A 114432-nucleotide genomic window follows, 5' to 3' on the forward strand; every position below is an offset into this window, starting at 1 on the left:
AGACAAGGCAGAGACACGAAAAAGAAAGGGAAAGCAGATGAAACCTGTGCCAAATGACAAACAAAGGGTTTGCTTTGCAATCCCGTGGATCCAGCAAGGGGTCAAGGGGTGAAAACCCAGAGATATTTGAAATGGCACCGGATTAGGGTACCCCAGCACCTACAAGTTTTCTTTTGCCATCAGCAGTTGGGATTCCAGTTCCCTCCTGGCTCTTCCTCTCCTGCTGGAGTTTACCCAGGGATGCTGAGTGGGATTTACCAAGTGTTCAGTGGGACTGAGTTACCTGATCCCAGAAAATAAGAGGGTTTTGTGCCTACCAGCCCCTTTTTTTTTGGAGTCCCCAGTTCACAGGAGTGACCAGCAAGAGAGGGAAGCAGGAGCTGTGCCTGGAGGAGTTGTTATTCCTCATCCTACCCCGGGAGATTTATGGGATCACAACATCAGCCCAGCTCAGCGTGTGCCAATAAAAACAGCTCCTACATTTCCAAAGGATCCGGGGAAAATTCTCCCTGCCTCAGTTTCCCCACAGAAGAAACTGCAGCTGATGCCTTGACCTTAATTTATTGTTGTACTCCCTAAGTGCTCCTGCTAAAGTTGACCATTATTAACAAGCTATTTTTTTAAAAAGAAACCTCCAGACTTTTGGGGCTATCACAAAATCAGTGGTAGAATCCACACTAGAAAAATAGGGATTGGGGAACACATAAGGAAGATGCCATGAGTCAGGCACTGATATAAATTCCAGCAGAGAGACTTATTTATATTTAGCTACTCAAAGAAGGGACCCCTCCAAACCCATAGAAAAATCTACACTTGAAGAAAAAACATTTAAAGCAAAAAGTCATCTAAAGAAAAAACATTTAAAGCAAAAAATCATTTAAAGAAAATATTCATGTAAAGAAAAAAAATTAAAGAGAAATAAAACGTGTAAAGAAAAAAATGAAATGAAAAAATTAAATAAAAAATTGAAGGAAAAAATTTAAAGGAAAAATTTAAAGGAAAAAATTAAAGGAAAAATTTAAAGGAAAAAAATTATAGGGAAAAAAATGAAAGAAGAAAAGGTTTAAAGGGAAATCTCATTTGAAGTGACCAGATCACCCCCAGTACCTGCCAGTCAACCATCAAACACCCCCAGATCTCTGAGAACAAGAGTATTGATCTTTAACACTATCTGTCCTTTAAACAGACTGCCAGTTAAGTAAATTCATATCCAGTGGACAGTATTTAAGGAGCAGGGAAAATGCTTCCCCATTATATTCTGTCCCCAGGCAAGGGAGATGATCATTTTCTACCCTGCTAGGAAGGGCATCACACCGTTAAATTGTGACAAATTAGGTTTGGGTTAAGAGCTTTACTAGTCCCCCGTGGTAACTAAAAATCTGCATTATTTGACTGCAGAGCACACCAGGAAGGGCTCAGGGAACTCTGCTGGCTCCTGAGCCAGAGTGAAGCCTCAGAGTGGCTCTGACAGGACATCCTGACCCACATCAGAGCCCCAGTCTGCAAATATCCCGTCAGGATTTACCAAAGAGCATCACCCTGGGCTTTATTCCCCTCTCTTTGCTACCTGGCTGGAAAAGCCAAAGCAGGAGCCTCTGGAATTGGGTTCTTTTCTTGCCTTTGATGGATGATGTTGGTGGAGAGGGTGTGGAAAAATGGAATGCAACATCCATTGTGTTGCCTGTGCCCTTCCCAGCGTTTCCTGGGGTAGAGAAGTTTCTTGTCCTCACAGACCAACTTTTCTCCTTCAATCACGGACTCACCGTGGGGCAGTGAGGTACCCAGGGTGGAAAATGGAAAATGTGCTGCAGCTCAGCGTGCTCCTTGGAGAAATCTGAGCTGTGGGAACCTGGACAGCCCCTCCAAAAACCTTCATTTCTCTCGCAGCTTCTGCTGCTCGTGTGGCAGCCCAGGCTCTGCCCCTGGGGAAGGGCTCCTGGGCTTGGCTTTGGAGATCCCCAAAACATTCACAGAGCAGCTGCTTCCAGCTCACCCTGTTAGGACAAAGCAGCGCTGATTTTGGATTGCCCAAAAATCCCTGGGATGAGGCAGTTTGTAAAGGGAATTATCAGAGTTATTCCACTTTAACCTCAGCAGCCCCAGCCCTTGGTTTGCCAGAAGGGCCAGGATTCCTGCTCCGCCGATCTCCAAGGGATTCAAATGTCCAGGAACATTTTCAGCTGGTAAATCAGCAATGTTTTCCCCTTCCCCCCAGAGCCCAGGCAGTTCTGCTCCCCTCAGCCCAAGCTGACACAGGAGCAGCTGCAGGGATCCTCCAGGGAATGGGTCAGTAAAGGAGAGATTCCCGAGGGAAACGGTTTTTGGTGACCCCAGCGAGTTCCTCGTTGATGATGCATCGATATCTGTACGTGCAGGGCCAAATGCACAACTGGATCCATCAGCAGGAAATTAAATAGCCCTCTCTGAGCAGATATAAGGGGGTGTAAATCCATTTATACCCCCCCCCAAACACCCCTCCAGCGGTGGGTGGATGGTGGCCCTGAGTCCCACCAGCTGATTTCCCACATGCAAGAAGTCCAATAAAGGAACCCTTCAATCCCTCAATTCCTGCAGATGTCCTGACAAACATCCAAACACTCAGGCAGTTCTCCAGCCTCGTGCTGGAGCTCCAAACCTTCCCGTTTTAGCCTTCAAAATTCCATCCCGTTCGGACCGTCGAGCACTTGAGGTTTTTGTTGGGGTTTTTTTTTGAAGTGCAAAGTGAAAAGGAAAAGGGGGGAGCGGGGGAACAAAAAGTCACCAATGTGGACAGGCTGCCACATTTTATTCTGCTTTGCATCACTTCAAAAAATGAGCATGAAAAAAAGGGTTTTTAACGTACTGTAATTTCTCAGGAAAACACTTGGTGAAAAGCAAGCAATATATCCTGCTGGATCAAGCCTGGAACCACGGCTTTCCCCCCACCATGCAAAACATCTGTGCCCTTGCCCGGGGGTCAGGGCTGCAGTGGTGTTTCTCTTTTACTTTTAAAGAAATGTCAGGCCATTTTTTACACCAGACTTATGACAGGGGGCTGTTTATTGTATCACAAAGCCACTCGAACTCCAGCACAAGGAAACTGCTATTATTTGGAGGGTGTATATCTTCCTGACTAGCGGGGAAGATGGAAGGGAGAAAGGGCCTTTGCAGAGAAGGAGAAGTCAGGGTGTGCCTTCGTGAAGCTGGAATTGCTGGGCTGCTCAGGCTGATGGAGGCTCAGATTTTAGGCTGGGATCTTCCGTTAGGTCACACAGCTCATCTCCCACTTAAAACGGTGTCAGAGTCCCAATTTCTGAGGTCTCTCCCCTGACCATAAAATCCTTGAGCCACTAGACTTGGAATTTCAGCTCCCACACCATTTTACATGGAATCACTTTCTCTTTTTTTGTTTCACGGGGGAAAGCGTTGAGGAAAATGTCAAGGACAATTTGGGGCAGGATAAAACCCCGTTCCCAGTCACCTCTATTTCCATTTCCCCCCCTCCTCTGCCACAGAAAATTGCTTGTGGCTTTTGGTGGTGAGCTCTGCTGAGCCCTGGCTGGGGGCACTGAGGGGGCACCAGGCTGTGAGAGCTGCATCCTTCAAATCAGGGCTCTGGCTGAGCTCATAACTACTTTGTGTTCATCAGAGGTCCCTCGGTGCTCCTTGCAACACTAACCCCTGCATCCTGGCCAAATTCCAGCTCGAGTAATTGCAATCCACTTTCCCAAACACCTCTCTTCTCCTCTTCCCCCCGCAGCGCTTTCGATTGCATATGAAATTATTCTATTATCTAATTATAATCGTGCCAGGCCCGGGCACCCCCCCGGGAGGGAACCCGGAGCCCTCCGGATCTGGGAGCACCCTGAGGGAGCTGGCACTGGGACCACCTGCCCCCTGGAAGGCTGCAGGGAAGAGCAGGGCTCAGTCTGGAGTGCAAGAAACGGGGGTTGGAAGGAGAAAGGAAAGGAAGAAATAAGATCGAGGAAGAAAGTGGAAGGATGGGGTCGTGCTGGGGGTGTTGAGTTGTGGGTTTGATGATCCCTGGATGGGCCATTCCTTGTGTTTATGGAACAGCTCTGAAAACATTTCAGTTTGGGTTGTTGTTGCCTTCAAGCAGGGAGTTTGTGGAGTGTCTCCTTAGAATGCTAGAATTTACCTTGCCCCTTTTTGGAATGAAAATGGCAGCAGGATGCAGCCAGCAGATGCTGTGCAGTCCACAGAGGGCAATTATTAATTTCCCAGTGGACACCTTTCCTTGTGGTGACTGGCAGTGTGTGTGTGTGTGTGGGGGGGGAGAGTTGTTTGCTTTTTTTAAATATTATTATTGTTGTTATTATTATTAGCATTATTCTTCTTCCTCAGGCCCTTTGTTTAAAGCCTTGCTGGGTGTCCCCACACTCCTGCTGTGCCAGTGATTCTCTGTGTTTAATGGCCTGGCTGCCCTGGGAGAGCAGAGCTGAGGGAGCAGGGGCTGCAGAGGACCATGCTGAGTGGGTACATCCCAAAATTCCAAGTGAGGAGCTGCCACCAAGGCCTGGAAAGTGGTGGTGACACAAACTGTGGGTGCAGTGGTTTTGCTCCAAGTTGGAACTGCAGAATTGTGGAATCCCAGAATGGTTTGGGTTGGAAGGACCTCAAAGCCCATCCAGTGCCACCCCCTGCCATGGGCAGGGACACCTTCCACCAGCCCAGGCTGCTCCAACCTGACCTTGGGCACTTCCAGAGAAAACCCAAGAGGAGATCCAAGCTCATGTCAATACAGAGATAAATAAAAAACCAGGGAGGTTTCACAGATTGCTGAACGTGTGGCATCAGAGCTGGGAGAGAAGTTACAGATACCAGGCAAAGAATTGGTGGGAATAAAGATTTCATTCTCCTAATACTTGGACAACTCTTTACCAGTTAAAACCCTCCCAGAATTCATTAACTGCATCGTTTCTCTTGTCACACTTGAAGCTGAAGTAGTTACTGAAGAAAGATCAAGGGTTAAGCTGAACCCTCCATGATAGCACAAGGCTTTAAAAGAAATAATAATAATAATAATCATTAAAAAAAAAAAAACCTCCATCCAATTTTTTTTTCCCAAATTAAATCAAGAACACTCCTAATTAGTTTTTACACCGGAGACATCTAGTGGGAAATGAAAGAACTGAAAGAGCCACGAGCTGCCTTCGCCCTTTCATTAATATTTGCTCCCCAATGCAGGTCAAATAAATCTACCTCACAGTTTGAAATGAGCAGCTTTAAAACTGATGCATTACTTTCTGCCTGGATTTGTGCCACCCATTTTGGATAATTACTCCCAGTGCTTTTTTCCCAGTTGGATTCGAAGCTTCTCCGCAAGAATGACGAAGTTTGGGTTTTCCTTGAGATCTCTTCTGCCTTTTTAATAACTTGCCCTTGCCCCTCCTCCCCCTCCCCAGCCTCAAAGATTCCTTCCACCTCGGCACTTTGAGGAGCTGGCTTGGTGTGGGGTGCCTTGCACTGGGTTTTGGGGGGGTAAATGGCACCATCCAGGCCATCCTGCCCTGCATCCCTGCCCCCTGTGCTGGAGCTCCCACGCTGAGAATCTCAGCTGAGGCCCAAGTGGGAGCCCTGTTTGCACACTTAGCGCCCAGAGCAGAAAGCTGAAGTCATTTTGAGGCCAAGAATGAAAGATGGAAGTGGAAATGGATGGACAGGAGGGTGAGTTAACCTGTCCCCCCCACCCCGCCGTGGCAGTCACGTCCAACCTCATCCTGCTCTGCAGCTCCTTCAGGGTGGGCAGCTCAAATCTCTGCTCTGTGGGAGCAAACCCAAAACTTCTGGCTGTGAATAAAAGTGGGAGATGCTCCCCTTTGGTTCATTTTCTTGTCTTTCCCATCCAGGGGGTTTCAGCAGAACCCCTCCTTCCCATTGTGCCGATGCAGCAAAACAGCCCCCCAAAAATTAAAACACGAAGTAGAAGCACTGAAGTTACAGCTCTGAATTTCCCTGGGAGCTCTCCTGAAACCCAAAATGGTGTTCAGTGCTGTGTCTTTGATCTTCTCAAAGCTGCAGATCCTTGTAAAGGACAAGTTCAAGTTGCAAGCAAGGCCCTTTATTGTGCATTTCTGTATTTATTTCTGTATTTCTGCTCCTTGCCACGTCCCAGCTGAGCTCTGTTTCCCCAGCAGAGCTCTGTTCAACTGGAGCTGCTGGTGCTGCTCTTCCCAGCTGGGAGAAGAAATGTGGGTTCTACCAGAGAGTGTGAAGTGCAGCTTTCCAGGGCAGGGGAATTCCCACTGGGATGGGAAAAGCTACAGCTGATGAGGACACCCATAAAAATGATAAAAGATTGTGATTGTACCAAGATAATGACAGGAAATAAATGTCCTGCACGGGACATTCCATGGCCCAGGCCAGGTTGGAGCAACCTGGGTTAGTGGAAGGTGTCCCTGCCCGTGGCAGGGGGAGGAGATGAGAAGATATTTAAGGTCCCTTCCAACACAAACCACTCCATGGGACTGTCTCACAGCATCCAATTCCAAGTTTTACAGCCACCAGCAATAAAAAGAAAACCAACCAAAAAACTTCCAACCCTGCCCAGGCTGGAGCTGAACATTTCATCCAGCTGAACATGCTGGATGCACCTTTAAAGGGGTTAGATGGGAGCCCACAAAGGAATGATTCCCTCCCTCCATTCCAACATCCATTCTTTCCTAATAAAGCCCCCCAGGCATTGGATTTCAGGCAGTGTTTGCAGGGATCCACGGGTTATTTCCAAGCCCAGCCATTACCAGTGAACATGGTGACATTAATATGAGTAAATGCAGGAAAAAGGATGAAATAAAACATATCCTATTGAAGGAAATGAGAGCTCCTTAAGAAAGAAAAACACACATAGGAAAGACGTGGGCATATCAGGATACAAATGGGACACTGGGGAGCTCTGGATTCCACAGGCATGATGTTATTGGAGTGTTTGATACCAGAGCAAGCACCTGCAGATATGAATTACATCCTTGTTCAGGCCACGAGCATCGGAGCCCTGACATCTCAGGAAGTGCTTATGTTATATTTCAAACCCCGCTGCCAACTGCACAAATATCAGCTGAATCAATCACAGGTATAAAAGACATTATCTTGAGGACTTCCAAAAGCTGAACAAGCCACCTCTCTTCTTCTGAGAGCAGCCCCCCCCCAGCCCTTAAATCATCGGGGCTTTTTCGCCGTCGTTGCACCTGAACGAGCGAGGCATTAAAAGCTTCACCTCTGCAGCCACAAAGGGGGTAGGAGCAGTTAAAACCAGCAACAACCAGAAAGTTCTGCACGTTATAGAGGTGCTGGGCACTGCCCTAAAGAGGGGACATCTCGTTTGACACCCGTGGGCACTGAGGCGCCGGAGCAGGGAAGGGTCCGTGCAGCACCGGGAGAGCTCGGGAATGTCACGAGGAGAAGGAGCTCAGGGTGGGATGTGATGCCCATCCGTGCAGATTTGACTCCCAGAGGTGTTTGGAGAAGTTCTTCCCGACCAAGGCAGACCGTGAGACCCAGAAATCAAAAAGCTTCCGTGACAGAGAGTGGTTTTGTGGTGCACAGCAGGTAAAATGGTGTTAAAAACAGACCACAAAAACAGCTCAGGGAAATCTGATTGAGCTGAAACTACTCCTGTTGAAAGGTTCACATCTCCATTAAAAAAAAAAAATTATTCCAAACTACAGAATCAATAACAAAAATCTGGATTTTAATCATTTAAAAGCCCGAGATTTGAACAATTCTGCAAGCTGCAGTAAACCAAGATTTTCACCATTTTAAGTTTTCAGAGTGTTCAGAGTCTCCCCATAAGCTCTTCTTGGATTAATTTGTTATTTTTCCATGCTTGCCACGGGAGTCTTAATTACTACTCCTGCAAATACAGCTCCCATCCATCTTAATCAAGCAGGGACTATTTGGCCAATGCTGGTAAATCATCTGCTGGAACAGCTTTGCAAAAGTTTGTTCTGCAGGGAAAAAAAATGGCTGAGAAAGGGAGCAAAGGCAAATCTCCCCCTCTGCATTTTGTTACCAGCAGCAGGAGGACGAAGTGGCCACTCTACTCCATTATATTTATGGAGGGCAGAGGCTTCAAAAAGTGTATTTTGAGCCTCTTCTTCTGGGGAACATCAGAACAAAGGGGCCAGGTTTTGAATTGGAAGGAGCTTGTGCATTAAAATAAAAGCAGAGCCTCAGTCCATGGAATCCTGGAATTGGGTTGGGAGGGAACCTTAAAGCACATCCGGTTTCAGGACACCTTCCACCAGACCAGGCAGCTCCAAGTTGAACGTTTCCACCTCTGTTTTCCACTCTACACTCTGTTATGGGATGATTTCATGAGCTGGATGCAGCAATAACATGCACGGGGTAATTACTGGGTATTTGACACGGTTACATAATTTAAGCACGTTTTGGCAGAGGTCTTTTCCAGTCCTGTGCCAATTCCCATCCCCAATTTCAGTGCCAGTCCCTCAGCAGCTGGACCAGCCTAATGGTCCCTCTTGTTGGGAACAGTGAACTGCCTGCAAACCAAAATGCAGATCCTGGGGGAACTGCAACTTGCTGAGCTCCCAAGGAATCAATCTGCAGAGCAGAGGTGCCATATCAAAATAAAAATAATAATTAAAGCCCTGTTTAAGCTAAATTTAAGGAGATTTCTCCTCGTTCTAAGGGTTTCATTTGATACAGGAAAGCATCTGAAAGTGCCTCCATGGTTGATGGGGAGCTGTTCCCTCCTCAGCAGGAAACACAGTCCTGGTTCACCCAAATCCCTCCATCCTCTGCTCTTCTCAGAGGTTCCTCTCATTTTAATCTTCAAAAAAAAAACCAACACACCCTCTAAATCCAGAGTTTCCGAGGAAGTTCTCCTAATTAAGATTTCATTAACAGTTTGCACACACACAAACCCAGAGCACCCTCATTGCCAGAACTGAGACAACCTGGATCACGAGGAAATGGAAGGATAAAAACAAAGGAGGTTCAAATTTCCTTCCAAAAAAAAAAAAAAGTCCAGCTTCCCCCCCCTCCCCACACTCCTCCCTTTCCCTGGGTTCAGCTGCAGCAAGGTGAAAGGCTAAATGTGGACAGAAGGGGAATATGTAAGTGGTTTCTAAGCTTTCTGCTGGGAATACTTAACAGCATAAGCACGTTTCCCCTGGAGACCTTCCCCACCATTTGGTCCAATTTCTTCCTCCAAGAACTGAACCAAGCCATGATGTAATGCTCCAGGGAGAACATTCCTCTCGAAAAAGAGTATCTTCTGAGGGGAGAAGTTTGAAGAAAACATCTTAATATTGTTTAAACAGCTTTTGGCGCAGGCAAAACCACCGGTTGTGCTGCGCTCGGGGGGCCGAGAGGAGAAGAGAGGCTAAAAACGTGGAAAGGGAAAGTTTGGGGATTTAGGTTAAGGCTTCTCCTCGACTACCACCACCCCCAGTCCTCAGTGATCCTTGTGGAATGAGGGGGAAACAAAAAAAAACAAAGAAAAGCCGTTTTCAGAAGCAGGGATTTGCTTTGCTGATCAGAGAGGGGCTGTTCAAGGCTTGGGCTTGCAGAGAGAAAGCAGAGCTTTAGATCTGCCCAAAGCCTCTTCATTTTAACTCCCATCCAAAGGGAAACTTCCAGGGCACTTCCCACCACGGGGCTGGCTGGGACTGAGGCTTTTTGGGGGCTCTAGGAGGGGGCAACTCTGCCAAAAGTGTCCTGGCAGCAAAGCTTTGGTGTGTCCACACGTTCCCTGTGCTCCCACCCGCTCCCTGCAGCCTCTGCCTCCCCCAGCCTGGCATTTTCCCACCTGGAAGGGCTGGATTTTGGGGTGCTGGACAAGAGGGAGCTGCCCTGGGGAGACAGAAGCAAAATAAGCAAGAGCAGGGGGCAGAACATTCCAAATCCAAGATGATGGAGCAGAGGGATGCAGGGAATCCCAGCACGGTACAACCAAGCTGTGCCCCAAGCCCCAACCATCAAATGAACATTTAAGGATCATATTCCAGAGCTTGGATTATGTCATGCCCAGCACTGATACAAGCTCCATTTGCATTACCTATTCCTTATGTAAACTTTAAGCTTTCCTTGCAAAACACGCCCTAGCACTTAAGGGTTTTTTTTTTTAATATATATATTTTTCTTGAGAGTTAAATGACCTTTTTTTTTTTGTTTTTTTCATCATTAATATTTGTACCCACACAATTATTCCTTCCTCAACAGCACACACGAGGCCCCCTCAGCAGCTCCAATGCGAATTCCCTCCCAGCCTTAATAGATTTGCAGGAGTGGGGATGATTGTGAGGAACAAAAGCTTCGTTGGAGTTGCTTTTTTTTTTTTAATCCTTGGCTGCTGGAATTCCCAGAGGGGCTCTGGGCACGGGGGCTCCATTGGAAGTTGTTGTTCTTATTAATAACTAATATTATTACAAAGCTGCTATAAAACATGCTGCTCAACACGAAATATCTTGTCTGGAGAGCCCTTGGCCACGCTCAAACCTGCACCATAAAGAGGATATTTAAAGGCAGGAGGCTCCTGTCACAGCTTTTACTGCTCATTTCTTGGGCCTGGAGGTTTTTTCGATTTCTTGGTAGACCCTAAACTTTTAAAGCCTCGAATCACAACTATTTATCACCCATCAGGGAGCTCCATAAAACGTATTTTTCCTTCAGAATGACTGTTCTTATAAAAGAAAAAAAAAAAATTATAAAGGAAAAAAAAGACAATTAAGAACAATTTTTAAAAATCTCCCTTACAGCCCGACTTACAGGGATCCTTAAAACTTAAAAAGTGTGACCCCCAAAAAATTAATGCCACCTGCAAGCTGTAAATATATACATTATTCCATTTTTTTATTTATTTTTTTCCCTCCCCCCTCAAAGTATTTTCTTTGGCCCTTCCACTCAGTCGAAGGAGGCCTAAAAAAAAAATTGTCAAACCGAATTCTTGTTGAAGAGGGGGAGCTCTGAGCTCTCTGCCAGTTGGAGTGAAACACCCAGCCAGGTTTGGGGAATACTCTCTATTTATCTTGGCCCGAGGTGCAGGGTGGGTGGGGGGAGGGGGCAGAACATTTTCCAGCCCCCCTTTCCGAAGGCCAGTCAAAAAAAAAAAAAAAGAGGGGTTTGAAATATTGCACAATAAAAGCCATTCATTATATCTGTCTCCTCCGCCTTCCAAAAACAAGGAGGGCTGACCAGTTCCAAATCCGTGCAGGGGGCAGGAAGATGGGAGTCAAAGGGGTCACTGGAAAGGACCCAAGAGCAACACCAGGATTTTTCAGGTTGGAGGCAGGGAATGTGTTCCATGCCCTCATTCCCGCCTCACACAGGTTTTTCTTCTCCCCCCAGCACCCCTCCAAAGCCTGCTTCAAGTAGTTAATTGCTCTGTTCTGCACAATTTACGGGGTTTAATTACAAAACCAATACATTAGGCTGCTTGTCTGCAAGTCACAGCCCCAGCTCCAGCTTCTCTGCTGGGACACGGGGCAGTCAGAGCTTATTTCCAGCTCAGACCTCTGGATTTGCAGCTTTTCTCCTCCTTTTCAAGCCCTGCAGTTGGAAGGAATAACCCCTCCCACCCCTGCACAGCTTGGTTTGTATTTCCAGTGCTCACCTACCCTCTTCTCTTGAGCCTGGATTTGAGCTGCCCTTGGATTACTTGGATTTTTCCTCCTCATTTTAAATTTGCAGTTGGGTTTATATTTATTTCCAGTGCTCACCTACCTGTTGGAAAGGACATCTCTTTCCCTGCCCACTCTCTCCTGATCTTTGTGTTTAAACCATCCTTGAAATACTTGGATTTTTTTTCCATTTCCTTGTCCACTTTGGGGATTTTGTCCAGTTTGCTGCCTCCTGCATGGATCAGTCCACCATTCCCAGGAATAGCAGTGGGAGGATTCCCAGTGAGGAGGAGGAAGAGCAGAGCACAAACCTTGCAGTGCATTTCTAACCAACAACTGGACCAGATGAGCCCCCAATAACGAGATTTATGGGCAACACTCAGGTATTTCAGCATCTCCTTCTGCTGCTGGGTTAGAAGCAAGTAGAGAAAAATAATTTGGAATTCAGCAGCTTTTTTTTTAAACTGATTGTTTAAAGTGAAATAAATCAAAAGCCATCCACAGTCCTTGTTATTTTTTCCCCTGGTTACCACGTCGGGATGAGAAAACTTTCACTTCTGTTAACTCATGTGGGAGAAACTTCATCATCTCATCTCCATTTTCATAACCCAATGACAGCAAAATATTGGCACGAAGCAATTCCTGGGAAGCATTAACGCTTTCCCTGCAAAACTTCCTGGAGGATTCAAGGCTAAAAGTTTGTTCTTTGTACCTCCAGCTCGCTGAAATCGAGGGAAGTGAAGCAGAGACCACTTCAACAACGAGCAAAAGTGATGTGGGATTACTCCTACTGATTAACAACCCATAATTACAGTGTTTGTAGGACCCACCACTTGTCCTGCCTGTCAGAGCAGGTGATTAGTGGGATAAATGCAATTATACACCAATATCCACCCCAGTGCTGCTATGACTGGGCTCAAAGTCAGCACTTCAGTGTTAAAAAACACAAAGTCATCTTTCTAACAACCCTCTGAAGAGAGAAATCCTCCCTCTGGAAGAGTGAGGTGAAGAGATGGGCAGTGCCATGGGTTTTTATTCCCACCTCTGGGAAACAACTGCAACCTCACCAGTTGTTGCAGTTCTTACCTCACACTAAAGCATCCCTTTTGCAGGAGAAGAATCCAAGCTTTGTTTTCTCCTCCACAGAAAAGCCCTCTCTTATTTTAACACGTAATCATTCCACTTCTCCTGATGAATTCCACGGCTCAGCTGCTGCTTTGCTTTTTTGTTTGGTTTGGTTTTTTTTTTGGAAAGTCAGAAGTAGCAGCTCTTACTAATTGAGCCATTTCTTTTTTTTTTTAAGCTTCAGATTTTAATGGTTTGTTTGGCCACTCTGATATTATTTCCCAGCTCCCTCCCAGGCACAAAGCTCGTGTCAGCCTGCCCTCTCCTGGCAGCAGCAACAGCAGCCAGCCCAAAAACTGCTCCCAAAAATCTAAGCCCCCAAAGCAAATCCCAGCATAAAAACATCAAGCAAATTGCTCTGGGAGGGATTTAAGACCCGCAGATGTGGCACTTTGGGGACGTGGTTTATGGCCTGGACTTGATGATCTTAAAGCTCTTTTCCAACCTCAAGGATTCTACAACTTAAACAACGTTTTAAGTGGCAAAGTTTCTTTCAAGTTGCCTTAGGAGTTCTTGTCCTGGGAGGAACAGGCATAAAAATCCAACTGCTCTGTTTGCTTTTAAGCCCTATAAAAGCAGCCAAGTACATAAAGCATTTTGTTCCACAGAAAAGCCACTTCTTCCAGGCTGGCACAGGGATTCCTTCTTTCTCATTTGCAGGAAATGTCAAGAGGGCTCTGAAGTGTATTTTTGAAATCTAGAATAAGAATTCACCACAGATTTCAACAGCACTTTATAAGGAACGATCAAGCACATGGGAAGCAAACACTTCAAGCAGCTGTAGCTGCAAGGACACACAATTTACACTGTGATTTAACTACTAAACACAACTCCACGTTCATCATGAGTGAAGAATCTTTTATTCTCTTGATTACCTGCCACAGCTGCACCAGACCAACCCTCTGAGCCAAGCCAGCCTTCCCCACGGGTCTGACCTGCAAGCATTTGAGGCATCAAGACAAGGAAAATTAGCTCTAAGTTATGCAGAAAAAATTAATAAGGAACTAAAAGTGGAAGAGAGGAGAAAACAGCACTTGAGAGAGAACATAAAACTCTGATACTGATCTTCACTTCAGGAAACCAGAGAGAGATAAAACCTCGCTGAGTGCCACCTCAAGAGGAATTTCTGCTTCCTCAGAGTGTTTCGTGCTATTTCTGTCCCTCTTATTTACAGGATTTGTGATTCTCCTCTGCTGGCTTTGAGCTCAAGATGTTTCTTGGGGGTGTGGGTGCACTTTTCCTCCTCCCCCTTCTGCCAGAACCCTCAGCACGACGAGCAGAGTCCTCATTCTCCTTCCCCAGGGCCGACAGCAGGCTGGGCTCCCGCTCTGCGGGGTGACCATTCCCAAATCCCGCCTGGCTGGACGTGCTGAGTCTCCTCCTGGATCTGGGAGCAGCAGCTGCCAGGGGGGGCTCCTTTGGGATGTCTCTGGGGAGCTGAATCCACACCAGGCCCTCCCTCCCTGCCTCTCTGCTCAGCCTCGTGCTGCGCCTCACTCTGGTGTCGCCGCTGGTGCCGCTCCTGCTCCGGGAAGGCTGGAAGGGAACTCTGGGAACAGACAAAACTTCCTCCACGTTATAGGATGAGACTGGGAGGTCAGTCCCAGTTATTTCCAAGGATTCAACAGGAGGAAAGTAGATGGCACTGCTGCTTCTTCTTCGTCTTCTTCTGCCACTTAGAGAAGCTGGCTGAGGGCACTGAGTTCTGTGGGCACCCTCGTGGACATCGGTGGCCTGTTGTTCCAGAAATTCCAGGAGATTTCCCTGGAGCTGCTCATTTTCTCTCAAGGAACTACTCTCTTCTGCTTCATTTTCACATGCAGCCTCTTCACCTTGCTGGAAAGGTGTACCAAAACCACCCTCTGCATCTGGCACAACGTTTGGAACCTGGGGGGATACAAATAATAATTCTTCATTGATTTTTTTTTTTAGATCCAGGCAAAAGGTGATCCACAAAAACCTGTAAAAAAAAAAGCTGTAAATAGTCCTGACCTCTTCCAAGGCTGGAGATCCCATGGCCTCTCCAGGCAGGCTGTTCCAATCCCTCTTTTCCCCCCCCAAATATGACTTTCCTGATCCTTAAACAGCCCGGTTACCTCCTGAGCAGCGCCACAAGCAGCCTCCAGGGACACCTGGAAGGTGCCATCCCTGGATGGGGCCATGTCCAGGTCCCAGGAGCTTGGATTCACATCAGCTGCAGGGATGATGCTCTTCCCTCCCAGCCCTTCAACCACTGCCTGCTCCCGGCCAGCATTCCAGGATTTGGGATTAACTGCAACTGCACCACCTGAATTAGAACACACACGTGGTTAATTAAGTCTGGGGATGCACAAAATCTCTTTTAATTATGACAGCAAAAAGCTTCGTGGTGTTTTACTTACATAAAATTAACCTTCTAAACAACCATTCCAAAGAAAAAGTGGGGAAAAAACCCACAGAAAGTTCTGCACATCCCTTAATTTGTCATGCTCAACTCACCAGCTTTCAAGAGTGGGAAAATATCAGTGCCCAGACAAAGAAAAGAGGTGTTTTTTTGTCAGCTTTACACTGGAGTCCAACAGGAGTTAAATTTATCCAGTTGGGCATTATTAATTATTAGATCCTCCAGACTCTACTGTTACAGGAGCAATTAAATTAAGAAAATATAATCCTGGGCTCGTTACTGATACACAAAGATAACCAGGAACAGCTTTTTATGGAATAAAAGAACATGAGAAGGAACAGAAAGAGCAAAGCAAAACAAAACTAAAAACCAAATTACCTGAAAAAAGCCACTGTGCCTTTGGTGAGTCTGGGGATGAGGCAGAAGAGAAAACCTCTGGGATTTCAGGGATAGGGCTGAGGAGGGGTTTCTTAGAAGCCATCTCTCTTTCCCCATACAAAGGTTTTTTGGCTTTTCTCTTTCTTCTTTTGCCAGAGCTTGTCTGCCTTGTCCTCTGAAAAGATTGAGAAGCGACACCACTGCTGGATTTGGATGGGAGGACAATTGTTTCCCCTAAAAAAAAAGGAAGGTTCCCCTCCTCATTCTACCACCTGAGAACTCAAAGGATTTCTTTTCAAACACGAGACCTGGTTTTTGGTTCAAGCAAAGCTCTGAAAACTGCAGTTTCTTCACTAAGAGGCAGGAATCAGCAGGGCAGTGGCTGCCACTCACCTGGGTCTTTCTGGGAGCAGAGGTGGGTGGGTTCTTCTGTCTCTGGGTCTTGTTCCTCCTGGGAATTTCCATGTTTTCAGCATTCCTGGTGCTGGAGGCTCCTGAGGGGCTGCAATCAGCCTGCCCTGACTCTGCTCTCAGCTGTTGGGGACGGGGAGTTTGAGGGGGATTTTATAAAACAACATCATAATCAAACTGTAAATTCATTTATGGGGCCATAAAAGGTAGAGACAAGTGGAAATGAAACCTCACAGCTTGTCTTCATACAGTAAAGAGAGCCCTATTTGGGCAAAAAGGGCATTCTAATGAAAAACATAACATTTCTGCCTGAAGAAGTTCAAACAACTGCTAAAAAATCATCTTACCTTCCTTTTAGCAGAAGAACGAGTTTTTACCGTGTCAGGTTTGTCAGTTGGTGCTGTGATAGATGAGAAAAAAAAATGAATTTTGATTCAATTTCAATGCCAAAGTTGATTTTTTTTATCCCCATCATTTCTAATATTACTCACTTGAACCACCTTTGTCTTGAGGAGTAACTTATTGAGGAATATCAAACATGGCAAGATAAAAATATAACATCTTGCTTTATAAAATAAAGGAGAACTAAGCCTGAGTGTGGTAAGAAATAATTAGCACAGATTAATAATACACAGCTTCAATAAATGCATGTGCACAACCCACTTTCAGTTCTTTTAGTGTTGGTTTGATGTTAAAAATGCTCAAAATCACAATATCAGAATCAAGACTGTAAATCCAATTTAAGCCTGACTAGATCAGGCACTTCCAGAGAAAATGCAAGGTTAAATAACAACCTAAAACCACAGGAAAAACCTGCAGCTTTAGAAGAAAGTATTTAAGTTTTAGCACAACCCAAATATATCCTCTGCATAAAAAAAAAGCCAGCCAAAAAAAAAAAACAACCAAACCCAAAACAAACAAAAAAGAAACAAACAAAGAAAAAAACCCCCTCAACTCTCAATTTTCAGGTACAAAATCATTACCTACAGCCAAAAATAGAAGTTACCTTCTGCATTTTCAACAGGTGAAGGGTCTTCTACAGCACAAGAAGCCTCCAGGAAGTGTTGGGGAGGCTCAACACATTCCTTCAAACCAAAAGAAAAAAAAATTATATTTTTTAGCTATAAATATGCCAGATAATGACATTTTTAACCAATAAATTATAGCAGAGATGTACAAACTCACATCATCACAATCAAAATGCAGCCTGGGTGGAGGTTGTGCAGTTAAGCCTGGCCTTGGGGCAGGGCTGGAGCTCAGGCCTGGGGAGGCTCCTCTGCGCAGGGGGGTGTTTGCAGGCAACGTCTGGTCGAAGATTTCAGGGCTCAGAACTTCCCCAAAAGTGACTTTTTTCTTCTTTGGAGTCCTGAAGTCCAGACTGTCGGTGTTGTCTGTTGGGATAAAATAAAGGAGCAGCTCAGGGGATGTGCAGCTGTGCCAGAGTGGGCTTTTTCATGGGGCTGAATATTCAAAATACGCCTTGACACGTCCTGTGGGTTCATCCACAATTTTCAGTGGAGCTTTATTACTGAAGTTTTGGGGTGGGATTAATTGTAGCAGATTTGATTTAGTGCTACTTTATTTTATTTTATTTAGGAGGGTTGATTTTATTTTATTTGCCTTGGCAATCTGATTTTCCATGTCATGCAGTGGGAGGCCACACTAATTGTGTGCTAATTCAGTGGTGGTTTAGTGCCCATCATCATCCAGATGTAGCAAAGAGGCCAAACTCTGTGATCCCAGATGATACTTTGCCTATTTAAAAAACAAAATGGGATTATTTTTTGTTTAAAAAAGTGGGAACCTGACCTGTGTCTGATGCTTCAAAGGTTTTTTCACAGTAGGAGACTGGGACAGAATCACCTCCTCCTCTGCCAACTGCATCCTTCAAGTATTCCTGTCAAATATAAACGGTACAAGTCACTACTATTTAATTATCAAATATCAAATTCAATTAAAATATCCTTCTCAAAAATGAAGAGGAGTTTTCCTGTGAGCAGCATTTAATAACCAGTCCTTTGGATTAAAAACTTCCTTGTTTGTTGAACGAATCAAACTCAAAGACCTTCATATCATATCCAGAATCCTGGAATGGTTCGGGTTGGGAGGGACCTTAAAGATCATCTCATCCCACTCCCTGCCATGGGCAGGGACACCTCCCACTACCCCAGGATGCTCCAACCTGGCCTTGGACACTTCCAGGGATCCAGGGGCAGCCACAGCTCCTCTGGGAATTCCACCAGCACTGTGGTTACAGACTGTGCAGGAGTTGGTACCTCCTTGGCACCACCAAACCAACCTTGGGGCTGTCCAGGAGTTGCCTCGTTGGGTTTTTCTTCAGGATGGACCTCAGGGAGCCGCTCTGGGTGAGGTCACTGAAGGCAGCAGTCCCTGTTCCCTGGGGGGTGGCAGGTGGGGTGACAAGGGCTTTGCTCTCCTCAAACACCCCCAGGTCTTTTTGCCCATAGACCCATTCCTAGAGAAAAAGTTACAAGATTTTTTTTTATATATATTTATATATATGTATCAATATATATCATCAATTTATAGAGACACCAACACGTGGTAAAGAAATAAAAAACGACCTGAAAATGCTGCCTCTTAAAATAGCACAAATTATGGAGTTTTTTAATCCCACAGACAAAAGATTTCAGAGTCTTCTCAATCAGCCACCACTTTAGTTGGATTTATTTTCCCCAAAAACTAAATGCCTAAAAGGATTAGACAGCACAAATGAAAATACAAGGCATGAAAAAGCTCTTTTAATCACTAAATCAGAAGTTTCCTCCTCATTCTGAGTACCTTTGGAGCAGCAGGTTGAGTCACAGCTGGGTTTGGGGACAAGATGCTGCAGATCCAGGGGTCAGATTTACTGGTCATGGTCACATTTTCCCTGCAGTTCTCCTTCAAATCAGCTCCACTCTTGTCCAACATCAACTTTTCACTCCACTGCTCCAGGTTTGGCTCCTTTTTAAGAGGCACTTTGTTCTGAGCTGCATCAGTGAAGAACAAAACAAAGCCCACAAAGAAACCACAAGGACAAACATCAGGTTTTTTCAGTGAATTCTGGTTTTATGTTTCTTCACCAAGAGAGATGCAAATAGCCAGGTAATGTTTGAGGCAGGGAAAAGAAAACACAGGGATTTTTTTTAGATCTACTTTGAAAGTAACATTACCAACCCTCCAAAAACACCCATGCCAAGCCTTACAAAGGAAGATTATTTTGGTTTAGATGAAGTATCTTTAGTTTCTGACTTTTCAGCCTAAAGGAAGACCTGATGTTTAAGGCAAATCACTGACCAGAATATGAAATCAACTTACAAGAGCCTCCTTCCTGAGAATCCTCCCCATGGCACAGCCCAGTTTCCCCTTCAGCTTCTTGGAGGGATTCAAAAGATGTTTGAAAGGTTTCAATCTTGTCCTTCAACGACCTGACATTTGCATGTTTAAAAGGACTAATCTGCCAAGACAAAAATTACCCTCATCAGACTCTTTTTTCTTTTTTTTTTGCCCCTCCATATGGGTTTTATTACTTTGTATTTGTCCTTGGATATAAAAGAAATAGAGAGAAGAAGCAAGTCTTGTGTTTAATCTGCCTGCAGTTGTAGGTGTATGGTAAGAATAAGCAAAAAAAAAAGGAATTTTATGAAGAAATATTTTAAGTTTTACTGCATTTAATAATCTGTTCCTCTGGGCTATGTCCAGGATTTGCTTTCTGACAGCCTGGGACGGTTCAAGTTAACAAGAGGTCTGATTAAACTTGTGCTGATATTGACTTCACTTGCAACACTTTAACTACCCAAAAATCAAACCTGGCAAACACAGGAAAGTAAGACAAGTTCAAATCCATGAGCAGGCTCCACATGGAGAAGATTCCAGGCTGGAACATCATCCCCTCATCCTAAAGTCGTGTCCAAGGCAAGTCAGCAAACTCAGGTGGTGCCTTGGGATGGATTCCCCCCAGGAATTGCCCCATCCCTGGGGGTTCCTGGGGGCAACTGAACTGATATTTGGGCAGGACTCTCACCTGGGTAAAAACTTCTTTTTGCCTCCTGCTCCTCTGCTGGGCCAGGTACCGGATCAGGGTGTTGTTTTCCGGGGAGCCCCTCAGGCCAATGGTCGATCTGCGCCTCAGCTTTAACAAATTCGGAGAATCCCCTGCAAAGGGGGCAAGAAAAGAGCTTAAAAAACCCCAAAACAATAAGAACAAAACATGAGGAAGACAGGCTTTTTTTTATACCTACAGCTTCAAAATGTTTTTTTTTTTTTTTTAACTTTTTAAAGAGTGGTTTCTGCTATTTATGGAAAGACCCAAAGTTATCTTGCTCAGCTCAGGAAGTTTTCCTGAAGCAGATTAATATTTAACTGATTGATATCCCAAGTGAGGAGCTGGCTGGTTTTTGGTTTTCAGATTGCTGGTTAAGGAACTGTCCACAGGATTTGCAGAACTGGTCTTGACAACTCCCCTTGTGAAGCTGAGAGATAAATAGGGAACATTTAATTGTGTGGGATAGAGGAGAAATCTTAGTTAAATGTGGTAGTTATTTTACATATAAGATATCCTGTGTATGCATTGGATGTGTGTATGCATGTGTGATATATAAATATGTAAGTGTATCAATAAATGTGATATATATATATATATAAAATATAGGATGTTATAGCAACTTCCTCTCAGAGTCTGCTCCTTGGGCATATCCAAGCCTGGCCAGAGCAGCTGAATCTGCCCTAAATTGGAACTTTTGGGAAGAGCTTGGAGGAGATGACCTCTGGGAAGGACAGGAGTGCTTCCTCACTGCAGCCTCACCTTTACAGCGTTCAGTGAAGCTCTCGGGAGCAATCCCAAACTCAGCAATTGTCACAGCAGCAAAATCAACGGGTTTTCCCCTCTGCCCTTCAGACAGCCCCAAATCAGCTTTTCCTTCAGCATTGCCCCTCTCAGGAGTCGCGTGGGAATCGCTGCCCAAGGAACCAGCCCTGCTGCCTGGAAACTCCTCCTGCCTGTGCCCAGGCAAGGTGGGATCAGTGCCCACATCCCCACAGCAGCCCCCGGGAGGCGGCAGCTCCCGGGATCCCCCTCGGGGTGGGGCAACTCCTGCCCGAGGCCTCGGGGGGAGCTCAGGGCACGTTTTGGTGGCCACAGCGGGTTCCCATCGCTCAAATTCTCCTTCCTGGACGCTCTGACGACTCGGAATTTAGTCCTTTTGCAGCTCTTCTGGTCTTTTGGTGGAGGGAGAGAGGCCTCGTCTTTCTCCTCGAGACAACCACTCTCGTTTTCTTTGACTTTCAGGGGGCTCTTGGATTGTCTGTGCATTGTTTGGGATTTATTTTAAGAAACATTCACTCAGCCTTCGCTGCTGTAATCACAGATTCCTATTAAAAAAGAAAAAAAACCCCCAGATTATTATAGTTATTTTCCCTGCCGTGCTCAAGCTGCTCCCAAACCCACATTTTTCCCCCAGCAAGGTGTTTTTTTTTTCCACGGTGTGGTGGAAAGGGAAATTTATCTCCAGAAAGCTACAGGGAAAGGACACGAGGGGCTGGAAGTGGAAAGAGGAATGCACAGTAATGTAAGCAGTATAATAAACATAATATAAACAATAATTATAAGCAATAATTATAAACATACACAGGGAAGGGAACACAAGGCTACGACTTCAAGCTGTCAAACTTCATATGAGGATAAAATACGTGCATAAAGCACATTAATCACAACCACACCGTGACAACTGTTTTGCTCCAAGTGTTGCAACAAATATAAGCAGTTTAATAGTACTTTTTATAACACTCATTAGTACCAGCAGAGAGAGAGAGAGAGAGAGAGAGAAGACAAGTCTTAGGAAGAAACCAGCAGAAAGGACAACACCAATAATACTTAAAAACAAAAACAAAAAACAAAAAACTGAGTTTTAAACAGAAAGCTTAAGAGGCGAACTGGTTTGTTTTGGTTTTTCGTGGGTTTTTTTGCCGTTAGCTCGTTGGATTTGAAGTCGACGATGTAGAATCCCGCCCGTACCACCCCCCCCCAAGCCCCTCAGGGCTCGCCCTCGTACCCCCTCAGCGCATCCATCCCGCACCCCACCCCCGGCGCCGCTCGCAGCCCTCAGACACCCCGCGATTCCTCCGTGCCGCCTTCCTAGGCTCCCGACCGCAGGACGACCCCCAGCCCCTCAGGGACCATGACAGACCCCCACACACCCCCACCCAACCCCGCCATCCCCGCGCCCCTCACGAAGCCGCCTCACCCCGTCCCGCCTCGCGTTCAAACCGCGCCGCGCCACCGCGTATCCCTCCGCGCCCCCGCCCCCTGACTCCGCTCCCACCAAAAAGCCACCCCCGCTTCACGCAGCACCGCACGGATCGCGGCTGGCGGGAGGCGGCCCCCCCCTCCCGCGTCTCCCCCACGCACCGGGGCGGTCCGCAGGGCTCGGCGTGGAGCGGGGGGATCGGTGGGAACTCTTTCGCTGGCGGAGGCATCACGGTCCGTTGAGCCGCAGCACCGCTTGGAGGCGGGGGGGGGGGGGAAAGACCGTCTTCAACCCATTCATTCAACGGGCCGCGCCCACGTGACCGCGCGGCGGCCAATCACAGCCGCTAAACCGCGCTTTATGCAAATAACGCCGCTTCGCCCCGCCTCTCACGGCGCTGATTGGGCGGGCACTCTCGCAGCGCGGCGCTGATTGGCTGCCCGTCGCGTCAGTCACGGCGCGGCGCTTCCGGGTTTTGCGGCGGCCGCAGCATGAGGCGGGTGACGCTGTTCGTGAACGGCAGCGCCCGCAACGGCAAGGTCAGGCCTGGGGGTCACGACCGGGGGGGTCCCGAGGGGAAAAACGAGGAGATTCAGGCGGGAGGAGGTGTTAGGGACGCTCCTGGTCCTCCACGGGTCGCGGCCTGCCGGTGGCAGCCCGCGGGAGCGGCGCTGTGGGGATGGGGGTGACCCCGGGAATAACGGCATTAAATGGTTAAAAAACCTCGCTGGGGATCCTCTCAGGGGGTGCAAAAAGGTTGATTTGTGGCCCGGTGGTGTGGTTCTAAATATATAAGCCACGGTCTCGACGTTTCCACTCGGGCTGTGAGCGCAGAGGTTGATGTGGCTGCACTTTAATGCTGTATTTCTATTAAATGTTGTCCATAGTGGTGATTTACTCCTGTATTTCTGTTAAACGCTGTTCACGATCCCGATTTTTCCACCCCCACACCCCGAGCGCAGAAGTCGCCGTGACTGTGTTTGAACCTTGCAGTTCGAAACGTTTTTATCCATGACCCCGATTTTCCCATCCACAGCTATTTAGGGGAGTAAAAAACTGGATCGTCATCTTCTTACTCAGCATTCCCGTCACTGCTGCTGTTGGGTTTTGGGAGCTGGGCAAGTCACCCCATTTTTAGGCAGTTGTTCTCCCACCAAAGTGTGTCTGTTTGCTTGGGTTTTGGGTCAAAATCCACGTGTATTTTCCTCTCTCTGTAAGATCTATTGGTATATAGCATATATTGGTGTATAACATGTATTGATATATAAGATATATCAAGATATATTGAGATGTAAAATATCTACCTCAATGTAAGGTATATTGAGATATAAGATACACTGGTATATAAGATATATTAAAATAAAATATATTGGTATGTAAAATATATTAAAATCTATTGGTAGATAAAATCTGCTGGTATATAAGATATATTAAAATCTATTGGTATATAAAATCTGTTGGTATATAAGATATATTAAAATCTATTGGTAGATAAAATCTACTGGTATAAAAGGTATATTGGTAAATAAGATATATTAATATGTAAGATATGTTGGTAATTAAGATATGTTGGTAAATAAGAGATATTGGTAAATAAGAGATATTGAGATATAAGATATACTGGTATATAAGATATATTAAAATCTATTGGTAGATAAAATCTATTGGTATATAAGATATATTAAAATCTATTGGTAGATAAAATCTGCTGGTATATAAGGTATATTGGTAAATAAGATATATTAATATGTAAGATATGTTGGTAATTAAGAGATGTTGGGAATTAAGAGATGTTGGGAATTAAGAGATGTTGGTAAATAAGAGATGTTGGTAAATAAGAGATGTTGGTAATTAAGAGATGTTGGTAAATAAGAGATTTTGATATATAAGATATATTGGTAAATGAGACATATTGATCTATGTGATATATTGATCTATAAGATATATTTATATATAAGATATATTAGTAAATGAGACATATTGATCTATAAGATATATTTATATATATAAGATATATTTATATATATAAGATATTGATCTATAAGATATATTAATATATATAAGATATATTGATATACAAGATAATTAAGATATATTGATATATAAGATATATTGGTATATGAGACATACTGATCTATGTGATATATTGATATATAAGGTATATTTATATATATAAGATATATTGATATATAAACCATCTTGCTATCCCTGGTGGGTGTGAGGTGGCAGAACAACCTGAGCCCAGTTCCCTGCCTTTTAAAATCCCATTTCCTGGATTTTATTCCCCCCTCCTCAGGTGGTGGCTGTGTATGGGACCCTCTCAGATTTGCTCTCTGTGGCCAGTAACAAGCTTGGAATAAAAGCCACCAGTGTTTACAACGGCAAAGGGGGGCTCATCGATGACATTGCTTTGATTAGGTAAGGATTAGCCAATTAAAGGCAAATCAGGGGGGTGGATTAAGAGGCCAGCCTGGTAATCCTCCTCAATCAATAACCAGATATTCCTCATTTCCAGCCTGGGTGCCCAAGGGGCCTTTCATCCCTCCAGAAAAAAGAGATAATCCTGGTTTTGAACTTCAGAGCGTTTCTCTGTCGATTAATCAGAACTTGATCCAAGGTGGATTTGAGGCCTTTTAACCAGGGCAATGTGTTTACCATTCCAGCCAGCCCTGGGATGGGGATTTTTGTGGAGAGGGGACAAATTCTGTCATTGCTTTGGCATCACAGAACAGCCCCAGACTGGGCAGAAAAGCAACTATTTAGTAAAAATCAGTTGAGGAGCAGAAATGGGCCCTACTTGGAGGCTGCAGATGAACCCCTAGTGAGGTCAGTCTGTCCCAATCCACTGGAACCTGCAAAATTCAGATAAAAACCAGATACTGAAGTTCCACTGGTTATAATTCACCTGAAAGTGGCCAGGAAATTGTGATTAATCTTCTTTTTCTCCTCCTCTCCCCCCTGCCCTCTCGTCTCTCAGGGATGATGATGTTCTGTTTGTCTGTGAAGGGGAGCCCTTCATTGGTAAGTCTGTAAGTCTTAGATTTGTATATAAAATACAGAAAAATATATATAAACCCTTGTGTTTAATAGAAAGAGGTTTTATTTTGCTTCCATATAAATTCAGGATTTTATTTGCTGGTGTTTCCAGAAGACACCATAGGGGATGAATTAAGAAATAGTCACATTTTTTCTAATAACTACTAATGTGTCATAATAACTCATTATAAACATATCCTATGAATGTTATATTAATTCTATAACTATATATTATTAATTATTATAAAAATTAGTCTAAATAAAGAACTCCTAAGGTGTCTTTCAACCTGTAGATCCTCAGACTGATGGGAGAGCTCAGGAGGAGCTGACAGGGTCCCACACAGACTGGCTGACACTCAATGTGGGGGGCAGATACTTCACCACCACAAGGTAAAAAATGCTTTTAGTCTCAAAAAACAACCTCGATTTCAGTGCAGCAGAAGAGCTTGAGAAATAACTTATTGTGAAGTGGGAGGTCTTCCTCTGTGTTTTGTGGTCACCACCACAGTTCTGCAAGAAATCAGCTCTTGGAACGTTTTATATGTGTGATGTAAAAATAAAATTGCACTGCCTTGGTCTTCCAGGAGCACTTTGGTTAACAAAGAACCTGACAGCATGTTGGCCCACATGTTTAAAGATAAAGGTGAGTACACTGAAATAAACTTTTAATTTTGTTAAGTGGTAAATTAGCAAAATAGGCAAAATGCACTGGTAAGCTGAGAATCTAAAATATCAAACCTATATTAAAGTACCAAAGCAGAACGTAGCATTATTCTTTTAATAACTCCTTGTTTCTCTGTTGCCCACCTAAAGTTTATCATCTCACAGAGTGAAAACACAGCTCCCACCCACAGTTAGCATTTTGGGTCCCTTTTGGTTTGTTTAATTTTAGGTTTTCATGTTAGTGTTGCTCGGGTTTGGTCAGGGGAGCCCACGAGCAAACCCTGCACAGGGGCAGCCTTTGGGAGACAATCAGGCTCCAGCCTCAGTGCTGCTTTTATTCTTACCTATTTGAGAAAATATTTCAGTTCTTTAGAGCAGGAAAATGTTTCATTTTAAGGTGATTTTTCCCCCCTCCTCACCCCTCAACTCCTCTTTTACAAAACATGTGGAATTTTGGTAATAAAACTCTGCAAGTGAAGCCCATGCTCTTCTGCTAACATATCAAATTTAATTCTCTATAGTAATCTATCCAGTTTAATGACACATATATATATATATGTTGTGGAAACAGATGCTTGGGGGAACAAGCAGGATCATAGAGGAGCATTCCTAATTGACCGCAGTCCCGAGTATTTTGAGCCCATTTTGAACTATTTACGTCACGGACAGCTCATTGTAAATGATGGCATTAATTTGCTAGGTAGGTATTACCTGTCTGACCTCTGAATTATTTGGGAGTTAAGCTTTGCCCTCCAGGTGAAGCCAGAGGGACCTTTGTGTGCTCATCTCCGTGGTTTTCTTTGGAGTTTTGATTTCCTCGGGATTTATTCTCGAGCGCTGCAGCTCCACGTTGCTTGGTTTAATGGAGGTGTTGCTTGATTCATTTAATGAAGGTGGCTTGATTTAATGAAGACAGGCTCTTTGTTTATCTTGGGAGCACTAAAAGTTTTCCATCCTGGATTCATGTCTGGCTGGAATTCTGGAGTTGATCCCTTTAACCCAGTGCTGGTGTTTCAAACATCCTGGCTGAGCAATTTTGGTTTTTTTTTCCTTTTAGCTGCAAGCAAGCTTTTCCTCTGCCCAGTTACACCTAATACAATGTCTGTGGTTGTTCTCCAGTAGGGAGAAGGGTGATTTCTGGATTCCCAGTTCCCTGGAAATAACAAACTCTTGGTTTCCAGGGGTCCTGGAGGAAGCCAGGTTTTTTGGTATCGACTCGCTAATCGAACACCTCGAAGTAGCCATTAAGGTAATTGGTTTGAACACCTGAATGCACCTGCCCTGCTCTTCCAGGGGATGTGTAATTTAGTGCTGTCTGTGTCAGCTGTTGAACAACATTCCCAACAGAATTCCCAGCCAGCTGAGGATCACTCTCCCATCTCCCGGAAGGAGTTTGTCCGGTTCCTGCTGGCAACGCCCACCAAGTCCGAGCTGCGCTGTCAGGTGAGGATACATTCCCCTTCCTAACAAAAAACTGGGAATTCCTTCCCAACATCTCATCCACACCTCCCTCTTTTAGCTTAAAACCACTGCCCCTCGTGCTGTCCCTCTGTGGGTGGCTTGGGCTGCATTGCTGCTCTAGGGGGAAGCTTTTCCTGGAGGAGCAGTTGGTTGAAATGTAAAATAAACCCAGGACAATTCTTGACAGCTTTGCATTTATATTTCATTGGTCTTGAGTAGCAGAATAAATGGTCTTGTGTGTTTTTATCTGGATAGAGTCATGGGTTGGGTTGGGAGGGACCTTAAAGCTTCTCATTCCACCCCCTGCCATGGGCAGGGACACCTCCCACTAGTCCAGGTTGCTCCAGCCTGGCCTTGGACACTTCCAGGGATCCAGTGACAGCTTCTCTGGGAATTCCATCCCAGCCCTTAACTTTGTGTCCTGACCTACTCCCCCCTTCCCTTCTGTAACCCTGTGTTTTTTGGGATGGGGTTTATTCCTTGGGCTTTCCAGGGCCTGAATTTCAGCGGAGCGGATCTTTCCCGCCTGGATCTTCGCTACATCAACTTCAAGATGGCCAATCTGAGCCGCTGCAACCTGGCCCACGCCAACCTGTGCTGTGCCAACCTGGAGAGGGCTGACCTGTCAGGCTCTGTGCTGGATGTAAGAGCTGCTGCAGCTTTGGGAGGGCCGGGCTGGTGTCACCAAACAGGAGCTGGGACAAACAGAGCGGTGGAAAACGCCCAGTTCTTGCACATATCCTAGAGTTGTTCCATTTACCAAAGCTTTTAGGCTTCCTCTCAGTAATGATTTGATGGGATTCACTCCCAGACCCACTCCCAGTGGTTCAGTGTTATTCAGATGTTGTTTTGATTGGGTTTGGTGTCGCTCTGCTGGCTCTCACTGCCTGCTGTCCGTGCCAGTGTGCCAACCTGCAGGGGGTGAAGATGCTCTGCTCCAACGCCGAGGGAGCGTCCCTCAAAGGCTGCAACTTCGAGGACCCCTCAGGCCTGAAGGCTAATCTGGAAGGTGAGAAGTCTTTTCCCTGTGAACCTGTGCCAACTGAAGCCTGTGTTTGTGCATTTACATGGACCAGGAAAGGTCCAGCTGTGGTTGGTGCCACCCTGAGCAGGGCTGAGTGTGTGACCACCTCGTGTCCTCCTCCCAGTCACACAGCTCTGAGGCAGCACCAGGGTGGAGCTGCTGTGTTTCTCCCCCTTTTTTTCCCCTCACAGAACTCCTTTCTGTGTGTGTGTGTTCCAGGTGCCAACCTGAAGGGAGTGGACATGGAGGGCAGTCAGATGACAGGAATCAACCTGCGAGTGGCAACGCTGAAAAACGCCAAACTAAAGAACTGTAACCTCAGGGGAGCAACGTTGGCAGGAACTGACCTGGAAGTGAGTTGGGATTCATTTTACACCCTGTTCCTTCAGATCCTGCAGTCAGCTGGTAAATTTGGGGGTTGCTGGCTTTTGGCTGACCTCTCCAGCTTCAGGCTAGAGCAGAGTTAAGGTAAATGTGCTCCAAGTAAAGCTTCGAACAGAGTTCTGGGTGCATTCCATCGACACTTCTTTTTGTTTTTGCCCTTCAGAATTGTGACCTCTCGGGTTGTGACCTGCAGGAAGCCAATTTGAGGGGCTCTAACGTGAAAGGAGCCATCTTTGAAGAGATGCTGACCCCCCTGCACATGTCCCAGAGCGTCAGATAGGGAAGAGAACACCTCGTCGAGGAAGGAATCGGAACGTTTGTCGTGACTTTCTTCACCTCCTCCCCTTCCTGAGTTAGAAGTAATGGTTGTTAGACAACTTCCATTTGCAGTAGTGCCTAAGTAGACTCTTCCTGCTCACTTCTGGGGGAGGGAATTTTTGTTTCAGAGGTGGAAACAGAGAGTTTCTGCCTTTGTGAACAGAGTGTGTGAGGAAAGGGGCTGGCTTTGGAGGGGGAGAGGGTTCAAGACTTTCATTGTTCAGCATTGCCTCACTTTGGAATGCATTTTAATTTATAAAGCACAATATATGCAATTCTATTTATTAAACCTGTAGCTGCAATATGAATAGAAAATGTTATTCCTGTAGAGTAGCAAACACAGTCCAGGTTTACAGGTAGGCAAGTGTATTTACAGTCAGTGTCTTCATTCCTGCAGGGTGTCAGTGCCAGGGGGTGCTCACACAGGTGCCCACAGGATGTGTTCAGCTCTCTGCTGGGGTGGAAACAGTGGGGAACTGTTCTCAGAGGTCAGAAATTGTGTCTGAGTGCAGGTTTAGAGCAGCTTTATCACCTCAGACGTGCAGAGGAAGCTGCTGCCCTGCAGGGACCTGCCCACACCCTGGATTGAGTCACCCCTGGAACATCCCTGGGCAGAAATGGCATGTCTTGGTTAATCCTCTCCAAATGAGTGTGAAATTGCACTATCAATCAATCAATCAATCACAGATGGGAAGAAGAGTTCCCCTGCTTCCACATGGCCTGGCCACTCCAGCCTGGAGTTCCTGGAGCTTTTCCCTTCTTTGTTGGGAATTCAGTGCCCAGAGGGAAACACAGAGGGAAGCTCTGGGGCCACAGCACCTGCTCCCCCCTCATCTCATCCCTTCAGCAGATGAAGAAATAGCCCTCTTTCCCCTCGGTGTACTATGCAAATATTCCTTTAAAGCATCAGCATCATCCCTTGGCCCAGCCAGACCCACTTTGGGCTGCTTAAAAGTGGCTGTAAAAGCATCTTGCCCCTTCCATCCACACTTCCTTCACCTGTGGGGAAAAAAAAAGCAGGGAGAGCTGGTTTTTGTGTGAGCTGTGCAGGGCAGGAGCCTCTGAGCTGCAGGCTCAGTGTAGTTCTCAACTAACACTTCTTTCAGACACAATCAAAAAAGCACAGGAAGAAACGATACCAAAAAAAAAAATAAATAAAAATAAAGGTGCATCAAAGAACTTACCTCAGATGCTTCAACCACCCCAAAGTTGAAACTCACCTTGAATCCTAAGGAAATCCAGCTGTTACAGGGCAGATCCACAGGAAGGGGCAGTGGATCCCAAAGCCTGGGGAGTGTGACAGTGGTTTGGTTGTCTCTCACTTTGCAGTGCAATCTCCTGTCCTCAAGTCTTTGTTGTCTCAGTCTGTGTTGTTCCAAAAATGCTGCTTTGCCACCAGTCTGGGGAGATCAGTGATTATTTTGGATCAGGAGGTGATTGGTTTGAGGGGGGAGGAGGGGGTAATTGCAGGATTCTCCCTTATTTCCAAGTTGGTTTGACTCAGTGTGACATGAACTTCCCAGGACTCAAAATCCCGGGCTCATGTGCTTCACAACTGGGATTATTTCCTCCAGATCCCTCTGGATCAGGCTCTAGGACACCACCCCAGTGACCCAGAGGTTGAAGGGAAATATTTCAGTGTGATTTTTGGAGTCCTCTCTTCCCCCCTCAAGGCTTTCAGTGGGGGGTGATGTGTGTGTGTGTTGCAGTAGGAGAAGATTCCTAGGGCTAGAGAAATAAATGAATTATTTTTTTCTTTGTCGTTATTTTGTAGCTGGCAGAAGTAAAATATTGAATATTGTATGGGGGGGGGAATACTCTATTTTCATAATCACTGTGTATAAAAAAAAAATCTATTGGAACTTTCACTGGGAGCACTGTTGATTAATCACAGCACGTGGCATCGTCATTCACAGCTGAATTTAAGGTACCTCTTTTGCTATGGCAGAGCTGGATGAGGAGCCCAAAGAGGGGCAGAAATTCCAGCCTCATTTAAGTTGCATTAATAAAAGTGTGAAAGAGGAAAGTGGCTTGGTTGTCTTCATTTAAATAAACAACCCAGTCTTACCTGACAGCAGGAATTGTTGGGTTTGAGCATAAACTTTGCTGGAGAAAAACAAATGTACCTTGGGGGGGTTGCTGCAGTGGTTCTGATACATTAATTTAGGGAATTTTCACAAAACCTCCTTAAAAAGGAAATGCAAAAAAAAATCTTACTGAATCCTCTGAAATGCTGCAGCACAGGCAAAAAATTGTCCTTGACTTTGGCCTGTAATTGTGATTTCAGATTGATAAACTGACTGTACAAACAAGCCATTCCCTGGGTCCTGTCCCTCTATCCCTTATCCCAAATCCCTCTCCAGCTCTCCTGGAGCCCCTTTAGGCCATGGCCAAGTCCTTGACTTCCATGCAGGTACCAAAGAGGACTGGCAGGAAGATTTCCCTCCCCAGAGCACAGAAAGTGCTGCCCTTGGAGCCCTGGCAGCTCCAAAATCTTCTGTTTACCTCTAAATAACCCTAATTATAACCAGCCCTAAACCAACTATTTTCACAGCTTGAGCAGTTCCATCAGCTGGAGTTAAATGCTGGCTGCTCTCTGGCCATGAGTAGGAGGGGCATTAGAGCAGGAAGAATGACTCTTTTTGCTGAGAGTCACTAAATCCTCCTTAAATTATTTACTTATTAAATTACTGTTAATCCCTTCAGAGCTCTGAGAGGCCGTGGGAGCCGGAATGGGGGATGTTTGGAGAACAGTGGACATGAGACACTTCAAGTGGCACCAGAACAGTTCAGAGCAAGGCAGAAGGGCTGCCAGGTGGGTGAAAAAATTAAATAAAACAAAGAAAAAACCAAACCCAAACAATACCATTCATGCAAAGAGCTCTCACTCTGCACCAACTCCAAGGAATAAAGAACATGGAGTGGTGTGGGTTGGAAGGGACCTTAAAGTTCTTCTCATTTCAACCCCCCTAGCCCAGGTCGCTCCAGCCTGGTGGCACTGGCTGAGTTTTAACATCCCTCCCAACACAAACCATCCTGGGATTCCTAAAGCCCGGATTCCTCACCCATCTCAGGTCCTCAGCAAACCCAAGAACTCCTCCCTCGACATCAGGAGCCACTGGCAGCAAAAGCTCCTGCATTTCCCAGCACTCAGCTGGCTCTGGATGTCAGATTTACAGGCTGTTACTTTTATGGCTCTTCGAGAAAACAGCTGAATTTAACAGCTACACAGGGTGGGGGGGCTCCAATTATGGGTTTTAGTCATTTTAACACCAAAATCACAGCCTGGGAGGCAGGATTAGATGAAGGCACCTGCTGGGAGGGGGTTGGTGTATAAAAGTGAGGTGGCAGCCACAGTCACAGGATGTTTTCCATCTGAGAAGAGCTGAAGTTGCTCCACAACCCCTCTTGGACAGCAGGTAAGAGCCTGACAGCAATCCAGGAATCCAGAAATGCAGCATTTCCATCATTCTGCAGGGTAAAAATGGAGCTGTGACGCCTTTATGATGAGAAAAATGCCTTTTTTTTTTTTTTAATTCCCAGGATGGAGAAGTCCAAGCAAACCTTTGCCAGTGTCCTGCTGGTGGTGCTGTGGGTGGGAATGTGCCTGGCTCAGCACTGGTCCTTCGGGCTGCAGCCAGGAGGGAAGAGGAGCACTGAGAGCTCATTCCAACAGGTGGGTTCTGGGCTGGAAAACAGAGATTTGTGCATAAACACCCACAGATTTTTAAGCAGTAATTGGAAAATAATTGGTATTTAACAGCCTGGCACATAAAAAACAACCAGCAACCTTTAAAGACCTTGGGCAGCCACCTCCAAGGGAGAGATGGAGGCTTGAGGGCCAGGTTAAACCTGGTTTCATCCTCTCCCTAATTTCCAGCCAATGTTCTGATGAGGCTGTTTCATGGGCACATTCACCCCCTCCCCCCCCTTAAAATTCTGGCAACTGCCCCGTGGTGGATGGTCAGGAATTAAATAACAAAGCACCTGTGGAAGGTTCTGTCCATCAGTGGTTTGCCCATCCTTGCCAACACTTCACGTCCAGTCCCTCCCAGCATCCCTTCCAGCATCCCTGTTTTCAGCTGCTGCAGCCCTGAGGGGGGGAAAAAGGTGAATTTTAGTCGTGCAGTGGAACAGTTCCATCTTCACCTGTTAACTGGGCTAGGAGTTGCTTTGGCAGCAAAATCTCCTCTCCTGAAGGCTGTGCCACTTCCCACTCCAGATTGCAAAGGAACTGGAGAGACTGGGGGAGGTGCAGCAGTCCGAGTGCCCTGGATCAGCCCAGCATTCCAGGCTCAGGGATCTGGAGGAAGCAGTGGTGAGTGACACACTTCTTCTTTTACCACCAGGGGAAAATCAGGGGAAAACACAGGAGGGAAGAGGAAAAAAAGGTGCTGGAGGACGAGGAGGGAGAGGGGTGTGAGTTTAGTTCTCATGAGGCAACGCTGGCTCTGCCCTTATTGAAGGATCCCAGGAGGGTTTGGGGTGGAAGGGACTTAAAAGATCCTCTTGTTCCTAAGACCTGCACCATTCCCAAGTCCCTCCGGGGGCAGGGACACATCATTGTTGTGGCAGAGGCTTTAACTCCCTGCATTAAAACCAAACCAAAGCTGAGCACACTCTGCCTTAACCCAGGGCTCTCACAGCTGCTCAGCTTCAAAGGAATCCCTGCCAGCTGCAGGATCCAGCAGATGGAAGCTGCTGCTCCCCAAATCCCCCAGGCTGGGAAATGCATTTTCCAGCAGATGCTCTAAAGCAGTGACAGCACTGACAGCACTGACAGCACTGCTGCTCCTCCTCCTCCTCCTCCTGCAAGTTCCCTGCCACACAACGAGGGCTCTGTAAAAAAAAAACACTCTTTAATTAACACAGAAACACCTTGGCCTGGCCAGATGGTCGCCCTTTCCTGGGGAGTGTCCCTGAGACAGCCTAAAAGCTGCACCACTCAATCCCTGCTTCAGATTTAAAGGCCAAGAGCTGAAGTTTTGAGTGCTTGAAACGCTCCCCATCCTTTCCTGGAGGAGCCTGGCCCGAAACAGGCTCATCAACTCAATAATAACAAAGCAAGAGTCTGAATCCCACTGGATTTTCAGGTGGAAACCGCCTAAATAAGTATTATTTTAGGTCATTTAAACCCTGTTTGTACTGAACATGTATTGGAGTGGTGGTCCCTGTGTGGCTACCTGCAGATTGAAGGGCCAGCAACAATAATTTAGTTGGTTTAGGTGGTTTTTTTTTACTGCAAGAGACAAGGTTAGGCAAAAAAAAATATAAATATATAGCAGAGTAATGACAACCAGGATATTTGAAATCAGTCCTCACTGAAGGAAACCTGTCCTGTCTTTGCAGAGCTGAAGGGACAACCAACAACGAGGGAAAAAACCCTTAGGGTTGCTCAGAAACTTCTTATTTCTTGCTCCTTAATGACCCTGAGAACAAATTAAACCTTCTCAGAGGCAGCTTTTCCAACACATCCCTGCAGTTGCTCCAGGGATATCCTGCAGGCAAAGGGGAGTGGCTGGAAATGATCCACCCTCTGGAAAACCCACCCAAATTTACCCCCATCATTTTCCTGGAGGAGCTGGGAGGGAGCACAAAGCAAAACACACCTCACTGAGGCACCTCAGGGGATTAAAATAAATAAATAAATAAATAACATTTTCCCCCAGTTCATCTCTCCCCCCAAAACCCAAACTCTGAGAAGCAACAGAAATAAATATTCACCGTGCTGGTCACTCATTTTTGGGGCTGGAAAGGGCCATTCTGAGTGTCAGGCACTCTTAATCCTCCTTCCAGGCCACCTCACAGCGTGGGATCCTCCAAAATTCCACCATCCCAGTTATTCCTGCTCTTTAAAACAAGAATTTAGTGTGGGTGTTTTTTTACAGGAACGTGATGTTTACAGGAATATGATGTGTGTTTATAGAATATAATGTGTTTATAGGAATATAATGTCTATTTACAGGAATATAATGTGTTTATAGGAATATGATGTCTATTTACAGGAACATAATGTGTGTTTGCAGGAAAACCTGATGGAAGGGGAAGGAAGAAGAAAGGTTTAAAACCCAAATGGATTAAAAAAAAATCCACAATAAGGTTTCAAAGCCGGGTCAAACCCAGCTCCTCTTCACGTGGTCTCTGCTTGGGTCATTATGTGAATAAATGCTGTGAAGTTGCATTTCAGTTGTTGTGTGGATTATTTGGATTAAAAAGAGAGACATCCCCGGTGCAGAGGTGGGAGCAGCAGCACAGGCTCTGCTTTGGGTCCTGCAAGGAGAATGTGGCTGTGGTTAAATTTATTTCACATTTATAGACAAAAACACCGCCTGGGCTGTGGGTAAAGCAGCATCAAAACTTTGTTAAACCCTCCCCAAAAATAAACTTACTGCTGGGGTGGAACTCCCCCCACGCCTCAGGGTAGGTATGAAAGACTTTTCTGTGCTCTTTGGTTTGGTTTTTTCTTTACTGGTTCAGTCATAAAAACTACATTTATTTTAAAAAGGTATTTACAAACTTTACAGCAGTCAACACATTTAATAAAAAAAAAACAAAACAAAACATGAAAGTTTATACACCTTGCTTTACAGAGTTAGTGAGTTGGGGGCCCACAAGCTCCAAATTTTCCTGAATCCACAGCAAGGTTTATCAGGATTAAACCTTTATAACACCACAGTGAGAAATTATATTAATTAATACCATGTACCTGGATTTTGGAGCTGCTGAGGAACTTCCACCTCTGTTTAAAAATACAAACCAGATGGGAGAAGTAGATTCTGGGAGTGCCAAACTGTCCTAAAAGGTGCTTTAATTAATGTTAATGGAGCAGAATCAGGTGAACCTCACGTGCCAGTGCAGGGAAATCACATTATTGTTTAATTTTGATTGGAAAAGCTCGCCCTGATACATCAGAGAATTTGGTCTGCAACAAAATGTAGTAAAAATAAGAGAGTTTTTAATTTAAAAATCTTTAAAAAAATCAAAATAAGGCAGCAGAAATGGGTCAGGAATGTTTTCACTATATATATATATATATATATAAAATCAGTTACATTACAGATTTCAACTTCTTATTTCCATTTACAACCCAAAGAATAAATAAGGAGAGAAAATCTGAGGGGGAAATCACTGCAGGGCCAACTTCCCAGAGCTGCTCCCCCTTGGAATCCCTGTCCTTCCCTAATCCCATAATCCCCTATCCCACCCTGGATGAGAGCCTGGAACACCCTCCCAAGGAACTGAGCACAGCACGAGCCCTTTTAATTAAAAAGCTCCAGCAAACGAGGGCTGGACGTTTCTCCAGAGGGACAGAAAAATTAAAAAGCCTCCAAGACTGGAAGTTTGACACCAGCTTTGAACAGCAGGGCTGTGAGACGAGGATGAGGTTTGGTCTTCTCTGCAAGGCTGGGTGTCTGACTGGGAGATTTGGCGTTTAAAACCCTAAATTGGGTAAAAAAAAACAAACCTGATTTTTTGGTTTGATTTCTCATATGCAGAGAGCGTCATTATGGACCATCCTGCTCATTATTTTTTTAGCCCTCTGGTTTCCAACACACTGGAGGCATTTCCAAGAGCAGCCAATTCACATGAAAAGATCATTCTTGTTTGAAAAACTAAGTGGAGACACCTTAAATTGCCTGTGAAAATTAAACCTCAGAACTCAGGCAGGGACTGGAGCAAAGAGCAAACACCTAAAAAAAAAATAAAATAAAAAAATCAGGGCTCTGGTGGGGTTTCTCATAAATGTGGGCACTTAATTTCACTTAATTAAAATCAGTCAGATTAGTCACAAACTTAAATGTGTCACACACTTAAATGCCCAATTGCCTTTAAAAACTTGAGAGTTAAATGAAGGTTTTTTTGGGGGGGCTTCTGCCTGATCTCTCTCTTTTCTATTTCTTTCTCTCTCTCCACCTCACATTTACTGTTAAATCATAAATACAACACTGACTTTGGCACGTGGCCTTGTCTGCACCTCAATTCAGGCAGAGGCTCCTCCAATAATCAGATTTTAACAAGACAAAGAGCAGCCAGAACCAAAACCTCCTCAAAGTTACAGAGCAAAGTGGAAAGGGCATAAAGGGCAGCTGAAAAACTCTTGCCAAAGTAAAGGAGGTTTTTTTTTTTTTTTGCATGGATCGGTTCCCTCCTCCAGGAAAAACCCGAATTAACGACAGGGGCTGTGAAAGATGCACTTCAGAAAGCTCAGCCCACGTCCTGCTGCTCTGCCTGGAGCAAAATTCTCCCAGGAAGTCAGAAAAGTTCTCCTTCAAGTGAAGTTTGGGAGGATCCTCGAGTTCCCCTGAGCAGCAGCAGCAGCAGGAGGAGGAAAGTGGTTTCAAAGTGGGGAAGAAGTGGACAAAGATTGAAAGGCAAGAAAACCCCCTGTGGTTTTCCAGTCAAGCAGTGTCTGTGTCCCAGAACATAACGAGGAGCTGACACCTCCTCCAGTGCTCCAGGGAAGGGGGGGGGACCTGGCCAGGGTGTCCAGGAAGGTTTCCAAGATTCCTTTGGGAATCCAGAGGCAGCTGTGAGTGTGTGCAGCAAACGGGCTGTGAATGGATGTGATGTGACTGCCCTGCAAGCTCTGAAACATCTCCAGCCTGGGGGTGATGGCAAGGCAGGAGGGCTCTGGGATGGAGACAATCTGCCTGACAGAGCCAGCAGCTCCTGGAGTCACTCAGGAGTCACAGGAATGCAGGAGAACAGGAGAAAGGACAACTTCAGTCTGAACAAAACCCCCTGGGCCTTCACTGGGTTGGCTTTTCCCTGAAAAACTTCCCTGAGGTTTAACAAACTTCCTGTTTTTGTTGCATTGGGAACCATTTCTGGCTGGGATGAAACCCATTTCAGTCAGGTGAGGTGCAGTGGCCTTCAAAAAACCCCCAACCCGAGAGTTAATCCTATTTCCTACTGGGAGCAACATCCTCAGCAGGCTTTTAGTGGCTCCCCCCAACCTGTCCCAGAAATCCAGAAATTAAATGACAATTTACAGTGAATAAGTAAAATAATTCCCTAGAAGAGGAAGCCCATGGCAAAATCTTCCTTACTAGTGATGACAAATTAACTCCCAACAGCCAAAGTTTTTATATAAAAAGTTCAGAAATTTGGATCCAAATTCCTCTTTGTGAGTTTTAAGAAATCTCTGAAGTCTCCAAGAAGTTCCAATCTAAACTTTGCAGGCAAAACTCTCGTGTTTCCCGAGTTCCACAGCGAAAGGGAGCAAGAAGAAGTCACATTTTTGCCAATCCCTGGGAAAAATAACAGCCAGGACATGAACTGGGCAGTCCCAGAGGCAAAACCCTCTGCCTGAATGGGACAAGAGAATAATTCTTACCACTCAAGGAAACCTCCAACTGCTCTTGCTTTTCTGCAGCTTTGGGGTGACGTATAAAGACATGAGAACCTAAAATCATGTTGATTTTTCTCTGTGCAAGTAGAAAGACATCCAGGCAGAGCAGGGAATAAATGATTAAAGGAAAAAATTAAATAGATTTAGTTAGATTCCCCCCCCATCCTCAGAGGGAAGAAAAGAGTGGAGTGATCCGAGCAACAGGAAAGGAGGTGGTTAATTGTCAATATTTCACATCCCAGATCTAGAAAGGCTCCTTGAAGTCTAGTCTGTTAAAAACCTGGATCAAGGGAGGTTCTAAACCAAGATGCAAGAACTGCCACAAATGTGGGCAGGGGATAAAAAAAGAGAATTCCTTTTTTGTGTGTGTGTGTGAATTTGCCTGGCCAAAGGCAAGGTTTGAGGAGATGATCAGAGGTCAGGATGGAGAACTGGGTGTGCACATCCCATCCTCCCCAAATTGCTGGGCCCAGTCCAGCCCCTGGTATCAGTGCCACTGGGACCAGTATAATCCTGGGACCAATGCAACTGGGACCAGTGCAGCCCCTGGGAAAGGTGCAGCTTCTCTTCATCTCTTATTTTCACAGGAGAGACCTTTTATATCCTTTTAAAAAGCACAAAGATGAAGTTTTGTCCCAAGTCCAGGACAACAGGAATGGACCACGCAGGGGACAGAACTCAGGGAGGATCTCAAGTGCTCTGTGGGGTTAAAAAAACCAGTGAAATCCTGACAAAGGACTGGGGAACTCCCCACACCTGACAGCTCAGGAATCCCAGCAGGAATGGCTGGGATCTGCTCCACTGCATGGGATCTTGGCTCATCAGGGATCACAAACACAGCTAAAACTCACATGGAAACACTGCTGGACTCATCTCCCACTGCTGAGCCTCCCTCTTGCATCAGACCCCCGGTGCAAATCATTCCTGGGGCACATTTACACATTTACAGCTGCTGGAAGTGCAGCAGTGAGCAAACTCAGGGCAGACAGCAGGAATTCCAGCAGGGATTAGTGTCACAGGGAGAGCAGGGCTTAGGGAACACAGTCCACAACAGTTCCTTTTGGTGTTTCCCCAAGGAAAACTCCAAGGACAGGGAAGCAGCCACTGCACCCTGGGGGTTGGATCCTTCCTCACTGCAGCCCCTGCTCCGAGGACACAACGCTGGATTTCCTGGTTTTTGGGGGTGGAGGGGGAGGTTTGGCTTCCCTCCTGCTGGGCAGCGGTGGAGCAACCTGAGAAGGAGGAAAACACACAGAAAAATAAACCATTAGTGGCACGTTGGAGGCGTTTTTGCTTCCCACCAGATGAGAGGATCCAAAGGGTCCCGATGCTCCTCTCGGGGCCAAATCTCTGGATTCAGCCTCCCTGACAGGGGCAAACAAGGACACATCCCCAGGAGCTGACATGTTTTAGTTGTTAAAATATGCTTCTAAATACATTTCAGTCCATCCTGACCTGCAGCCCAACTTTGCCACTTGTTCCTCTGTCCCACCCTTTGTCTCTCGGTACAGTGGCCATGAATAAACCCATTTCCTTCCACTTCCAAAAGTGGATTATTTTTATCTTTGCACCAAGCAGGGGCCAAAAGGATGTAAAAAATGCTTCCAAATCAGAAGGGTGATAAAAGGGGAGCAAGTGAAGTTCTAATCAAACAAGCCACATCCTGCCTGTCTGGCACAGGGGGCTTTGCAGGATGTTGCTTATTCTTGCAGAAAACTGCATTAGTAGGTTCTTTTTAGCTGCTCCTCTGCCTGCTTTAGGGGGCAGCCTGTAAATAGATGAGATGTGAAAGGCCAGGTGAGCCAGGAGCTTGTGTGGCCCCACCACTTCTCAGCCCAAACCCTTCAGAAAAGGCTTTACAACCTCTCTTTGCAGAAGAGACAAATCCTTTTCCTCTGGCTGCAAGCCAAGGGCAGGGTTGCAAGCCAGGACATGTTAATTATTAGTTTCCTTACAAGACTCAAGGGGAAGAGGCTCTTTTATTAATCCCCTGGAAAACAAGCAGCTCTCACAGCACATCCCCAGGGCTGGAATAGCTCTGCCAGTCACACCAGCACAGCCAAAATCCCAACCAAGGGAAGGGCAAAGCACAAAACTCAGATTATCCCCAAACTTCAGATTATCCCCCACACTTCTTTCTCAGGCCCAAATCACTGCACTGTTTCACACTGATCATGTTTGGGAAACTTTTCCATCACGGTGCTTGCTCGTTTTCTCTTCCCACCCCCACACACCGTTTTCCTGACCAAGGGCAACACAACTCCCACTTGGAAAAAAAAAAAAACCTGGAAAAAGGGACTTCACTCGACATCCTTCTCCTGGAGTGAAAAAAACCACCCCTTTTCCTTCTTTTGTGGTTTCAGGGAGTGAAGCAGTGAAATGATTAGACAAGACTCAAAGCAGCACCACCCTCGAAAAGCAGCTCGGAAAATTCCACCGGTGCCTCTTTCTCCAAAGCTGTTTTCCAAAAAAACCCAAAAAAATAAAAACCAATCCCCAAAAAACGTCAGCTCTCATTTCCTCACCTCTGCAGAATTCCTGGGGTTGCTGTTCTCGTAGGGTTTGCTTTTGGGTGGAGGGGGGGGTGGGGTTGCCAACCCGTCAGCCTGCAGCGAGGGGAAACCTGAAAGCAACAACGATAATGAGAGAGGACACTGAAGTGGGTGGAAAAAAATAAAAAAGGAGCAGGAAATGGGACTGAACACGTCGAATTTTAAAGGAGATTCGTTTAATGTCTCCTGCTTTCCATCTGCCAGCAGCTCTCTGCTCTTTAGCAGCTAAACCTGAGTGGATCTGCTGCAGCCACAGTTGTGTCTCCCTCGAGTTCCAAATGCCCAGAAGAGCCTTTTCCCCTCCAGCAGATGGATGTGAGCTGATGTGAGACCTGCAGGGAGCTGCATCCATTAGCACATCTGCTGCTTCCACCCCAGAACTCCCTCCCTTTGAACTCCACCTGATGGAGGAGATAAGGACCAGAACTTCAGATCCGGAGTATTCCTGACTTTGTTTGTGTTTCTGGTTGTCTCCTCACCCCTCCTATGAATTTTCTGGTTAAATCCCCTCCCAGCAGTTTTATGCTGCTTTGGTTCACTAATTACCTACACTGGATCCTGAATTTACATCCCCACACCAACTTCTGCTCCTTCAAGAAACTTTTGCACCAGCTGTTCACTTTGCTAAATCTTCAAGACAAATTCCATCTCCTGTGGGTGGAACTTCCCCAGCTCCCTTTCCAAGCTGCAGAGCAAGTTCTACCAGAACTTTTTTATTCCACCACGTGATGGGAGTTTGTTCATGAAATAACAAAGCCCTCGGGGCTTGCCCAGGGTATTCAGGCCTCGAGCTGATCAGAAAATACCACCTGGGATTGCTGGGGTTCCATCCTGTCATTTATCCTGACTTGATTTATCACCTGCATGTGATGTTCACCTTGAGGTTTAATTTATCTTCCACAAGTCATAGAATTCTGGAATGGTTTGGGTGGAAAGAGACCTTCAAATCCATCCCTTGCCACGGGCAGGGACAGCTTTCCACCAGCCCAGGTTGCTTCAACTTGGCATTGGACACTCCCAGGGATGGGGCAGCCACAGCTTCTCTGGGATTTCCATCCCAGCTCCTCCCCACCCTCACAGGGAAGGAATTCCTTCCCAATATCCCATCTAACCCCGCCCTCTGGCAGTTTGAAGTTGTTCCCCCTTGCCCTGGCCCTACAGACCTCTGTAAAAAGCCTCTCTTCATCTTTCTTGTGCAACTCAGTACAGAAGAAATCAAGAAACCAACTGAAAAAGATAAGACCTGCTCTCTGGAATTCCTCCAGCACCCTCATTTTGACAAGTGACATCTCAGTGACCAGCAAATACAAAGCACTTACTCTGTGTCCTGGGGGTTTTGGGGGTGATGGGAGGTGGGCTGCAAGTCGACTGCTGCAGTGAGGAGCCCTGGAGCAAAGTCAGTCTGTTGTCTCCCAGCTGGAGACTCTTTGGCCTTTGTGCTTTCCCTGACGTGCCCTGCTTGGGAGAAGGACAAACAAACCCATCAGAAGTCAGCCAGGTAATATCAGCCTGGTTTTAGTGGCCTCAGAGTATTAACTAAGGCAGGAGGGTGTCAGGCTGAAAAGCTGCTGCAGTTCTGTGGAGAAATCTGGCAGGGCAGAGGGAGTGAAATCTTTCCAAGATGTAAAAAACTGAATTTCTGGGTGCAGGTCAGGGCTGCTGGTATTTTAAGCCCAAATCTGCTGGACACACAGCAAGCCTTTGCTTCCCTCTGGCTCTGCAGCTCCCAAACAGCTCAGCCAAGAGCTGCACAAAAATCATGTTGTTTTTTTTTTTCCTCCCCTGGAAAGCCTGTCAGTACCCAGTGACACCAGCCCAGCTCCCCTCTTAATAAACATCCTGCAGCCTCCAAGTGCTTGGCAGCAGCAGCACCACTCAGATTTGATGAGAGTTCCTGAAAATGCAGGACCTGCTCCTGCCAGATTCCGCTGGGAACTCGAGAGAGAGAAAGGGAAACACAAGAATTTGTGTTTTCTCATTATTTACACAGTCTGTGCTCAGTCAGATTGGTATCACTGAGCTGAAATGCTCTGGGTGCCCAATCCTCTCATCCTCTGACAGCGTGGCACGGTCTTTGCATCCATCAGGATAACATTCCAAGGTTCTACAGCTTCACCTGTGGGCTGAAACTAATCCCTGAATCCCACTGCCAGCCCTCCTGCCCCACAGCTCCAAGATATTCCTCCTCACAGCCTCCTGTGGGGGGAGAGATTCCCTTTCACTCCTCTCCTGCAAATCATCTGCTGCAGGAATAACCACTCTGCCTCCAGGTAGGAGGGTCTGGAGCAAAGCACAGCCTGGAACCAGCATTTCCAAGTCCCAGGCTGGTGACTTAAGGACCAGCCCATCTTTTTTCACCTCCCCTTGCTCCTCACCTGGCAGCACATTTGATTTGGGCAGCGGTGCTGGGTGACAGCAGCTGAACATCTGGCCTGGCAGCTGCATCCCTGAGCGGGACAGCAGGGATTGCTCCAACCCAAACAGTCCTGCAGGGTGCTGAGAGCTCCCCACAGGAACTCTGACCACCAGTGGGGCAACTGAGCACCTCCAGGAAGCACCAGAGCCTCCTGTTCCCACTCTGTCCCTCCAGCCAAGCTGCCCCTGAGGCCATGACAGGGATTTTCCACAGAAAAAAAAATAAAGCATGGCTCAGATGACCAAAGCTTTTGGTATTTGAACCCCTCCCAGTGTTTGGAGCAGTTCCCAACCAGCAGAGCGTGGCTGGAGGAGATGGGAACGCTCTGATCCTCCTGCTGGGGGTTTTGGTGTCGCTGCCACCCTTATTGCTTTACCATTCTGGAAGTTGTTTCTGCTTCTGGCTCCTTCTCCACGATAACCTGAGACTTGCTGATGCTCCACTCCTTCCTCTTGAGTTTGCTGATCCTGTTGTCACCCTCATCTTTCGCTGGCAGCTCCTCAGCTCTGGAAGATGTCGATATTCTTCTCTCCAAGAGAGGCTCCAGGATGGATCTGTGGCCCCAAAAAAGGGGAAAAAAAACACGTGTCCATCAGGCCTTTCAAGGGCTGCTTGTTAAAGAGCTGCCATCTCTTGGTTTGCACGGGATTATTGGGGGAAACTGAACGATGAACATGGGTTTTTCAGCCAGATTTGTGCTGGGTTACCCCAGAAATCCTGAGTATTGTGTCTCAGGTCTAATGAGATCTGTAAAATCACGTTCTGGGATGTGTAACAAAGAATGTGAAGTGTGATCTGCTCGCAGAGGGAGCCAGACCTGCCTTTTATGCTGCCCTTGAGCAAGTCCCCTAAACCCTCTGCTTATCACAGATGTAAATGAAATGCACAGAGAGGTAAAACCAGGGAGTGTTTCCACGTGTGGAAACAGCTCCAATTCCACGGCTGCAGCCGCAAACAGGGGTGGAAACAAGTCCTGTGTTGTGACTTACTCACACCAAAATAAACCTCTCACACCTCCCATTTCCCTGGGAAAGCAGAGACAGTGTGTGTGCCTGAAACACACCCTGGTCAGTGGCAGGCAGATGATTTGGGCAGTGGGTTGGACTCCCAGGATCGCCCCTATCCGTGCCCCAAACTCCCCACCCATAAAACATTTCCAAACCAAAATCCCTGCAGCTCAGGGGGTAAATGCTCTCACTGACCCATCCGAGCCTGGCCTGGAGGAGGTGCTGTCAGACGAGGTGGAGGACGTGGAGACCACAGAGGAGGCCACAGAAGTGACCGAGAGCCTCCTGAGGGTGGAGGACATGATGTAGGGCAGCACCACGGAGCCCGACCTGCTCGGCTTCCTCTCCGTCAGGCAGGGTGGCTGCAGAGGCAAAACCAGGGCTGAGAATCCACACCCCACCAGTTGGGGTTGGAAAAGGGAGGTTTGGGATGCTCTGGAGGCAAAAGGCAGGCTGGCTCACCAGGGTGATGACCCCGTACTGCTTCTCCACCTTCCTCCTGAGCTCCTTGAAGCAGGTGCTGAGTCGCTCGTGCAGCGGCTTCAGCTGCTCCGTCAGCTTCTCGCCGTGGATCCGGATCCCCTCGGCCAGCAGGGGCATCTGCAGGGGAAAACAAAAGCTTCCATGGGCTCAAAAATAGGACCATTTTCCCCATTTATGTCTATGGTGCCAAGTGGAAGGCATCGCTGCCCGTGGTAGGGGGGTGGGATGAGATGGGCTTTAAAAAGTGTTCCCCCACCCCCATCAACCCAAACCGTTCCATGATTTTCCCTCCTCAAGGCAATTTTCACCGCCCTGAGGGTCAAACCACACCCATTCCAGCGCTCACACCAGCAGGTCTGATGATTTCATCAAGAGGGAACGAGATATTTGGATCCTGGGGAGGGAAAAGCCCCCAACCCACCCCTCGGGCAGCACAAAGCACGTGGAATATTTTGGGTCACGTTTTTAGGAGGCAGGGGTTTCCTCAAAATAAAAAAAAGCCACTGTGCTCTGCTCCAGGTTCTCTGAACAAAAAGGATGAGGAGAAAACACCTGCCCATCCCAATCCTTCCCCAGTTCCGTACCTGGATGGCGATTTGTTGCTTCAGCAGCTCAATTTTCTCTTGATCTTCAGGATGTTCCTGAAGATATTTCTCTGTGAAAAAGGCCTGAAAGCAAAGAGAGAGAAGATGACAAAGGGGACACAAACCCCTCCCTGCTTTCCCAGGGGGAGATCCCTGTAATTCAGAAGCAGTTTGTTGCCATTATTCCTCCTATTATGCCAGATTTTGCCCTCTCCCTGCCATCAAGCTGAGGGAAAAGGAACCAGGGTTATTTGTTGAGAAATAAGGGGGAAAGGGGCTTTTTTTGTTCAAAAAAAAATGTGTTTTTTTAAGTGAAACACACATTTTAAGAAGTTACTTCACCAGAAAGGTCTTACTCAATTCCAGCTCCCTTCTCATGACCCAAGATTGATTTGAATAACCAAGGTTCAATTCCCAGGATGTGCTGCAGTGTCCCATTGAAAAGGATCACAATTCCTGGTTGGAAATACTGAATTTTCCTTTTTTTTTTTTTTTTTTTCCCCCTAGATAAAATCCCTAATAATTTTTTAATTTGGCTTTGAAATGCAGCATCCCTGAACTATTTCAGTGGGTGTTTTTTTCCCTTCTGTGTGCCATTAACTGGACTGTGTGGACAAGTGTTTATAGGGCTGGGGGATGATCCCAAAAAAGAGGTGAGCCTGGGAAAGGGTTGCTGGGGAAGTCCCAAGAGGAATTGCCTTGAAAGTGGTCAATTATTGCAAGAAGGAAGATGTTAAAAACGCAGACTTTGGCTTTTTGGCTCCAATGAAACAATTAAAACTCAAGATTTGAGCCACCCACAAAAGCCAAATGTTCTGATCTCCAGCTGAAACAGGAAAATATGAAACCAGAAATGAGTATTTCCAGATGTGGTCGCTGATACTTCGCGTTTCCTCGTTTTAACTGCCTTCCCACTTTCGTAATTCTAAGCTCTCTGTCAACCTGAATCCATAAAATGGGAGGATCCAGGGCCAAATTCAGCCTGGCAAAGCGTGCAGCTCCTCTGGAAGGAGCAGAGTCAGACCCCAGACAAATCAGCCCCTCTCCCCCATTTAACTTGTGCACTTCATTCCACGAGGCTGCCACACATCTGAGAACAATTAGATGTGTTTTAACACCATCTCTTCAGTTTAGGGAAATAAGCACTAGATTTTTGTGCTGGGATCGTCACTGGGAATCAACAGCTTAAATTAAATATCAAAAAAAAAAGAAAGGATCTACACTGGGGTCAGCTGGATAAACCTGGGGGAAAAATACTGATTTTTTTTCCAGAATATTTGCTTTTTTGCTTGGAAAGGAGGCCTGGGAGAGCTGGATCATCCCCCTCCATGGCAAATCAGAGCACTACAACTAAACACTCCAAAGGTTTTCCACCCTGTAGGCAGTGGGAATCTCTGCTCTTCGTTCTTTTCTGCTCTCCTTTGAGCTCTGAACACACACAGAACACGGGATGTGCCATGCCTGGGGAACAGCTGGAAACTCAGCTGAACCTCCCAGGTTTCAATCCAGGCCCTTCAGCACTGCAGAGGTCACAGAACTGAGCTGCACATCAGAGGAACATGGAATGCTTTGGGTTGGAAAGGATCTTCAGGATCAATTCAATCCCACGGGCAGGGACACCTCCCACTAAACCAGGATGCTCCAGGCTGGCCTTGGACACTTTCAGGGATCCAGAGGAAGCCACAGCTTCTCTGGGCAAGCTGTGCCAGGCCCTCCCCACCCTCCCAAGCAAGAATTCCCTCCTAATATCTGATCTAAACCCACCCTCCTACAGCTCAAGGCCATTCCCTGTGTCCTGTCCCTCCATCCCTTGTCCCCAGCCCCTCTCCAGCCCCCTGCAAGGGGCTCTCAGGTCTCCCTGGAGCCTTCCCTTCTCCAGGTGATCCCCCCCAGCTCTCCCAGCCTGTCCCAGAGCGGGGGGGTTCCCAAATGTGGGCAGGACCTTCTCATAGTTGGTGTATCCGCCCATCACGGCCGGGTCCACGATGCCGTTGAGGAGCATGGACAGGGGGTGCACAGGGAGGCTCCTGTCCCACATGTGCTGCTGGACAATGTTGGTGATCTTCTCGTTGGTCAGCTCCATGGTTTCGATGGCATTCTCCAAGGGGCTGATCTCTTCCTGATGGAGGAAACAAACAAAAAACCAGAATAAACCATGTTAGAATAATCAAAATATCCTTCCCTGGGAGGGTGGGGAGGGGCTGGGATGGGATTCCCAGAGAAGCTGTGGCTGCTCCTGGATCCCTGGAAGTGTCCAAGGCCAGGTGGGAGCAACCTGGGCTGGTGGGAGGTGTCCCTGCCCATGGCAGGGGGTGGAATGAGAAGCCCTTTAAGGTCCCTTCCAACCCAACCCATCCCGGGATTCCACAATTCTATGATTTATTTCCTCTCCACTGAACACAAAACTAAGGAATTGAAGTTGTGCCACATCCAGTGGTGGAAGGACTGGCAATCCTAACACTTCCAAGGGATTCCTGGAGGGATTGGAGGGCAGGAGATCCAGCCCCCCCCCCAGGCAGAACTCACCGTGGTGACCTGCTTGACCTCAAACCACTTGAGGATGCCTGGAAATGAATAGGCTGTGGTGTAGGTTGTCCTCTCTATCCACATGGTCTAGTCAGAGAAGGGAAACAAACAAACAAACAAAAAGCCAAAGTGTAAGGAAAATCTTTGCAAAGATTGCAGTGCCTTTTTTTTTTCTCCTACATTTTAATCCCAAACCTCCCTGGCCACAGGTGGGAGGTGGGGGGGGAGAAAAGTGACAGTTTTGGTCAAAACACCCCCAGCAAAACAAACAAAAGGCAAAGGACTCACAGCAAACTCGTTGTCTGGATCTTTCTCTCCTTTCCTGACAGGTCTGGAGTGTGTGAATTGCTGCACCTCGTTTGCTCTGTAGTAGCTGGAAAGTAGCAGAGGGAGTGCTGAGTTCCTTCACCTCCCACCCTCCTTTGCATAAATATTCAGCTCTTTCTTCTCCCAGCAAAGTGTAAACTGGATGTTAAACAAATTTACACAGGGCACAAAGGCCTGGGCTCAAGTTAGTTGGGGAAAATACAACAGGAATGTTGAGGGAAAAGGAAAATTAATTACTTCAGGATCTGTTCAGGAACGGGTTTATCTTTGTAATTAGGTGGCAGGTTCATCACAGGCTTCACAATAAAGCACTGCACATCTGAGCAGCTCCAGTTAAGGCTGAAAAACCAGGAATCCTTTTGGCAAAACAGGGAGGGAGAGAAATACCCTTCCTGTTGTCAGCAAGTGTCAGATCCTCCCCAATTCCCCGTGCTCCTGTCGTGTTTGAAGGAAAACATTAATTCACCACAAAGCCCGAAATTAAAACCAAGGTCTGCCTAACACAACAATGACCTGGGCACTCAGATTCCTCATCTTCTCAGGTGGTGTTTGCAGGAGGAACCTGTCCCAGATCCAAGCCCTGCAGCTGCTCCCCTTTCCTCGGGGGGCTGTGCCAGAGACCTGGAACCAAAACACCCCCGAACTTTCGGCGGAGCTCAGATCTGGATCCAAACCTTTGCAGTTCGGATTTGTTGAGCCAAAAAAACATTCCAACAAACACAAACAGATGCAAAGGAAGCAGCTGAAACAAAGCAGCGACGTGAAGAGGCATTTCTGATACCAAGTTTGGTCTTGAGTGAGTTTTCATTTCCTCTGTGGATTTCGGGCTTGGCAGGATTATTGCAAGGGAAGCATCTGGTATCATCACTGCTGGAGCTGGGCCTCTGTGCACAGGGTTTTAAGGCCAAAATGGACCATCAGATGCTCCAGTCTGGCCTGTTTAATGCAGTAACTTGGTTTTTTTCCTGCTGTTGTTCAGCCAGGAGCAACCCTGACAGTGACTGGAGCCACGAGCAGGGATGGGAGGCATCTGCACCAGCTTGCACTTGGTCATGCTCACAATTAAGAGGCTCTGAAGCCTAGTGGGGTGCTGTGACACAGCCTGGAGCTCCACCAGCAGAGGGGTAAAATAATAAGAATTAAAAAAATAGTAAGAATGAAAGAACCCTATAAGAATAAAAACCAGTAAGAATAAACCTAGTAAGAATAGAAACCAGTAAGAATAAAAAAACCAATAAGAGTTGTTCACCCAACAACTCTCACTGATATAATCACTCTGGCTATCCCTATTTTCCTGCCCAGTGCCTGCCTTCAAACTGCTCCCAGAGCAATAATCTTGCTTATTATTGCTGGTGACCAGTTCTAGGCAAGAGGAGGCTCTTGAACGTGCCCAAAACGCATCAGAACCAAAAGATACACTGTTTAGGAGAAGCCTTGATGTCTTCCCCAGGAGGGGCAGTGCTGGTCATCTTCTCAGCACTGGGGAACTGTGTCAGCAGCTTCAGGTTGAAATCCTCCCTCCGCTCGTACTCTTTGCCACGGTAGATGAAGATTTTATTCTGTGGGGAGGAGACGAGGAAAAGGAATGAGAAGGAGCTTCTGGGCACACCCAGAGAAGTCTCAGGGGTCTCTGGTTTATGTGAAGGGATGGGTTTTAGGTTCAACAGATAGAAGAGGTGAGGGAAGAAACGGGATGGAGCGAGAGCACAGCAAGGTCTGGCAAAGGGAACCTCAGATTTGTCTGCAAAATACACAGGGAATCAGAGAATAGTTGGAATGAGAAGGGATCCTTCAGTTTGAATGAAGAGGGATCCTTCAGTCTGAATGAAGAGGGATCCTTCAGTTGGAATGAAAAGGGATCCTTCAGTTGGAATGAGAAGGGATCCTTCAGTTGGAATGAAAAGGGATCCTTCAGTTGGAATGAGAAGGGATCCTTCAGTTGGAATCTCCCTGTGCACACACAGGAGTTTTCCCTGTCCCACTCCTGACTCCCTTCACTCCACCACCCAAATGTCCAGCCCTGGCAATTTTTGCTCCACCAGCCCATGGCCAATTATTTCTCCAGCCTGTCCACCTGCCAGTGGTGCTTCCTGGAAGGGAAAAATCCAAAACCATGCCCTGGAGGCAAAAGCCTTCCATGCCATTCCATCACAATTAACACTCTCCTCTTTCATGAAGTTTGGCTTCCACTGAAGGCCAGAACTTCCAACAGCTCCAGCCTGAGAATGTAAACATTCCTGAATTTTCAGTGACAGCCAGGAATATTTTCTGGCATGCCCATGAACTGCCAATGCTCATCACCTGCCTCAGACAAGAAGCACCTTTGCACTTTAATTCTTCTCTCTGGGACAAACTCTCACTAATGGAATGATCCACCTCTGAAAATTAGGCTGAAAAGCTACAGGATAAACTCTTCCCAGGCTAAACATTTTCTGAGAGCAACCATCTCATGGCAGAGGGCACGAATACAATCTGTTTAAACCCATGTAAGAACAAACCCTACTGCAATATTCTATTAAAGCTGGTAACACCCATAATTTCATTTCTTACTTGTCCCTTTTTAGACTCTGAAATGCTCTGAAACGCTTGAGGGATTTCAGATCTGTCAGCGGCATTCGAAGGAAAAGGAGTTGGGCACTGAATTATCTTGGAATCTGTGGAAGAGCTGGGACTTTTGGGGTCCCCAGCACTGCAAGAACGGAGTGTTGATGAGCTCTTACCCGGAGGAAGGAGGGGAAACCCTGCCCGTAGTAGCCAACAGCAAAGTACTCCGGCTGAGGCCTCATTGCCTTCATGATATTCTCGTAAAAAGTAGCTCTTTTTTTCTGGAAAATAAAAAAAAAACAAAACAAAACACCAACTTTTTCAGCCTGGAGGGCTCCAGGACACTACCAAGCTGGAGCTCCCAGCAGCTCTCCCTGACAGTTGCCTTTTTCATCTCCAGCCTCTCCTACTTGTCCACCGACTTGATTAAATATTTGGTTTGTCTGGGACCAGAATCAACTTCATTTCCTGGCTTGCAGACGTGAGAACAATGGTTTTCAGGATTCCAGAAGGATACTTGAAATCCTCAGCTACTGGAGAGCCAATTAAATATAAATATAAATATAAATATTCTGCAATGGTGACAAATGTCAGAGAACTGGCAGAAATCGAACTGGGCAGATGATCCTCATGTGAAAGAGCATAAAGACCATCTGGTTCCACCTTTAACTACTAAAGAATATTATTCAGAACCAAGAGGTTTTCTGTAGCCCTGTGTTTTTACACAGTAGTTTCAGCACAGAAACAACGAGGTGGGGAGATTCAGGGAGCCTGAAAACACACCTTGCAAACGCTGCTTTATTTGATTTCACAGCCAGACTTCTAAACATCTGCCTGTGGTATTGCCATGCAAATCAGGAGGGCAAAACCTGCTTAAAAAAACCCTATAAAAACATCATTCTGATGTTAAACTTTACAAAGCCATGGTGGGTTATGTTGGTTTGTCTTTAACATAAACGTGGTTTTGGCCTGTCCTGCTCAACAATATTAATTTAAGCAGTTGGGAGTTATGTTGGTTTGCATCTAAAATAAATGTATTTTAGGTTTATACTGCTCAACATTAATTTAAGTAGTGAGGAGACTGCAGAAAATGGAGGGAAAAAACCAAAAAAAGGTCTTACCAGGAGATTGCCAAGCCCCTCGTAATCAAAGACCTTGTTCTCATACATGTCAGCCAGCTCCTTGCTCAGCTGGATGGCTTTTTCCCACATCTCCAGCGAGGGTGAAGGGAGGCAGGAGGGGGGGAAGAGAAGAAGAAAAGGACAAATAACATAAAAGACTGAGTTAAAAGCATCCATTACCACAGACAGGTGAACAGAACTGCAGCTGATTTTCAGCCAGGCTTGTGCTTTCATGCCCTGCCAGCTTTTCCCCCTCCTGTGATGTGCATTTTTGGCAGCAGTTGTCACAGCCACAACAGAGCTGTTCATCTGCAGGTCTGAAAGGCATTTACAGAGTGAGGTTTCCACTGCAATCCTGAGGGGGAAATCTGAGGCACAGGGAGGTGCAAGGACGAGTCCAGACAGGGAAGAGAAGCCCAGGTGGTCTCTTCCTACAGCAGCACTTCCAACAGGCTTTGTCTCATCACAGAATCATGGAATGGTTTGGGTTGGAAGGGATCTTGAGGATCATTTAATTCCACCTTCCACCAGCCCAGGTTGCCCCAAGCTGGCCTTGGACACTTCCAGGGATCCACAGCCTCTCTGGGAATTCCATCCCAGCCCCCTCACAACCCTCCCAGGGTAGAATTCCTTCCCATTATCCAACCTAAATCTCTCATCTTGCAGCTCAAATCCATCACAAGGAGCTATCTGGCCCCACCTCTCCCAAGTGCAGCCACACAGGATGGGGACCAGCAGACGAGCCCAAAACCTGACACCTCACCCAGGAAAAGAAGGAAAACACCCCTTGTTCTCCCTAATACCCAGTTATCCTGAACAGGGCTAATTTTGCAGATGCTCCTCAACCCCACAAGGAAACAGAAGGTTCAAGTATCAGCAGGACAAGCTTCAAAAGCCTGGTGTGGAATCCCACCTGCTGTCCCCCTGTCACCAACCTCAGCCAGTGACATCCACTGACCAGTGATTAAACACTAAACACAGCCTGGAGCCAATTTTAGAGCCGGTATTTGCTGTCACAGCAGTGTCAGACACTCACTTTGCCCCTGTCGAAGAAGGAGATGATTTCTTGGTAGAGTTTTTCCTTGAGCTCCTGCTGGGAGTAGACGTAGAAGCTGTCCCTCTGCATGAGGTGGGGGGCACAGGGCTTCTCAGACCACTGTTCAGAGGGGAGAAAGGGGAAAAAAACCTGCTCATTTTCAGATGAATTAACCCTTACAGTGGCTCCTACATCCAGGACAAATCACCATCAGTGCAAAGGAAGCTTTGAAGCGACACAAGCTGAGGCATTTTCTCCCAGCTCCCAATTATTAATAACTGATACTAATAACGTTTCATTTTATTCATTCAACTGCTGTGCAACTTGAAAAATTCACGGAGCTCCTCGACGACCTTTGGGATGCAAAGTCACGTTAAAAAAAAAAGAAAAGGGGGAAAAAAATAAAAGAATTGTGTAACCTAAGCTGTTTGCACTTTGTTTAAAAACCCCAAACCCCGGCAGTGGGATTTCAAAGTGGGCTTGGGGGGCTACCTGGAGCAGCTCTGCATGGAGCAGCAGGGTGTGAGCTGCCTCTGTGAAGTTCTCACAGTCCGTGTGCAGGTCCCGGAGCTTGTAGAGGTACCTGGAGGAAGGAGAAGCTGCTGGGCCTGGGGTGGGAAGGAACCCCTGGGCAGGACACCAAGGGAACACACAGGCTCTGGGCAGGACTCTGGAGGGGAGCAACCTACCTGATGTAAATGTCCTCTCGCTTCTTCTCCTTGTAGAAGTTCTGCCAACAGCGGGAAAAAGTCAAACTTACAACGTAAAGCACCATAATCATCCCTAGACAAGTAACCTGAGCATCAGGTTTAGATGTTTTAAACACCTCTAGTGCCATTTTGGCTGCTCAGGTGTATATATCCCTGGTTTTGATGTTTTAAAGATGTTTGCTGTCATTTTGGCTGCTTAGGTGTATCTATAAATCCCTGTAATCATCCTTTCTAATACAAGGTGGGGTCACCATCACCTCCAGAAAAGGGGCAAATCACACAAAATGACTTGTCCTGAGCTCTTGGCAGTGGAACAGGGACCCAAACTGTCAACTAGCCATCTTCCCTGCCTGTATTTCAGGGCTCCAGATCATCCCCTGGACAAGGATCAGCCCCATGACTCGATTTTGGACCGCCCATCTTTCCACACTCACAGCCTGACAGCCTCATTTGGGCCCACCATTAACCAGACCTGGCCCAAAGAATGAATCAAATGACTAAAAACCAACCCCTTCAGGATCCCCCAAACAAAACCAACTCCTTCAGAAGCCAGGTCAGGAGGCCAGGCCCAGCCTATCCCCCCTGTCCCTACCAGCAAGTTGACGGTGCAGCTCATGCGGTTCTCCTTGCTCTCGTCGTGCATGATGGTCCTGTAGTCCAGCAGGTTCTCCAGCAGGCTGCTGACCAGCAGGGCAAACACCTCCCCGGGGGCAGCCAGGTATTTGTGCTTCCTGCAGTGCTCCAGGAGCCTGCAGGGACACCCAGAGCCAGCAGGGAATGCTCAGTTGGGGTTGCGAGTGGCGGTAAATTCAATTTTGGGGTCAGCGCTGAACCCACCCCGCCCTGAGAGACCCAGCTCAGGCAGGGCAAAACATGACTTGCTGAGCAAAAACAGTGGGTCCTTGATGCTGAAATCTGTGATTCTGATTTAACTCTGAGCCTGCTCTTCTCAAGGTTTTCCACTTTGGCACCTGGGTGTGAGTTTTGAGCTCCCAGTTCAGGGCAGTTGTGCAAGTTGCTGTAGAATAAACCCATCATTTTTGGGCACTGCACTATCTCCCTCCTCACTGGAGCAATGAATTAGGGTCTCTCTGCATTAGAAAAACAGCCCACTAAACTGTAAATAAAGTTGTGTATAAAACTCACAGCTTCTCCAGCAGGATCTTGTACTGCTCGTCCCCTCGGCCACCTTCCACCTCCTGGTCCAGCTTGGTGATCAGCTCATTTTCAAACTGCAAAGGAAAAAAAAAAACAACCCACAATTCAATAAAAAGCAACTTCCCAGCGTGCCAGAAGCAAGTCCTGAGGGATCATCAACACTCTGTGACGTGCAGGGCAAGGAAATAGTCTCACTTGTCACTGTCCCCAGTATATAAATATATATTTTGTACATTTTTTAATATCTGTTTATACATAATATATAAATATAAACACCACTGGGATGGAAAATCCATTGTCTGCAGCACAACTGCAGTGTCCCCACCTGCCAGGTGAGATGGGGATGGCTGGGTATTCCCAGGGGAAAGCTGGAAGAGTAAATCCTTCAAAGCTGCAGTGAAAAACTCAACCTGGGGGCAAAAGTGAAGCTCCTTCTCCTTCCTCACTTGCTGGTGCTTCCCAGCAGCAATAAAAGGACAACTTCTGGGAGAAATTACCCCAGATAATATTATCCCAGATAAATTATATTGCATATATTGTATTTTCTTGCATTCCACGTGTATATTTGGGATATTCCCTTACCATATGGAAGTTCCTGTTCCCACTGAAGTTGAACTCACACTGCATCATGTCAAAGAAGATGGGAATTGTTGCTTTCCTGAGCTCAGGCTCTGGCACCAGGGTGACCTCCAGGATTGGCCCCACCATGGCTGGAATGAATTTTATCTTGTGGGGACCTGCAAGAAAAGCCCGAGTCAGACACAGCCAAATGTTTAAGCACATTGTAAAGAGGATGAAGCACAAGAACAGTGCTCAGAATGTGTGTTTTACGTGGTTAATGGCTGCTTAAAGCAGAATTAACACCACCACAGCCCCACAATTCACCAACAGCCCAGAAAACAATTGAGCTGGGTTGCAAAACATCTCTGAAAAATCCCACTTCTCCTTTACATGGCAGAACACCCTTTATGGGCAATCTAAGCCATTATCTCAGCAGCTAAAATGAGGAAAAAAAAAATAAAAATCAGCTTTTGCAGGTTATTCCCAGCAAAAGGAAAAGGGATTTTTGTGTGCTCAAAGTGCATTTCCCCACGTTTAACATGTGCAGCTTCTCTTAAAGAAATAAAGGGATTTGAAACCCAGGCTTGAGAGCTCAAATCAAGATCATCCCTTGGGCTGGAACTCACCCAGGTTGTACCACATATCCCTTATCTTGAAGCCAATTTCTTTCCTCATGTCCCCATACCTAGAAAAGGGATTAAAAGGGCAGAGATGACAAAATTTGGAGTTACCTGAAGGATTTCGTGGCAAGCCTACAAATGGTCACTGTGACAGGAGACTGCAGAGTTGTGAGGGCAGAATGCAATTAATCCCACCCCCAATTTCGAGGTGTTTGGTGTTTTTCCCTGAAGCTTTCACTGCTGGCATGGAGAGAACGCATCAAGGTTTAATTATCAGGCTTCTTAAAGCAGGAAAAAGGTGGCAAACTGTGGGTGCCCTAATAAATCCTGTGTCAAGAACCTCAAAGGTGTTTAGTGACTCGATTCCAACTAAATGAACAAGTGAAAGCTGCTCAGTCAGTAAAAATGGGGGGATTTATCCCTGCTTTGTCAGAAAAACCAAAGGAATAAATAAAACACTTCCCTGGCACCTCCTCCTGGCCCTGAGGGTTCATGGGGGGACGTCTGGAAGCAGCAAGAACGAAGCCCACAAATAAATCAGGCCAGGTTTGAGAGGTGAACTCACTTCTTGATGATCTTGCTGCGCTTGGCCTGGGAGAAAGTCTCCAGCTGCAGGGACTCGTGGGTCAGGAAAGCCACTGCCAAGTGGAAGAAGTTATTCCAGAGCTGGGGAAGAGAAACTAAATAAAATAGGGGCTAAAATAAACCGGGAGAAGGCAAAGGAAAAGCACCGACCAGCACAGCCCCCAAAATGCTGCTGGTTCCCTCCAGGAGGAGGAAAATCAACACTGTGAATGAGCTGGGGAGCTCATTAATAATGTTAATAATGTTAATTGTGGGATTTATTTGTTCTGGTTTGGGGTCCCCAAGAAAATCCAGGAGGCAATTACCTGGAGCTCAAAACCTTTTTGATCCAGAAAGGCCTGGTTGAGGACGGAGGTGAATTGGTTCACTGCCCTGAGGAAAACCCTGGAAAAGATAAAATCATGGATGAAAAGTGGCTCTTGAAATCAAAGAAATGGCATTGCAGCTCTGGGTTTGTAAGACCAGGAACAGATGCTCCCAAAGAAGGCAGGAGTTCCTCTAGAATCTCTTCCACCTCTTGCCCAGGAGAGGAACATTCAGGGAAAGTTATTCCTTGGTTTAGTGGCCTCAAGTCCCATCAAGGCAGGTTCAGGTTGGATATCAGGGCAAGTTTGTTCACTGACAGAGTGGTGAAACATTGCCCAGCTCTGGCTTTGGGTTTGCCATGGGATTCCCCTCCCAGAACTGGCACCAAAAGGGCTGCTCTGATTTATTGCCACTCTCCAACTGGATGGAAGAGCCCGTGGTTTGTGAGAGAGATTTCCAGTCCCATCAGCAGAAACGCCCAGGAAGCACAACTCACTGAAATTCTGATTTAAATCACCCAGAAAATGATGAAAGAAAATAAACCTGCTTGTGTGAGTCCTTTCAGAACCACAAAGGGCTCCAAAGCAAGACTTCAAATGGATCTATATAAATAAATATATAAATAAATTTATACCTGCTCTGCATCATGTTCATGACCATCCAGTCAGCTGCATACACGTTTTTCCCAATCAGATCCTTAAACATAATGAATGTTTCCATCAGGAAGTCCTGTGGCAGAAACAAAACCCAGAGCCCATCAGGCTGCAGAGATCTTTTTTTTTTTAATCCACATAAAAAGCCAGGGAAGTGCAACGTTTGCAAGTGCATTGATTGACAATCAATACCCTGCTCCCCCCCCCCAGGAAGGATCTCTCATTGTGTGGGTATATTCCAATAACTGAATTATTTCTGACAGCCCATCCACTCAGTGACACAAGGAGAAATAATTTGAGCTGTTTAATTAAATCTGTCTCTACTGGTTTGAATTAGGCCGGGTTGGGGGCAGTCCTAGAGCACAAGTTGGATTAAAAAGCAAAACCAGAATTCAGGGACTGGTTTCCAAATCCCTGAATGATGAGAGTGCAACAGCTCTGTGCAGGATCCTCTGTTTTACCTGAATTATATCTAAATTACAGCTCAATTATAATGTATTTATTATTAAATTACATTAGTTAAGTCCTTTCTGGTCCAGTTTAAGAAGGACACCTAAAGACAGATAGTGGACATGATGTCAGACACATGATTTATTGTCCAAACAAGACTTAAGACTTGGGCAAGGCAAGGTTGAATTGTGGAATGAGATAAAAAAAGGCAAAAAAGAAGAGAGAGGAGCTAAAGAAGGGAATATCAAGAATATTGATCTCTACACTGTGGTCTCTGCAGATATGAGAGCACTGAAATCAATTCTGGTCTCTACAACGACACCACATCAGCATTAAAAAATGAGAGGGACACAAAGGAGGTCACAGGAAAAAACACCCCCCTGAAACCAGCCCCAGCAAAAAAAAAAATTTTAAAAATCCTCTGTTGAGCTGAACAGTTTGCTCAGAAAAACTGGCAAGCGATGGAGAGAAAGAGAAATGGGCTTCTGGTGCTGCCTCAGTAAAAATCCTTCAGGCATTATTAAATCAGGGCTTGATGGAAAGGTTTGGGCTTGACAAGAGAGCACCTTGAAGAGATGAATTAACTCCTACCAGTGTCAAACCAACCAAGCCACGATGCAAAGCAGGGCTGCAAATGCCCAGAGCCAACAAAAGCCCCCACCAAACAACAAGAACGAAGCCAATTATTGCAGTGAGACAAAATGTTCTGCTGGCATGAACAGCAAAAAGGGTGGGTTTGCTTGGTAGATTCAAGGATGGGTAAAAATTAGATTAGGAATTGTGATTTTCAATCAGTGCCTTGTTTAAATCCAGCCCTGCTCGTGGCAGGTGGTTGGAAGAAGATGATCTTTAAGGTCCCTTCTGACCCAAACCATTCTGTGATTCTGTTTTCTGGAATTCTAAATGATGAGCAGGTAGTTTTAATAATTACATTCATAATAATAATAATAATAATCATAATTCTCCCTCCTGATAATGGCTTTGATTCTGGGTTCTTTCTTCCTCCACAACAAATTATTTGGGTGAGGGAAAAAGCAGCTCTGAGCCCACAGGAAGGGAGAGTGACCTGTAGATGGCTGTGTTGCTCAACAGATGGAAAGCAACTCCTGAACTGCACAGGGAAAAGGATCCCCCTGGCTTCCAAAATGAACTTCAAAACCTTCCTGAGGGTTCTGACACAGGGAGAACACAACCCCAGCTGGTGTTTCAATAACCAAGCACCTCCCAGTTGCAAAACAAAGGAATAAGGGGGCAAAAAAAGCCACAGGAGTTGCTGTGTCGTGCACCAGGGAATTGCTTTAATACTGGTTTTGATCATTTTGGGGTGTCTGGAGAAAAATCTGGGCACAGCTGTTCGTTTTAAGGGCCTCAAAAAACAAAAAGCTGGTGTTTCACCTGGATTCATATTCAAAGTCTTTGGGGATGTGAATTGCACACAATTGTTGCTGTTTTGGGAACTGTCTGCAGTGCTGGCCATTAAAGCAGGATTGAGTAGGATTTAATTAAACTTTAGAGGAGGGGAAAGATTCAGGTGAAGAGAAAAGGAGCACAAAGAGAGACAGTGAGAGAGTGGGGGAAATGCTTTTCCTTTCCATCTTCACTCCCTTTCCTGGTTCCTGACTCAAACAGCCATTAAACATATTTTTACTCCATGCCACAAATGCTGCTCTTGGGCTCTACTGAGTCAACACCACCCAAGAACAAATGCCCAGGGGCTGTGGCATCAGGAGCCCAGGACTCACTGCTGATGGATGTGGTTTAATCAGCCCAAACCCCACACAGCAGCTTGGAGTGACCTTTCAGAGGCAGAGCCCGGACTGAGCCAACTCCCCAGCCAGGCTGACTTACAATAATGTCCTGCCTGGTTTTGAAAGTGCTGATGTAATGGCTGTAATGGAAATCATCCATCTGCCTCAGGATGGCTGTCATGCAGGCCACGAAAATACCCTGCAATGGGAGAAAGAAAACCCTGGGTTACTCCCCTGTGTGAAGCACTGGAAGCTCTAAGTGTTCTCAGAGTGACCTCATCAAGCACCACTGAGCACAGTCCTGCATCATCCAAGCCCTGCCATCATCCTGGGACTCTTCAGTCCTCTAAACCAGGCAAGACTGGCTGAAATCCAAGCATGAAGGCTGAGTCCTGCTTCCTTTCTCCTCAGGGATCACAGTTTGCAAGAGAAACACATCCTCCAAACACTGTATATATCTATACATAAACACATACAAACTACTTCATTATATCTTCAGGGTCTTTTCCAACCTGATTCTCTGATTTTTCAGGGTCTTTTCCACCTTAATTCTCTGATTTTCAGGGTCTTTTCCAACCTGATTCTCTGATTTTCAGGTTTGGCATGGCTAGCTGTGATTCCCATGGGTGACCTACTGACATGACTAGAAAGTTATTAAAAATATATTCCCAGCTCTTCATTTTTTCCCATCTTTCTAGGCACGAAAGACAAAGAAAATTAAGACACTCCAAGTGCTTACACCTTCCAAGATCTGTCAGCAATGCCCCTTAGGGATGTGCCACCCCTCAGCATTGAATCCTATTCAGCCAAGGTGATAAAAGAGCATTTTTTTTCACCCTGGCCTCAGAAAATCACTGTCTGAGTGGCACAGAAACCCTGCAGGGAAGGGCAAGATGATCTCACAGATCACTGCTACACGCTGGAACCTCCCAGGGGAACAAATTCCACTCGGAAAAAAAGGGGTGAAGGTGGGGAAAGTCAAAGGCTCTCACGATGTGAGGGGACTGGCGGCTCATCCCGATCACCGTGCGGTTGATCCTCCTCAGCAGGCGCTCCATGATCAGCTGGATGTGGAGAGCTGTGGGGCCCTGGGGACGTGCAACGAGGAAAATCAGAGACCATTCTGGAGGGACACTGCTCCAGAGAGGGCTCCCTGGGTGGGGGGACTGCCCTGACAGTGGTTAATTGCCATTAGGGGAAGAAAAAAGGGGATTTAAGCACTCGAGCGATCGATTCAAGTGCTGGAGGTGTTCACTTGGTGGGGAGCTCAGTTAATTGATCTGGCCCAGCTTCATTAGCTCATCCTGCTGCTCTGACTGGGCTTTGTTTTCCCTCAACAGCTCTTCAGTTCAAACCATTCTTTCCCAACAACTCAGAATCCATGTCCAATGTGGGCAGAGCCCTGATCCTCGTGCCCATTTCACAGAAACCAAACACTTCCATCACTTGCTCCAAATTATTCAGCAAGCCACTAGAACAGCTGGGATAACATTTTGGTCCCTAGAAAGGGAAGTAATGGCTTTTAGTACTGTGTGATAATGAGTAATTCAACCTTTCCTGCCTCCTTTTTCGGACACAGCTAAAAAAAACCTGCGGTTCTACAAAGAACTGCCCAGCAGTGCAACACGATTTCTGTAAACATCACAGCTTCCTAATGCTTTAAAGCATAAGTTGAGATGATATTTTTTTTTTTTTTTTTACCACAGCCACTCCAAAGAAGAACTGGCACCCTTGGGGAGTTCATGCTCACCACATCTTTCCTGTCCAGCACTTCCAGAACGCTGCTCAGCAGCTGGGAACTGGCCTCGTGGTCAGGCCTGTGGGAATTGTCATCCAGCTGCCCACTCAGCTGGTCGATCAGCAGGGGCAGGAGGGCATCTCTGCATTCTGCAAAAGGAGACAGAGACAGCACCACGTCATGTTGCCCTCAGGAAGATCCTCAGCATTCAGGGTACACGGGAACCACACAGGAGTTTTCTGCTCCCAACTTTAGCTTGGACACCAAAACATGTTTAAAGCCACTTGAGTTACAACCAGCAGGTGAGAGGGTCATAAAGAACCTGCAATTAGAATCATGGAATGGACCTTAATGATCATCCTGCTATGGGCAGGAACACCTTCCACCAGCCCAGGTTGCTCCAAGCCCTGTCCTGGCCTTGGACACTTCCAGGGAAGGGGCAGCCACAGCTTCTCTGGGCAACCTGTGCCCACAGGGAAGAATTTCTCTCCAATATCCCATCTAAAAATTCCTCTCATTTCTAAATTATATGCATTGCATCAAATAGCAAACTCAACATCTGCCTCCTTCTAAACCTGGATCCCACAGCGTGGAGAACTGAACAGCCAAAAACCACTGCAGTTCTTCCACAGCAAGGGATATTTCCAAAGATGGATTTAATGGTGGAATAGCACTGGTGACTGACACAGCAACTTGCAAGGCATTTCTGTTTTTAAGGCTGTGGACTTCCCTGTGCCACTCACCGGCCTGCCTGAACAGATCACTCTCCACGATCTTGGTCAGGCAGTTCAGCTTCTGGCGCACGAGCTGGTTGTCAGGAATGCTCTGGATGAACTTGCTGAAGAGGACACTGGAGTGCAAACCACAGAGGGAACAGATGGTCAGCACTTCCACCCACTGCCACCCCGTCCTACGCCCACCCTGATCACAGAACCCTGGGATGGTTTGGGTTGGAAGGGATCTTAAAGGTCATCCCATCCCACCCCCTGCCACGGGCAGGGACACCTTCCACTAGCCCAGGATGCTCCAAGCTGGCCTTGGACACTTCCAGGGATCCAGGGGCAGCCACAGCTCCTCTGGGAATTCCATCCCAGGCTTTTATTCCCGGGAATTCCATCCCAGGCTTTTATTCCCAGGCAGACCAGACACATCACAGAGAATTTCTACACAGGCAACACTCTCTGCCCTCCAGTGCCAGCACCAGAGGATCACACTTGCTTTCATATAAAATGAAAGCAGATTTTTGCAAAGGCCCAGCAGCCCCCACTGCTGAAAGTTGAGACAGGTAAATTAGCAAAAGCACTTCCTTCCAGATGCCCCTTTCATCGAGAGTGATGACTCATTTCAGCCCGAGATTCCATTAAATTAAATTCCATGCACATTTGCTGTCTGTCTGCTGCTTCCAAGCAAATTATTTGTGTCAGCACAAGGAGACAGGGATGGGCAGTTCTGGGCAAGGCTGTGAATGAACACACAGGATCCTAGCATGGTTTGGTTTGGAAGGGACCTTAAAGATCATCCCATTCCACCCCCTGCTGTGGGCAGGGACACCTTCCACTAGCCCAGGTTGCTGTTTTTAAAGTGAAGTGGCCAAAATTCTTCCCACCCAGCTGAGCTGGGTTTAGAGGACAAACAAACAATATTAGTTACCTGAGCTCAACGGGGTCAAACACCAGTTTGACATCATTTATGATGCTTGGCAAATACTTCAGAGCTGCCCCCTGCAAGCAAAAAAAAAGCCCAAGGACATGAAACACTCGTGGCACATCTAGCTTTTGTCAAGAGCAAATGTGGGGGCAACTGCAGGGAAATGGCTTAAAGTCAAATTTCTGCTTTCAAAGAGCCCCCAACAACCCCACAAGTGCAGTGCAGACCAAAGGTGAAGGAGGGAGGATTCACAGACAAGTGCTTTTCTCAGGAGATGCTGAAGGGATGCTGCTCTTTTTATTTGATAAACTTTTGGCTTTAATTATCCCCTTCCTGCCACACACAGCTCATCCAAGCAGACATTCAGAGGGGTGACTCACCTTGAAGGGGTTTTACATTCCTCAAAGCCTGTTCCCCTCTCTGGCCCAGCTCCCTCCCAGCTGCAGGGAGTTAACCTAATCAAAGATATTACTTTTATGACTTCTGCCTGCAGATCTTGCTCACCTTGATCTTCACAGCCTCCTCCAGGGGCCGGTCCATGAGGACGTTGAAGGACAGGAACAGTTGGCGAATGGCGTCGTTGAATTCATTCCCATCCTCGCTGTTCCCGTAAACACTACAAAGAACAGACACACAAACCTGGGATAACAGTGCCAGAGCAGCTGAAACAGGATTTTATCATCTGCAACAATATCTCAGTGCAATCTCCCTCCACAGGCACATGAGGGGACTTGGGGCTTCTTGCAGTGATTTCCTGCTGGAATCCCTTATCGTGGAAAAACTCCACTTTTTAACCTGCCACTGCAGCAAATTCTGCTTGGGCTCCAACAATAAAGGCATTCAACAAAGAAAAAGCCAGAATGAACACGGGTAGAGGACTCTACCTTATGGGATTCACTGCAAATCTCTGACAAGATGTTCCGAGGCTCCAGTAAAACCACTGCCATTCACCACACCCCAACTGGACAAGGTGCCACCCTCACCCCACCTGAGTGTTTGTTGTGTGTGTGTGTGTGTCTGTTTAACTTAAAAGTTCCTTAAAATGAGGCAGTCATTCCATGTTTTCCTTTTTAAAATAACTACTGGGCTCCTTTTCAGCTCCCTGCACGCTGGGGGTGAGTAAGGGGATTCTCCTCTTCAAATGGGATGTTCCAATTTTTGCTTGATTTTATTTCTTCCAGCTGTTGGCAAAGGGCAGGAAGGTCCCCTTAATGAATAAGGGATAAAGGTAAGGTGAAGAACATGGGCTGAGTGGAAAGAGCTCCAAGAGGAGCCCCCAGGCTGGCAGTGGTTGGGGTCTCACCTCAGGTACAGCACCCGGGACTGGACGATGAACCTGAACAGGTACTTCAGGGCTTTCAGGGCAGCAAAGAGCAGCTCTGTCTTGCTGGAGTCCTCAGCATTCCCCACGTAGCAGTTCAGCACTTTGGTGAGCTTCCTTTGGAAATAAAGCACACAAAGGGAGAACTAACACAGACACAGTTCAGTTCCTGTCCAAGTCCAGCTTCCTCATTCCAGAGGGGAACTACAGACCGAGGAACAGATAACGGAGGTTCCTGCTCACACCCCATTTCCTCCTGAAATCTTTGCCTTCATGGGATGCCAGCTTTTCATAACCACTTCATGAATTCTCACAGAGTCTACAAATCTGGCTGCAAATCCCACCTTCTTCCCTAAAAATGAGCTGGAAAACCCACTCCTCCCGGAGGTGACTGCCACCTTCTCCCTGGGTTATCGGTCTCAAGTGTGGAGCACAAAGCCCTCCTGAAGCAATTCTGAGCTGCAGACAAGTGGCATAAACACATTATGTGTATTTTTTAATCAAGTCTCTGCCACATCAGAAGATCAGGATCCTCCCTGAGCGCCAGGGCTGTGAAAATTCAGGTAAAATCCTCTTCATTAATCAACTCCCAGCACCCAAAGTAGTGTGAGAGTGGAAGCCAAGCTCTTGCTGCTCAGTTTGCCACCCTGCCAGCACCCAAATCCCCCCCTTTTTCCCATTTCTGGCACGTGGAACACTCGAAGGATGCTATGGAATACAGAAATTTTTACAGGGTATAAAGAGTTTCCTTCTCTCCTGTGGAAGCAGAGAAGAATGGGATGGGAATCTCTGGGCTCTGCAGCTTTTATCACATCACCATCATCAAAAACTACCTAACAAATGCCACCATTACCAGAATTAAAGACTGATCACAGCCCATGCTATCAGCCTGGGGTGCCAATACTCACACATATGCCAGGGTGGCACTGAAGTGCTTGTAGATGTAAGTCTCGAGTACAGCATTGAAATGCTGGAACTTGATGTCTCCAATCAAAGAAATAATAAATACCTGCCAAGAGTCCAAAAGGAAACACATGTACAGAGCTGCACAGCCTGCAACTGCAACATTACTCAGCCTGCAGGTGCATTTACAGGTTTTGTTTGTTTTCCTAACAGCATTAATGCCACAGAGAGTGTTACTGATGTTCTAACAGTCACTAAACACTGGGTGTATTTATTTATTTATTGCTATTTTCACTGTGGTTACCAAAAAGCTGAATGTGTGTTTCAATCCTAGCTCTGAAAATGCCTTTAAGAAGTGCTTAAATGTAATTTATTAACAGAGCAAAACACCAGTTGCTCATCTAAAGGCATCACCAGCAACAGGCTGGACACAAACACCCTAAATCCCCAAAAGACTTCACTCACCAGGGCATCAAACACAAGGAAGTCATAGGTTTCATTTTCTGACATCTCCATCATTATGTTGAAAAGTGCATCCAGGGTGTCTGGCAAAAACTAGGGGAGAGGGGGGGAAAAAAAAATATAACAGTAAAAAAATAACAGTGAATAGGAATAAAACAACAAGGAGGCTCAAAACTGCCCAGGTACCTTCACAATTTCCCCTCCTTCCACCTCCATGAGCTTCCTGAGGTTGTGGGCGATGTTCTGCGAGTTGGAGCGCCAGTTCAGCAAACCCAGCAGGTCAACTGGCAAGGGCACAACACAACAGCAGCAATTAGCAAATTGCAACAGCCCAGCTGACTTAAGGGCTGCAGGACCAGGCTGGAGGGTTATTTTTAGAAGCAGGGAAGAAGGAAAAGTCACCCTGATGAACAGAACGTTCAACAGCATCCAGGAGAGCTCAGTTCTAACTGCTACTCCCTTTAACAGCAGAGGAGGGAGGATAATTAACCTTAAACATTCATAATTCTGGGAAAACATACACACTGTCCCTGGGAGGTGCCATTTCTCCACAAGGATTTAACAAGGGGAGTTTGGACACCAACATTCACGGGGTGTGGTTGCACAGACACCTCTGTAGCCTGTACTGGCAGCGTGATGCCACTGACACCCCAACCAGCAAAATCAGAGCTCCAGCACCGCATCCCACCCACCCTGCAATGCCAAAACACACCATTCTGGGTCAGCTTGGTGGAGCAGATCACAGTGGCAATCTGGAAGCTGTCCTTTGTGCTGTCTTTCGTGGGGGTGAAGTTGGCCAGGTGGTGCAGGTTCTTCCCTGGAGGAGCCTCCCTCTCCTCCATCTCCGTTTTGGTGCAGGGAAGGCTCAAGTAGCTTTTGGCATCTTCCATTTTCTTGTTGTCACCCTGGTTGGTTGAAGGCAGCAGAGAGAAGGGTTATCTCACTCTGAGCACACTCATCTGAGCTCCTGCACTTCTCATCTGCAGCCAGACTTCAACACAGTGATGGACAGGATGGATTTGAAGCACTTTTTAACCCCTGGAATTGTTTGGGCCTCTCATTTTAGGGAGTGAGTTGCCCATGCAGCCAAAGGAGATCCAAAGCACAGAGGGTCTCCCCTCACCACCCACACACTTTATAACTGGGAAAATCAGCCAAGAGAGTGTTTTGCTCAGTTAAACAAGAGGCAAGACTGCAGATGCCCAGGTTACCTTGTAAACAATCAGATTGTGTTTGCCATCCTGCAGCGTTGTTCCATCTGCATTCATCAGCTTCACAAAGCCCATGCCAAAAGCTCTCTCAGACCTGTCCCTGGCTGCAAACACACAGAGGAATCTTTGTTGGGAGCTGCCTCATTTATGTGCATGCAATCCACAGTGCAGCTCTCCAACTGAGGCAGCAGCTGCTTTATTTATTACACTCTGAGGGCACTTCACAGGTACCTGCAGCTACACAGACAAACATCCCCTTTGAAGCATCTCTCACCACACCATTTTAGTGGCTAATTGTGCTGATGGCTGGGCAGATTAATGGCTGGACTCCATGATCTCAGAGGTCTTTTCCAACCTGAATGATTCCATGACACACAACTGTGGAGATATTTTTTTGGTGGGGGTTTTGCACATCAGATTGGCAGGAATGGATGTGGAAGTCACTGCATCTCCCAGATGCCTTCAGAGGATTTTTTTGGAGAGCCTTTCAAGGGTTTATCTCTCACATTATTGATCTCGTTTCAGGGCTCTGAAATTGTCTGATGAAACTTCTGGCTCTCACTTTCTCATTAGCCACTCATTTACCTAATTACAAATCCTCCTATAGGAAGATCAAGCTGAATTTTGTCAAGGCCTTGATATAAATTAAAACCAAGACCATACACTGAGAAGCCAGAGCAATAATAACTGTCTTTTAAGGGGGCCACCATGCTGCTCCTTATCTAATTTCACTTTTAAAACACCAAACCTACGCCGGGAAAAATTCGAGTTATTTTTCTTTTGGCTTGCTAAAAAATCCTCGAAGCTGGAAACGAGTAGAAATGAGAAATGAGTAGAAAAAGAGCTACACTTCTGGTGGGTGCTCAGGAAATCTCTGTGAGGGTGGGAAGAGCAGAGACCCTTCCTGATGATACTCACACTCCTGTGACGAGCGGTGACGGAAGGTGAACCTCAGGTGGCACCGGCTGACCTCCTCGATGGCAATGGCCACCTGCACAGGGGGACACCAGGAACATGCAGCACCAATCCCCACCTCCTGTCCTTTTACAGGGTGTTCTGGGGCTGATGCACCTCCTGATTTTAAACCAGTTGTGGTTTCAGGCAGTCCCGTTTGGTGCCTTTGTTGCTGATCTGGGCGAGGGGGATGGAGTGAACCATCGACAAATCTGCAGGTGACACAGACCTGGAGGGGAGGGTGGATGTGCTGGAGGGCTCTGCAGAGGGACCTGGACAGGCTGGATCCATGGGCTGATTCCAAGGGGATGAGGTTCAACCAGGTCCTGCCCTTTGGCCACAACAACCCCCGGCAGCCCCCCGGGCTGGGGACAGAGTGGGGGGACAGAAAGGGACCTGGGGGCACTGAGTGACAGCAGCTGAACGTGAGCCAGGGGTGCCCAGGGGGGCGAGAGGCCGATGGATCCCGGCCTGGCTCAGGAACAGGGTGGCAGCAGGAGCAGGGCAGGGATTGTGCCCCTGGACTGGGCACTGGGGAGGCCACCCCTCGAGTGCCGTGCCCAGCTCTGGGCCCTCGGTTTGGGGAGGATGTTGAGGGGCTGCAGCGTGTCCAGAGAAGGGCAACGAGGCTGGGGAAGGGGCTGGAGCACAAGTGCTGGGAGGAGCAGCTGAGGGAGCTGGGGGGGCTCAGCCTGGACAGGAGGAGGTTCAAGGGGGACCTTTTCACCCTCTGCAACTCCCTGACAGGGCACGACCCCCTCGTACCTTGACGGTCTCGTACCAGCAGGGCTGCTTGACCTGGTAATAAACCACGGACTTGTACTCGGAGACACCTTCGTAACCAGCGCCGGGATGGATGGCTTTCTTTGGACAAAACACAGAGGGGAGGGTGGGGGAGGAGGAGGTGAGGTCAGGAACGAGAGCAAGGAGGGGTTTGGGTCACGCCACCGGCAGAAGGCCCTGCTACCTCCTGGAGGTTTCCATCCTCGTCGTGGACGGACATGGTGACCTCCACGTTCTTGGGGGTCTTCTTCTTGCCCTTGTCGAACTCCCCCTGGATCAGGGTGACGTAGATGTCGTTCCGAACGTCACCTGAAACCCAGAACGTTCCTCCCTGAGGGTTTTTCCCCCTCGTTCCACGAGGGTTTTTTCCATCACACAGTTTTCCAGGCGGTTCCCAGCCTCGGGGACCACGTTACCCTCGTCTTCTTCTCAGCCTTTGGGTCATTCACAGAATATTTGGGACCTTTAATGACACCCAACACCCCACCCGCCTCACCTCCACCTCGAATCACACAAAGTCTTTTTAAAATGATCCATTTTTCTTTTTATAAACCTCCATCCTTATGTATTTTTTTGAATATAACGAGCTCTACAGGGCTAAATCCACTTGGAGTGGATTATGTAGGGTCAAATCTACATGCAACAAAAACATCTTTGACTAAAAGGACATTTTGTTCTAAAAACTACCATTCTTCAATCAGAAAGGAAACTCTTTTGACAAAAAAAAATTAAAAATCATCTGGAAATCTGAGGAAAAATAGGAAGTTTTCAGTCAGCTTCAAAATAGATCTTTTTACAGCAGAAATTCTGGAATTTTAGCTGGCTCTTTGCCTCTGTAGGGGCACAGGGGACCTACCAGGAAGGACGATCTCAGGGAATCCCATTTTCCGAGCCACAGCAGTTGATCTGTCCACGAGGTGGGAGAAATCCTTCTGAACCTGAGCCAGATCCCCAGGGAGCAGCTTCAGGGAGACCCAAAGGCCTAAAAAAAGGAAGATAACACTTGTTTACTGCAAAAAAAAAAAGGTACAACCCCATGAATTTTAAACCTGTGTTTATAAAAACCTCTTTCTTCCCGTGACCTTCCTGCAAATATTCCTTAAATATCCCAAGCTGGTTCTTTCTTGCTCAGTTCTGCACCTCCCTAACGCTGAGTGAGGTTTTACTGGGCAAGAAGATTCTCTGAAGTGAAACACAGACTCTCTGGGATGAATCCTGAGTGTATTTGAGCAAAGGCCACACACCCAAAGAAGGGCAGAAAAATCCTGAATAATTCAGTTTAAACCCAAAGCAATTCACAGAACATGCAGCAGCGTTCACCCAACAGGATTTTATGTCCACACAGACAGTTTTAGGTTAGAAATGTTGCATTATCAGCATGGAAATCATCAGTTGGAGCAGCTCTTCTCCTTCAAGAACAGCTCCTGGGTTCATCTGCTTTTAGCTCTGCTGGGGTGACAACCACTACAAAGGACACAGGTTTGGCTCAGGGAAGGGAACAAACTCCATCAATCCTTGACCTCTGGACTTTCACAGGGCATTTATTTCCTCAGCAGGCAGGGGAACCCTTCCCCAGCCCAGCTTTTATCCCCCAGGGGGGGGCTGTACCTTGTCCTTTGTGATTCACCTCCTTGGCAGCGATGACTTTGTTGAAGACAGAGGTGAGGGGCTCGTTCTCCCCTATCACGTGGGATGTCATCAGGGGGGACATGATCAGCTGTCTCTGCCTGATGTAGGTCTCCATGGCAATCCTAAATCAGACAGCAGAGGCCAACATCAACCTGGGCAAGAAGAGGGCTGGCCAACAGCTGGCTGTTTGCCAGGGAAATGTTTGGTTTATTAATAGAATTAATGACTGCTGTGAGATCATCAAGTGAAGAACCTCTCCCCAGTCACAGCCACATCTGATGAGCTTTGGGTCTCGAACCTGACCTCACTGCAGCAATAATGACACATAAAATCATCTCCCATCCTGGGAGATTGCCCAGCTGTGCATTCAAACTCAGCCTCATTAGAGCAGAGGGAGAACGGGGAAAATCCCAAAACCAACCCAACAAAAAACCCAAGATGAACAAACAAAACCCCCAATAAACAAACCCAAAACACAAATGAAGACCCCAAACAAAAAAACCTCCAAGCAAACAAAGAAAAGCAGCAAAACAAAACCCGAAAACTCCCAAACAAATGAAAAAAAACCACCAAACAAACAAAAAACCCAAACCAACAAACAAAAAAAACAACCATAAAGCAGCAGACTGACATTATCCTGCAAAGTAAAAGCCATCTCCTTCCAGGCCCTGAAGGGGTTTTGTTCCCCTGAAAATACCTTGTAATAACACAGGGCTGGAACACTGGCATTGTTATATTTAGGACTGTAACAACATGGCTGGGTCTACCCAAACAAACTCCATTTCAGTGCCTGGAACGTGCCAAAAAATTGAGCTCTAAGAGCAGGCAGAACACACCAGGCTCACCAGCACTGCAGGAATGCAGAACTCAATGGGATTTTTGGGATTAAAAAAAAAAAAAAATCCCTTCCCTGCTGCCCTCTGGCCCTTCCAGAGACATCAGGAGAGGGAAGAGGCAGAGGAACCACCCAGCAGGGACAAGATGTGCCTCTGTGCTCAGGGGTTTCTGAAGCTCTTGCCTCTCAGCCCTCAAACACTTTGCAAAGTCGCCTCCCCAAGGTTATTTTGCACCTTTTGTGCTCTTCTTTCTGCCCTCCCAGGTCGAAATTTCAGCTGATTGCCCAAACTCCCCGAGAGAGAAAAGCAGAACAAAGGCTCCAGGAGAGCGACAAGAAACCTTTCCCTTCCAAGAGCTGGCTCCTGCTGCAGGCTGATTGGAGCACTGCCAGGCTCCCAGACAGCTCTGTCCTTCTGCAGAGGACAATGGCTCGAAAAAGCCAGAGCTTTTTAGAACTCTGGAGCCGGTACTTACTGCTGGAACGGGATGAAATGCTGCTTCTCCTCGTCATCCACCTTCCCATGGATGATGTCAGTTATGTCCATCACTGCAACGACACCAGATCATCACTTGCTGCTAAAAAAACCCCCAGAGAGCTCTTCCCTTTCGTAATGGAAATAACAACAGCTCATTTTGGGGTCAGTGTCACCTGTGACAAGGGCTGGGAGCAACCTGGTCTCGTGGAAGGTGTCCCTGGGTGAAACTGGGTGGTCTTTAAAGTCCTTTCCAGCCCAAACCACTCTGGGATTCCCCCAGAGAGCACCACCCTCATCTCAACCTTTTAAAAAAGCACCTTTTCACTGATGAAAACTCCTCACTCGCTCAGCCCAATGAGTGTGAAAATGTGATAAAAACCAAGGTGGGGCTGGGGTATTTCACAGCAGACACATTCCATTTACAATCAAACGCTACTATTGCTTATTTATTTAATTTTCCACCACAAATTTCAAGTCTTTTCCTGGGAGATCCCAGGGATCAAACAGGAATTGGGTGTCCATGAGCACTCCATCCTCATGGACAACCTTCTTTAGAGGTCTCAGAGGGTTGCTATTTACAGCCTGGCATCAGCAGCGATGCTGACTCTGGCAGGGCACAGCCAGCACACCCAGCTCCCACTTCCCAGCCCCTGGAAGCCTCTCCACAGGCTGGCTCTGTCCTACCTGCCACACCAAAGGGTCTCCTGAGCCCACAGGTGTGCTTCTTCCCATCCTTGAGCTCCATGTGGCCCACCCTCACGATCTGACACACCAGGCTGATCTTGGGGCGGATCAGGTCAGAGCTGCTCAAGTCCTGGGGAAAAAAAAAAAAAAAAAAAGGGGTTGAAATGAAATGGTACCAAATTCTGCTTCAGGGATGGAAGGAGAGACAGAGAAAGACACTGCCAGAGGGCAGGGATAGATGGGATAGAGGGGAGAAATTCCTCCCAGAGAAGCTGTGGCTGCCCCTGGATCCCTGGAAGTGTCCAAGGCCAGCTTGGAGCAACCTGGGCTGGTGGAAGATGTCCCTGCCCGTGGCAGGGGTTGGCACTGGGTGAGCTTTTTGATCCCCTTCCAACCCAAAGCATTCCAGGATTCCTGGACTCACAGTGAAGACTGCCTGCAGGTTGTTTAGTTTCTCAATTTCTTTAGGCATCCCATTGCTGCCCCAACGAACCAGGTAATTTTCACTGCAAACAAAGGAAATAAAAAAAAAAAAGAAATGGCAATAAATCAACTACCTGGCATTCCCATTTCCTGGCAGAAGCTGGAAAGAATTTTGATCTTTTGGGAATATTTGAAGGATCCTGCCCAAATCTTCTATCCCAAGATGACTCTGAGGTGAATTTTGATCTTTTAGGAATATTTGAAGGATTCTGCCAAAGTCTTTTACGCCAAAATGACTCTGGGGTGACTCATTTCAGAGGAGGGTGAAGGCCCATCTGCCTGCCTGTGTAATTCCAACTGCATTTCCACACCTGATAACCCAGTGGTGGAGACAGAGTGTTCCTGACACAGACTTGCTCTCCTGATAAAGTTCTTTACATCTTCCCCACCAGTACAAAATCCCCAGCTCTCAGATGTGACCCTGCACTGCCTGGACAGCAAACACCACAGTGTGGCCATGATTTACTGGGAAACAATTAACCAATTAATCAAAATTGAATCCAGTCTTGGGAGCACAGCAGGGAAAATTGAGAATTTTAAAGACAATCTGAGGGTTTGGGTGATGTTATCTCAGAAATGCCCAGCTTTAAAGAGGGGAGGCAGAACCCTGACTGTCCACCTCAGCTGAAATTAATTCCAAATTAATTCCAACTTCCCCCCACTGGGGCAGCAAGGCACAGAACTGCAAAACCTCTCTGCTGCATCTCCTTTTCTAACCTGCTAAAAACAGCCCCCACCTGATGAATTTGGAGAGATCGGGGTCGTAGAGGCTCATCAGCAGCTCTGCATCTTCCCCAATGTTGCAGACAAAGTTCTTGAAGTTCACATACAGGCTGTAGGTGTGGGTGGAGTTGAAGATTGGCTGCCCTCTGAGGTCCAGATTCTGCTGCAGGGACTGCAGGGAATAATTCCATTAAAAACAAACACACGGGAATTCGCTGCCAAAGGAGCACAACATCCTCCAGGGAGGGATGTACAGACACTTGGAGATGACAGCCCAGTGGCAGGACATGCACCTTCTCCTCCTGGATCCTTTCATCAATCCTTTTGGAGGCCGTTTCGTGGGCCCTGAAGAGGGAGATGGTGCTGGTCTCGTCCGGGTCCAAGATGTTCCCGTTGTCGTCTCTCACCACCAGGTCCAAGCCCAGGATCCTGAGGGGGGCAAAAGAGAGGGCCCAGTTTGTGAGCAGCAAAGAGCACAAACCCCACCCCCCACCCCTGGCAAGATCCACGGGGCTGCTTTTGCTCTCACACATTTTCCCCTGTCTTCCCCCCCAGTAAATTCAATTTTAGGATGGCATCTCCCCTCATTCTTGCTTGAAGGGCTTTGTTCTAGAAGGTGGATGTGTATTATCTACCCAGCTGATTATCGTCCTCTGCCATAAGCTTTCTTCTTAATTGGCTTATTTGACTTATTGAATCAAGTCTGACAGGCAGATAGATGAGCTCTGGGGACATTTCCCCTTCTGTGCAAAGCAGTGAGAGCTGGAGCTCTGGGTGGCCAACACAATCCTGTTCCTCAGCTGCTGATAAAGCAATTTACTTCACCACCAGCAGCCAAATCCCAGCTCCAGCCAACCAGGCACAAACTGGGAAATGCCATCAAGTGCCAGATTTATGCAGAATTAAGGCAGGTGAGGCTTCCTGCCAAGCCCAAGAGATCTCTGGCCCAGGAAGAACCAACTGCTGCAAACCCACCTGCCAGGCAGCCCCACCATGCTGGGCACTCAAAGCTGCCACTGTCGCCTTTCCAAGGCAAAAATCCGAGCCCAAATTAGTGTGTGGTCACTCACATCGTGCATTTCCTGGCATCTGGGATTTACCTGTTGCCATAGTCGATCTTGGCAGTGACTTTTTTCTTGAGCTCAGCCAGCTCATCCTTGGGAAGGGTCCCTGAGAGGATCTGCGACCTCCACTCTATCAGGCTGTAGGTCAGCTGCTGCACGTGCCTGAACAGGGTGGTCTTGTTGTTCTGCAGGGAAAAGAAAAAAAAAAGGACATTTTGAAACAAGGAAAGCCTGAAACCACTGAGCTCAGTCAGCTCAGAACTGTCCCCAACTGCAGAATCCCACAGGTTGTATTTAACTGCAAACACCTGAGAAACAGCCACTGTGGGATCCTGCAAGATCAGACCCCAGGAAGGAATTCTCCAGTGCTTTGCACTGCCAAGGTTTAAGTGTCTTTAAGATCTTTAAGTGCCTTTAAGGGCTTCACTTTTGCCCAGGACATTTTTTTTTTTTTTTCAGAAAAACCCCCAGACTAAAAATAGGCTTCTGGTGCTTTCCAGCACTTCAAAACTGCTCTGCTGGGGAATTTTATGTACAGGGCAGAGAGAGGATGTTGAATGACCATAAGTGTGTTCTGGTGGATTGAGACAGGAATGCCAGCTTGATACAGAACCATGGGATACCCTGAGCTGGAAGGAACCCACAGGATCATCCAGCCCAACTCTGTCTGGCCCTGCACAGACACCCCAACAATCCCACTCCTGCCACAGCTCCTGCCATTCCCTTGGCTCCTGCCCCTGCTCACAGGGAGATCTTCACCCATCCCATGTTTTCACACCCTCCCCAGCTGTAGCTGCTCAGAACCACGTCAGAAGCTTGCCCAAAAACGCTCTAAAACCATCACTGAGAGGATTCCCAGCGCACCCAGGTCCTGCCTCCTGTTTGCTGCAGCCACTGCATTTTCACCTCAGCTGCAATTACAAAGCACCGACTGAACAGGACGTCAAAAACTGCCTGCTGAAGGGTTTCCTCCTGCCATCCCCACTGTTACCATCCTTAATTAACGACAATAACTCTCCTCCTGCTCACTGGTTCCACCCTACCAAAATCACTCCCACCTGTGCACCTCCTTCCTGCAGCTTGGAGCTCTAAGGCTGTAATTAAAACGTGGATGAGGGTGTGGAAACTGACCCTGTTTTATAGCAGGATGTGCCTGGATAAGTAAATCAGCTTTTAAAAGTGTCAGACAAACCATTTAAATCATTAAAAAGGGAGCCCAGGCTGCCTCTTTGCCACCACAGAGCGAGCCAGTTCCTGGGATGGCTCTGAGTGCCACCAGCAGCTCATTTTCACAGGGGAAAAGCCACAAATTGGAAGTTTCTGGGACAATGATTACGGTTATTCAGCTCCAAAACGACTTTCAAGAGGTTTCTGGCTCCATCCCACCCACAGCCAGTGGGAACTGGCCAGTGGTTCCTTGCTGGTCCTGACTGGGGTGTGACTGCAGCAGGGCTGTTAATTTTTAACTACAAACCCCAAACTGCTCCCCCAGAGCAGAAAGAGAAACTCAGTTCAGTGATTTCCCCATTCTGGTCTCTGCAAATAACGTGAATTGTACAAATCACTCACATTTTCCCCCCAAATCTAAAGGGATCAGCAATATATATAAACAACAATATTCCTTCTCATTTGAGTGACAGAGGGGCTGACAGAGGCTACAAGAGGTTTTAGTTGCTATAGGGAGGATATCACAGATACATTTAATAAACAAAGAGATACATTTAATAAACAAATTTTAAAAATGTGTCCTTGCATTAAAAAATACTTGCAAAGAAAAGGCAATTTGGGTGAGTTTTCAGGGCAATACAGAGCAGACCTCAATGTGCCACCAGCTGAGTTACCTCCACAGCTAATTCCTATTAACCAAACCAAGCTAAACACCCTCCCCCATTTTTATATTTATTTTGCAGGGGAGATAAACCCACTGCTGCAATGAAACCCACAGGAATTAAAGAAGTGAAATTAAATGCTGCCAAAGAAAAAGGAAAAAAAAAATCCCCTCATGTTTCCTTTTTCTCCTCAAATACCTCCTTCCTCCTTTAGCCTTTTTTTTGTTTCTTTTAATACACACACTGCAGGGAAAATAAACTCAAATCCATTTCAAACCACAACATTTTCCAAGCCTATTTTAGGACTTATATTGGTTAAAGCACAAAGAACATGAAAGATTTCTGCTCTTCAAAAAAAAAGATTCTGAGGCTCCAATCCTAAAGTTATTCAGGAATAATAATAAAATAAAAAAAAAAAATAAAAAAAAGCCAGGAACAAAACTCTCTTTTCACACAGTAATTCCATCCCCATCCAGCTCCTCATTAAATTAAGAGGGTGGAACAAATTCTTGTGGTTTCGTGGCGCACAAACAGAATGAACTCGTGGCCTGGTGAGATTTCCAACAGGAAAACTTGCTCTGGGTGCACTGAGTGATTTAGAGCTGATTTGAACTCCCCCATCTTAATTAAAAAAGCACTTTTAGCCACCCTCAAGGTCACTTTTACCACGCTGGGAGTGTTAAAACGCTGACTGACACCCCACTGTGCGAGCTCTGAGAGCATCCCAGGCTCATCTCACCCCAGTTTTGTGATGAAACAGCGATTACTGAGCAGAACTTACCACGTACAGCTTGTGCCAGATGACTGCCCACTCCCTGAGGGTGGAGGTGAGCTCCTGTCCCAGGGGCAGCTCACTGGGAATCACCGTTTCGTGTTGTCTAGAGTGGGGGAAAAAAAAAAAAAGGAGAAAGCAGAAGGAAGGTTTTGCACTCAAAGTTAAAACTTGGCAGTCAAACATCCTTTTTTTTTTTTTATAAACATGGAAATTTTCACGGAGTTCACTCACACAGGATGTCAAGAGTCTGAAGATGTTCTCCAGCACACACACTGCACACTCATTACCCTCTCAGTCTTGTTATTCCCACTGCATCCATTCCAGAAACAGAATAAAGAGAGGGGAAATTCAGCCTGCAAGAATCCCCACTTGCAGTGGTTAACAGTTATCTGACAAACAAAAATAAAAGAGCACTTCACAAAGGTTCTCCCTTTGCCACTGCTGTTTTCCTCTCCCTCTGAGGACCAGAGACTCAGCTCTAGGAACTGAACCAGGAGTCATTTCCTTCAATGTTTTCCAAGACAGGAAGGAATCCACACTCCTGCTGGCTCCTTGGCCAGGAGCAGGAGGTTGTTATGACTTGCAGGAGTCCCCAGAGGAGGTAAATGGAGCTCGATGGACCTGGAGCTCCTAACTGGTCTAACAGAGCTTCCTTAACCCTTCCTTTTCCTCCTGCCCCCATCCCACAACTGCTCTGGGATGTCAGTGCTCTGAAAAACCAAGCCATGCAGCCCTGGAAGTCTGGCAGAGGAGGCAAACCCTGCTCAGAGACAGGTCAGGAGTGGTTTATCCCAACCACAGCTCCTCCAGTTGGGTATTTTTTTTTGGGGGGGGTCCAATGGAATGGCAGAGGTGCCGACCTACCCCCGGTCCTTCACGATGGCCTCTTTTAAATGGATGTATGTCTCGGGGAAAATGCCCTAAAAAATAAAGAGAGAAATCAAATAAATCAGTCACACTGTGGGCTGTGACAGCACAGAAACAACATCTGAGCAGAAAGAAGGGGGAAAGGGTAAAGAGATGTCCCAGTACCACAGGAGAAAAAGCCACTAAGGAGTCCACGTTTGGGCACTGGATTTGATATCTGGCACCTCAGAGAAGGCAATTCCTTGTTTCCCTCTAATGACACTCATCTTCCTGCCTGAAACGTGATAAATTCCTGCAAATTGTCAATTATACTCATTTGTCCTTGCTACAAAACACTCCTGGGGTCATCTGCCAGGTCGCCCTGGACCTGTGTCTCTCCAGAAAAGCTCCCCCAGCACCTGTAGAAACTCCCAAATTTCCATTATTTAAAAGAAACTTTCCAGGAAACCTTTTCTGTTCCCTTTTCAATGACTAAAAAAAAATATGGAGACTGAGGGATGCTACCACAAGAGAGGTGCCAGGAATCCTCTGGGAAACCAGATTTCCCTGCAGCTTCAGGGCCAGCCCCACAAACCTCCAGCAGCCTGGCTGAGATCCAGGTTCTGTGTCATTCCTGGAATATTTTCCAAGCCAAATCAAAACTCTGATATTACCACTAAATACAACTAAGGCTGCATGTGTCCAGCTCCAAGAGCATAACAATAAAGCAATAAACTCGTGGATGCAGATGTGGAGCAGTCAGTTTTGGGAGCTGAAGCTGCATTACTGGTGATTCCAGAGGGGGAATATCCAGCCAGTGGCTCTGAAACTTTGAGCTCCAAGGGCATTTTTGCTGTCACTAAAGGAAAGGACACAATGGCCAAGAGACCTGTTCAATGTTAAGACAAGAAATACAGCAGATTAAAAAACTGGAGGGGGTCTGGCAAGGGGTGAAATAAAAATGAGAGGCAGAAAAGGTGAGGTCGTACCTTCTTCGATTTATTTCGGAGGGTGTATCCTCGGTACCAGCCTGGCAAAGGAAGCAGAAATATCTGCATTTATGGTTTCCCTGTCCACAGCAACCAAACAACAAGTGTAATTCACAACACCAGTCTACTGATCCTGTGAATAAATAGCTGTGAATCTGCTCCAAGTGGACACATCCCTCGTGTTGCTCTCTCACTGACCCCCAGCCAGGAAAACATCAAGATATTTCCAATCTCAAGATTCCCTGGGATCCCAGCTCTCCACTGCCCCAACTCCAAGGTTTGGCTCTTTCCCTAAGGCTCCACCTGCACAAAAATTAAACTAAACCCACTGTCCCTCAGCAAGCACAGAGGGGGTGGATGATGGTCCAGAACTCGTGGAGGGTGGTCAGGGTTGGCCAGACAACCCCCCTGATCCCACAGGATTATGTCCTGCTGAGTGGCAGCACCAAGAAGGCAAAGGGATTTACAGGAATAATTAGGCAAAGAAGAGAAGAAGAGAGGAGGGGAGGCTGCTTTATTTGGGGTTTGTTTGTTTGTGGGTTTTGTTGTTGTTCCCCCCCCAATCCAAATATTCATGTAATTAGCAAAGCATCTCCCATGAAGAACCACAGATCTGAGACCCCCTCAATCACAAATTAGAGCTTAGAGTGGTTATATTTGTGTTTTGTTGGGGTTTTTTTTGTATATCTTCTTGTATTTGCTCTTTTTTTTTTTTTTTTAAATGCAATGAGAAGGCTCCTCAACCACATGAACTCCAATATTCCAGTAATAAGTTAGGAGGAAAGAAGAAATGCCATTCCTTGCAACAGGATGAAAATAAGATTATACATTGACCATGGACCAATGGATCAGGTACTGGATTAGGGATGAGAAGATTTAGGTTCTATTTTTATCTAAGTTGTCATTAATTGGACAGTAAAGTCCAAGTTACTCAGGGTGCGATACAAAGCCCGTGGAATTTGCCAGGAGTGTTTTCCCAGTGATCTCAATTCCATCTGACACTTTTCAGCCCCTCCACAGCACAACTTCCTCATATTTCAGATGGCCTCTTGGCACTGACCTCATGCCTGTAAAATATTTTGCAACCATTGCAAAAAACCCCCTCGTCTCTGATGATGCAAAACTATTTCTGCAAGCACCTCGTGCCATTTTTTTAATCAGAATTCTGCTCCTGCTGTCAATAATGGCAATAATCTTGCCCATCACTGGAAAAAGGAACATCATCTTTTGCCAGTGGTCGATGGATGACGTGATTTTTTCTTATTAAAAAAACCCAAAATCTGCCTAAGCTTTGGAGGAGTGGGTTTTGTTTTTTGTGGGGTTTTTTGTTGTTTGGTTTTTTTTTTTTTAAGGGATCAGGTCCTCAGTTTTACCTTCCATTAAATGGATTTTTATGCAGCGTGGGAAAGACCAGAAAACCTATGAAAAAAAAACCATTCCAACTGCAATGGTTTGATGCTGGGTGGTGCAAGCCCAGGTCATGGGTTGAACCACAAGGTCCTCGTTCCTCCTGTCTCACCCCACACACAGGGATTGCTTCACCCACGCCCAGGGCTCAGAGAGGAGGCTGAAACCAGGCAGAAATTCAGTGTAAACTCATTTTCAGCAGGAGGAGAAACCGGTGAGAACCACGGTATGTGAGCACACATTCCTTCTCCCCACCACCTGGCCATTCCCACAACCTCCCTGAAATCATCATCATCATAAATAATAAGAGTTTCCCCTAAACAGCAACGTATCCTCCCAGCTCATCCTCAAGGACAGACGCCCAGAGAGTAAATCCTGCACCAAAGCAGCCCCCACAGCACTCTGGGTGCACCAAGATTCCTTCTCTCCTTGGATTCTGTAGCGTGTGCAGAGTCCTGAATATTTGGCAGAAGCCCACGCTGCACTATCCTGTTATCAAGGAGAACAATTCTGCACAAGCACCTTGTGCCCTCCTCAGTCAGCAGACTGAGGATAGAACTGGGGGGGTTTGAGATGTTTTTTGGGTTTTTTTTGAGATGGGTTTATGGGAGATCAGGGCACACCCACAGCGGAGTTCCCATCTCCCAGACAATCCCCACCTTCCCCCTGCACACTCACAAAGGTCTGGCCGGAGTTTTTTGGCTGGATTTTGTGGGAAAAGGGTTCAGGAATTCCCGTGGTGCCTCAGACACAGGGTCTGATTGCACGCTGATGGCTCTGCATATGAAAACAATCGCTTTCCCCTCGCCCAGCTGAAAACGTTCACCCTCCCAAACCATTTACAGGCGCTTTTTCTCCTGCAGGAGAAAATTCCACCCTGGCAAAAAAAAAAAAAAGAGAGGACCTTATTTGGGTGTTCATTCCCTATTCTTGATTATCTATTAAAGAGCTGGTGACAAGGAGGAGGGTTAAACAATGAGGCTGCTTAAAAACAGAGGGAAAGGAAGAAACACCCCAAAGTTTTGGGAAATATGAAATGCATCCTCATCGTGGGGGTAAATTTTTTTTTTGCTTCCTGACACTCCCTCTTTTCTTGTGTCCTTTTGCAGAATCAAGTCAGAATTTAGCAGTATTATATAAAGATATTTTTGCCTGTTACACACAGATATTTTGCCTGTTATGTACAGATATTTTCCCCTCCTATTACAGATATTTTCCCTCTCTCCCTCTGCCCCCCAAACACCCGCCCCAGTCACACCCAGCAGAGTTTAAAAAACACCCATCAGCACCATCATGAGCTCTGACACCGAGGAGCTGCCTGGGTGTTCCCAGTGAGGGCACAGACAAGTGGAAAGAGAACAATCGGCCAAGAACAAACCGCTAACCCAGCACTTTGCTGCTCCCGGCAGGGATACTGGGAGAGCTTTTCCAAACCCAGCCCGCTCCTGGAGGCCACTGGATTTGTATTTTGGAAAGGGCTGTTTCAATTTTGGGGAGCCTTCCAGGTAAAAGAGTGAGCAGAACGTCCTTTAGAATAATGAAAATGGCTCTGGTTCGTTCCCAATATTGAAATCTTCATTAAGCAGTCAGGTTTAATGAGCAGACTTGAAACACTCAGGTGTGATTTTAATCCTCTTTAAAAAAAGAGGAATTTTGCTTCCTGTTTTACATTATGAATGAAGAAAAACTTCCCAGAAGAAAGAGCCTAAAAGGGGCATTAAAGCTCTGTAGCTGGAGCCTTTTAAAAGCATACAATGCCTTTTTTTTTTCTCTTTTACAGCTTAAAACATTACTTTGGAAACAATCAGACCTTCCCTCTCCTTTTCTTTCATCCCCTACCTCCATTCAAAAACAAACAAACAAACAACTCAGGTTAAAAGCTACTTTAAAAACAACAACAACAGCTATTATTAACTATTATTATTATTATTATTATTATTATTATTATTATTATTATTATTATTATTTCCCAGCTGGGTCACTTCATCAATCAATGTAAGTGGCCTGGCCCAAAGAGGAGCTGTGAAAACAGGAATGAACAGCCAGAATTAAGTGTTTCTTTATCTTGTAGTTCTGCCTCGAGATATAAAGAAATCTTACCTTGATCAACCCTGCCAGGAACAGAAAAGAGATGGTAAATTTTCTGCCTTTTTAACAGTGTTTTAAAGCTCGAGTGCCTGCAGCAAACAAAGCGTGGAACAGCTTTGGGCACGGCAGGAGTGGGAAACACAGCCCCAAAATTCGGGTTATTTCAGGAGAATAAGCTCGATTTGTTAATATTTTTGGAATTTTGGGGAGCCATGGGGGACCCACCTTCGTACATCTCCAGGATGTGAACGGTGTCACCGACCTGCAGGGACAGCTCCACGTCCTGCACGGCGTCGTAGTTGTAGATGGCTACAAAAACACAAACAAAACCAGGGAGAAACACAGGAAAAACACAACCATGAGGGGGATGCAGGGCTTAAATCCCAGGAGAACAGGATTTTGGGGAAAAGCCACCAAGGTACCCTGGGAAAGGAACATGCTGGAAAAGGGGGCAGGGTAAGAAATGTTATTCTTTGCAGCCAGAATATTAATACAGTCATTTTTCCTCCCAGGAGTCCTTGGGAACAAGCTGCATGTTCCCACCTCACCCAACAACCTGCCCACAAAGGTCACCCCGACCTCAGGCATCAGGGATCAAGTCAGTAATTATCATTATTTTTTTTACAGCTCTAATTAATGGAGCGTTGGGAAACACCCTAAATTTGATGTCCTGATAAAACACACCTCTAAATTCTACACTAAAAAACCACTCTTGATTATTTGCTACTCGAGGCTCTCCCCAGCCAAGACCCAATTTTAGCAGGAAAACTTGAGGTTCCCCACAAATTTAATCCCTCCCAAAGACAAAGCTGATCTGGATCTCATTGGCTTTCCAGGGGGAATAAGATTAAGGCCAGAAGGCCAGACTTCTCCACTGCCTTTTCTCTGGAACTTTCTGGAGGATGCAAAGCAGAGGGAGACAGGAGGGGAAAGTTTAAGAAGGCAAATAAATCACAGAAATGTTGGGGAAATCCTTCAGGCTGCCCCAGGTTTGGGTTTGAAGGGCTCTGTGCGGGAAATGAAATAAATAAATAAATAAAGTCACGTCCAGTGCCCCTCATTTCCGTCGGGATGAGGAGTTACTGCCTCCTGGAAAGGCTCCAGCACAAATGACTGGGGGTGACCACACAGGAAATTATCTCACAGACAGGAGCTGCCCTCTCTCCAATATTGGCACTATAAATAGCCCAAGAGAGGGGCAGGAGATGTGAATCCCTGCAGGATCTGAAATCCACCCTGCTCACCAGCAGACACTTCTTTTCCTGTGCTGCAGGGCAGGGGGTGTCCCCACAGGCACCACTTTAGAGCTCCACACACACATGGACTTGGCACTGAAGCCACCACATGGTTTTCCAACAGAATTACAGGAGCATTCCTGGTTGCAGAAAAATCTGGAGAAATGTTCATGGTCAAAGATGAACGTGAATATGAACTGTGGAATGGTTTGGGTTGGAAGGGACCTTAAAACTCATCCAGTGCCACCCCCTGCCATGGGCAGGGACACCTTCCACTAGCACCAGGTTGCTCCAAGCCCTGTCCAGCCTGGCCTTGGACACCTCCAGGGGATGGGGCAGCCACAGCTTCTCTGGGAATTCCATCCCAGCCACTCAGGGAGGAATTTCTTCCCAATATTCCATCTCTCCCTGCCCCCTGGCAGTGGGAAGCCATTCCCTGTGTCCTGTCTCTCCATCCCTTGTCCCCAGTCCCTCTCCAGCTCTCCTGGAGCCCCTTCAGGCCCTGCAAGGGGCTCTCAGGTCTCCCTGGATCCTTCCCTTCTCCAGGATAACCCCCCCAGCTCTCCCACAGGGTCTCCAGAGGGGCTCCAGCCCTTGGAGCAGCTCCGGGATCTCCTCTGGATTCATCCCAAGAGCTCCCCAGCCACGTCTCTCATTCACCAGGGATTCCTCCATACAATCTGTAGATGCCTCGGGTTTCTCTGGCACAAACAGGACATTATAGAAATACCAGGCTGCATTTTTCCCTAAACTGCTGCTCGAGCTGCAGACAAAAAGCAGCCTGAGCAGCACCAGGGTGCGAGGGAAAGGTGGGCGGGCGTCAGAGCAGCCTTTTCTTCTGAGAGCACAGAGAGTGAATTCAAACCAAAGAGCAAAGAGGGACCACTCCCCAGTTCCCTTCCCTTCCCCAAGATCACAACAGCCACGAGCCAGAGAACTCATCTCTGCAGTTCCCTTCCCTCTCCCCGCTGCAGCAGACAGGTCTCACACCCCCACGTGCAGCGCTTTAAAATAAAGGAACTCACTTTAAAATAAAGGACCTCACTTCAAAACAAGGCAATTTTGCAGGATCCTGCCTGGCCAGACCGAGTGAGTGAAGGCAGAGCATAAAACACCAAACCTCCTCCCCCCCAGTGGTTCTGCCCAAGGTTAGGAAAAGACAAAATTGCTGGCATATTTTCCCTGGGAGCTTCGCTGCTTGCGAGTGGCGCTTCCCGCTGCTGGGAGTCAGTGCTGGTCCCATCTGCAGTCATCTGCACAGCTCAGCCTCTCCCTCGGTGCTGTGTATTTAATCTGACCTCTCTCAGACTTGAAAGCAAAAGGAAGCTGCACACACAACAAACAGGGCATGGAAAAAAACAAATCAACCCACTTTGTTTAAATCCCGACAGAGCAGCAAGGAGGGAAAATAACGCCGAGACTTTGCAGGAGTATCTGAAGTTAAGTCTTTTTTTTGCTTCAAGCTCAACTTCAGCTGAGATTCTTGTCCTTTGAAGTTCACTTGAGGGTGTTGATCCCGCTCCTTTTATCATCCTGAATGAAAAGCAGCGCCGAAGTCTAACAAATTTAATCGAAATAAAGAGGCAGGAGTGGAGAACACGACCCATAAGGAGGGTTTGTTTAAGGATGAGCACAACCAGGGGCAACATCTCATGTTATTCAGTTCCCAGCCCTCCAAGCTTGATTAGTTGGAAGTGCAAGAAATGGAATCCACGAGGAGGGAAGGTCAGAGGAGCGAGCACTGGCAAAGGGCAGCAGATAACTTTATGACTGATGACAGCAGCCAGAGTCATGAGGGGAAGATAAGAAGCAATTCTCCTGCTACAGGGCTGAAGGTGAGGCCTCAAAACACATGGAGAAGGAACCCCAGAGGCCTTGCACAGGTGGGGGTGGATGCTGGAATCACCCAGAGCCATCCCACAAACACGGACAGCACGGAGGGCACAGGAAACCTGGGACAGCCTGGGCTTTCCAGGGCTCTGAGGGATAAGTGTGGAGAGCTGGAAGGTTCTGAGGAGGCACAGTTTGGCAGCAGCGTGATGGGAAGAGCAGGTTTAGCTGGGTCACTGCCCCCCAAGTTGTAGGAAGACAGCAGATGAACCCCAGCACACACATTCCTGATCCAGGAGACAACACGAGACACCACAGCACGAAGCCTCAGTGCTGGGCACGGGGCAGAAAACGAGAAGTACAACTATATTACAAATTAAAAACCCCCAAAACACACTTTAAAAACCCACAAAGCTTCACTTTTTGACACAGAGTCCGGGGAGAAGCCTCAATTTGCAGGAGGTCTGTCAGCAGCTCACTGAGCCTGAGCTGGATCTCAGTGGAACCTGGGGGAGATCCAGCAGCTTCAGGGGGAATGGCTCCCAACTGAGTAGAGGTTTGGATGGGATATTGGGAAGAAATTCTTCCCTGTGAGGCTTGGGGAGGGGCTGGGATGGGATTCCCAGAGAAGCTGTGGTTCCCTGGAATTGTCCAAGGCCAGGTTGGAGCAACCTGGGCTAGTGGAAGGTGTCCCTGCCCATGGCAGGGGGTGGCACTGGATTGGCACTTTGAAGTCCATTCCAAACCCACCCATTTTATGATTCCACTATAGTATTAATTCCCAGACCCCTTTTGCCCCCCAAAAAACTCATTTTCAAGACTGTCCTAAAAGCAAAGCTCAGCTAAAACCGCCCGAACCCCAGTGAACGAGGCAGAACCCGTCACACACTATTCTGTGTGCATTTCAAAGCAGAATAAAAGGGAATCCTCCTCTCAATAAGTGCATTTGAAACGTGGATTATTGGCCTGAAAAGCACAGCCACTGCAAGATCCATTATCTCTAAACTTGGCTCAAAATAACCAACCACCCTCCCCCCTCCTCCTTCCCCTCCACCCATCACAAAGACACGATAAAACCACTTCCAAATGCCATGTCCCACTTCCCCCCAGCCTGCCCTCACCCTGCCTGATAGGAGAGGGCTGGGTTTGCTTCCTGGGAACAAAGACTCACATTCAGAGCTGTTGCAACAACCAGGCTCCATCTCAGTCCATCTTTCAGTCATCAACCCCCATCGCAGGGGAACAGAAGCCCCCCCCCTGCTTTTATGCTGTGACAAACCCCACATTAAAAAAAAAAATAATGGCATGGCTGCTTGGACATCCCCCTTTGGAGGAGCCTGGTATGTTCTCCAGTGCCAAGACACCCCCAAAAACACAGTGGCTTTCTCTAAAAAACAAGGAGCTGCCCCGGGAATTAATTCTTAACGGGAACAAAGGCTTGTTTGATGTTCTGGAGCAAAAACGGTCTTGTAACTTCCCAGGAATTCGTGTCTGAAAAATTGAGAATGGAATAATTTAAGGTTTAGATGTCAGGCTGCTTCTTAAAAAAAAAAAAAAGTAAGTCATGGTTCAACCCTGGGAAAAAATGTACATTTTATGATGGTTATGAAAAAAATCCCACTGCTCAAGGGTTGATGCTGAGATGCAGTCTCAATTCTACAAAGTCCCAAGTGGCTGCTTTAGCATTTTGAGCATAAATAATCCAGAATAACAGGATTATGCAGCTGGAAGTGCTGGAATTAACAGCCATCATTAGACTTCAGAGTCAAATTTGTGATGAGCTCGAGGTGGGACCATCCCTGCCCATGGCAGGGGGTGGAATGAGATGATCTCTAAGGTCCTTTCCAGCCCAAACCATTCCATGATTCCATGGTTTTATGGCTTTTAACATCTTGTGTTCCTGTTGCTTCAGGCTGGCCTCACACACAGAAACACATTTTACTTGTTCTCAGCATTTTTAAGCCGGGTTATCTTAAAAATGGGATTAAATGAGAAATGACAGCACCTGCCTGTGCAGGAGGATGTGACGTGGCCTTTCCAGTCTGCATTCTGTAACTGCTGGGTTTTAGATCCATTTCTTGCTTTGGAGAACCACACAAAAAGCAGGAGGAGCCACTGTCCCCCACCCTTCCAACACTTCCAGTTCCAACCTAAGGCTATTGCACTAACCAACCCCAAATCAAATCAAATCAAATCAACCCCAACCTGCCCCATCAAAGCTGATCAAAGTCTATGATTTTTCTGATTTTCCCTGAATAATGGATCATCTTGGAGATGGCACAGGCAGATAACCACAGGCTTGCAGACTCTGTCCTGCACAAACAGCCTTAAATCAAACTGATTTCCAACTCTGGGCCCGGGGAAGCTTTTCAGCCATCATTATCTTTTGGCTAATCCTGTCCAGCATTGACTGGATCAGATTCTGGACTCCATGGTTTAATCTCTTCAAGCCTGGATTGCTTTAGAGAAAAAAACAAGTTCCCCAGCCCAACCCAGCCCATGGGAACAGGGATGCTCATCAGGCCTCCTCCCATTCAAATCAGGCAAACTGAGACGATTCAGGGATGTTGGAGAGCCAGAGACACGCTGCTTACGAGCCAAAAGAGAAATATTTTCACGCCTGCACGACTCCCATCAGTCGTTTTCTTTTTTTTTATCACAAAAAGGTGTAAAAATAAAGCAAATTTGGTTCTCAGAGCGCATCTGAACTGCAAACAGGGCAGGGAAATACATCTAAACACTCTGATTTGGGCACCAGCAACAGCAGGAGCACAGCACAAGCTGTTTTGCCTCCCTGGAGGTGCCAAACTCCAGCTGACCCCCACCAGGTGTGTGGTTTAATTTGCATGCAGGTAACACACCCAGGTCTTTCACTGGGACATTTTCTTCACCGGGCTCTCCCTCTCCTTTTATTATTTTCACTCTAAAGGGCCCTTGGGGATTTTAAGCTCAGATAAGGATTTAATCTACATTAGCTGTCTCAGCTTATGTCTGGAGTGAAAGGGAGTGCTGTGAGCCAGTGGAGAAATAAGTCAGGGTAGGAGCCAACCTGCTCCTGAATATACAGCACCCAAGCAAACCTGGGGCTTGAGAAATAATAATTAAAAAAAAAATAACCAAAAAAAGCAGACCTGCAATTCCAGTCTCCTTGGAACATCATGAAAGTTCCCCACAGCTGGAAAAATAAAAGTGCCTGGCCTCTCCCCTTGAAGATTTTATAAACTTTTATCAGGTTGCTTTGATACATCTCTTTCTGTTTAAGGTGTTCTTCGAGGTTCTGCCAAGAGAGGTTGATCCTTGAGCTGGAATTCTGGGCTTCTCTGATTAATCAGGCTGTGGTTTAGAGGAATGCTTTAAGCCTGAATAATTGGTGTTCTCCCAAAAAACACCATATTTAAACATAGTCTGCACCTACCAGGGGCCTGAAACCCAGCTGCACAAAATAAACCTCTTGATTTTGGATGTCTCCATTTTTCCCTGCCCGTGAGATGTTTGTTTACAAGGCTGAGTTTTTACCAAGCCTGGCTTTAATTACTTTGCCTCCTCCAAGCCTGCAAACGAGCAGCTCGCGTTTGGAGGCTTTGTTTAAGCACAAGAAGTCGCTGTTTCAATGAAATCTTCACACGTCTTTGTAAAAGCCCATCACTGGATAAATTGGCCCACTCAGCTCGTTCCCAGCTCGAAGGCGTGTGGCGCTGTCAAAGGAATTAATTGAATTTGCCACCGGCCTTGAAATCACCCTCCTAATTCTTACCGGGCAAAACATCAAAGGAAGTGGAAAGAAAACTTGGAAATGCTGCTGTGCAGAGCTGTGAGCCTTGCTATCTAATGAGTTCTGCTGTTTGCATCGCTCCAGAGGGAGGGAGGGGGGAAGAGATGAGAGCTCTGAGTGAGGAGAACACTCCAGCACAGACTCCAATTGACACCAAAACTGGCTCTGCAGAGACACAAAAACTGCTGCAATTGCAGCTTCTCCTTCCCAAAGACCTTCATTTCCCTTGCCACCTTGTCTCAGGTAACAAGCAAGTGGCAAAGAGGGAATTTTATTATAAAGTGAGGAGCAGGAAACCTTGACCAGAAGGGAAAAGCCCAGCAAAAATATTTGAAGCCTTTGAACGAAGAACAAACTACCCCTAGATTTGCAATAAGCAGATTAGTGTTAATCAAACTGCAGGAGATGCCAGGAGATGAAGAATTTGGGAGTGCTGTGGCCTTCCCTTCATTTCCTAGAGCTGCTTTATTCCTTTCCATCAAGCTCCATCTCTCTCAGCTTGAAGCCCCCATGACATCAGAGCAGTGAGGATGGAAGTGCTGCAAGAATGAGGTCTAAAAAGAAAGAGAGGAGAAAAAAAAAAGGCACTTTTACAGAACCAATTGGCCACTATTTGCCTGTGACGTTCTGAACCACTCTCAGAACTGCAGTGCTGAAGTCATAAATGGGTTTTATTATTCTGGAGGATCAAAGTACCCAGCTCCCCAGGAGCAGGAAACTTATCTCCACTGGGCCTTAATCAACTTTTTGCCCAGATTCAGCACTTTTGGGAATGAGTTCCACTTTGATTGCAGCAACACCTCCAAAAAATGGAGTGTCAGTGACCAAAGAATCCTCTCCACTGAACAGCCACTCCTTTTTTGAGCTACATCCTATGCCAGTGGGCCAGACACCCACCTGAAAGCTCCAAGGGGCTGCCAGAGGAATTAATCCTTCAAACACTGCTCCCCCTCAATTCCAGGGAGTTCTCTCTGGGAGGTACAGCCTGTGCTGCCCCAAAAAACCATCTTTTATCATTTAAGCCACTGATCCAACTCACAATTCTGCAACATCATCAGTTTTTGAAGGCAACCACGACCTGGCTGCCTCCAGAGCTGCTCAGTAATTGGGATTTATGGCCTGGCTTCATGAGCACATTTTTCCTGGCAGATGCACCCAAATTCATCGCAGGATTCCGGGCATTCAGTTATAAATTAAAAGCACTGGACTTGAGAGCATCACCTCATTCTGGTAGCAAGGGAGTTTGAAGCTTGGCCATGCTGAGTCTTCAGCAGAAGCAGGGTTTTATCTTCCTTCAAGGCACTTGGTTGGGAGCAGTGTCCTACCAGCCCATGAAGTGCAAACTGAACAGCAAAAAACGCTGATTTTCAAATCAAAGCACCTTCAGCAAGTTTGAACACACAGGAGGGCTATGAATGAACGATTACAATCTGAATAATACAGAAAGATCATCACACATTCACTGCTTTTCTACACGTTAAACAGGTCAATGAGTTCTTCTCAGTTCAGGAACTTTTCTTATTCTGCTTTTCCCTTCTAGAGTTCCCATCTGCAGGCAAGTACAGCCCCCCTGCCAGAAGGGAAACCACAAGAAACGATCAAGACATTGGTGTGAAATTCAGCAGCAGTGGCACACCCAGCTCGTTGGGGGGAAAGGTGGGACTTCAGCTCAGAACAATTAAACCCCAACTAATCAGCAGGACAAAGCTCAGCCCAAACTCCAGAAGGCAACCAGAAGTTCTGGAGACCTCAAGAGAGGATTTAGAGCCCCCACTAAAGGGTTTAAGATGAACACTGGGATAGTTCCTAAACACTCTGGTGGTGTCTCAAGGTGGACCCCCAGGATTTAAAGCACCCAGAAGTCACCAGACACTTGGAAAGATACTTCTTTTCAAAGGAAGAAATAAGATAAGGAACAACTTTACAAGTCTTGTTCACGTCAGTGGTGCCTTTGAAGTCCACAGGATTAGTTTCATGGGGGATGACTTAAGGAACAGAGCAGAAATCACCAAAAATCCGAGAAGACAGAGTGGATTAAAAAAAAAAATAGGGCTATGGAAGCAAAAAGTAGCACAGGCAACTTTCACATCAAATAAACTGCAGAGACAGCAATAAAAATTGGGAAGTAAAGTGTACATAAACATATAATACATATATACAAATACTCTTCCCAGTGTCTCTGAAGGGACAAAACTTTCTGGGGGTCAGCAGTGCCAAGATTTTGCTTTTCCCTGTTGGAAATCTTCTATTTCTATCAACATGATGACTTTTCAGCCACAAATCATAATAAAGCAAATGGCAGGAAAAACGAGTGGTTAGTCAGAGGGTGATTCTGGCACTAGGAAGGTGCAGCTGGAATGGGCTCCTCCATCCTTCTGGAGCCTCCTGCTGCACAACAGAGCCCCAAATCAGAGGCATCCTGCAGGAATGGCAGGCCCAAGGCAAGCAGCAAGTCGAGACAAATGTGAATTTTGCTCTGATTTGACAGCCTTTGATCACAGACAGCTCTGCAGGTGGGTGGAACTGGAGCACGGAGCCAAGACCTGCTGGCCCGGAGAAACGCTCCCAAATCCAAGGCTGAGCAGGAGGATCTCACCCTGCAGCACCCTCTGCATCTCCCCTGCCATCAGTCACCCCCCCTGGCTGGCAGGCACTGGGGCACATTTGAGGAATTGCTGCCATTCCTGAGAGGTGAGGCAGCTGATTGTGACCAAACCAGCACGTGGTGTTTGGGCAGAGCAAACACTTCCCTGCCACCAGAGCAGTCCCGTGCCCTGAGCGGGGAAAAACGGGATGGGCTGGAGAGGCCACCACCACAGTTAGGGGGGAATTACCTGTCAGAGGTCCAGCATGATAATCTGGCTGGTTCTTCCCCAGCTGTGTGAAACAGCCAAAACTACCCCAGAAATGAGGGCTGTAGGATCATCCAATCTCCTGAGCTGGAAGGGACCCCCAAGGATCATCCAGTCCAGCTCCTGGCCCTGCACAGACACCCCAAAATCCCACCCTGTCCCACAGAGAGTTGTCCAAACGCTCCTGGAGCTCTGGTAGCTTTGGGGGGCTGTGCCCAAACCCTGGGGAGCCTGTTCAGTGCCCAACCACCCTCTGGGGGAAGAACCTTCTCCTAAAATCCAGCCTAACCCTGCCCTGACACAGCTCCAGCCACTCCCTCGGGGAATGGAATCTCCCAGTGCTTCCCACCCTCTTCACCATCCCACCACCTTCCCCAAAACCCCAAACTATCCCAGTCTTCACATCCCAAAGCTCTTCCAACACAACTTCAGGGAACAATTTCTGCTTGTGGAGGACCACACTTGTGTATTGACTCAAGAGATCAAGCTGCATTGCTAGGAACAAACACTTCACGTCCTGTTCCTGTCCTGCTGAGGTGACACACAAAGCACTTGTACCTGGATTCCATCATTCCCACCCCAGCTGAAAACTCCTCATGCTCCAAGTTAATAATTTTAAAACAAGTAGATAATGGAAGTTAAAAATCACAGAGAATAATTCAGGTATCCTTCCCTTCAGAGCAGAGTGAAAGGCATTCTGCAAACAACAATTTATTTTCCAGAGGAGCACTTGACAAATTAGCTCATTTCCTTCAGTTTGGCCCCAAAACTCATCAGCTGTCCAAGAAAATGCACCAGGTAGTAACTCTGACTCCTAAATGAGGTCAAGCCTGTTGCAAGGAAGCTCAGTAAGACCCAGACAATCCTGTTGCTCAAAGAGACAAGATGCTGCCCATCAGCTGCTCCCTTCACAAGGCTGCAGCTTCCAAAGGCCCATCTGTCACTTGGGTGAAAACTCACTGCAAGTGAGAAGCTCTAAGCCATTTGTCTCTCACAAAATCTCTCACATTTCCCTAAAAAGTGCTGCCATTCCCGACTTTGCCCTCCCTGCTGTCTGCCACGCCAAACCTGGCCCGTGTGCCATCTGTGCCAGCCACGGGAAAGGGCTTTTAACCAGCTCAGGGCAAAACTGAGAGGCAGCAAATCAGTTTGAACCCACAATTCAGGAACCTGTAAAATGCAATCCAGGACACAAACCATTCTGAAGGGGGGGAAAAAAAAAAAAAAAAAGGAATAAAAAAATCAGACAAGTGACACTGAATCACATTGTTTACTTCTTGGAATTTCTTACTGCATTGGCATGACTTCCAGGGCTGTGATTAAAATAAAGGCAAGCAGTTCTCCACCGGTTCCTAAGGCAGAAATCCCCAACAAACAGGATATTTAGGGTTGGGAGGGCCCTCTGGGGATCGCCCAGCCCAACCCCCCTGCCCAGGTGACACAGGGACACGTCCAGGTGGGGCTGGGATGTCTCCAGAGAGGGGAGACTCCACACCCTCCCTGGGCAGCTGTTCCACCTCCACGGAGAGAAGTTCTGCCTCCTGGTGAGGTGGAGCTTGTGGGGGTTCAATTTATGAGCATCACTCCTTGTGCTGTCACTGGGCAGAGTCTGGGACCATCCCCTGACAATCCTTGGAGACATTTGTGTGGATTGATAAGATCCCCTCCCAGTCTTCTCTTCTCTTCTGGACAGAATGAAGTTGTGGTTTTGCCCTTTCACAACATCCCACGGCCTGACAGAGCCAGGCACTGCAGAAATCCTTCTCCTTCCTGCCTGGGGATCACCCTCAGCAGCGCTGGCTGCCAGAGAGGAGCTGTCACAACCAGCAGCTGGCTCAGGGCAGCACAGAGAAAAAAAAAAACTCACCCCGGAAGCCAAGAGAAAGGGAGAGAGGAGTGCCTGTGATTCATCCCACTGCCCAAGGCCATGGTGGGTTGTAAGAACAGCCCTGCTCAGAGGTGTGCTGGGAAAAAAAAACCCCAGCATAACCCAGCAGAGCCAATCAAAGCAGCCAGGACAGAGTTTACCTGATTGCAACAGCAAAAGTTTGGGAAGTGCAGATGCTCAACCTCCCCAAGCCACGCAGACATTGCCATGTATAAACCCTGTGGGCTGTTCCCTGCCCAGAAAGAAGCAAAGTTCAGGGTGCACAACCCTCCACACCCTCCCAGTTACCTGGAGAAACTAGATAAGGCTGTGCTGGGTGGAATATCCCTGCAGCTTTAAGCCACACAGTCCTCAGAGGAGGGAGCTGCCTCCCTGCACTCGATGTAAATACCACTCAAATTCACGCTGTGAAAACCGTGCAAGATGAGGCTTTTCACCTTCACACTCAGGGACTGAACAACCTCAAGGGGGTTTGGGGAATTGCCACTTTGCAAGCATGAAATTACTAATTTCTTCTCACATCAAGAAATCCACTGCTGAGCGCAAGGGGCAGGGAAGATCACCCTTCATTAAAACGAACTACCAGAAGCTGTTTGTGTCATTAGTGGTTTCCTGTCGATTGTTCTCTGCCCAACTCTCCCCAGCCAACCTCAAAACTGTGGGTTTCAATTTGTCAAAACTCTCAAGAAAAGCAGAACTTTATCGGCAACACCAAGGGGTTATTTCCTCCTAGAGAAACGCCAGCCAGCAGCAAAAAACCCTCCTTTTAAACATCAAGGGGGACAGGGCAGAAGGTGCAAGGTGTCAGTCATGAAATCCTGGAATGGGTGGGGTTGGAAGGGACCTTAAATCCCATCCAGTGCCACCCTGCCATGGGCAGGGACACCTTCCACTAGCCCAAAGTTGCTCCAAACCCTGTCCAACGTGGCCTTGGACACTTCCAGCCAAGCTTTCACCGCTCCTCACCCTCTGTCAGCATTCCCAGCCCCTGGCAAAGCTGTCACCCACAACCCTAAATCTGCCCCTTACAACCTCCTCATCCTGCCACCACCTTTCGGAGCCACGTCCTTTGGGGATGGCAGGAGGCGTTTTTAGTGCCGTGCCAGGAGCTCTCTCTCCAGCGTAAATCGGGATGGAGAGGCAAAAATTACAGAGGGATTCCTGGAGCTCCCCGGGTGCGAGCTGGGCACACACCTCCATCCCTCCCTCCATCCATCCCTAAGGATTCGGGGAGTGAACACCTGAGAGCGGCGAGTCCCGGGCGCGCAGAAGAATCCCGGGATGCCCCAGGACAGGGGATCCCTGGAAATGCCCGCGGGGAGAGGAAGGGAAGGACGGGAGGAAGGGAGGGAAGGGGTGCTCGGGGTGGGGGGTCCCGTCTGGCACTCACCGACCCCGTACTTCTCCCGCTTGGTGGGGATCCAGCGGGCCATTCCGGAGGGTTTCCCAGCGCTGGGATGGGCTCGGGGGTGAGGGGGGATCTCGGTCACCGCAGCCCCTCGCCCGCCACCTCCCCGCGCTGCTGTCGGGGGCCCGACACCCCGGGCTGCTCCTCCATGCTCCGAGAAACGCTCCCAAACTCACCCCAAAAAAGAGAAAAAAACAACCCACAAACCCGAAAAAACTACCCGGCAAACGCCCAACTTCGCTGCCTCCCCCGGAGAGGCGCAGGGAGGAGGAAGAAAGAGCAGGAGGAGGAGGAGGAGAAAGAGGAGGCGGCTCCTCTCCCCGCCCCGCCGGGCATCACCTGCCCCCCGCACGGCACCGCCCCGAGCTGCGGGACGCGGAGGGGAAAATCGGGGAAAAGGCTGGATAAATCCCCCGGGGAGTGGCTTTGGTGGGACTGCCGGCAGTGTCCGGGCGCGGAAATGGCCCTAAAATGCAGGTTTTTGTCAGGGGGGCAGCCGCAGGTTGGGGATCAGGGGAAGGGTTGTCACGCCGGGCGCTGGGAACGGCGCGAAAAGCCTGTCCCAAAAAGCGTTTGGTGGGATTTTTGGAGAGATTTGGGGTGTCCTTTGCAGGGCCGGGAGTGGGACTGCCTGATCCTCGTGGGTCCCTCCCAGCTCGGGCTGTTCTGTGATCCTACAGAACCACGGGATGGTTGGGGTTGGAAGGGACCTTAAAGCTCCTCTCGTTCCACCCCCGGGGCAGGGACACCTTCCTTCCACCAGAGCGGGTCGCTCCGAGGCTGCTCCGTTTTGAAAAGTAATCCATTAATAGCTAAAAAAAACAAAGGGGTTGCTCTAGAAGTACTCCAGGAATCTGGGAAGCGGTCCCAGCGCTGCACTTTGCAGGAGACTCGATGTTCCAGAGACTGGCTTGGCACTCGGTGACGTCCACCCCTCCTTCCCTGCCGTGCTGGGGAGCTGGGACACCAGAAAGGGTTTCCAGGTGGAGAGGGACCTCAAATATCGCCCAGTTCCACCCCCCTGCCGTGGGCAGGACACCTTCCCTCTCTGGGGAAAGCAATGAGAACGGTGATAACTCAGAGTATTTTAACACTTTAAGCATGAAAATCTGGGGAGATGATATTTTTTATCACTTTCCATCCCAAGTAGAGAGGCATTAGGCAGTGTTATTGCTCAGCTCCTGGGGTGCCCTTTTGGATCCCTCAGATTCCCAGCTTTGCATGGCAGTTTTCCACCCTGTGTCCTCTCCCACCTGTTGTTTCCAGTAAGTTTTATTTTCCTTGATCTTCGCTGGTGCCTCCGGGGGGGCAGAGCAACATAAATAAGGATTAATTACGGGTAATTTGCTCCAACAAGCAAACTTTGCCAGCAGAAAGTTACACTCAAGGACACGCTGGCTATCACAATCAGCACGGGCTCGCTGTACAATACACTGATTTTTTTAAAATCTGGACAGCCAGAGAGGTTTCAACGTGCTCTTTCAGTGCTCAAACAGCACCTTCAGAGTGTGGCATGGGGGAAAAAAACTAAAACACCTTCAGAGTTTCTCGGGGTAGGACTTAAGGAAAGCAAGAAAAGATTTGCAAGCTGGAACTGGTTCACTGATTTGTTATTTATAAAGCAACAACTCGCCACGATCAGGTGTTGTGCTGGCACAGAAAATCGGGGTTTTTGTGCATAAAACCCTCCAGTTCCTCTGGTTAAAGATTGAGTGGGGCCACTCAAGGTAGTCCTGGTGTATTCTGGGCAGAGCTGGGGGCTCCCACAGAGCTCACAACGCGTGGCAGGGGGGGCATCCAGGACGTGGGAAGAGAAAATATCGATGTATTTTTGCAAATCCTTTCGTGCTGGAAGATCCACGCCGAGTCTGTTGGTGGGAAGTGAAGTTTGTTTAAATTTAAATGTGCTGTGAAAGTGCTTTGGAGTTTGAACAGAAGGAGCAGTGTGACTGGGCTGCCAAGACAAGTAACCATGATGGTTGTTCTAGGGCTGATCCTGCACCACCTGGATTTCCAAACACTCCCTGCTCCGACTGGGGGTGGAACTGAGAGCCCAGAACTTGGATTTTTTGGGAGGTAAAAACTGCCTAAAAAAAAAAAAGCTGGGCCAGCCTTTACCAACCCAGGTAAAACAAACCCTTGGCAGCGAATGAAAACCAGAGCAAAGCACCAGAGACAGACAAGTAGCAACTGGAGTGGCTGGTTTTTAAGTAGGGGAAGGTGGGGGATGTTTCATTAAATATAATGGTTTGCAAATGTCAGGGGCACGTGAAGGAAGGCAAGCCCGGCAGAGTTTATTTCAGAAAGGCTTTTATTTCATTTTGCATCCACAAATAACAGGGTTTCCTTCTCTTTTTCTTTCTTTCATTGCTCTAGGTTGGTTGATTGTGAACAGGCTGGGCCTTGTTCTTCTCTGCCCTGAGCAGGAGAAATAGTTAAATTCTAATTGAGGCTAAATCAGAGCTTAACTCTTGCCCACATCAACCCCGCGACAGATCAGAGCTGGAGAGAATTTGGGTGACTAAGGTTCATTCACATTTTTAGTGCACTAAAAGTCCCAGTTCTGCCGGGTCTTTTATAAGCTGAAAGGGAAGCGTATTTACAAATATTCGGACCGCTGAAAGAAAAGCTTTCCCCATATTTAGCGTTTCAAAAGGTGAAGTTCTGAGTCGTTGGAAAGAGACTTTTCTTAAGTCCTGTTTAAGTGCGGTTTTGGTTTTTGTTTGTTTGGTTTTTTTTTTTGGTGGCAAAACTGAAGCTCAAAAAACGGAATTCGAGTGCCCTCCTGTGTCCAGAGAAGAACTGCAATGATTAAAGTTTCACCGAACCAACAGAAAAAGGAAGAAAGAAAAGGGATTTTCCTGGAAAAACATTTAAGAACTGTTCTAGTCATGAACCTGGACCGTGTCGAGCCGGGTTCTGTGCTTACACCAACAGAAAAGGTGGCACTTTAATAAGGAAATATAAATTCTTAATTAAATAAATAAACCAGTTTACTTTAAAGCAAGAGAAAGGACATGGAAACTGCGGAGAGGGAAAAAAATATAATATAAACTAACTAAAAACTACAACTAAAGCCATCTGCTCCTTAATTTAATCAGTCAGTCCCTCCAGAAGATGAATGATCAAGTCTGGTAAGAAGTGGACTCTTAATTTCCAACCACCAGCACAACCCATAAATAAAAAGCATCCGAGCAGGGTGAATAAGCAATTAAATATGCAAATACCCACACCACAAATAGGAGTAAACAATGGGGGGTTTCCATCTGCCTGTGCATGTTTTAACATGGCCCAATATTTAACATATTATCTGAAAATCTTAGGGCCTGGGTACGTTAGATCTGAATATTTCACTGCACTTTTGTTGTTACCCAAATAAGGCAAATATTTGTGTGATCGTGTCAGTTTTGTCACTTTAATTCTCGTTACCCTCTTGGCAGTTCATTTTGGGGCCAGAATTACTGGCCAGAGCTGGGCTGGGAGTTGAAACCAAAAGGGTGTTTGGCCCAACACTCGAGGAGCTGAGGGATGCTCAGAGTAACAAGATGAAAAAATTCAGTGAGATTTTTGGTATTTTAGGCGAAAACTCTGCTTATTTATTTATTTATAACTATTCCAGTAGGAACCCAGGCTGAGTTTTCCCAATCTCCCTTATTATTCCTGCCCAGGTGGAGCCCCGAGATGGCACAGCTGCCCCAAAGCAAGCCCTGCAAACTCTGAATTTACACTGTGGCTTTGTGCCACTGCTGCCTCCTCGCCCAGATCACGTGGCAGATGAACAGGAGGAAGGCCCTGGCAGGCATTTTCATTAGGAATGAGGGGCTAATTGCAAAGTGCCTGTCAGGAGGAGCCCCTGGGGTGTCCATCCATCCCAGCTGAGTCCTGGCCATCGACTGGTTTATATTTCATGCATCTTTAATGGCTCAGGAGCTTCTTCCCGAAAGTGTCCTCAGCAAGGGGGGGGGGAAAATGGTCAGATTTAATCACCATTTCCAAGGCTGGAAATGAGCTCCCAATAATTCTTTAGGAGTTGTGTTCATCGTAGTCAAGGATTCCCCTTTTTTTAAAAGCGCTGTTCTTTTTCCTTCTGTGCTCCTGGGAGGTTTTACCCGGGCCAAGTGTTACTGTAAAATGTAGTGTTACTATAAAATGTGGTGTTGCTACAGAATTAAGGCCCTGATTTTTTTGGCAGGTCAAGAGAGAGCCCAAACCACCTCTTTGAACTGGAAGGCTGTGGAATCAGAATCATGGAATGGCTTGGGTTGGAAAGGACCTTAAAGCTCATCCATGGGCAGGGGCACCTCCCACCAGCCACAGATTTTGTGGCTCAGACTGATCTCCACTTAGTGTGGAGCTTTAAAGCTCTGCATGTGCTTTATTTGGTTGCAAGCAATTAATGTGTTCTTTGAATGTGTTTTAATGTGCAGTTTAAGGGCTCTGGGTGCAGCTTGTTCTTTGCACCCTCCTCAAAGATAAACCCCCTGTGTTTACCTGCAGGGTTGGATTTATTTGCAGCAGCAGCAGCTTAGGGATTTGAATGATCACAAAGTTTAGGATGTGAGGCAGAATTTAGAATTAAGAAGTAAAGTCTGTAGGCTCCTTGTGACTCAGTGCCATTTGCATAGGAATAAACGAGCACAGAACTGATACATTCAGAGCCCTAAAAATGTCTCCATTCATCCAATACTGACTCTTTTTTATGAGTTTTATCTTTCTGTGTTTTTGGTTTTTTTTTTTAATTCGACTTTATTTCCCTTTTGTCCCACTGAAAAAGGGGGAAAGAGACACATTCCCAGTGCAGGGAACCAAAATTGAGAGACAATGGCAACACAATAATCCCTTTTCCTTGGGCACTGCCTGCTGCTTGCAGTGCTGCTGATAAGGGACTGGAGAGCTCTAAATGTCCTCTGTAAATCAGTTCTCCCTGCCTTGAAATGGGCTTGGAATCAGCCACAGGACACAACATGCTGGATGGAGAGCTTTTTTTTTTTTTCCTGTTGGAAAGGGGACCAAAAGAAGAGGGGAAAGGGAGCAGAGCTTGGTGCTCTCTGCTTGCCAAGCTTTTATGACTGGCCTAGGAGGGGAAAAACCTGTGCTGGGGAGGAGTGGAGATTAGTGCTGAGGGCTGTGGAGGTCCCAAAGAGTGAGAATTAATGACCAGAGTTTGAGAAAGGACTCGTTAAATATCCACATCAAAGGTAAAATCGAGGTAGGGAGAAGGAGGGTGTTGGAAATCATGGAATCATGGAATGGTTTGGGTGGGAAAGGACCTTAAAGATCATCCAGTGCCACCCCCTGCCACGGGCAGGGACACCTTCCACTAGCCCAGATTGCTCCAGCCTGGCCTTGGACACTCCCAGGGATGCAGGAGCAGCCACAGCTTCTCTGGGAATTCCATCCCAGGGAAGAATTTCTCCCCAATATCTCCCCTAAACCTCCCATCCTTCCACTCGGGCGCATCCCCCTTGTCCCGCGGGTGCTTTCAAGAGCTCTAAGCCTGCAAGCCTCGGGTGGGAGCGGACATTCCCCGTAAAAAGGGACCCAAAACGCTTCATCCCCGAAGTGCTGGAGGTTCCTGAGGCCGAGAGGAGCCGCTGTGGCAGGAGTTCAACGCTAGATGCCACCAAGACATCGGCGTGGAGAGCGAGCCCCAGCCCGGAGATTAAAGCCGGCCCCGCGTTCTGCCGGTGTTTGCTGGGCAGGGATGTTTGCAGAGTCATGCCTGCTCTGTCAGGGTTCTCCTCACACCAACCACCCCCAGATCTTCGCTTTTCAAAGCCTCTAGTGGCAGCCTGAAATTCGAAAAGTCGTTTAAGCTCTGGATTTTGAACACACAACACCCCCCCCTCCATCCCCGCGGACAAACTTCACAGCCCTGTACCCACACCAAGCTTGGTGCTTTCACTTCTCTGCTCCCAGGAGACGTCAGACCCATCCTTTTCCCTGCAAAAGGACCTTGGGGCTCCCTCCCTGAGCAGGCACTGGGTTTTTCTGGGGCTCAGAAGGGCTGGACTGACGTCAGCTCACTGTTGCCAGGCACTTAGAGCTCCATGCAGCGAAGAACCAACCCAGCAAGCCAAAAGAAAATCAAATTAACTCGCTGGAGTGGCTAAGACAAAGCTTCTCTCTGCCTTCCTGCTTGTCTGGGGTTTAATTAGGGAGTTTAGGATGGATGTGGAAGAGGAGCAGATTGTCAATCCCCTGCCCAAGCAATTCAGCCCAAATAATACTGATGTCTGACACAGCAGGGTAAGGACATTAAGCTGTTCATCAAAACTGCACAGAGAAAGGCAGGAAGACTTGATTGCATTATTGCTTTACTAATCAAAGGCTAATCAGGGCAAGACAAAGTGCTGGACCCAACAGCAGCTCTGAGGGTGGAGGATTAAGCTCTGTGGGATTCCAGAATCAGGCACATTCTTTTATGAGACAAGTAGAGAGATGACAGCCTTCATCTTTAGATATGAATTAGAGGCACACACTGCTTAAGAAATTTTAAAAAAAACCAAAAAACACCACCAAACCATCCCAAAACTGCTCCAAAAGGAGGGAGCCTTTTGTGCCAAGAGAAAATAGGTGCATTTCTTACATGTGCTGGTTTGCAGTCTTGGCTGCTCCCAGTCCTCACCAGCTTGGGAAATGTCAGGTATGTGCACACAGTGATTAGAAAATCCACTGTGGGGATCAATTCTCCACTGGAGTCCCCATTCTGAGAGGGGTACCCTGCAAAACCCTCAGGGAAAGCCACTAATACAGGTTTTAATTTCATGTGTAACTATTCCAGTCTGCTCTGCTGCAGTAGTACACCACAACCAGCCAGGATAAAATACCCCAAATTTGTTCCACAGAACCAAAAAGGACACAGCTCTTGAGGACACAGTGCTGGAGATGGTGCAACTCAGAAAAAGCTTTACTGATGGAAGAGAGCAGCAAGAGTTTCCACCCATTTCCTGAGCTCCAAACCCCAGGCATTATTCCCTTCCCACACCACAGCAGAAGGAATGCAGGACAAACCTGAATCACCTTGAGTGGGAGAGCAGGAAAAAAAAAAAACCACACAAAAAACAACTACCAGCACAGCGAGTCCTGGCAGAAACATCCACTTGAGACTCAAGAGTGAAACCTAAAAATGTTCCAGCTCCCTATTTACGTCAGCCCTGGCTCTTTGCTGCTCTGCCATTACATAAGATTAATGCATTTCCTGTGATGAATTGTCTCACCATCACTGCTTTAAAGCCTCCACAATTCCACACCGGGACCTTTCCTTTTCTTTTTCTTTTTTTTTTTTTTTTTTTTTGTTCTTTCTGTTGCCTGCAGAACAAGGCAAACAGAACAGAGCTTTCCAGCTCTTTCCCTGCACGCAAAATCCAGCCCTGGGCTTCCAGGCCACCCCTCCAGATTTCTGCTGAGTAATCTGCCAAATCTCTTGCCTGGTGAGGGAAAAGACACGCTGGGGAATGAAGCATCTGGTACTTTTTGGGTCTAAATTGTGCTGTAGGATCTATCCCTGCTTTATCAGCCACTGAATCGTTGTTTGTGCCCCTTCAGGTGACAAACTGGAGCTGAGAAGGTGGCTAAACGAGTCCTCAGGAGCTGCAAGGAGGTTTCAGGCTTTGGAGCCTTTGCATTTCCTCTGCCTCAGAGGAGATTTCAGCTCTGATCCCACCTGCCAGGTGCAGATCGCTGCACTGCCTGCAGAAGATGGCTTGGAAGCGCGTTGTGGCAGGGCTGATCCCTGCCTGGCAGCTGGCACTTGGTGGCACCAGAGCTCAGCGAGGGAAGGGTGAATCAGCAGCCTTTGGGTGTTGGGGCAGGTGATGCTCAGTGGGGGGGACACAGAACTGTTTGTTCTGTCCCATCAGAGCCCTCAAATGGTGAAATATTACTGCTCAGGATTTAGGTTAAAAAGCATCTGCAGTTTCTTAGAGGACAGATCAAGGCTTAGGTGCAAATAGTGATCAAAATCCTCAGCTTAAAAAGGGCGAGGTTTGAAGCAGCGAGTACATCTGGTGACACTGGAACTCTTCTGAGAGCAGCACTTTGTGTCTGAGCTGGAAAAAAATCACAAGGTGGGCTGAGAAAATGTCTCCTTTTTGGTGTAAAAATAACTGCAAACACTGTCTGCCGAGTTCATAAGACACAAATTCCCGAGGTTTTTTTCTCTCGAGGATGGTTGTTTTTATGTTTTCTAGAGCTTTGTGTCCCTAAACCATCACCCCCCCAGTGACTGCAGGTGCAATTTCAAAACAATTTGCCTTTTAATCCTCTAAAACCTGCTTTTCAGTACTTTTAGCAGCAGCACCTTTTATGCCCAGGTGTAAAATGGGTTTAAGGGACTGTTAAAAAAAAATCTCAAGGAAAGCCAGCAGCCAAATTATCTGCTCCTTGCAAGTGCCCAGCTCAGCAGAGGGTGTTGGATGACTGTGTGAGGTTCCTCCCAGGGCAATGCTGACACCTCTGGCTGCCTCCTCTTCCATACCCATCCGAATCTTTTCACTCCCCAAAGCACAGGGGCAGTGAAAAGTTCCCTTGCCCTGAGAGAGGGGCAGTGGATGACAGAGCTGGGGGAAGTTTCTCACCCTTCACACTTTTATTGTTGTCTCAGATCGACCATCCACGTCTGAGGATGATCCCCAGCCCCAGATCTCCTCAAATAAAGGGGTTAAGGAGGCAGACAGAGCCCAGTTTCAGCCTCACTGCAGCAGAGACTGCAGCAAGTGGCTGGGCACACCCTGTTAAAGATGCAGCACATCCATCGCGCTGCCCTTCAGGCTCATTCCATCCCCTTGCTGCAATGCTGGCGTCAGACCCAGAGCTTAACTCTTTTCAGGGCAAACTGCCTCTAAAATGCAGGCAAATTTCGCTTTTAAGGCAGGAAACTTCATCTGTGAGTGATCTGCATTCCCTGTAGGTGCTCCCTGCCCTCAAAACGAAGTTTCACATTTATACACGCACATATATAAATACTGAAGTATATTTTGGTTTGTTGTTCTGCTCTGTTTGCTGCAGGGAACGGGGTTTCAGGTGCCTGCCTGGGAATCTTCACCCCTGCCTGGGAATCTTCACTCCTGGATCCTCACTGCAAACCTCCACTCCAAGGCAAGGATGACACTGCACTTTCCCCAAGCCCCATCTTGGGTTATCTGGTAAACTGAGGCACAGCCTCCACACAAATTCTCTTATGGGTTTTGATTTTTAAATAAATAAATAAATAAATAAATCAGCTATTTGTAAATCCAGCTCCAGCAAAGCTCAGAAGGAGGTAGGAAAAGTGGAGCTGTGCTGAACTTGAGCAGAGAACATTTCCTACAGGAGCCACTTGGACTTTTAATTTCGCAGCTGACCCGAATTTCTCTCCCAGACCAAAACCTGTGCCTGGATTACTGAACAAATCCCTGCATCCCACACAGATAATGTCCCTTGGGTTGCTGTCCTTCCTTGCCATCGAGTGGAGCCCAGGGCAGGGAGCTGAGGAGTCGAGGCCAGGGTGTGTTTTGTGGCTCACCCGTTCTGGGCTGGCTGTGCCACGAAATTAGAGCAGAGCCAGAGGTCAGACCTATTTGAATTTGGGAAGAGCCAAAGCAGCATTATCCTCCCTCCCCTGTGAAGGGCAGCCCAGATTCTGAGGCTGCTGAGGAAGCTCTGGGACTTTATTATTAATGACTCTGCAGCAGGGCCAGCAGGGAGGCACTGCAGAACTCTTAGAATTCCCACATTCCTGCCCTCCCTCACCTGCACAGCCCCATGGCCTGGGGAATGCAGGAAAGGGAAGAGAGGCCAAATTGCAGCAGGGGGAAATATTCCTGTCTGAAGGACTCCACTTACAGAGGGAAGCAGCCAAAATGAGCGTCCTGGGAAAGGGTGACACACAGCTCACGAGCCGGGCATGAGAACCTCGGGGGGGAAAACTGGGCTGGGGCTGGGTTAGAAGAAATAAAGAAGAAATAAAGAAGAAATAAAACCCTTGGCTTCCATCACTGCCTGAATCAGGAACAATCCCCAAAATTGTTCAGCTTGGAGAAGGGAAGGACCCAGGGAGACCTGAGAGCCCCTTTTCCAGGGCCTAAAGGGGCTCCAGGAGAGCTGGAGAGGGACTGGGGACAAGGGATGGAGGGACAGGACACAGGGAATGGTTCCCACTGCCAGAGGGCAGGGAGAGATGGAATATTGGGAAGGAATTCCTCCCTGGGAGGGTGGGAGGCACAGAGACCAGTCTGGACAGGTGCTGGTTCATTGAAAGCTCTGTAAATTGTGTCAGCAAGGGGCTGGTATTAAAGGAAGGGTCCAGATCCCTGATCCTGCTCCCTTGGGTGCCTGCCTGGGATTTTCCTGAGCAATGTGGTGTAGATGCCTTTCAAAGCTCAGCTCCTGCAGGCTTGGATTTGCAGGCCCTCGGGCATTTTAGCCTTTTCCTTACTTAGCCTTGCTCTAAAAAGAAAATTAAAATACTTCTAAAAAAACAAACCCTGCCTGGCATTGTGTAATTCAATTTAAAATGGGAGCTGTTGGGGATGGGGTCAGTGCCCTGAGGTGACTGGTGCAGAAAGGATGGAGCACAGGACAAGGGTGAAAACAGAGACTGTGGTGGGGAAAGGGTGAAATTGCCTGGCAAATTAACATAGAAATAAATAATCTTTTTGATAAATAAGCTGCACAAAATAAAGGATCTTTCCTGTAAGTCTTTTTTGTAGAGGAATAAAGGGCATTTAAAGAATTCTGCTCCAAGATGTCACAAGGGTGGGGGATTAATTAAACCACCACTGGACTGTTGGCCTCAGAATGTGGAATTCCACGCAGCAGCCCTTGGCTTTTGTCCTTGGAATAACCACTGAGAGCTGGAAAATCTGTAGCTTGGGACATAAAGGTGTCAAAATAAAAACCTGGAGTACCTACATTAAACTCCACTAGTGGGGAAAAGAAAAAGAAGCAGGGAAGGGGCAGGGAGAGGAAAGCAGGGAAGAGTTCTTTCCAAAAGGACAGAGCTGTTTGGTGCACTGACACACAATACAGGAGGTCAGTTTGTTTGCTGTTATCTGTGTCATGTTCTGCTGTCACTGGAGGTCTCTGGACAGCTCAGCCACTGACACTCCTGCAGACACCAAAAAAAAATGATCTCGGGGCAGATGAAAGGCGAGATCTCTGCTGAACCTCCCCTTGCACAACGTCCCGAGGCTAAAAGAGGAATCAAAGGAGCAGCATTTGGCCCTGGGTGACTTGGAACCAGCAACTGAAATCCTCTAGGATGCTTCTTGTTTTATCCCTGTCCTTCAAAACCTGGGATGTGTGAACGGTTCAGGCTGAAATGTAATTTATACTGGAACGTGATGGTTCAAAGCCACTGTGGCTGACAGCAAGAATGTCATCACCAGCCTGCTGAGGAGGAGACAAACCCTCTTCTCCCTCCAAAGCTCCTCCTTTCATGTCTGTCAACCCACCTGATATTAAAATTAAGATTCATCACAGCTCCAGACTCCAAATTCTCCCCCCACCTCCCCCCCAAGAGTTTCTGCTGCTGTTTTGCATTTCAAAAGGAGCAATTTTGTTATAAAGGTGCAAGAGGGAAGCAGAGGAAGCCTCAGCTGTGGGAACAGAGAGAGGACACCTGGGCTTGCAGGAATCAGCAGCACTGAGGTGTTTAACAGAGAGATATTTGGAGCACAAGGTGAGTGCAGTGTCTGTGGGCCTCAACCACTGCTGGGTTTGGATCAAACCTGAGAGCTTTAGCTACTTTAGGATAGAACAATATATTAGGACATGCTGGATGAAGCACTAGGTGGGTGAGATCACAGCACTGGAGCTGTGTTCCTACACTATTATGTGGGATTTAAGGAGGGAAAGCAGCATCAGTTCATGGATAACTGGGAATAACACCCAGGTTCTGGTTGCTTTTCCTTCCTGGCCCTGTGTCATTCTGGGCAAAACTTCTCCCCTTATTTACTTGCCTTGTAAATGCACAATTTCTCTGGGGGAATCTGGGCTCGTGCTTCTCCTGCAGGACTTGGACAAATCTATTTCTTTCATTTATTTCAGCTTTGTGATACCACCCCTACGTTGGAAGGAGCCTCAAGGGTGAAATTAGGGTGTCAAAATTGCGTGCCTGGGACTGCCAAGAAGTGACGAAAGGGAGGCTGATTGGCAAAAATAAAATGTTCAGTTTTGCACAGCGAGGGGAAAGGGAGTAAATCACGGTCGTGGTGTGGTAGAAGGTGCTCCAAATTGCTCCTCTCCATCACAACTGCCCAGCTTTCCCCTGCTCCCTGCAGGGTGGGATCCAGGCCAAGTGATGGGAGTTAAATTGCTTTCCCAGTGGATATTTAGTCCCTGTGTGCACTGCCATGGATCAGTGCAGATGGGCTGGAGCAGCTTGGCTGTTGAGAAACTCTCTCCTTGTGTAAAAAAAAAACCCAACTTCTGGTGGTGGCAGAGCCATCACCTCGAAAGGGGTTTGAACAAACACCTTCCAGCAAAGCACTCAGCGAGCAGGGCAGGATGGGGGGAGCCACTGGTTTATTCTTAAACCCCATTTTCATGCAAAAACCCCAGCTTGCAGCCACATCTGCTGAGCCCACAGGAGCAGCTGCCCTTGGAAAGTGATCTGCAGGCTCCCAACCACTGATCAGCTGCAGGGCCTGATTCCCTGCATTTATCTGTGCCTGGGGCAGCACATTTAATCAGTGACCACGGGGCAAAAACATCCATGGGGAAAGAGCAGCAATAATCCAACAGCAAAGGCAACTTCTGTGGCATGGCTGGCCTTGGTGATAGTTAGAGTGAAATGGAAGCTGAACTACAGCTCCAAATTACTGCCTGCCAGCAGTTATGATGTAGACAAGCTCCCTTCTTGATTTTAGGTGTTATTTCTCCTTGGAGTAAACTCTCAGCATGATCCTGCCCCTCAGCCATCGCTCCCCCTGCAATCAGGCCCATCCATCCATCACATCACGCTCTGCATCTGCCTGGGCCCCTCCCAACCCCCATCCCCTGCTCTCCATCAGCACTGGGGGAGGTGACCCCTTAATTCCCTTTCCACGGGAGGTCACTCCACAAATGGGAATGGTGCCTGTGCTCATCACTCACCTCCTGGACAGGGCTGAGCTCAGCACGTGGCATTTGCTGATGGTCCCTTCCTACGCCCCATTTCTCATGGGCAGATAATTTAATAGAGCCGAGGTCTATGTCCTTTAATAAATTGAATTAAAAATGCTGCAGCTGCTGCACGTGGAATGGAACCCACAGAAAAGAGGAACATCTTTAGAAAACCATTGCCAGGACCACTTAAATGATCTCTGCCTAAGAATTAACCAGGACAATCCAAAATGTCCTTTGAAGCTGAGTAGTGTTTGTGTTGCATCTCGAGAGCTGGAGATTAAAAGCTCCAGAATAAGACAGTGCTTTCCTCTATTATCAATCAAGTGCAATAAAATGGAGTAAGATTTTAGGATAGTTCAGTACAGGGCTGGAAGGAATAAAGGCTCATCCCCCTGACAAGATCCACACAATCATCCCAGGATGATCTGGGTTGGAAGGGACCTTAAATCCCACCTCATTCCACCCCTTGCCATGGGCAGGGACACCTTCTACTGGTGCAGGTTGCTCCAAGCCTTGGTGCCTCTTTCACCCTCCCATTTCCCCCAAAATCTTCACACTGGGCAATTCTGGAGGGTTTTCCTGAGCCCTCCTGCAGCAATCCCAGAGGGAAAAGAGGTTAAAGGAATGGCTTGAACAGCAGGCAGTGGAAAGCAGCAGCACAGAGGGTTTTATTGCTGCCTATTCCAGCAACACACACCAAAAAACCACCCCACCCCCACGTTTCCCCTGCCTCAACCTTTCTTCCAAGAAATGTCAGCCCGATGGATAATCATTGCTGATTCAGGGCCCTGGAGGGCTCTTTTAAAGAGGAAAATTGCTGCAGCATCCTCTGGATTCATCAAATATTATTGCTGCTCTCTGGAGGAACAAGAAGATCCATTACCAAAGGAGGGGGAGATTCAGCATCACCTCATGGCAGCTGCAGAGAGACATTTTTATTTTAGAGCGATGCTTTCCTTTTGATTGGGAGCCAGAAAGGGGAGGGGGGGGAGAAAAAATGAGAGAGGGAAGGGGAAAAAAAGAAGCAGAAGAATGAGCTGTCTCCATGAGTTGCACTGCGGGAGAGCAGGAAAGCCTGGGAAGTTCACAGGGAGGAGCAGGCGCTGCAGGAGTGACTCAGCATCATCCTGCGGCAAAGAGGGGACACGGCAGCAGCCACCGCCCTTTTTTCCCCCCTCCTTTTCCCTGTGAAAACAGGCAATTCCTGCAGGAGAGACCCTCACCCCCCTATCCCACAGAGAGCTGCTCTCCCTCTGCCCCCAAATCTCCGGGCAAATAGCTGGGAAATCCTCCACGGCCACAGCTTTTCCCGGGGACCCCTGGAGCTCCTTTTTCAGGGGAAGCCCCCCAGGGGGAAGGGGGAGCTGAGACATTCCCACCTTCCCCCCTGCACCCCCCCCGGGAGCCGCAGGGATGCTCTGAGCTCCCCACCCTGCCAGGATCGCCTCCCACTCGCTGAGAGCAGCTGATCCCTCCCCCCATTCTCACCCCCCTGATTTAATAACGGTCATGGGACAAAAAAAAAATAAAATAAATAAAAAAATAATAAAAAAGGGGAAAATGGGACAATTTTGCAGCCCCACACAGCTCTGCTCCAGCAGGGACACACAGAGGGCCCCGTGGGTTGGTGGGGTTTGTCACAGCTGAGTTGCCAAGCAGGGTGGGAATTCGGGCTCTTCCCACTCCCAGTGCACAACTGGGCCCAGTTCCTGCAAGCTGGACATGCTGGGGAGAAGCACTTGGTGTCCAGGACCTCAGAGCTCTGCAAAGGCTGTGAGGAGCCAGGGGGACACAAAGCCCACTCTTGCCTTGCTTTTCCATCTGTTCCCATCCCACCTTTCTGCCTATTCCTTATTTACCGCCTCCCTCTCGAGTTTTGCTGATTTAGGAATTAAATGGGCTTTCTTCTCCTCCCTCCCCCCTCACCAAATTTTACTTGGCCCCTCCTCTCAGAAAACTTGGGGGAAAAAAAAACCCTCCGCCTTCTCCTGGGACAAAATTGTTCTGCTCCCACGGATATCCCCATCCTTGCTGCATCATTTTGGGCGACCTGGGGAGGGTTTTATGTGGTTTAAAGCACAAACACCAGCTTTTTGGAGGAGTTTTGTGAAGTTTTAAGCACAAGCACCAGCTCTTGGAGGGAGGCCTGCAGGTGCTGGAAGCCTCTTAACCCTCTGGAAGCTGGGGCACAGCAGGCATTGCTGCACGGAAAAGGGGAATTTGGCTCTTCCAGAGCCTTTTCCCTGCTTGCAGCAGTTCGGCTCCCGGCCAAAGGGAGCCGTGGTAGCTCCTCCTTTCTGCGGGACTCTCCTCCTCTCTCCCTCCCTCCCTTCTCCTCTCCCTCCCAAGCTGGTGCAGTGTTGAACTTCTGCCAGGAGCTGGACCTGCTGCAGGAGCAGCAGCTTTCCAGAGGGAGGAGGGAGGAGGCAGATGGAGCAAAACGCTTTCCCTGAGCAACTCTGACAGCACTCACTCACACAAGCCTCTCTCCATCCCCAAATTCCCCCCAGCCTGCAGGGAATTCAGCACAGGGTCCAACCAGCACGGCTGGAAAAAGCAGAGGGCGCTGCCAAGGGCGGCTGCCAGAGGGTTTGCTCCCTCCTTTTCCACTTGCTAAAGGTCAGATCCCCTCTTCCCACGTCCCATTCCTTCCCAGAGGAACTCTGCTCGAGGTTTTCCTGCCCCCCTGACACTCCTGCTCGAGGCCCTCCTGAAGGCTCATTCTCACATCCCTGGGAAAATCCACGAAAAGGACTTTCTGCCCCCAAAACTGCAGCTGTCCTGGGGGTGAATTCCCAGTTGGAGGAGCACAGGGAGCCCCAAATTCAAATTCCTGCTGGTTTCCCTCCCCCCGGGGGGGACTGCAAAGCCAGCATTAACCCTTCCTGCATCCTTGTCCATCCTGTCCCACCGTGCCTTTCCCTGCAGGCTGCTCCCAGGGGTGCCAAGGAGCAGGGCTGAGCTCAGATCCCATGGATGGCAGCTCCAGGTGCAGTTGGACACTCCTGCCCAGCCTGAACGAAGCCTGCAGTGCGTTTTTGGGTCGGGTTTTGTTTCCCCTCCTCTGAACTCGGCAGCGCCTCGGGGGCCACTGAGCTCCGTTTGCTGCCTCCTCTCTTACTCATCAGCTGCACTTCTGGGAGGAATAACTCCTCCCTCTGCCTTTCCTCCCCCTCACCCATCCCACACTTGCAGGAGACAGCCCAAAAATGCTCCTGCACCTCCTTGCCTGGGCCTTTGCTCCCCCCCAGGAGCTGCAACAACACCTTCTCCTTCTGGGAAATCTGCGGGCTCAGAGCGCCCAACCAACCTTTCTGAGCAGCTCTCAACCCCAACATCCCCCCAACAACCCCAACATCAGAGGGCACCAGCTTTAAAGGTGACATCAGCGACAGGAACAGCCACTTCTGAGCTCAAAGGAGTGGAAACCAGCCCAAATCACTGCAATAAATGCAACAGCAGGAGCAAATACAACTCCCAGAGATGCCCCTGGGGAATGGGACAATCTCCTCTTTGCTGTCTTCATGTCCACACTGCAAAGAAAAAGGAAGATTAAAACCCCAGATGAATGGAGCCAGAGTACAAAAAGTATTCTATGATGAGCAAGAGCTCCAAAAACCAAGCTGAGTATTTTCTCCTGAAACCGAAAAAAGTTGTCTTAAATCATAATAAAATCATTTAAAAAAAAATAAAAAAAATCTTGGGATCATAAAAAGTCCTCTTGAAATCTTTTCTCCCCGTGTTCAAAAGCACAAATGCATATCCCCAGCTTGTACCAAATCTTCCCCCCAAAATCCCATAAAGCACGTTTCCCCTCATGATGGCAAACCTGGGCCTTAACTCATCCCAAAAGGGCTTTATTAGTACTGCAGAACTTTGTGGAGCCACATCAGTCAAGTACATAAATCCAGAGAGAACCTGCAATGGAATTAGGGAAACAAGGACAGGAGAGGCCTTTTGAACCCATGAACATAAAGGAAATGTTTCCCAACAATCCAATAACCCCCAGGATTATTCCTCTCACGAGGTGATGGCACAGAAATCCCCCCACCCCTCCTGAGGAGCCACTGAGAGAGGCAACACCCTCCTTAACAGGTGGCAGAGCAACACAAAGTGATTTATCCCGAGGTTTTATCCTTTAGGAACTGAAAATGCCCAGGAATTGCAGTTCAAAGCACAGAGCTGGGAGGGATAACCTTGGCTGGGTTTATGATGCCTGGACAGATGCAAGTGGAGTGACTCAGACTGGCACAAATCCCCCCTCTGGTTTGATGGTTTAGTGAAAAAAAAAGTGTTTTCCCAGCCCCTGGAACCACTGTAATGATGTGCTGGAGGCTCAGAGAGCTCCCTAAGCTTTCCCAAAGGTTCATCCCAGCTGGGCCAGATATTAAATTAATAATAATAAGTCCAACCAGAGCTGTGGAGGCGCTTCCTCTTCCATCCCACACCTGCATAAACCCTGCACTCTGCTCCTGAGTAAGCAGATCCAGCACCAGGGGTCTGGGGGGAGGCAGGATGGCCTTTCTGGCTGCAGAAGTTTGGGGATTTTTTTCTTCCTGTACTGCAGAGCTGAGCCAATTCAGCTGACTCCAGTCCCCCCCCACTGCAGCACAGCCCTCAGACAGCTTTATTGCTCCCTTTTTCCCTGTGTTTTATGGGCAGCAGCACATGCCAGGCCAGGAAATAAAGGGCTATTTATATCCTCCCGAGAAATGCTTGTCCCTGCTGCGTGGGGGGGAGGTGATCCACACCCCAAAAGAGGGACTTTGTGCCCACCCCACGTGGCTTTCACGTGGAAAAATATCCTAGAGATGGAAAAATATCCTAGAGATGGAAAAATATCCTAGAGATTTAAATGACTGAATGACAGAGGAAGTATTCCTGAATTGTTCTCTCCACACTCTGTGATCAAAGATCCTGGAAATATCCTGGAAATCTGGAACCCCCTCCAACCCAAACCACTCTGGGATTTGCCTCAAACCCTTTCAGTTTACATTTAATTCCTGGAACTAAAAGCAAAACATCCCTTGAGTTGACTCTGGGAGTGAAGAACCAACCCTTGAAGACACAAGGAGGAATCTCTGCCATCAGATGCTGCGCCTCAGCTTGGAGTCCTGATCCAAGGAGTAAACAAAGCTAATGAATCTTCTAATTAAGCATTCCCTGGTAGAGCTCAGATGAAAGAATTGGCTGCCTGTTTCCTGCAGCTCCTGTAATCAAGAGACAGAAGAAACTCAAAGTGAGCAAATTGCTGTTACTGTGCTCAGAAATTGGTCAAGTGATAATAAAATAATGAAAGCTGCTCAGGCACTTGCTATATATGGCACAAACAAAGCAAAGAGGGGCTCAAAAGAAAGAAATTAAACACTTAATTTGCATTTCTTCTGAGTCTTCCAGATATTGGATTTCAGTCCTCGCAGACAAAAATCTGTGTGGGCTTTGAAATTGCTCTTAGTGTTGCCTCATATTCAAAGGGGCTGTTTGGAAGGGAGGAAGAAGAATTCCTGAAATGTAAGATTAGTTCCAATTCATCAAAGCCCGTCAGAGCATTTTCATCTGCCCATTTCAGTTCTGCTCCTGCAGAGATTTTGGTATCACCTGAGACAAAAGACGTTCCTGATTTCGGGATAAGGGGAAGAAAATGGTTCCCTGATGTGTAAAGTGTTGGTAAAACACAACAGCAGCTTTCAGGTGTGTTCAGCACAGGGACAAGGACCTGCAGGTCCTAAAGCTGCAGCATTCCCTAAATATGGCACAGAG

At 47.3% G+C, this 114432-nt stretch overlaps 4 protein-coding genes across 9 annotated transcripts; 2 read left to right on the forward strand and 2 right to left on the reverse strand.

Annotated features, from left to right (window-relative positions):
* Positions 1–13610: 13610 nt before the first annotated feature.
* Positions 13611–22393, reverse strand: CDCA2 (cell division cycle associated 2). The gene is given in 15 exon segments (XM_050325792.1): positions 13611–14591; positions 14801–14991; positions 15466–15640; positions 15859–15999; positions 16224–16276; positions 16883–16961; positions 17062–17267; positions 17686–17773; positions 18176–18352; positions 18679–18869; positions 19198–19336; positions 19904–20034; positions 20684–20917; positions 20920–21249; positions 22286–22393. Coding segments are annotated over 14 exon segments (2799 nt in total). The 5' UTR covers positions 21191–21249; positions 22286–22393; the 3' UTR covers positions 13611–13868.
* Positions 22394–22583: 190 nt separating this feature from the next.
* KCTD9 (potassium channel tetramerization domain containing 9) lies at positions 22584–30171 on the forward strand. 2 transcript variants are annotated; one of them, XM_050325930.1, is made up of 12 exons: positions 22584–22663; positions 24421–24542; positions 25102–25145; positions 25454–25550; positions 25745–25803; positions 26395–26523; positions 27005–27072; positions 27171–27266; positions 27778–27927; positions 28188–28293; positions 28528–28661; positions 28856–30171. In XM_050325930.1, exons 1-12 carry the CDS (start codon positions 22616–22618, stop codon positions 28970–28972), a joined length of 1170 nt encoding a protein of 389 aa, XP_050181887.1. In that variant the 5' UTR covers positions 22584–22615; the 3' UTR covers positions 28973–30171. The 2 variants fall into 2 exon arrangements, with proteins under 2 accessions (XP_050181887.1, XP_050181888.1); XM_050325931.1 differs by lacking the exon at positions 26395–26523.
* A 1629-nt stretch (positions 30172–31800) lies between these two features.
* GNRH1 (gonadotropin releasing hormone 1) lies at positions 31801–35075 on the forward strand. Its single transcript, XM_050325777.1, has 4 exons — positions 31801–31825; positions 32554–32686; positions 33233–33328; positions 35037–35075. The coding sequence occupies exons 2-4, from the start codon at positions 32555–32557 to the stop codon at positions 35073–35075; spliced, it is 267 nt and encodes an 88-aa protein (XP_050181734.1). The 5' UTR covers positions 31801–31825; position 32554.
* Positions 35076–35484: 409 nt separating this feature from the next.
* Positions 35485–95806, reverse strand: DOCK5 (dedicator of cytokinesis 5). 5 transcript variants are annotated; one of them, XR_007630118.1, is made up of 53 exons: positions 95566–95806; positions 82824–82907; positions 79104–79144; positions 78133–78188; positions 77275–77371; positions 74701–74849; positions 73894–74029; positions 73615–73772; positions 72819–72900; positions 72395–72524; positions 71709–71781; positions 70377–70519; positions 69625–69750; positions 68953–69077; positions 68751–68849; positions 67950–68022; positions 67032–67135; positions 66533–66725; positions 66007–66104; positions 65824–65913; positions 65364–65464; positions 64438–64572; positions 63639–63750; positions 63138–63208; positions 62231–62337; positions 61500–61636; positions 60742–60837; positions 59850–59948; positions 57533–57627; positions 56898–56976; positions 56573–56673; positions 56014–56072; positions 55409–55563; positions 54815–54900; positions 54261–54417; positions 53648–53688; positions 53451–53541; positions 52959–53078; positions 51923–52012; positions 50978–51082; positions 49675–49816; positions 48495–48576; positions 48219–48303; positions 47931–48017; positions 47347–47523; positions 45405–45488; positions 44800–44937; positions 44533–44699; positions 43707–43884; positions 42234–42372; positions 40888–40985; positions 36237–39594; positions 35485–36150 (listed from the first exon to the last, which is right to left on the reverse strand). XR_007630118.1 is itself a non-coding variant. In XM_050325800.1 (52 exons), the coding sequence occupies exons 1-52, from the start codon at positions 95606–95608 to the stop codon at positions 39493–39495; spliced, it is 5613 nt and encodes a 1870-aa protein (XP_050181757.1). In that variant the 5' UTR covers positions 95609–95806; the 3' UTR covers positions 35485–39492. The 5 variants fall into 5 exon arrangements, 3 of the variants coding, with proteins under 3 accessions (XP_050181757.1, XP_050181756.1, XP_050181758.1); XM_050325800.1 differs by having other exon boundaries at positions 35485–39594; positions 42234–42369; XM_050325799.1 differs by having other exon boundaries at positions 35485–39594.
* Positions 95807–114432: the final 18626 nt, after the last annotated feature.

This window comes from Myiozetetes cayanensis, unplaced genomic scaffold, assembly GCF_022539395.1.
Source record: "Myiozetetes cayanensis isolate MyiCay16 unplaced genomic scaffold, myiCay2020 scf30, whole genome shotgun sequence".
In the NCBI taxonomy this organism is placed as follows: domain Eukaryota; kingdom Metazoa; phylum Chordata; class Aves; order Passeriformes; family Tyrannidae; genus Myiozetetes; species Myiozetetes cayanensis.

What these genes read in the sequence shown, in the direction of transcription:
- KCTD9 (XM_050325930.1), top strand. Translation starts at nt 22,616, where the DNA reads ATGAGGCGGGTGACGCTGTTCGTGAACGGCAGCGCCCGCAACGGCAAG. An exon ending in GATGACATTGCTTTGATTAG is followed by an intron (nt 24,543 to 25,101) that starts GTAAGGATTAGC and finishes CTCGTCTCTCAG; the next exon opens with GGATGATGATGTTCTGTTTG. An exon ending in TGTCAGGCTCTGTGCTGGAT is followed by an intron (nt 27,928 to 28,187) that starts GTAAGAGCTGCT and finishes TGTCCGTGCCAG; the next exon opens with TGTGCCAACCTGCAGGGGGT.
- GNRH1 (XM_050325777.1), top strand. Translation starts at nt 32,555, where the DNA reads ATGGAGAAGTCCAAGCAAACCTTTGCCAGTGTCCTGCTGGTGGTGCTG. An exon ending in CTGAGAGCTCATTCCAACAG is followed by an intron (nt 32,687 to 33,232) that starts GTGGGTTCTGGG and finishes TTCCCACTCCAG; the next exon opens with ATTGCAAAGGAACTGGAGAG. An exon ending in GGGATCTGGAGGAAGCAGTG is followed by an intron (nt 33,329 to 35,036) that starts GTGAGTGACACA and finishes GTGTGTTTGCAG; the next exon opens with GAAAACCTGATGGAAGGGGA.
- DOCK5 (XM_050325799.1), bottom strand. Translation starts at nt 95,608, where the DNA reads ATGGCCCGCTGGATCCCCACCAAGCGGGAGAAGTACGGGGTCG. An exon ending in AAAGGATCCAGGAGGAGAAG is followed by an intron (nt 73,773 to 73,893) that starts GTGCATGTCCTG and finishes TATTCCCTGCAG; the next exon opens with TCCCTGCAGCAGAATCTGGA. An exon ending in AAAAAGGTTTTGAGCTCCAG is followed by an intron (nt 56,674 to 56,897) that starts GTAATTGCCTCC and finishes TCTCTTCCCCAG; the next exon opens with CTCTGGAATAACTTCTTCCA.